The sequence below is a fragment of the Moschus berezovskii genome, chromosome 10 (genome assembly GCF_049115385.1).
Source record: "Moschus berezovskii isolate FMDL1 chromosome 10, NW_MosBer_1.0, whole genome shotgun sequence".
NCBI lineage: Eukaryota > Metazoa > Chordata > Mammalia > Artiodactyla > Moschidae > Moschus > Moschus berezovskii.
In genome coordinates, this window is record NC_142469.1 from 103,221,476 (window position 1) to 103,338,590 (window position 117,115).

General features: G+C 52.7%; 1 protein-coding gene across 1 annotated transcript; it reads left to right on the forward strand.

Annotated features, from left to right (window-relative positions):
- The first annotated feature begins 7,339 nt into the window (after positions 1-7,339).
- IGF2R (insulin like growth factor 2 receptor) lies at positions 7,340-112,427 on the forward strand. The gene is made up of 48 exons (XM_055432891.2): positions 7,340-7,680; positions 26,741-26,880; positions 36,242-36,360; positions 37,899-37,997; positions 45,617-45,749; positions 46,194-46,323; positions 48,147-48,252; positions 50,966-51,128; positions 51,268-51,442; positions 52,301-52,404; positions 57,946-58,110; positions 60,541-60,681; positions 62,258-62,401; positions 63,414-63,551; positions 64,295-64,442; positions 64,902-65,079; positions 65,730-65,845; positions 66,272-66,440; positions 67,952-68,131; positions 71,210-71,311; positions 72,475-72,576; positions 75,323-75,518; positions 78,002-78,172; positions 78,944-79,087; positions 79,171-79,346; positions 79,599-79,686; positions 80,299-80,514; positions 81,265-81,395; positions 81,649-81,746; positions 85,424-85,560; positions 86,663-86,853; positions 88,485-88,611; positions 89,906-90,025; positions 90,304-90,560; positions 90,841-91,059; positions 93,485-93,634; positions 96,047-96,208; positions 97,336-97,543; positions 97,821-97,967; positions 99,102-99,336; positions 100,216-100,352; positions 102,629-102,743; positions 103,944-104,090; positions 104,452-104,639; positions 108,112-108,298; positions 108,741-108,893; positions 109,846-109,915; positions 110,657-112,427. The coding sequence occupies exons 1-48, from the start codon at positions 7,511-7,513 to the stop codon at positions 111,062-111,064; spliced, it is 7,500 nt and encodes a 2,499-aa protein (XP_055288866.2). The 5' UTR covers positions 7,340-7,510; the 3' UTR covers positions 111,065-112,427.
- The last annotated feature ends 4,688 nt before the right edge of the window (positions 112,428-117,115 follow it).

The window sequence follows — 117,115 nt, forward strand, 5'->3', positions numbered from 1 at the left end:
AGGCCAAAAAGTAGGAGGTGGCCTAATTCCTGGAAATCCCCACCCCTTCCACCAAATAACTGGAATAATCCTCCCACTCATTAGCCTATGAAATTACCCAGCCCATAAATACTAACCACCTTCACATCTCAGGCCTTTCTCACCTACTGAGATGGACTGTATTCTGTCTATAGAATCCGTCTCTCTCTAAATAAACTAGATTTCATCTTACTACGGGCTTCCCAGGTGGCGCTAGTGGTAAAGAACCTGCCTGTGAATGCAGGAGACATAAGAGTTGCAGGTTTGATCCCTGGGCCGGGAAGATCCCCTGGAGGAGAGCATGGCAACCCACTCTAGTATTCTTGCCCGGAGAATCCCCATGGACAGAGGAGCCTGGTGGGCTACAGTCCGTGGGGTCGCAAAGAGTCAGACACAACTGAAGTGACCCAGCAGGCATGCCTGCACCCCTTACTATAGCCTCCTCTTGAGTTCCTTCCTGCACAGAGCCAAGGACCTTCACTTGTGGGCCCAACCCAGGAACTCACCAGACACCTGGGACATGACTATTCTCCTGCTTACCCTTCTGCAACAGTAGCTCTCAGACCAGCATGTGTATGAGAATCCCCTGGAAAACTCGTGATCGAATTTTCTGGAGCCCATCTCCAAAGATTTTGAGTCAGTGGGTCAGAGGGAGGCCCATGAATTGGCATTTCTAACAAGCTGCCAAGTGATGCCAAAGTTGCTGGTCCAAACATACAATTTTGAGAACTGCTGATCTAGAACCAGGGTTGGCAAACTTTGGCTGTAGGGGACAGATGGTAAAATACTTTAGGTTCTATGGCAACCACTCAGTTTTGCCACTGTAGGCAAAAGGAGCCATCGACAATACATAAGTGTATGCTGCTACGTTCCAGTAAAACTATTTACAAAACAGCTGCCTGGTATCTCAGTCTGCTGTTTACTCTTGCCTTTTTGGAGGGGGAGGGGGAAGCAGAGGAGGTCTTTCAGAGCACTGACATTTTTGAATTGTCCTGTTCAGTTTTTCTGTAGAATGTTTCACAGTCTGGATTTGATCGTTTTATTTTTGATTTAGGTTAAACATCTTGGCAAGAATACCACATAAGTGATACTGTACACTATATGGGGAAATTGTGAAAGACTTTGAAATGGACTAAAAAACTTATTGGGTAACTTGAGTGGAAAGCTAGATACTGTCTCATGCAACTTTGTGGGTTATCTGATTCTACAGGGTTTTACAGCTTTCATTATCTTTGAGCTGTTTTACAGCTCTCTAAATTGTGGAATACTGAAGGTAATCTCTAGGGTTCTTATCTTTAGAACTGCAAATTTTGTTCCTTTGACATCCATTTGACCTATGGGTCTTGACTAAACTTCCATCTATTAGGCAACATAACTTCAGCATTCCTGACTGGATGTGTTGGGTTGTCTTTGGATTCTGTTTTGGACCTGTTGGAACAGGTTATTGGTTCTCACATTAAAGAGTTCAGTATTATCTTTGACACATGTTCATTTTACATTCGCATCTGAGTCACCGTTATATTATCTTTTAAATAGTATCCATCAGCAATATTTTTCATTGCATCATTTTGTTGTTGTTCAGTTGCTAAGCTGTGTCCAACTCTGCAACCCCGTGAACTGCAGCACGTAAGGCTTTCCTGACCTCCACTATCTCCTGCAGTTTGCTCAAAGTCAGGTTCATTGAGTTGATGATGCGATCCAACCATCTCATCCTCTGTTGCCCTCTTCTCCTCCTGCCCTCAATCTTTCCCAGCATCAGGGTATTTTCCAATGAGTTGGCTCTGCTGCATTTTGTAATCCAAGGCCAAACTTGCGTGTTACTTCAGGTATCTCTTGAATTCCAACTTTTGCATCCTAATCCCCTATGATGAAAAGGACAATTTTTTTTTGGTGTTAGTTCTAGAAGGTCTGGTAGGTCTTCATAAAACTGTTCAACTTCAGCTTCTTCGGCATTAGTGGTTGGAGTATAAACTTGGATTACTGTGACGTTGAATGGTCTGCATCGTTTTCAGTTCAGTTCAGTCACTCAGTCATGTCTGACTCTTTGTGACCCCATGGACTGCAGCATGCCAGGCCTCCCTGTCCATCACCAGCTCCTGGAGCTTGCTCAAACTCATGTCCATTAAGTCGCTAATGCCATCCAACCAAGTCATCCTCTGTCATCCCCTTCTCCTCCTGCCTTCAATCTTTCCCAGCATCAGGGGCTTTTCCAATCAGTCAGTTCTTTGCATCAGGTGGCCAAAGTATTGGAGTTTCAGCTTCAGCATCAGTCCTTCCAATGAACACCCAGGACAGATCTCCCTTAGGATGGACTGGTTGGATCTCCTTGCAGTTCAAGGGACTCTTAAGAGTCTTCTCCAACATCACAGTTCAAAAATGTCAATTCTTTGGTGCTCAGCTTTCTTTATAGTCCAGCTCTCACATCCACACATGACTACTGGAAAAACCAGAGCCTTGACTAGACGGACCTTTGTTGGCATAGTAATGTCTCTGCTTTTTAATATGCTGTCTAGGTTGGTCATAGCTTTTCTTCCAAGGAGCAAGTGTCTTTTAATTTCATGGCTGCAATCACCATGCACAGTAATTTTGGAGCCCCCCAAAATAAAGTCTCTCACCGTTTCCACTGTTTCCCCATCTATTTGCCATGAAGCGATGGGACCAGATGCCATGATCTTAGTTTTCTGAATGTTGAGTGTTAAGCCAACTTTTCCACTCTCCTCTTTCACTTTCATCAAGAGGCTCTTTAGTTCTTTGATTTCTGCCATAAGGGTGGTGTCATCTGCATATCTGAGGTTATTGATATTTTTCCCGGCAATCTTGATTCCAGCTTGTGCTTCATCCAGCCTAGTGTTTCTCATGAGGTACTCTGTGTATAAGTTAAATAAGCAGGGTGACAATATACTGCCTTGACGTACTCCTTTCCCTAATGGAACCAGTCTGTTGTTCCATGAGAAGTTCTAACTGTTGCTTCCTGACCTGCAAACAGATTTCTCAAGAGGCAGGTCAGGTGGTCTGGTATTCTCATTTCTTTAAGAATTTTTCATCCACAGTTTGTTGTGATCCACACAGTCAAAGGATTTGGCATAGTCAATAAAACAGAGGTAAATGTTTTTCTGGAACTCTCTTGCTTTTTTGATGATGCAATGGATGTTGACAATTTGATCTCTAGTTCCTCTGGCTTTTCTAAATCCAGCTTGTACATCTGGAAGTTCACGGTTCACATACTGTTGACGCCTGGCTTGGAGAATTTTGAGCATGACTTTACTAGCATCTGAGATGAATGCAATTGTGTGGTAGTTTGAGCATTCTTTGGCATTGCCTTTCTTTGGGATTAGAGTGAAAACTGATCTTTTCCAGTCCTGTGGCCACTGCTGAGTTTTCCAAATTTGCTGGCATATTGAGTGTAGCACTTTAACAGCATCATCTTTTAGGATTTGAAACAGCTTAACTGGAATTCCATCTCACACGCTAGTAAAGTCATGCTCAAAATTCTCCAAGCTAGGCTTCAGCAATATGTGAATTGTGAAAGATGTTCAAGCAGGTTTTAGAAAAGGCAGAGGCACCAGAGATCAAAATGCCAACATCCGCTGGATCATGGAGAAAGCAAGAGAGTTCCAGAAAAACATCTATTTCTGCTTCATTGACTATGCCAAAGCCTTTGACTGTGTGGATCACAATAAACTGTGTAACATTCTGAAAGAGATGGGAATACCAGACCACCTGACCTGCCTGTTAAGAAACCTTTATGCAAGGCAGGAAACAACAGTTAGAACTGGACATGGAACAACAGACTGGTTCCAAATAGGAAAAAGAGTACGTCAAGGTTGTATATTGTCACCCTGCTTATTTAACTTCTATGCAGAGTACATTATGAGGAACGCTGGGCTGGAAGAAGCACAAGCTGGAATCAAGATTGCCGGGAGAAATATCAATATCCTCAGATATGCAGATGACACCATCCTTATGGCAGAAAGTGAAGAGGAACTCAAAGGCCTCTTGATGAAAGTGAAAGAGGAGAGTGAAAAGGTTGGTTTGAAGCTCAACATTCAGAAAACGAAGGTCATGGCATCTGGTCCCATCACTTCATGGGAAATAGATGGGGAAACAGTGTCAGACTTTATTTTTTTGGGCTGCAAAATCACTGTGGATGCTGATTGCAGCCATGAAATTAAAAGACGCTTATTCCTTGGAAGGAAAGTTATAACCAGCTTAGATAGCATATTAAAAAGCAGAGACATTACTTTGCCAACCAAGGTCCGTCTAGTCAAGGCTATGGTTTTTCCCATGGTCATGTATGGATGTGAGAGTTGGACTGTGAAGAAGGCTGATGGCCAAAGAATTGATGCTTTTGAACTGTGGTGCTGGAGAAGACTCTTGAGAGTCCCTTGGACTGCAAGGAAATCCAACTAGTCCATTCTAAAGGAGATCAGTCCTGGGTGTTCATTGGAAGGACTGATGCTAAAGCTGAAACTCCAATACTTTGGCCACCTCATGCGACGAGTTGACCCAGTGGAAAAGACTCTGATGTTAGGAGGGATTGGGGTAGGAGGAGACGGGGACGACAGAGAATGAGATGGCTGGATGGCATCACTGACTTGATGGACATGAGTTTGAGTGAACTCTGGGAGTTGGTGATGGACAGGGAGGCCTGGCGTGCTGTGGTTCATGGGGTCGCAAAGAGTTGGACATGACTGAGCGACTGAAAGAAGAAGAAACTGGAATTCCATCACCTCCACTAGCTTTGTTCGTAGTGATGCTTTCTTAGGCCCACTTGACTTCACATTCCAGGATGTCTGGCTCTAGGTGAGTGATCATGCCATTGTGGTTATCTGGGTCATGAAGATCTTTTTTGTATAGTTCTTCTGTGTATTCTTGCCACCTCTTCTAAATATCTTTCGCTTCTGTTAGGTCCACATCATTTTTGTCCTTTATTGTGCCCAATTTTGCATGAAATGTTCCCTTGTTATCTCTAATTTTTTTGAAGAGATCTCTAGTCTTTCCCATTCTATTATTTTCCTCTATTTCTTGCATTGCTCACTGAGGAAGGTTTTCTTATCTCTCCTTGCTATTCTTTGGAACTCTGCATTCAAATGAGTATAACTTCCCTTTTCTCCTTTGCCTTTTGCTTCTCTTCTTTTCACAGCTATTTGTAAGGCCTCCTCAGACAACCATTTTGCCTTTTTACATTTCTTTTTTCTTGGGGATGGTCTTGATCCCTGTCTCCTATACAATGTCACAAACCTCCCTCCAAAGTTCCTCAGGTACTCTATCAGATCTAATCCCTTGAATCTATTTGTTACTTCCTCTGTATAATCTTAAGGGATTTGATTTAGGTCATACCTGAATGGTCTAGTGGTTTTCCCTACCTTCTTCAATTTAGGAAGATATTGTATCATTTTAGGGAGCAGAAAATATTATTTTTTCCCAAATATTGGTGCCACGAATTTTAATCACGTGATCAAGATGGTTACACTAGATCTTTCCATTGTAAAGATATATTTTTCTTTAGTAGAGAAACATCCTTTTAGACAAGTGAATTTTCTAGCTTGCAATTATTTTTCACCTGATGGTTTCAGTTTCCACTGAAGATCTTTGGCTGTAGCAATCATAACATTGTTGTTGCGCAAAACACAAACCCTTTCAGGACGCCCTCAGCGGGACATCTGAGCGCCCTCTTAGGACCACAACTTTCCTGTCTTGGGTCATGTTCCTCTTTGGCAATTTACCACCATGGCTAAGCTGCAGACTCTGGGACTGTCTGCTGCTGCTGCTGCTGCGTCACTTCAGTCGTGTCCGACTCTGTGTGACTCCATAGACAGAAGCCCACCAGGGTCCCCTGTCCCTGGGATTCTCCAGGCAAGAACACTGGAGTGGGTTGCCATTTCCTTCTCCAATGTGTGAAAGTGAAAAGTGAAAGTGAAGTCGCTCAGTCGTGTCCGACCCTTAGCGACCCCACGGACTGCAGCCCACCAGGCTCCTCCATCCATGGGATTTTCTAGGCAAGAGTACTGGAGTGGCTGTCTAGCCTGGGCTTAAACTCTGGCTTCTCCACTTGGTAGCCATGTGACCTGCAAGCTTTTGAATCTGTCTGTGCCTCATCTTCCTTATCTATAAAATGGGTGCTATGAAGATATCTGTCTTATAGGATTGTGTTAAGATTAAATGAGCTAAATCAAAACAGCAGAACTATACTTGGCACATAATTAACTTGCTCAATAAACGTTAGCTATGACTGTATGTGTTTGAATTTCTCCTTTGTTGCATCAAAGTGGCTCTGCCTAAGTTACTTAACATCTCTGTGCCTCCCTTCCTCATTTAGAATAGGGTTCCTGGATTCATGCATGTTAATTGCTAGTACAGTGTCTTATATGGAATAAGCATTAAAAAACGATGAACAGGGGACTTCCTTGGTGGTCCAGTGTCTAAGACTGCATACATCCAATGCAGGGCACCTGGGTTCCATCCCGGATAAGGTAACTAGCTCCTCCATGAGGCAACGAAGACGTGGCCCAGCAAAATCAATAAATACTAAAAAAAAGAAAAAGATGAACCGTTACCATCGTGGTTATTCTATACAATAATCAGATTATTCTGTATCAGGTAAACTTCTTGAGTTCATGTCTTTCCAGATTCACCTTCTTATTCTCACTGTGCCTAGCTCAGCCATTCACACAGTTACGGGCTTAACCAAATACATGAATAGAGCGATTAAAAAGCTTTGCTGAGCTGGACTCGCTCGACAGTCACCCTTTTACCTCCTTTATGTTTCAAGTTCCTACATCTGGGCTGCCTTCCTTAAAGTAGGAAGCACACGCTTGGGAAATCACATTGCCACAGGTTTGTGAGAAGCTCGGCTGGGTTGTAACGGTGGGAACACCGCGGTGCAGGGCTCAGCGATCGGCCCCCCGTAGGGCAAGAAAAGCGGGTTCCCATTCATTAAGCGATCGAACGTATGGTAACAGGGCTGCGCGGCGGCCTTTACAGCACTTAGGTTCTAACCCTGATTTTCCCCTCACTGTCGGTGGAGGGTGGGAAGCTGGGAGTCCAGGTTGGGCAGCACCTCCATCCCCCGAGATCGCCCACGCGGGAGACACGGAGGCGGGGGTCCCGCGGGGCAGCGGCCGGTACCGCAGCCTCCGGGTTCCCGCACCTGCGCGCGCGCGCGCCGCGCCGCTTCCGGCCGCGCGCGGGGCCGCGCTCACGTGACCGGGCCTGGGCGGAGCAGGGCGGGCGGGGATCACCTGAACAAGGCTGTCACGTGAGCGGGGCGGGGCGGGGGCGGGGCCGGCCGGCGGTCACGTGACAGGCCCCGGGCCGCCGCCGAGCCCAGAAGAGCCGCGCGCCCCTCGCGCTGCCCCGGCTCGTGCCCAGCTCCTCGCGCTCCTGTCCGTCTCCGCCTGCCGCCCTGGCTGCACACTCTTGTCCCGCACGCCGCCCCCGGCCGCCGCGCGCCGCTCGCCCGGCTCCGGACGCGCAGCCCGGGCCCGGCGCGATGGAGGCGGCCGCCGGCCGGAGCTCGCACCTGGGGCCCGCGCCCGCCGGGCGCCCGCCGCGGTGCCCGCTCCTGCTGCAGCTGCAGCTGCTGCTGCTGCTGCTGCTGCCGCCGGGCTGGGTCCCCGGGGCCGCGGGCACCCAGGGCGCCGAGTTCCCCGAGCTGTGCAGGTGGGTGGCTCGCCGGGGCACGGGCTTCGGTCGCGGTGCCCCAGCGCGCGGCGGGCGGGATGGGGGTGCAGGGGGAGCCCCCGGGGGAAGGGCCGGGGACCCCGACTCGTCTCCTTGGGTCTGCCCGTCCCCGACGGAAAGTTGCCGCCGTGCCGGCGAAGGATAAGAGCCCCGGGGGTGATCTGTGCCCAGGGGGTGGGGGGCGCTCGGTCCGCGCTGGCCCGGGGTCCGCTGTCCGGCCACTTGTGGCTGTCAGCAAGTCCGGGGCGGCTTTGCGTGCGTGCGAGCGGCCGGGTGACACCCTGTGGGCGCCCTCACGCCCAGCGGTGCGCCTGCGAAAAAGTTGGGAGGACACAGGAACCCCCGGCTTCGCTTTGTTCCCACTCCACGTTTCCCCCAAAGTTCCACCAGCGGGGCTTCAGAGGCGCCCCTTAAGGTGGATAGACTCACCCGTAGGAACGGCCGTGGAATTGGGAGGGGGTTGGTTTCATTTGCTGATTGATTTCCTCCATGTGGGTTTTCCATTTTTAAAGTAACTTTTTCTGCATGAGTTGACTTTTTTTTTTTTTTTAATCGGGGAATTGAGGGTGGTCATCCAGTATTGGCTTTCGAGACTTCACCCTTCACTTCTGCGAGCTGAACTTCCTGTCTCGTTGTTCACATGATGTCATTGTCTCCGGGTGGATTATTCTAGTGGAGTCTTTTGCTTTGGGAACCATGACTGTATAATCGTAGGTCCCAGTGAGGACTGTTAAGTGTCCTGCCATGGCCGGGAGTCCCGGGGTTGGGGAACTGCCGATTCCATGTATTTTTCTAACCAACCTTCTCTGGACTGTTTAGGATGATGGAAAATACACTTTTTATTTAATATTTTAAACCTTGATGTAAAAGGGGTAAAAAGTTCTGAAAGAGTCGTGAACAAACAAGGCAGCAGTTATCCCTGGCGCTAGCAAGTTACCTCTCAAAATGAAGTGAAGTTTAGCCCACTTGGAGCTGAATTTTGAGCTTATGGTGAGGTGAATGGGGTTCTTAGTCTTCCTTTGCGTTAGAGATGGTCTTATTACCCCCGAATTGAGAACTTGCAGAAATTATTACCCTGAGGAGGGTGAGGCTGAACGCACAATGGAAGCGGAAAGGGCCATGTTCTTTGTCCTTTTTTGGAAAGGTATTGGGGGGCCGGAGGGAGAGTTAACTGCACATTAGTTTGTAGGCCAGTTAACTGCTCTAAGATACATAGTTACTCATAGAAGCCCCCTGTTACAGTGAAAAGCCACAGTCGCTGACCCAAGGTCAGGCTGTGACTGATCTTTAAAGGAGGATATTTGGGGGTAATGGCTGCTGTAACCGTACTCATCCATGAGAAATTAGCTCAGCTTGGCTTAGCGGTGTTGAAGTCTTGGTTGCTGGCAGATTGGAATTGATTTCTTAATAAAGTTGGCCTCAAGGGCAGACCCCTACTGTAGAGCTGCTGCAGGGGACTCTCACTTTTGCTTTAGGGTAGTCATCCCAGCGCCTGGACTGTGGTTCACAAACTCATCTCCAGATGGAATTTGGCTTCTTGGTCCAGTAGGAAATGGCCGTTGTATCTTGAAATGCCTCTCCTCACGGTCACATGTGGGCCTAACTTCGCAAGTGCTTGACAGTATCCTGAGGGGACTTGCATTTTTTTAGCGTGTACCTTCTGTGGTCTTAGGACAGGTCCTTTCTGCCAGGCTTCTGAGGACTGCAGCCCCAGCCAGGTTGCAGCTGGGTGGGCTTCGGCACGTTCCTTTTCCGTTACTGCTCTGTGGTTTCACATTCAGACTTCTCCAGAGCCGTGTTTAACAGTCTCTTCTTCAGACCCACGCCCTGAAATTTGAAATTTATTTTGTTTGCTCCCGTTTCAAATGCATACCTTGGCTTAAATACTCAAGACATTTTTTTTACCCCTCTAGGGAAAGGGTTTTTTTTAAAAAAAAAATCTGTTTTCTTGAATGAAGTCAGACTGCCTAAAAATTCCTTCACTGTAGCTCATATTTGAATGGGAATGTGGGCTGATCATGTCTTTAAGTACACTTTGAAAAATTCTACTGAGCAGCCCCGAAGCAGGCTGTTTTCGGCGGCCTTTTCTTCCAGCCCTGGCCGTCCGGCCGTAAATAGCTGCCCAGGCCTCGCCGTGAGTGTGAAGAGCAGACTTCTGTTCTTGGTGTTGACGCCACTGATCAGTGGCAGCGGACACGGGGTCACATTCCAGACGTCCGCGAATTGGTTGCTGGTCACGAGGAACACGTTTTTCCATGGAAGACTCTCCCGGTTCCTGGTGGTTTGGTGCCTGGCACAGTCCCCAGCTCCTCTCTCGCAGGTTTGGGGTGCCCAGACACCTTCTGGCGGCTGCGAGAACCCTGGCAGGCAGGTCTCACGGTTACTGCAAAGGGGGTTGATTCTGGGGCAGTGGCCTCGCCTCCCAAGTCGAGCTCTCTAGACCCCAAGAGGGTGCCTTTCACCTATGGCCCCTTAGGACCAACAGGAGTGAAGTTGGGGCCCGCTTCAGGGAGGCCTGCAGAGCACCTGCCCGGACCCCTCCCGGGGTGAGCGTGGTGGGCAGGGACTGTCCCCAGGTGGCTCGTTAGCAGAAGGGATGAAGGCAGCAGAGGAGGGACCCTGCCCGCAGCGGCTTTAGCATCTTAAGCTGAGCACTGCAAAGCAGGGGTGACGACCGCCAGTTGCCCAGAGTGTGTCTGCTCTCCCGGCACTTTGAGCACGTGGCCTTTGGAGAGCCTCAGTCGTGCGTTCATGAAGCTTCGTGAGGATGAATGCACCCGGCGAGTCCTGTGCTGTGGAAGAAGTCGGAGGTTTTAATCCCTTGGCTGTTTTTTGGGAGGTGGTGTGTGGTGGAAAGAAAGCACTGGAATCCAGAGGCCACCGTCGCCGCCAGTGGGTCTGGCAGGCACGGCGGGGCTGGGGCGCGGAGTGCTGAGCTGTGTGGGATGTGCAGAGGTTGGGGGGCAGGCTCTGCGGGGACAGGAGGTCAGGGGGCAGAGGCTAGAGGCTGTGCAGAGTCACCCGAAGAGACCAGAAGGCCCTCCGTTTGTCCACAGCTTCACCCTCTTCTGGACAAGATACACTTTGTAAAAGGCCATTCTACACGTGCGTGGTAATGGGTGACTTTCTCCCCTTTATTTTGGTGTTAACAACATTCTTAATGAGTGAAGGCTTAACAGTTTATATGAGTTATAAAATAATGCTTTGGGCTGTCTTGATTTAAGTAGTTAAGTACCGTTAAGTGTATTTAGAACAAGCTTTCCCCCAATTGTTTCTGTATAAACGCTGCAATTTTTTTTTTTTTAAATTATATTGAGGAGAAGAGAGTAATGAAGCCAGCTGGGAGCTGAGGTTGGTTTAGTTGATGTCTCTAAGGAGACATTTTTTTCCCTGCGATTTTTCCGAAGGAACAGTGCTTATATGCCTAATTTGGGCCACATGTTGAACCTGGATCACATCCACTTGTGTGTATGTTTCTTGCAACAATAAGTGTGTGTGTAGCCCAAGATTATTAACTGTGGGTAGACACGTGCTTTAATTCCTAGACCATCGTCCTGACCAGGGCCCCAGGGAATGAGCCCCTGATCGGGCTTCATACCTTGTGTCAGCGTTTCACAGAGGGAGTTTTAAAAGATGGGGTTGGGTGGGATCACTTAGATGTCTCATCTGCGTTTTGATCTTGGCATGTGTAACTGTGCTGTGCTGGGAAGGGGCAATGCACGACGGTTGCAGAACTGGGACTGATGGAAGAAAGTCGCTCAGTACTTTGCAGATACTGTTCTTTTTCTCCTCGCCCCCCACCTTTTTTATTGTCCCAGCCAGGAGCCCTGTTGGCAGCGACCCCACTGGTCGTGGAGGTAGCTGAGATCGGATATACCTGTGAGTCCTTTGTATTTTCCTCATAGCTGACTCATGACCAGTGAGGGACAGAGGCCTGAATTCTTGTTAATGGTGTCTCCTCACCTTTAATCCTGGCAAGGTGACAAAGGACTCATTTATTCTCCAAGTGATCCGTCGACATTTCTTAAGTAGAGGGGAAAACTGGGAGGGGTTAGAGCTGGAGACACCACCAACTGGACAGCACTGGGTCCAGAGAACTGGTGGCCACCACTGCTCCCCTTTTGCTAATTTTATTTTATTAAACTTTAGAATTTCTTTTGTTAATTTTAAGTGATGTGTAATCTAAGTTTTGAATTTTTTTGGTTTTTTTTGACCCAGGGTTAATCTAGATGTTACTAGTGTTTTGGGCTGTTATGAACAAAGCTGTTATAAATATTCATGTACAAGATTTTGTGCGGACATACGCTCTATTTTTGGATAGATACCTAGGAGTGAGATTGTTCAGTGGCTGGGGAGTGAGGGTTGGTTTTATGGGAGCTGCAAACTGGCTTCTGAAGTGGTTGTCCATACTACATCTCCATCATCGGTGTGAGAAGTCTGGTGTTTCTACATCCTTGTCAGCACTTGATCTTATCAGTGTTTTTAATTTTAGCCATCCTAGCGGGTGTGTAGTGGTGTCTCAGGATGGTTTTAATTTTCATATCCCTGCTGACTCATGTTGAACATCTTTTCTTGTATTTATTTCGATGCCTCCTGAGGTTGAACGTCTTTCATGTGCTTACTGACCACTTGAATATCTTTTGTTGTGATTCTCAAAAAAATCTCTTGCCCCTCATCCCTGAAAACACTTTTTGGGGTCATCTTTTTGTGTTTTAAGAGCTCTTTATGTTTTCGGAGTCAGGTCCTTCATCAGGTCTGGATAGTGTATATTTCCCCCCCAGTTTTTGGATTGGTTTTTTTTTTTTTTTTCCTTAATAAGTCCTTTGAAAAATAGGTATTTCTTAATTTTGATGAACTTCAATTTACTTTTTTTTTTTCTTTTTAAATCAGGCTTTTTAAAAAAGTAGCCTACGAAATCTTCGTACCTTAGCACATTTGGCATTCGGCCTGCATAAATATTTATTGTGGGGTCTGTCCTTTGCATTGTGGGATGTCAAGAGCACCCCGTCTTCCCAGGTGGCTCAGTGGTAAAGAATCTGCCTGCCAGTGCAGGAGGTCAGGCTCAGTCCCTGGGCTGGGAAGATCCCCTGGAGAAGGAAATGCAACCCACTTCGGTATTCTTGCCTGGAGAATCCCATGGACAGTGGAACCTGGTGGGCTACAGTCTGTGGGGCAACAAGGAGTCCAACACGACTGAGCACCCATACACACATTTCCTAATGTTTTATATAGGAAGCTTGCAGCTGAGTTTTTAAGTGAGTTCAGGCTGCAACTTTCTTTGCTGTATTATTCTTGGATGAGTTCAGTATCAAGAATGTTTTGCTTTGTGGGAAGAGCCAGTTAGTTTTTAGTATATTGTATGATATGGAATAGTTTTTGTATGGGATGGACAATTTCTGTTCCTTAAATTTTGGTAGAACTCAGTAGTAAAACTGTCTGGGCCTTGTGCCTTTGTGGAGATAGAAGGTAGTGGAAGAGGAGTTTTGATTACTGTTTCAGTTTCGTCTACTTACTCAGATTCTGTACTTTTTTTTGAGCAAGTTTTGATAATCCGTATTTTCCTAGGAAATTGTCATTTTAATTATGTATTTGCATATAAATATGTCACATCTACTCTTATGCTTTTGGAAATACCTTTTGAATCTGTACGTAAATTTTAAAAATTCCTGATGTTAATTTATGTATTTTTTCCGCTTAACTACTAAAGATTTTTCTAGTCTTTTTAGTCTTTTCAAAAGAAATAGTATTTATTTTCCCATCTTTGTCACCATTAATTTTTATTTATGCTCTCTGTTGTAGACTTTAAAAAATTTTTCTTAAAAAAATTTTTTTTTCTTTAAAAATTTCTTTTAGTGAAGTACAGTTGATTTAAAATATTACGCTAATTTCTGCTGTACAACAGTGATTCAGTTATACTACATATTCTTTTTCATCTTCTTTTCCATTTGGTTTATCACAGGATATTGACTATAGTTTCCTGTGCCATCCACTAGGATTTTGTTGTTTATCCTCTTTTTTTTCTAATTTAAATTGAAAGCTTAGATCTTTTAAATCAGCTTTCGTGACTAAACTGTGAATTTAAAGCTGTGTGTTTCTTTGTCCTGAGTACTGTGCTACTTATGGGTTTTGATACATAGATTTTTCATCCTTCACTTCTAAAATTTTCTTCTTGTACCCAAAATGCTATTTGAACTTCTTGGATCCACCAGTTTTAAAAAATCTTTCATTCTGTGTGTAAATGGAATTTCCCCCTCATGTGGGCAGTAAAAGTGTGAAATTGTGGCCTAGAACCTCGTTGAGTTGCCTGTTTTGTGTGTTTGGGAAAAAAAGATTCTCTCTTTGGGTCAAAGTTTCCCTATTGTACTGTTCAGCCTTTCTTTATCATAACATATACTTTGTCCTGCCAGGTTTGTCGTTTATACTTTGTATCTGACTACCACTATGGGCAGGGTTCCAGAAGAATGTCTTCTGTCCTGTTTCCCAGCCTAGCAGTTCTCCTGTTGTTTGTAAGCTCTTCCACTTTTTCTGTTTCTTAGAAACATTCCAGCGGGGTCTAGAGTTGACGTATGCCCACAGCTGCCCCTTCATGGTTGCCACGACTTCCCTCATCCCTCGGAAGACGCAGCGCTCTCCTCGGATTGCTCTATGAATTGCGCTTTCCTTGGGCCCAGTGTCTTTGCTGGCATTTGTTGTCTCATTTTCAGGGTGTGGGTGCCCTTGCGACGGCTGGTGCCTCTTGATTGTGCTCTTTGCATCGAGCCTCCGCTGGGACGCTTGAGGCCTCTTTTTGCGCAGCTGTGCAGGATGGAGCTGGGAGCAGTTGTTGAAGCTTGGCTGCAAGTTGCTGGGGGGAGGCCGGGGGCTGGGCAGGGCGTTCCTCTGGCTGGTGTGTCCCTGTGGCTGGTCTTAGGTGCTTTTCCGTCCTCCTAAACATCACTCCCAGCCCTGTTCCTGCTTGGAGACAGCTGCTGGACCCTCGTTGATGGCCGCTGGCAGAGGACAGTGTGTTCTGCCTGTAGCTGGAGTCCGCAGAGCTGGATTTCTGAGTTGGCGGGGGCCAGTCACCTCTCTCCTCTGCGTCTCAGTTTCCTTCTCAGGAGGGCTGGGAGTGGAGTTTTGGAAGTCACTGTCCTGCTTTTGAATGTGGACTCTTTCTCCCCTTTACTAGTTGGAAAGCCTCGCGGGCCAGTTAACTGGCCTGCTGAGGTTTTGATTTTCTTCTGTGTCAGATCAGGGCGCTAATCACGTTTTTAGGGTGGTGTGAGAACCAGAGTGTGTCTACGTGCCTAGCCAGCCTTAGTGGTCATAAACCATGGTGTGGCGGTGATTGCTTTCTTTCTGCAAGTTAGGGCTCTGTGCGTCAGGTCAGTGGTATTTTTAACTGGTTCCTCTGCACCCCCCGGGTTCTGTTAGTGTCCAGGGGCTTTTTGCCTCAACATGAGGGCGTTTCTTCTTCATCCATCCTATACATTGGCACTCCATGGGAGAGTTCTTTTGAGAAAGAAGTGTTTCCATCATTTAAAGTTTTAAAACCACGGGGCTGTGTGATTCTCAGGGTCGAGTTTGCATCCAGGCTTCTGCGGTTCTGAGGCTCCATCCTTCAAAATTCCTCCAGCTCGAGTTTGCTTACACAAGGAGGAGCTTGCTGATAGGAGGTGTGGGGTTGGGGCAGGTGCCAGGTGCCATATGTCAGGTGGCCCCGGGCCCTTTCCTGCCTTTTTCTTGGTGTTGCCCTCCTTCTTGTGGTGGCTGCATTAGTCCACCACCCCGGGGGAGTTGGGGGAGAGAGTGCCTCCTGATTTTGTTTTTTGGTAGAAGGTCCTGAAGCCCCCGAGGACTTCTGCATGGTCTCTGGAAGGGCTCAGTCCCATCTCCCTGGAGGCGGGGTGGGTCTTGGATTCCAGGGCGTCTGCTGTAGGTGGGGACTGGGTGCAAGAATGCAGGCCAGTGGGAAGCGTTGTGAGAGCCCTTCACCAGCTTCACGGTGCCGCATGACTTAAGAACCAGCTGCCACAGGCAGGGTTTTGAGGTGCCCAGAGTGGTGCGTCACGCCTATTTCTCTCCTCGTGGTAACCAGCTCAGGGGGCCGTGCATCCTCCACGGCTGGGGTGGGTGGAGGGGAAGATCCCAGCCCCTCTGGGTTCTGCGAGCACAAAGCTTGCCCTTCAGATGGGCCAGAGACCTTGGGTGGGATTTTTATGTTGTTGCTTTAAGATCCTTCCATGAATCTCTGGACGGCGGCTACCCTCCCTCCAGGGCGAGGGCGTGGGTAGAATTTTGCACGTGACACTCTTCACTTTGGGGCTCAGAGATGTAAGAAATCTGAGTTTGTGAAAGTTACCAATTCGAGTTTTGTTGTGGGGAACGGAGGGAGCAGGGAAAGGTAAAGGAACGTGGAGACAGTGAAGCCTGGCCTTTGCCAGCGGGCGGCCAGGGAGGTCTTTTAAATCAAAGCCTGTGTGCTTTAAGGGAATGGGAGCCCACTCCAGCATTCTAGCCTGCAGAATCCCATGGACAGAGGAGCCTGGTGGGCTACAATCCATGGAGTCGCACACAATTCTTCCCACGTATGTGTGTGCAGGAATAAACACGCAGCCCACACGTGGAGAGCTTGTCCAGGAGTCGATCGACCACTGAGTGTTGACTGTGTGTAACATTAATTTGTCGCCATCTGGGTGACTCACTCTAGTCAAAAACCAGTTAGACATCTTCAAAACACTTGTTTGGTACTGAAAGCCGCTCCCCAGCACCCCGGCCTGCAAACAGAAACCCCAAACCACGAGCATGGAAGTGCTGAAGGGTGGCTTCTTAGAAGTGACAAGGATGTGTCCCCGCTGCGTCACCCCTCTGCGTCCCCTGAAGCCCCTCCACCTGCCGCCTCCGGAGGAGTGTCACTCACCACAAACAAAGCGAGAAACCCGCGTGGCTCGCTCTCCCCCCTTTTGAGAGTCCATCCTTTAGCGGAGGCCGGGTGAGTTAGCTGCTTGGGTGAGTGAGCGAGCCTGGGGAGAGGGGTATGGGGCAGGACTGTTGTATGGAGGGTGTTCGGTCAGCAGGCCTGTCTGTGGGCAGGGGGGTGGCTTTTGCTTTTTTTTAGGAAGCCAGGGGGTCACCTGCGCATCTGACCCAGGGAAGGGTGTGCTAGGCAGAGGGATCACGTTATCAAGTGTTCCAGCCGGGATACTGGCTGACACGGCTGGGAAGTGGCAGCGGGGCTGTCGTGGATGGAGTAGCAAGAGCAAGAGAGAGGGTGGGAGACGGGAATTTCTGGAGAGGGTCGGCTGGGACCACGTCCCATAGGCCATCAGGAGTGACTCTGGAAGAGAGCGTGTAGGTGTGTTTAACTGAATCCCTTTGCCGTGCAGCAGAGACGGGCACAATGTTGTAAATCAACTCCATTTCAATAAAAAATATTTAAAAAAAAGAATGACTCTGGATTTTATTCTGAGGAAGGCGGGATCCTGGGAGGATTTTGAGCCCAGGAGTGACCTCGGGTGGGGACGGCCCCAGGGGGATTTTTGCCGGACCAGGTAAGTGGTTATAACAGATTGGACCAGGGTCGTGGCGCAGAGTGGCCCAATCCTGGGGACTTTGAAAGTGGAGCTGGTGGACTCTGCCTACGACTGGATTTGGGGTGGGGTGGGGGAGAGGGACTGAGCTGGAAGGATGGAGCTGCCGTTCTCAGAGGGGCTGGGGGGTGGGGAAGTAGGGGCCGCCTGCAGAGACTGGGTGGAGGTTGTGACAGTGTTGGGGGTCGTTCCGTGGAAGTGCGCGGTGGGGGTGGGGAGCCGATGGAGCTGCAGTTCTTTCGGGTGGCATGAAGGTGACACTGGCGTGGCCCCATGCTTCCTGTTGCCAGCAGCAGGTGGTAGGGTTTCTGAGTCGTGTGACCCCAGCGTCTTCAAAGCAGAGACTGTTCTTCTGCAGCAGCCTCGCTGGCCTTTGTGAAGAGCTTGCCCTGGGTAGTGGCCCCATCACCATCCGAACCAACCAGCTGAGCTGACTGCCCGAAAAGTAGGAAGGTGGTGGGCTCCCCTGGTGGCTCTGTGGTAAAGAATCCACCTCCCAAGGCAGGAGACATGGGTTCATGCCCCGATCCAGGCTGGTCCCACATGCCGAGGAGGAGCTAAGCCCGTGCCCCCATCACTATGGAGTCTGTGCTCTGGAGCCTGGGAACTGCAACTCCTAAAGCATGAGTGCCCTAAATCCTGTGCTCTGCAAGCAGAGAACTTTTGCAGGGCAGCGAAGAGGAAGCCCTGCTTGCTGCAACTAGAGAAAAGTCTGCACAGCAATGAACCTGGCACAGCTAAAAAAAACAACAACACACACTTAAAGTTAGGAAGGCAGACTTTCTCTTGTCCTAGGGGCTTTGAAGGCAGGGTACTGGGTCCATGAGGCTTTGGGGGACATTGGTGATGGCCTCTGAGGGGACTGAGCCTTAAAGTTTGATCTCTACGCCGTGGGCTGAGTTGACGTTAAAGGCAGTTGAATTCCGACATCCATATGATGATTAAGGAGGAGGTTCAGCCTGTAATTCAAGCCTTCGTTCTGCATTGGAGGAACAAGCTGAGAAAGCACCCAGATTGTAAAAGGGGCCTCACAGAGCAGGGTTGAAACCCTGGCCTGCGTCCTGGGGCGTAGAGTCACTGGGAGCAAAAACGCAGCACGTGCAGCTGCGGGAGCCCGCCGGCCCTTGGAGGCCCATCTCGGGTGCGGAGGGCCATGGCCACCAGGTTCCTGGAAGCCCCTTGAAGAAGAGCATGTCTGTCCTTTACCACAAGTTTCCGATCCATCAGGCCTTTGTTGTGGTGGCAGCTGGTGGCTGTGTGGTGCGGGCTCAGGTGGGCCCGAGTGCCTGTCCTGTTCTGAGAGATCCCAGGAAGCGGCTGGCGTGCGTGTATCTGGATGTGTGTCCTGAGCCCCCGCCCCCAACTCTCTGTCTTTAGCTTCATCAGCTCCGTGGAGCTGGCCCCCAAACCAGGGTCCCACCCCCATCCTGGTGGTGTCGTTAGGTGACAGTCCTTTCGAAAGGACTTGACCAAGCCAACTCAGTTTTTAACCCGTCTTTGAGGCCTGCTGCTGATCCAGATGAGAGCTTAGGTGACAGTCCCTCAGCAGTTCCACGTTTCCAGTCTTGTTTTCCCGGTGGTGGCTGTGGGGTGGATGACTCTTGGCGACTGGAAGGTGAGGCTCTGAGCGCTTAAGTGTGTCCCCTGAGGCTGGTTGGCGGGGGGTGGGATTCAGGCCCAAGGGTGTGGGCTCCTTCCCCATCCCCTTGGCACCTTGTGGTTTGCCTTGGTTTTTCGGGACCTCTCCCGGACACTCAGGGTGCTGGCGTTGGAGCCGTGTCTGCCGACCGGAGTCTCTCCTCCAGCGTGATCCCTCTTCAGACCACCGACTTCCTGCTCCCAGACCCTGTGTCACTACAGGGAAATCCAGAGATTAATGTTTGGCATTTCCTTGCCTTTTTTTTTTTTTCCCTTTTTTTGCTGGCCTTGTATCTTTATCCACAGCTTTGTGGGTTTGTTAGAATAGGAAGTGAAGTACTTCCTATATAAGCTTTGGCCACGATGCTCTATCAAACTCTTGTGTCCCTCCTGTGCCTGCAGATCAGGGTGCGTATTCCTCATGCCAAATCAGATTCTTCTCTCGTCGTGTCAGAAGCAGAGAGTTATTGACAACAGGGGTTACATTATGCTCTTGACATTCCTGCTGCAAACGTGCATTTTGGAAACCCTGCCTTCCTTTCCCCCTGCCACCCCTCCCTCTCCCCGCCATCCTCCCCCTTTGCTATTTTAGGAGACCGTTCCAGATTTTCAAGGGTCGGTGGTCTGGAGGGATGAGCTGAGAAACTCTCTGATAATGATAAGAGGCAGTGGTGAGCCAAATGTTCCCTGAGTGTTTCGTTAGAGCCCTTGGATGTAGGCCAGAAGCAGAGAAACCTTTTTTTTTTTTGCTATTCAGGTTGGAAAGACTTTGCATTTCCCTCATCCCCCAGATTTGGTATTGGCTGCTCACTCTAGATTTAGAAAAACAGTCCTCTAGCCAGTGACCATGTTATGTGAATTTACTTGTATACCACCAACTTTTTTTTTTTAAAGGAAACCAAATTATAGATTCACATGTGCTTGTTAATTTTACTGCTGGTTCCATTGTACCTCTAATCTGCTTTATATACTGATGATTGTAGGCCAGTCATCAAATGTTTTATGACCACATGATCATTATTACCATAACCCCAGGACTCGTGGGAGTGAGGGAACTAAGATCTCTGAAGAATATGGACAGAATGAAGGTCATGGAGCTGCTTTGTGTTGGAGGGGAAGGGACTCAGTTTTCTGAGATTTGTTTTTTTTTTTCTTTAAGGTGTTGGGCATTCCAAACATTTTATAATTAAACTGTATGTACTTTCTTTTATCTATTTTTAAAAATTTTTTACCTGTTTTTGGCTCCGCTGGGTCTTGGTAGCTTTGTGCGGGTTTTTCTGCAGTTGTAGTGAGCTGGGGCTGCCCTTCCTTGCGGTGTGGGGGCTTCTCTGTGGCGGAGCACGGGCTGTAGAGGCAGGGGCTTCAGTAGTTTCAACTCACAGGCGTAGTCGCTGCTCCTCAGCTTGTGGAATCTTCCCGGACTAGGGATCGAACTCACATCCCCTGTCTTGGCAGGCGAATTCTTCTCCACAGCATTTTCAGGGAAGTCCTAGACATCCTTTTAGATGTCAGCTGTTTTAAGAATTAGGAAGAACCCCATATTGTATTTGCAGAGTGTTACAATCTTGCAGGTATTGAGTGATGATGTGTACGAAAACTTGAGAGGTGTCCCGTTAAGACACCAGTGTCAGATAGCTGAGAGGAGTCATCCAGTTGTAGCTGTCTGGCATTTTCTTTTGCTTTCTCTCTTTTGGATGGACGTTGGCACCACGTTTGGTAGAGATGGCTCTGTTTCTCTTTGTGAAGCTTTCTGATCTCCAGGCAGTTGTGATGGCCAGCTAGATCGGCTTCTTCTTTGCTGCCCCCGATTTGGTCCCGTTTTGACCAGGTCGGGCTGTCAGTGTGGCATTTGCCAGAGACAGTATTGGGAAGGTAGGAACACCTTGCCATCTCCGGGTTGGTTGACGGTCTGCTCGTTGTGTGCTTCCTTCTAATTGGTGATCTTCTAATTGGTTGCGTGCCAGCACTTTTCGGGATATTATGAAATGTAAACCAAATGAGATGAAAATGGAAACTCCGGGCCTCGGAACAGACGCAGACTGACTGCTGTCATCCACGGTGGTTTCGGCAGAGGCCGTGGAGTCACAGTCAAGGGCAAATGGTCTCAGGCTTTCTTGAACCAAGGGACCATGGCCTGTGTCCTCAGTTTATCTGATGAGATGAACCGTCCGCCCCCAGGGCCTATCTCAGCCGCAGAATTCGGTTTGAGATCCAAGATCTCTTAAAGTCATTTGCCTTATGTGTGACTCCTGTCCTCTTCCCCCTGCTCCCTGCTGGCTTGGTGGTTTGATTGCATGGTGTTTCCCAGTTACTGATGGGCGACACTGAATGTGGGATTCTTGGCTGAGTTTTTGGGAGGGCAGCTCTCTGTTGAGCCCACGAGTCATAGTAAAGGAGAATGGGAACCTATGGTGAGGAAAGTAGTGGATGCCTGTTCCTTCCTAGTGGAGTCCTCAACCAGTCTGGGTGCTTGAGTGAGGCCAGGGCAGGTGGTGGGAAAGGGTGGGCTGAGGGGATTGACGTTCTTGCTATGGAAATCAGTTGGGTGAGGGAAGAGAGGCTGCGGAAGGCAGTATCTGGGGTTTGGCAGTTCAGACCATGCAAGAGAGAAAACAGACCTGGACGGGGGCAGGGGCAGTGCGTGGTGGAGGTAAATAGCAGCAGAAGTTTAAAATTTAGGCAAGAACTTGAGCTTCCTTGGTGGCTCAGATGGTGAAGAATCTGCTTGCAATGTAGGAGACCCAGGTTCAATCCCTCAGTTGGGAAGATCCCCTGGAGAAGGGAAAGGCCACTTTCTCTAGGATTCCTGCCTGGAGAATCCCATGGACAGAGGTCCCTGGTGGGCTATAGTCCATGGGGCTACAGTCCATGGGGTTGCAAAGAGCTGGACATGACTGAGCAATTAACACTGAGCTCAGAAAAGTGTCTTTTTTGAACAGCATAACGTGGGGTGGCCTGGATCTTCACAGAAGTCTTCACCAACAGCTTCTCCTCAGGGGCCACGCTCAGGTGCATTCACTCACTCTGGAAATCGACACTTGGGGTCTGCCGTTTCAGGGGCATCTATTGCAACAAGGCTGAAGCTCCTAAAGTCTCCTGGAATGCTTTGCTAGCTTCACTGTTGTACTTAAAAGTAAATATTTTCTGAAAAGTTAAAAAAAAAATTAAAAAAAATTGGAGATAAATGAGCCAGTTGATCTTAGTGTGAGCATTTGCCCTTGGGGCTGGGATGGACCTGGGCTTGTGCCTGGCATTCTCATTTCATAGCTATGTGACGTTGGACAGGGGGTTTCATGTCTCAGAGCCATTGAGTCTGACTCTAAAGTGGAGGAATTTGAGAGAGTTGAGTAACTGTGTACAGTGCATGGGCGGCTTGCTGTACAGACTTCAGGACCTGGGGTGAGAGTTTGCTGTGGTACACAGTCCACTGGCTGGTTTCCTTCCCAGCCTGCTAGCATATGTTGATTCTGTCCATGTATATGTCACTACGTCATTCTGGGACGGAGGACACTCCTGTCCTGGGTCATGGGGCAGTGGGGGATACCAGACATGTAAGATCTAGCAGTGGGTGGTGGGAAATACCAGGAGGGTTGGTGTCAGAGCTGAGGATAACAGCAGGGGCCAGCCCATGTGGTCCAGGGGGCATTGTGTGCAGACCTGTGTGTCTAATTGCCAGGTCTGCTTTGAAGTGAACTTGGGAGTTTTCAAGAGCGGGAGGGGGATATTGGCTAATGATGTTTCATACTCTGGAGAGAGAGGTAGCATGGCAAGGATTTTGCTTGCGTGTGCTACTTTTCGAAGCCAGGGTTCTTGTCCAGGTGGTTTTGTGTCCAGAAGCGCGCTGCTAACTGAGGTTAGGCTGTCTCCTCGCAGGATTGGAACTGATTTTAAGACCCCAAAGTGGGCGGGGCCTCGACGCTGGGCGGGGCCTCTGGGTGCTGGGCGGGGCCCCGGTGCTGGGCGGGGCGTTTGGGTGCTTGTTCCCAAAGACCACGCACTTCCAGGGGTTCTCCTGCTCCATCTCCTCGCGTCCCGTTTCTCACAGATGAGATGGGGGACAGCTTAGAACCACGGTGTCTCATAGAAGTCTTGGCCTGATAGGAGAGTCAGGAGTTTCGTGAAGATGCCCGCTGAGCTTTTACACTATCTGCATGCTAGTCGATGTTTGTAAAGCAAATATATTTCAAACATTCGTGTGTGTGTCTGTCTGAATAAAGACTACATTTCCACCCAACTTGGAGATGCTTTCTTCCACGGTTTGTTCCCTGCTAAAAGTTTAAAATTTTAATATTACAGCTCATTTTTCTCTTTGGGCTGACACGTTAGACTCATTTTTTCCTGTTTTTTTTCCCCCCTCTTTATTTATGTAAGCCCAAAAAGCTTAGTGTAGAGTATAGACTTTTCTGGGAATCTCAGCTGAATGGTCTCAGTTGCTTGGCTCTTAAATAAATCTTACTGTTGTGTTTCCTCATTTTGGCTGTATGTGTTCACCTCGTGTAGAGAATTTTCTAGTGGAAAACTTTTGGACGAAATATTATTATTCCTCTAACATATCATTAAATTTTATTTAGTCTGTGTGCTTTTATTGTTTCTGAAGCCATTTTCTCATTCTCAAATACGATCATGGTGCTTTAAAACTTAAGCATAAATTTAAAGAATGATTTCGGCCCCGGCCATTCTGGTAGTTTGCTTTTCAATCTTGGCAAGGAGGCTAGAATTATCTAGTGCCAAACGCGTAGTTCTCTTAAGTGCTAACGGATATTTATTTGACTTTCAAATTTAGGGAAATCATCTTTAAAACATGTTTATTAAGGATGATAATTTAAGGGGCACAGCAGTTGATGTGATAGGTTTTGGAATATGCTTCGTGAGTTTTCAGATTGATGATTTCAAGTGAACAATCATATCTGAACTCCTAACGCTACGAGGCGTTGGGCGTGTGTGTCTCTTTTAGAGCAGACACATGTCTGTTGGAATCGGACCCTTTCGAGCGCTGACTGAGGACTCTTCACCCAAGAGCTGCCGTTTAGGTGTGTGAGTTGCTGCCTTGTGTTCGTGGTTCAGTCAAACCCTTGAAGACACCCAGCTCTCAAGTACTTTCACAGCACCCTCCCCCCCTTACTCCTGTAACCACTTATCGTTTTGATTAATCGTGACAGAAATCTAGTATGAAATACAAGTGGAGAAAATAAATGCGACTGACTCGGGCAGCGTCTTTCCGGGACTCTGATCGCCAGATCGTCAGGACAGCACCCCCCATTTCACTGTCTCCTGTCTCTTCTGCTGCACTCACACTGCCGTTTACATCTGCCGTTTTTAACTAGCACCTCTGCAAAGACGGCAGTGGGTTTCTGTTTTAAGAAGAGCCTAGTGGTTTCAGTTGCCACGTGCATTTCTTTAGAGTTGATTGCTACCAGTTCACTCATTCTAAAACACCTTCATACACCTCTCCTGTGGTGGAACACTTTAACGATGCCAGTGCTTTAAATTTGGTGTCTGCTAACCTGGAAGAACTTAGGGGCCCTGAGTAAGAGATTTCACAATTTGCCTTAATTAACTGTATTTAATAGAAAAGTCTACTAATACTCTGCACATAAAAACACTAGCTTAAAATTTTAAGGAAAGATCCATAGTGTGGATCTTTGAGCAGCCTGTTTTTGCTGCAAGTTCAGAATCAAAACTGCTTCATCTGTGTGACCAGGTGTTCCCATCTCCTGGATCTCAGCTGCTGCTCTCTCTCCACCTCACTCCAGCCACAGGGCCCTTCCTTCCCTTCCATCCATGTGCTAAGTTTATTCCTGCCATAGGACCTCGGAATGACTGGTCAGTCTGCTGGAATGTCCTTCCCACCACATCTTCCCCTGGGTTGCTCATTTTGTCATGCAAATCTTAGCCTGAGTTTGATCTCAGCTACTTTTGTGGATTCCTATCACATTTCTGCTACTTTGGTACTGTTTTGTGTTAGAAGGTGGAATTCTCCTGTGTATTTGCTTACCTGTTTATTTTCTGTCCTCCCCTGGAATATACACTCCAAAAGGGCAGGGCGTTTTTGGAATGATCATTGCTTGGTCATTTTTGTACTCCTCACTGAGTACTTAAGACTTATTTGTGAAGCGAATGAAGAAAGGTCATGAAGGTCAAAAGAGAGAACCAGGCCTGGATAGATGACTTGCTGGCTCCGGGTATTCCTTGGGTCATTTTCTCGGGCCATGGAACTCTGGACTTGGGGAGGTAAAAGGTGTTACTTACTGGTAGGAAGGCTGAGTTTAGTGGTAACTGCATCTGAGTCCAGTGTCATCCCAAGGCCGGCAATCCAGCCTGTTTTTCAGGTTTCTTGAAGTTCAGTGGCTGTCAGAACTCCCAGCGGAGCATTTGCAGCCCTGCCTGAGTGCTGACGTGTGCCCAGGTCCTGGGTTTCCTGGCAGGTGGAGTTGATCGGTCCCCAGATCTGGGTTCAGGAGCACACCTGGCTCCTTGTCTGCCAGTAACCTTCCTGTTGGGGTTCCTCATTGCTGGACAGGGCTCTTGGGGAGACTGCCTGTGGGCAAGGAAGGGTGTGTTGCTGGGGTTTGTGCCAAGTCAGAGCTGTGACACCCAGTGGACAGGGAGCCCCAAGTGGACTGGTTCTACGGGGGCTGTATTTTCCCATCAAGCTGGTGCTGCCCACGGTAAGCTCCTGACACATACTTATGGTTTCCAGGCTTAGCAACCTCAAGGTCTCACACCCAGTCCCTCCACAATTCCAGGATAGGAATTCTGATTTATGTTCTGTCCTTTCGACAATACTGTTGCATTAACGTACCTTTTGCATTTTGTGAGGAACTTTTAATTTACTCTCATTTCCTATCTACCCTTGTTGAGGAAATTTTTACAAAATTGACACAGCATTCTCCCTGGGAAGAGTGGAGAATTGAGAATCCCTGTTACGAGAGAACTGACAAAGCATTATAGTTGACCCTTGAACAGTGTGGGTGTTAGGAGTGCGACACCCCACCCCGCCCTCCCCACCCCTGTTGAAAATTCACATCCAGCTTTACGGTTCACCCTCTGCATCCACCGTTTGCATGTGTGTTTTCAGCCAGCCATTGCTCGTGTTGTTTGGTATATGGCAATACAGTACTTAATGAAAAAAATTCATGTGTAAGTGGGCCTGTGCAGTTCAAATCCATGTTGCTCACAGGTCAGCTGTATTTTGTCCTAAGTATGCAGATCGGTTCATGGACAGTTACTCAGTATCTGCTTTGCCAGAGGCTTGAACAGACAGCGAGTTTCAATGCATATAAAATACTTCATCGAGTGAGTCAACCAAAAGTTAATTTTGTCTGATTTTGGATCCGTCGCCTGATGGCATAGCTTCATCTTGTCACTTCGGATCTGAACTGTTAAAGGTAAAACCAGAACCAGAACTATCTCACATGCCATAACTAGTTTTTAAATAAGATAAACAAAATTAAAAACAAACATTTGGCTTTACAGCATTCCACGGTGATTGGAAAGGTCACTGCCTTAAAACTCAACATAATTCTTGAGCAATTACTTAAATATCTGAGTTGGTATTCTTAAATTAATGGTAGAATTTAAAGTATTTTAATGCTTAGGGAGTTTTGAGGCTGCTTCAGGGCGGATTGAACCAGAAAGATGTGGTATTTAGTGGTTTCTGCCCTGGCTTCTGTTCAACTTAACACAGTTTGACTTTAGTATTTTTGGCTAATGAAAGTGCATCTTCTAGGTTATGGTAGTCTTAAGCAAATGTGGCTTGAATATGAAACTAGAGAGGAGTTTAATTATTGGCAGATCAGTGACAGTGACAAATTGCTTTTCTTCCTTTCTAGTTATACATGGGAAGCGGTGGATACCAAAAATAACATGCTTTATAAAATCAACATCTGTGGAAATGTGGGTATTGCCCAGTGTGGACCATCAAGTGCTGTTTGTATGCATGACTTGAAGACAGACAGCTTTCATTCTGTGGGTAAGTAAAGCTGCCATTAGTTTACTACATGTGCAGGATCCTGATTTTGCAAAAATAACTCTTATGTATGTACGCTGTCTCTTTAATTATATAAGCTTATGATCCATAATGTACGTTTTATGTTTTATAGGAGTTCAAAGTGGTAGCAGTGTAAATGTCCGCTCTGAGGCGGGGTTAGGTTCCTCCCGTCCAGCGGATGCTGTGCAGTCAGTCGTTACGAAGATTGATGCGCCTTTGTGTTTATTGCTACAGAAGGGTGTTTCCTAGATGGCTCTGCCTTCTCCTGTTTTTTCTTAAGCCCCGTCTTTCCTTTTCCCCCTTTCACCCCCATTCCCTCTGGCGCCCAACCGCCTCCCGCTTGTATCTTTCTGCTTGCTGCTGTGGTGGTTTGAGTCTCAGGCATTCTGTATTCGTAGATGGTCCCTGGCTTTGGACTCCCCCTAAAAATTAAATGGTCCTAAGGGCTTCCTCCCAGAGGAAAAAGCACAGACCTCTCTCCTAGGGCTCATTTCATTTGCCCAGCGGCCCTGGTGGTGGTTATTTTTCTTTTGGTCGAGATCCCTTTCCTTTGGGAGGATAATGGCTCCGCGTGGTTGACGGCCCTGCCCCATGACATGGAGCGTGAAAAGGGCAGATGTGAAAGCAGGAGGCCTCATCATCAGGGGTGGTGGTGTGGGCGTCCGTGGCGACCTGCGGCCCTGGCGTTTTCAGGGGTGAGGTCTGACGGTGCGGGTCGGGGCGAAGTGGACACGGCGAGGGACTGGTGACGGTGTGGCCAGGAAGAGGAGACTCGGTTTTGGAGTTGGGAGGGGCGGGTTCCTCTGGTGGCTCCATCTGTCATCTTGAATGCAAATTCCTAAGCACACTTGAAAGGGCTTTTTAGAAAGTAATGTTTAGAAAAAGAAGAGCGAGGTCTGGGAGGTCTGCTGGTCGAGCTCCAGCGTCTGCCTGGCTTCCCTCTTCCCCCGACATGGAGAGAGTCTAGACCGGGAACAGTGGTCAGAGGGATTTGGGGCCCAGGATAGAGATCTGAGGAAGCACCAGCTCATTCTGAACTCCTGGGCCAGATTTTACTATTTTGTGATATACTTTAAAAAATTTGTGGGACTTCCCTGGTGGTCCAGTGGTTAAGAGTCCTTACTCCCAACGCAGGGGGCCTGCGTTCGATCCCCTGGCCAGGAAACTAGAGCCTGCATGGCTCAGCAAAGAGGCAAGTTTGCACGCTACAATTAAGACCCAGGGCAGCCAAATTAAAAAAAAAAAAAGTGCAAATGAGATCATCAGTTTCTTAGTTTGAACAATTCAGGGAGAGAGGCCCCAAGTGGGCCTGTTGGCTGGTGTTACTTAGGTTTTCAGGAAGAGGAAAAGTAGTTTTCGTCTTGATTTTATTATAATACAGGCTATAGTATTTTTGGCTAGTGAAAGTGTGCTTCCAGTTTGTGGCGGGGCAGTGCAGTACAGTGTAATATAGATGGGTACCAGACGCACACAAGTCACTCAGAGGAGGATTTGTGAAGTTGGCACAAAATTTGAGAATGACCGAGTTAGATAGGCTTTGAAAGCCCAGGCAGGAGAGTTGGTATTTTCTGGGGCAGATAATGGATCCAATATAAATTCTTTGTGACGGTAATCGGGGGAGGTGATCTGATAAAATGTGGTTTTAGAAAGCTGCGCCTGGTGGACTAGGAGAGGTTGGTTGAAAGGGAGAGTTAAAAAAGATGAGTTGTTACTAGTTGACAGTGATACAAAACAGCTGTTTCTAATCTCATTTTACTCCCAGACACACATGACATACTTTTCCTGGGGCCTCAGACCCCCTGGGGGAGAGAATGGTATGCCAGATGAAGTGTGCTTTCGGCAGGCACTCGCCGTTGTTGCCCTGTCCTTCAGCTCAGGAAAGCGCATGTGTGTGAGCGAGAGAGGAGCGACATGAACATTAGCACAGGCCGTCTTCAATCAGACCTCATTTTGCTCACTCACGTTATACAGTCGAAATAACTAGATTTGTTCTTGTAAATTTAGTTTTATAGCTAATCACTGAACTTGGTGTGCACTTACACGCCAGGTGTTCTGTTTCTAAGTAAAAAGTATCTCATTTAATTCATTCATCAACTTCTGAAGTAGGTGATCTCATTTCCCTCATTTTATAAGGGAGAAAGCTGAAGCACTACATGGATAAGCAGCTCGCCAGAGGTTGTGTGGTTGTGGATTTGAATGCTGACAGGCCAGCTGCAGAGCCTGTGGACTTACTTGGCTTCTTGCTCTGCGATCACAGCGTCCCATCAGACAGTTATAGCGCTAATACGGGAACTGTGGTGGGTAACCTGAACTCCTGGCTCTTAGAGGACAGCTGGAAACTGACATCACTTTGCTAGAAAGGGAAGACAAACATGAATTTTGGAAAATAGCCGCAAAAACTGGAGCTCCCGACAGATCAGAGAAAAGAAGAGCTACTTTAGCAACAGATCCAAACACATATGAGAACTGAATGTATAACCTGAAATTTGGATATAATTAAGCTATGTATCTCCTAGGAAACAATATTAGACATCTCCTTTGTATTGTGTTACAGAGATTATGGATTAATTAAGATTAAAAGTAAAAAGACAATAGAACATTGGGGGGGAAAAAACCTAGTAAAATAGAAATATAATCTGAAGGAGGTAGGGATTTCTCTTAATCAATGATAAGAAAAACAATGCAGGAACAAAATGGCAAAGTCTCTAAGAACAGGCAATTTACAAAAGAAGAAATCCAGATGGTCAATTCAGCATCATTAGAAAGCCAGGCATAAATGCAAATCAAAGCAATAATGAAATCTAGTTTTCCTTCAGTCACATTGGCAGAAGTTTAAATGGCTGAATCATGGAATGCTGGCAGGGAGCCTAGAAACGGGCACATTCATATATTACTATAGGAAGTTGATTGTCTCTAACCCTTGTGGGAAGATAATTGTTGATGTGAGTTTTATAGTGCCCATAGGGCAGTTTTTGTACTTACAAACAAATATTAAAACCTCAACTTTGGTCTAAATAATATTACATTATTTTTGATTAAAAAAATCGTTCTTACTTAGGCCAGTAATACTGTTACATATATAAATCTAGCAGAGTTTAGCAATCATTTTTATGGGGTCAGTGAACAACCATTTGGTTCCATTTACAACCTAGTTGAATCATCTTCATCACATTTTACAATGATTTATGCATTTTATACATTTGATTTCTGTTTAAAGTATATCAGATAATCTGATCTGACGATAAAAGTTTAAGGATTAACAATGATTCTTATAAATTTAATAGTTTAAATGTAGAAATATGATAAATCTGAAATTCTCTTTGCTGTTCTAATATTGTCACAGTTCTGAATCAGTTGCTTAGTTTATAACCTCTGAATTATTGTAACATTAAACATCACAAGTATATAAAAGTACTGACTATGTTCACTTTCCTCCTAACAGCCTTAATATTAATACCATGATTTTCATTTAATTAATCTTTCTGGAGGTTGAAAATTATGTGTCCACTTCATGAAGGCTATTATAGCCCCTGTCACCAGGGTAACAGACCCGCTGTTGTTAAGTGAGGTTGCTCACCACCAAAGCCTGGGATTCTGACTGGCTTCTTATAGGTGACCTGGGGGTAGGACAGAGTGTGAAATTCAGTTGCAGGTCATGTGACTTCATTTACTCTAAGCAGACTGACTCCTAACTTAAGGTTATACTTAATGATTCCTGTGTGCATTTACAGAAATCTACAACAGCAAGGTTGATCACTAGATTGACTTTCATGTCTCTTAACATGTTGAAAATACCATTTCTTTTTGAGCCTTGTACCTTTCATTTTCAAAAATGATATAATTCTGTTAGATATATAAGATGATACCTGGTGATACCTGGTTGCCTTCTAGGTGTAACTCATATTTTTTATCTCATTTAGAGTCTCTCCTGATAGTCTAGAATTATCTGTTACATTTAAAAACTTAGATTCCTGTAACATCTTTTGTACATAGACTTTTGTACAAAAAAAATTCCTCCTAGCATTGAAAATCGTGGCAAATATGCCGAAACAGCCTAACCATGGGATAGTTAAGTACATTGTAGTATATTCTGATTTACTTGGTTAAATCATAACATATATATATAAATTTGTTTAAAAACAGCTAACACTTAATACTCATTTATTGATTTGTAACAAATATTTGAATGAATCAGTCACCAAAACAGACAAAAACCCCTTTTCTCACGGAGCTTACATTCTAGTGGAGTAGGAGGCATACAAGAAAGACAGTGGCTAAGTGGGATATTAAGACTGTGAGGGATGCTGTAGAAAAGACAGGGGAAAGGCGGGAGTGCCGGGGGGCCTTGGGAGTGTGTGATCAGGAATATTCAGTGGGGTGGGTGTTGCTGAGAAAGTAACATTTGAACAAAGACTTGAAGCTGAAAGCAGCGAATACCGTGGCTCCGGGGTGGCGGGGGGGCGGCCAGTGTAGGGGGTCAAGGCTAGAGGGAGGGAGGGTCTGAGGGGCAGGAGCCAGAGTAGAAATCTCTTTTGGAGTGTTCATAGAAAGAGGAGCGGAAAGGTGAGGCAGGAGGCGGAGGCGAGAGCCGGGCAGGGGGTTCTCTTTTTGGTGAAGGAACACGCGAAACAGTACACGTCGAAAGACACGATACAACAGACGGGGGCGTGTTCCGCGAGGGGGCGGCCTGGCCGGAACACGTCGGAGCCTGCTAGCGTCCCGGCTGGCAGGCCCTGAGCAAGGTGCTCAGGAGGCCCGGCGGCCGCGTGCTGGGCCCCGCGGCCGCTGGCAGAGGAGCGGTCGCGAGGCCGGGCAGCCTCAGCGAGGTCGGGTTGCGAGCTCGGCCGAGCTCGGCCGCGGGCGCCGAGGGCGGCAGGCGAGGCCCGGCAGGCCCGGCGCGCGGCCTGGTCGGGCGGACTCTGGTGAGCGCGGCCGTGCGCGCAGGGTCTGCAGGACCCGGCGCGGCCTGGCCGGCGGCGCGTGGCCGGGGCTGGTGGGCGCGGGCGAGCGCTGCCGGACGGGCACCCTGGCGCGCAGGGTCGGGAGGACCCGGCGCTGCCCGGGCTGCAGAGCGTGGCTGGGTCTGACGGGCTCGGGCGAGCGTGGCCTGGCGGGCGCCCTGGCGCGCAGGGTCGGGAGGACCTCGCGGGGCCTGGCCGGTTGCGCGTGGCCGGGTCTGGCGGGTCCGGGTGAGCGCGGCCTGGTCTGGCGGGCCCGGGCGAGCGCGGCCTGGAGGGCCCGGCCTGGAGAGCGCTGTCTGGAGGGCCCAGCGCGTGGTCTGGCGGACCCGGCGCGGTCTGGCGGCCCCGACCTGGAGACCGCGGTCGGGTGGACCCGCCACTGCCTGGCGGACTCGGCAAGTGCGGTTTGGTCTGGCGGGCCCAGGCGAGCGCGGCTCGGTCTGGGGGGCTCGGCCTGGAGGCTGCGGTCGGACAGGTCTGGCAGGCCCGGGACGCGCGGCCTGGTCTGGAGGACCCGGCCTGGAGAGCGCGGCCTGGAGGACCCGGCGCGGTCTAGTCTGGTGGGGTCTCGCCAGTGCTGTCTGGTCTGGTGGGCGCGGGTGAGCTCGGCCTGGTCTGGCGGACCCGGCCTGGAGAGCGCGGTCTGGAGGACCCGGCGCGGCCTGGCGGGCCCTGGCGAGCGCGGCCTGGCGGGCCCGGGGCGCAGGGTCTGAAGGACCCGGCGCGGCCTGGCCTGGAGAGCTCGGCCTGGTCTGGCGGACCCGGCCTGGAGAGCGCCGTCTGGTGGGCCCGGCGCGCGTGGCCTCGTTTGGAGGACCCGGCCTGGAGACCGTGGTCTGGAGGACCTGGCGCGCACGGCCTGGCGCGGTCCGGAGGACCCGGCGCGATCTGGCGGGCCTGGCGAGCGCGAGCTGGTCTGGCGGGCCCAGCGCGCGCGGCCTGGTCTGGTGGACCCGGCCTGGAGAGCGTGGTCTGGAGGACCCGGCGCGCGCGGTCTGGCGGGCCTGGCGCGGTCCGGCGGGCCGAGCGCGCGGTCTGGCGGACCCAGCGCGGTCTGGCGGACCCGGCCTGGAGAGCGCGGTCTGGAGGACCCGGCGCGGCCTGGCGGGCCTGGGCGGACGCGGCCTGGTCTGGCGGGCCCGGCCGGGAGACCGCGGTCTGGCCGGCACGGCGCGCGCAGCCCGGTCTGGAGGACCCGGCCTGGAGAGCGCGGCCTGGAGGACCCGGCGCGGTCTGGTCTGCTGGGGCCCCGCCAGTGCAGTCTGGTCTGGCGCGCCTGGCCTGGAGAGCGTGGTCTGGCGGGCCCGGCGCGCGGTCTGGAGGACCCGGCGCGATCTGGCGGGCCCGGCGAGCGTGGCCCAGCCCATTTGGCGCCGTCCTCGGGAGCTGGCCGTGGGCCTGGCGTGCTGGCCGCCGCCCCGCAGTCCTCGCCCGGCCCTTGTCCGGGGAGGACGGCCAGGCTGGCCGGGGTGCCGCGGGGGTCCGCCGCGGGGGCGCTGCCGCGGTGCACCGCGGCCTCTTGCCGAGTGCCGGGGTGGGCAGTCGGTCCTGGCCAGTAGGCGGAGGAGCGGGCGGCAGGCAGGCTGGACGGGCGGGCGGGCGCGGTGCCGACGGGGCCTGACGCTGAGGGACGCCGCTGTCCCCAGCGCCGCGGCCGCGAAGCTCGGCCGGTCCGTCTCGGCTCGAGGCCAGGGCCCGTCTGGTCTGCGCGCAGGGCGAGCCCAGCAGTTATGAGGCGCCCCCGGGAGCTCTGGGCACGGGGCCGGATGGGGCCGCCGCGTGGGGGGGGACAGGCGCGGGGGGAGGGTCTTTACGGTGGGGGGCTCCCCCCGCCCGCCGCCACAGCCTGGAGGCGCCCCCTTCTGGCGGCTGTGCGCGCCGCCTCCCGCCGCACGATCCCGCCCCGCCACCTCCTGAGCCCCGAGTCTCCTGGAGAGCCGCGCTGCGGGGGCGCGGGAGGCGCCGCCCCGTCACCAGCTTCCCTGGCCACGCCCACAGTGGGCGGAGCCGCGGGGCGCTGTCCGTGGTCCCGCAGCCGCCTCTGCAGGCCTCTGAGGCTGCTGGGTCCGGAGGAAAAAAAAAGATTTTTTTCAGAGCGACCTCCTGGAGTTTTAGGCGCGGAAGGACGATCCTGGCAAACCTTTGCCGCGTTTAAGCCAGGCAAGGCAGAGAACCGTTGTACTGTTAAGTCTGGTGCTATGGGGCCTGAAAGCCATTGTTATCTCCGCTCCATTGGCATCTTAAAACTTTTACCCCTTCCCCTGTTTTTTATTCGCTTTTGTTTTTGTTTTCCTTCTCCCCCCTGCTTAAAGATCTCCGGTGTATGTATCAAACTAGACCAGTTGTAATCCTGAGCTCATGACATTCACTCATCACTAGTCTGTGAACTAACCTTTTTTTTCGGTTTTGTTTTTTAAATTAGTTGCTTTGGATAATGCAATGAAAACCTTCTCTCACAAAATCTAGAACCTTGACAGTAACCACTATCTCTTCATGCTCCTGTCTCTCTTCACTGGAGGTAATCGTTTGCCCGCATCCTGTACACCAACATTTCCTTTCTTTCCTCTCTTACTCAAGTCAGAGTCTGTCTGGCTGTATGTGGTGTTTTTAACTTAATAAAAGGTGTATATCACGCAGTGTGTAGTTTTGGGGAGCTTAAGTGGTAACAGCATATTGCTGAAAAACAACTGTATTGTTGTCTTTCCCCGATTTATTCCTCTGACTCCTATGTTGTAGTATTGTGTAGGTCTAGCAGGGTTAATTTATCCGCTCTTCTTTTGAGGGGCATTTGAGTTGTTTCCAGGTTTTCACTAGTGTGAAGAACACGAGATATTTTTTCACATGTTTCTTGTTATATATTTATTTACCTGTGGCTTTCGTTTATGTATTTACCTAAGAGTTGACTAGCTAAGGCATAGGGTATGTGAATGTTCAGTGGTAGGACTCACTGCCATGCCAACTTATGTACTGGTTAAACCAGTTCATACTTCCACCAGCAACATAGAACTCTGGGCTGTCTCTCCTCCAACATTTGGTGTTTAATTTTTGTCCGTATAATGTCTGGGATTGGTATGCCATGTGGTCTTGATCACCAGTGATGTTGACCATCTCTTTGTATTATGATGATTTTTTTTTCTGTCTGATCATATCTTGTCCGTTTCATATTGTTATCTATTGCATGTAATCAATTCTTTCCCTCTAGAAGCTTTAGAACTTTCTCTTTGCCTTTGATATTGAAATTGCCATACTCGGTGTGGGTTTTCCCCTTTTTCCTCTCAGCGTTTTCTCTCAGAGGTCATTTGTTTCCTTTTCTTTCCTAAAATTATAAAAAATGATTTTGTTTTTGTGTATATGTATTCTTGATGCTAGTTCTTTGCCAGCTCAGTGTATCTGTTTTCCTCAAGGTATTTTTTGATAAATGTAAACTTTTAAACTTAATAAAAGGTCAAGTTTAAAATTTTTTTGGTAGTTAACGCTTTTGAGTCTTCAGTATTTTGCTGCATTAGGATTTAAAAGATCACTATGTATATATTTTGTTAAGAGAATTTGGTTTCTCATGTTTACATCTTTTAATCCATTTAGAGTTCATTTTTATATACAGTGGTAAGTGGGGATTCAGTTTTTATCTTTTTGCCAGTACAGATTGCTGTTTTGCTTCTGGTTTTATCTACTGAACAGTCTCTTTGCTCACTGGCTTGATCCGTTGTATATCAGAGTTTGACTCAAGAATCCTGGTGTCTGTGCTGTCTGCTCTGGTGTCTTGATCTCTGTTCCAGTCTGTCTGTTCTTGTGCCAACTATCATCACTGATACTGTATAGATTTTTTTATTATAATAATATCTCAGGCAAACTGAGAAGTGATCACCCTATTTGTGGACTGTTCTAAAAAATTTTGTTTTTACAGCGTGTATGTATGAAGTTGCAGAAAGATTTCATCAGCCGAACTATATATTCTGATTTACGTGTTTGACAACCAGACTGGGGCAAGATGGGTGGGAAAGGGAGGATGGTGAGGGGTGAGACAGGAGTGGGAGACAAGGGGCCCCGTTAAGAGGCTGTTGCCAGAGCACGGGTGCCAGTGGCTGCAGCCGTGGCAGAGATGGAGAGACCTGGACGGATTTGAGAAGGTGGAAGTGCTGGAACTTGCCCATGTTGACAGATGAGAGAAACATAGGACTTAGTGCCATTTTGTTTGGGGCTTGAACAGCAGGAGGTGGGGCAAGGATAGCATTCCTGAGACAGAATTCTTGGGAAGGGGCACTTTGTGAGCTTATAAGCTTTTCAGATGAATTATAGTGCCGTTTTTAGTTTGCGCGTACTTGGAAATAGCTTTTGGTTATGAATGTCTTCTAGCTTGTTCATGCTCTTTTCTCTCCGAATAGGTGACTCTCTTTTAAAAAGCTCAAGCAGGTCTCTTCTGGAATTCAACACAACAGTGAACTGTAAGCAGCAGAATCACAAAATTCAGAGTAGCATCACCTTCTTATGTGGGAAAACCTTGGTGAGTCCATGCAGAGTCACTTCATAATCTTTCTTTTAAAAACATTTGTCCCTGGGGTGTTCTTGCTGTCCTGGTATTCTAAGACAAGTAAGTGAGTAAAATTAAAAACTCAAGCAAACAGATAAACAGAAACCCCAACCAAATGACCATCATCATTAAAAACCAATAAGTAAACAAATCCTAAGCCTATAGTTACAATGTTTAAGTGAAACTTGACCCACATCCTGTGTATAGCCACAATGTAAAGATTAGTGTGTTTAAACTCGGAGCTCTGTTTAATGTTTATGTTGCAGGCATAATTTTTTTTTCCTTCTACATTTTCTTTTGATAGTTTTCATGGCAGTGTGTTTGCTTCTTAGAGTGTTCTTTTCTCATTTACATTAAATTGGACAAACTGACATCTATCAAGAAGATGCTTTGGCCAGTGGGTAATGGGGTGCCCAACTTTCAGGGTATTACTAGTGTTGAAATGGAACATAATTGTTTAAAACATGACATTTGTCCTCACTCTCTGCATATTGTATGTGATATTTTGGTTTTAATCTTTACTGTTTAGAAAGGGACTCTCAGCAAATGATTGCTAGCTTTTAGGAAAAACGACTTGCGTACGTGTTCTCTGAGTGTTCTGTAATCAGAGTAAGAATCCAAGTGTTTAGAAAAATCAGATAGAGTGAAGCTCATGTGACTACCAGATTGCTTTAAAATATCATTTTTAGAATTTGGTGCTGACTGTTGCATTTTTAAGCCCATCCTGTTTTGTGTGAAGAACTTGAAAAATATAACTCAATATTATTAATTTTGGACCAGACTGTCCATTGCACTCTTGTCCATGTTGAAACTTTGGAAAATAATATTTGCAGTGGTATGAAATCTGGAGGTCTGAGTTACAGAGTAAGCTGTAGTTTGAATTTTAACTAACTTTTCTTGAAGAATTCTGTGTTCACGCTACAAGAACCAGAATTTGCAGAACTCCTTAGACTTGCTCATGGGAGTGTAGGGTGAGTTCCCGCTGGGTCTTATCAACCAGCTACACTGTGGTCATCGCTGGTTCCCGTCTGTTAGAAGGGGCCCCCCTTCCAGTGTGGGGGCGTTTAAGGAAGGCCGGTGTATGAGCTTGGTCAGGTCCAGATGGGCCTCCTCCGTCAGCTTCCAGGAAGCATGAGGTCACATTTTCTGGCTTTGGTTTTGTTGGCATTTGGTTCAGAGAACATTTGGAGTTTTAGAGTGGAAGGTCTGCAAGGATTACTTCCCATGAGCTTACTGTACTTGCATAGCTGGGGCAGTAGAACAGTTTTGGATCAGTTAGAGCCAAATTCCATCATGATTTTATGAAACTTTTGTCTCAGAAGTTTTGAGTTTGGGAACTTCTCACTCAGATGATCTTGTTAACTAGAACAGTTGTGTCTTACTCCTCCCCCCACTCTCGCCCACTGCTGCTAGTTAAAAATTTTTCATTAGCCTAAAGGTTTCTAACTTTAGAAGAGGAGCACTTTACAATACGCAGTATGCTAACTTATTTTTACTTCTTTTAAAAATAGGGAACTCCCGAGTTTGTAACTGCGACAGACTGTGCGCATTACTTCGAGTGGAGGACTACGGCAGCCTGCAGGAAGGATATCTTTAAAGCGAATAAAGAGGTAACAAGGGCCCTTCAGGCTTACATGCTTGTGAAGCACATTCTGGGACCTTCAGCATTTGAAGTGCAGACATGTACCTTTTGAGGTAGAAACCTGTTTTTGGTTTTCAAACTCTCTTTGAGCAGAGAGACCATATGATTTGGGCTTCCCTGATAGCTCACATGGTAAAGAATCTCCCTGCAATGCAGGAGATCCGGGTTCGATCCCTGGGTTGGGAAGAACTCCTCGAAAAGGAAACAGGCAACCCACTCTAGTTATTCTTGCCTGGAGAATCCCATGGACAGAGGAGCCTGGCAGGCTACAGTCCATGGGGTCACAAAGAGTCAGATATAACTGAGCAACTAACATTTACACACACGTATACACACACCGTGTGATTTCCCTGATAACTTGTCCTGGATGGTTCTTACTTTTAGGACAGGGCATTTTAAACATACAGGATGGATGGAAATGGAATGGCTCACTCATGTAGAGCAAGTGAGTTCCTGGTTTCTGATGCCATGCATCTCAAGAACTAAGTCTCAAGTTGACTTTGGGGTTTAGGTCACCACGCTGCCTGCAGAGATCATCTCCTTGGCCTGGGATTGGCTTCTGAATGCATCTTGGATCCAGGTCAGGTGTGCCTGGCCAGCTCACCTCAGAGACCAGATGACTGTCACTACTTCCCCTCTTTCTCTGGTATCTGGCACGTGTTCCTGGCGATTGATGAAGCACCATCCTCTCTAACCTACCACTTCTGACTTTCTCTGGCAGTGGAGGGGGCAGAGGGCCCTTTCCTCTGCAGTTCTGCCATCCCACCACCCCGGGATTTCAAGGTGTCTTTCCTGTGTTCACCCAGGCAATAGTCTTCCTGGGTTGAGTATTCTCTTTTTCCTATGTTCGTTTTCTCTTCTGTAGAGTTGAGTTCAGAGACCCTCTTAGGAGCTAGGAACTGGGAGTGATCAGTTATGGGAGTAATCGGTCATTTACCTGATGGCCTAATACGTTGTCATTTAAGAAGGGCATAAAGAGACGTTTGTATCTTTTTTTAAAAAAGCCATGTTAAGTTACAAATACTGAGCTATCACCGATTCTTCAGATGTGACCATCTCTAAAAGCAAAGATAGTTGGAATGCTGCCTTGTGTGTAAGGGACGTTCAGTGGGAAGGAAGTTCAAACTGTGGAAGGAAATAAGATCTAATGAAATAACACTAGTAGGAGATGGTGTCAGATTTAAATTTTGCATTTAAAAACTTAGGTCAGACTTTTTGCCTATATTTAGTTAGCGGCAGGTAAGGCATCCTTGGACTGCAAGGAGATCCAACCAGTCCATTCTAAAGGAGATCAATCCTGGGTGTTCATTGGAAGGACTGATGCTAAAGCTGAAACTCCAATACTTTGGCCACCTCATGCGACGAGTTGACTCACTGGAGAAGACTCTGATGCTGGGAAGGATTGGGGGCGGGAGGAGACGGGGACAACAGAGAATGAGATGGCTGGATGGCATCACTGACTCTGTGGACATGAGTTTGAGTGGACTCCGGGAGTTGGTGATGGACAGGGAGGCCTGGCGTGCTGTGATTCATGGGGTCGCAAAGAGTCAGACACGACTGAGCGACTGAACTGAACTGAACTGAAAGCATCCTTGAACCTGTGTGAGGTGCCTTCTGCTTTCCTGAGAGACCCCAGGCCACATGGAAGTTCTCTCGGACTCTGACTCTCCCAGAGATAATCATTATCCCCATTTTTCCTGTTTTAACCGAGTCTCTCTCCTACCTCGCTTTGCTGAACTGACAGTTGTCTCCTACCACCTGAAGAATAATCACTTCCCCGAAGAAAGAAATGGGGACTTGTTTTTGGTTCTCTTTGTGTTTGTGGGTCAAGAGGTCACAAACCGCATCCTGTGTTTGTGCAGCCTGAGACCTAGGATTGTTTTTTACATTTTTATAGGATTGTTAAAAAAAAGCCGAGAAGAATACGCAGCAGAGACCCACGTCACTCACAGAGCCTAACATGTTTGCAGAACGAGGGTGCTGACCCTGGACCTGAGTCGTTTTGAGGGGTGGAGATGGGGAGATGTTTTTCTCAAAAGTGATGTTTAACTTCTCTTAGAAGCTGATCGAAAGATGCAGGGGGAATGTTGATTTGCTCCCAGTGACCTTTTCTTTGGGCCTGGTTGGCGGCAGGGCTTTTATCTGTTGAGTTTTCATCTCTGGAGGGGCTAAGCATCAGGAATGTCATTACATTTTGAAAACGCTGTTGCGTTCAGGGAGCCCGTAGACTGAAGGTGTGGAGGGCATCTGCTCTGCCTTAGGTATAGACGAAGAGAAAGAACACAAGAGCCTGATGCTTTCCTGGCGGCTCAGCTAGTAAAGAGTCTGCCCGCAGCATGGGAGACCCAGGTTTGATTCCTGGGTGGGGAAGATCCCCTGGAGAAGGGAATGGCTACCCACTCCAGTATCCTTGCCTGGAGAATCCCATGGACAGAGGAGCCTGAGGGTTCAGTTCCTGCAGTCCATGGAATTGCAGAGAGTCAGATACGACCGAGCGACTGACACACATGAGAGCCCAATGACTGCTGCAGGAGTGTTGCTGCCACCCCCTGCAAGTCATCGGAAGGCATGTTCCCTTTTCTCTGTCTTCAGTAGGATTTGATCCCATCTTACAGGCTATAATATAACTTCAAAAGTTATATTAAATGTAGAAACACTCGTCACTCCTCTTTAAAAAAAAGCTAGACTTGGTTTAGTGGCCACGTGGTCTTGATTTCCACTCGTTATTAGTATCTCCTCATTGCTTTTGTTGGTTTGGCTTCATCAGATTTAGAATGGAGTGATGGGCAGAGAGCACGGGGCGGGGGCGGGTTCCAGAAAGTGCCGTTTAAACCCACCCGCGCCATGCTTTGCTCAGTGGATCCCGGTGGAGTCCTCTTAGATCGTAATTTCTTCACAAGATCGTGGACACACCCTCCCCTACCATTGCACCCCTAGGGAACACAGAAAACGCAGCCCTGGCAAGCGCATGTTCCTAGCGGACTTGCATAAATATGGTTAATGTACAGATGTACACCGTTAACAAGGGTGACTCAGTGTGCTGTGTGTGGAGCTGGCAGAGACCCCCTTCGCCGGCCGCTGCATTCCCGGGGCTGATGAATGTCTCCATTGCTCGGCTCAGTGGAGCAGGAAGTGGGAGGACTCTCCCCAGGAGCCTTGCTTGTTTTTCCGACACTCGCTCCAATTCTGGGGGGCGCTGCGTCGGGTGTGTCTCCTGTTCCTTCCTGGAGTCGAGACACGGCCAGTAGTTGCTCATGGCCTTGAGCTGGGGGGATCTGCAGGCTTTGAGCTGGGGGGATCCCTCTAGCCTTGGGGTGACACGGAGCTAGTTTGAGGCAGGTGGCGCCCATCCCCGCCTGCTGGGTTCCGTCCTGCCTACTCTCTTCATCTCGTAGCTGGAAAGCTGCTTCTTGTCTCCTGTCTCACCAGTCAGCCCAATTCCATCCCCCTTCTCTGAGTTAACACATTTCTGTTGACTGTATACTCTGTTAGGGGCTGGCAAGCTTTGAATTTGCAGGATCAGGGATGTGGGTTACTTCCATCGGAGCTTCGTCATGGTCTGCAGTCATGTTGCTCTTGCATTTCGATGGCCTTTCAGCAGGACGTGGTGCCAGGTGTGGGTTCTGGCCTTCTGCCCTCAACCCGCACTGTGCCTGTGCCCGCCCTCCTTGGCTGGCATCGGGCTGTCTGGTCAGTGTCACAGGCGGCGGGAGGCTTTGCTCTAAGGATCTGGTTGACATGAGTTTGGGTCCCCCTCCCCCGCCTCCGCCTAGCGGGTGCGAGTCCTTGGGTTTAATCCAGTAGCTCTCTCTGAAGTCTCTGCAAACAGAACAGGGGAAGAGGGTTAGTGGGTCAGAGCATTCCTGCAGGGTTGATAGCATCTTTCCGAGAAACATTTAAAAGCTAAACATTAACATGGAGCAGTTAACCTTTGTAAATGAACCTGCCTGTGAATAACTTCAGTTTTCCAAACGAACAGTTTAAGGAAAATTACCCACTGGAAATGATGAAACAGACTATCGATCCTTTGAAATGATTTGCAGAGAACATGAGTTTTCAGAATATTTCTTGGCTAAGGCAATTAAAAATGATGTGGTTTATTACTTTGCAGCTGAGATTTGGGGGCTGTTTCACATAAGCTTGGTGACCAGGGGTACACCTGTGGGCTTGGCCGCTTTGCCTTCAGAGTTTGGTGGAGCAAATCACAGGGACTTGCCCGCAGTAATGGGTTTCATGCGTGGCCTTCCCCCGGACCCCTTTTTCCTCCCCGCTGCCGGTTTCATTGAGGTGTAACTCACAAATAAAATTGCATATATTTGAAGTGTACAATGCGATGGTTTGGTTTAGTCCTTGATTTTTTAAAAACAGAAGGCCATTCTTCTATAGCGATGAGAGAGTACATGTGAGTTAGAATCCCGTAGGGCTTCCCTGGTGACTCAGACGGTAAAGAATCCACCTGCCAATGCAGAAGACCTGGGTTCAATCCCTGAGTCAGGAGGATCTCTTAGAGAGGGGCATGGCAACCCACTCCAGTGTTCTTTTCCTGGAGAACCCTGTGGACAGAGGAGCCTGGTGAGCTACAGTTCCTGGGGTGGCAAAGAGTCAGAGGCGACTGAACGACCAGCACACACTCACAAGCGTGGGCCGGGTGCCCAGAGGAGGACCTTCTCTTCATGCTAGTGAAACAGTGTCTGCAGACCCCGGTCAGGCTCCAAGCCGTGTCCTAAGCCTTGCTTGGGGCCACAGCAGTGACAAAGCCCCCCGTCCTCAGGAGCTCACTCGCTCGTTAGCAGGTGGGGGTGTCTGGTGACAGACACCAGTGCAATGAAGAAAACGGGTTAGGGAGGCGCAGAGAGAACTGGAGATGTTGAAAGGCCCACGTCAAGCAGGCCCTGGGGCCTGAGCAAGGTGAGAGGGGATGCCAGGGACCATTCCAGGCAGACGCAGTGTCACTTCCCTGGGCTGAAGTGCCCCTTGAGGCCAGTGTGACTGCGTGGAGTGGTCCCCAGGGTCAGAGACAATGGAGAAGCTGGGATCGCACCCTCATTGTGATGGGAAGCGGCCCCTGGTGGATTTTGAGCAGGAGTGATGTGACTTAAGGGAATTTTATTTTTTTAAGAAAGATCTTTTTTTTTGAGTTTTTTAAAAAAACTTTTTTATATTGAGGAATAGCCGACTAAGGGACTCAGCCGTATATACACATGTACCCATATATGTACACAGGTACCCATATATGTACACAGGTACCCATATATGTACACAGGTACCCATATAGGTACACATGTACCCATATAGGTACACAGGTACCCATATATGTACACATGTACCCATATATGTACACAGGTACCCATATATGTACACATGTACCCATATAGGTACACATGTACCCATATATGTACACAGGTACCCACATATGTACACATGTACCCATATCAGTTCAGTTCAGTTCAGTTCAGTTCAGTCGCTCAGTCGTGTCCGACTCTCCGCGACCCCATGAATCACAGCACGCCAGGCCTCCCTGTCCATCACCAACTCCCGGAGTTCACTCAAACTCATGTCCACAGAGTCCGTGATGCCATCCAGCCATCTCATTCTCCGTCGTCCCCTTCTCCTCCCGCCCCCAACCTTTCCCAGCATCAGAGTCTTTTCCAGTGAGTCAACTCGTCGCATGAGGTGGCCAAAGTATTGCAGTTTCAGCTTTAGCATCAGTCCCTCCAATGAACATCCAGGATTGATCTCCTCCAGAATGGACTGGTTGGATCTCCTTGCAGTATAAGGGACTCTCAAGAGTACATGTACCCATATATGTACCCATATATACTCAGCCGTATATACACATGTACCCGTATATATACACATGTACCCATATATGTACCCATATATACTCAGCCGTATATATACACATGTACCCATATATATACACATATCATGAAATTAAAAGACGCTTACTCCTTGGAAGGAAAGTTATGACCAACCTTGATAGTATATTGAAAAGCAGAGACATTACTTTGCCGACCAAGGTCCGTCTAGTCAAGGCAATGGTTTTTCCCGTGGTCATGTATGGATGTGAGAGTTGGACTGTGAAGAAAGCTGATCGCCGAAGAATCGATGCTTTTGAACTGTGGTGTTGGAGAAGACTCTTGAGAGTCCCTTATACTGCAAGGAGATCCAACCAGTCCATTCTAGGGGAGATCAATCCTGGATGTTCATTGGAGGGACTGATGCTGAAGCTGAAACTCCAATACTTTGGCCACCTCATGAGACGAGTTGACTCACTGGAAAAGACTCTGATGCTGGGAAAGGTTGGGGGCGGGAGGAGAAGGGGACGACGGAGAATGAGATGGCTGGATGGCATCACCGACTCTGTGGACATGAGTTTGAGTGAACTCCGGGAGTTGGTGATGGACAGGGAGGCCTGGCGTGCTGTGATTCATGGGGTCGCGGAGAGTCGGACACGACTGAGCGACTGAACTGAACTGAACTGAACCCATATATGTACCCATATATACTCAGCCGTATATACACATGTACCCGTATATATACACATGTACCCATATATGTACCCATATATACTCAGCCGTATATATACACATGTACCCATATATATACACATGTACCCATATATGTACCCATATATACTCAGCCGTATATATACACATGTACCCATTCTCCCCCAAACTCCTCTCCCCTGGTGGATTTTGAGCTGGAGTGATATGACTCGAGGGAATTTTGTTTTATTCTTTAAATAATCTTTCTTTTTTTGAATTTTTCCTTTTTAAACTTTTTATATTGAGGAATAGCTGATCAGCATCACTGTGATGGTTTCAGGTTGAATAGTGCAGGGACTCAGCCATATATACACAGGTACCCGTTCTCCCCCAAACTCCCCTCCCATCCAGGCGGCCACAGGACATTGAGCTGAGTTCCCTGTGCTGTACAGCAGGTCCTGTTGGTCCATTTTAAATTCAGCAGGGTGTACGTGTCGATCTGAAACTCCCTAATCCTCTGTCCATCCTTATTCCCGGCAACCGTAAGTTCATTGTCTTAAGTCTGTGAGTCTGTTTTGTAAGTCAGCTCAGCTGCATCATGTCTTTTTAGATTCTGCACATCAGGCATGTCATATGATATTTTTCCTCTGTCTGACTTAACTTCACTCGGTATGACAATCTCTCGTGACTTGGTGGAATTGTTAAAGGGTTGATCTGATGGTTGTAGAGATGTTGGCTCAGAGTCAGGTACATGGAAGCTGGAACCCAGAGGCCTCCTTAAAAGAGATCATTGCAGGCAGGAGAGGACTTGCTGCCAGGGTGATGTGAGGTGGTTGCTAAGGGAGGGTAGGGACAGGGAGCCGTGAGTGAGGACCCTGGTGGGGACGGACTGTGTGGCGGGGAGGGAAGGGGCAGGCAGGAGACGCTCACGGGAGCAGCCGGAGCCCTGCAGGCCTTGATTGTGCCGTCCTCAGGGGCCTCCCTGGAGACCCTGAGGCACGGAGGCGGAGGTCTCAGGCTTCGCTGTGCCCCTGGCGCCCCTGCCCACCCCCCCAGAAGGCATGTGTGGAAGCCCCTCCTTCTCCCTTCTCTCTCCCAGGTGCCGTGTTACGCTTTCGACAGAGAGCTCAAGAAACACGATTTAAACCCACTGATCAAGACCAGCGGTGCTTACTTGGTGGACGACTCTGACCCGGACACATCTCTGTTCATCAATGTCTGCAGGGACATAGGTCTGTGTCTGAGGGCATCGGGGATGGGAGTGGGGGAAGGATTTCTTCGGAGGCTTCAGTGCCTTTGCCCTGGCACCGTAGGTTCCCATGGCTCCTGGAGGAAGGGGTACATCCCTTAGCCAACAGTGATGTCCCGTGTCCCTGCTTCCCAGCCCCTCTTGTGGACCAGGGGCAGAGTCAGCATTCCATTGCCACGTCCTCGCTTCCTGGCTGCCTGGCCGGGCAGAGAGTTCATCCTGTTGTCCACTTTCAGAGTGGGTGTTGGCTTGCTCAGGGTCTTGGGATGTGATCCTACTCGTTCTTGTTTCCAAATTTCTATTACCTTATATTGGAGACTTTAAGAAAATTTGAGAGTTTTTACAAGAGATCCTGAACCCAAGGTTTGAGTGTGATTGCTGTGCCCGGCACGTGGTCTGATGCAGTGTCATGTGTTACCTCTTACAGAGGCACTCCGGGCCTCGAATCCACGAGTGCGTGTGTGTCCCATCGGCGCGGCTGCCTGCCTGGTGAGAGGGGACCGGGCGTTCGACGTGGGCCGGCCCCAGGAGGGGCTGAAGCTTGTGAGCAATGACAGGTCAGTCTGCTGTTGGCAGGGGTAGTCCTTTTCAAGAGCCTGGCTTTTCAGGGGAGCTGCAAGAATACCCCTTTTCAACAGAGCCTGAGAAAGTCCTTGCTAAGTGACTACTACTTCACATGTGCTTGTATAAACTTACTGGTTGTTGCTTGAGTGGCATATTCTTGGTGACTTTCTAATAATTTTTTCCCTAGAGCAGGAACACATTTATCGTGATGTAGCCTGCATCCATCCATATGGGTTCCACTTCATGAACTTGCCACTTACCTTATGGTGTGTTTGGGTGTCTTCCCTGCTTCATCACCCCTGACATTGGTTTTATGTCCATAGTTTTATCTCTTCTTTAAAACAAAACAAAACAAAACGAAACAATCCTGGAGGGCAAGTGGCAGGAGGGCCACTTTGCCGTTGTCCTTCTGGGTGCAGTTTGCTTCCCGACTGGGATCCGGTGGGCCCCCTAGCCCTCCGCGGGCCCCTTAGCTTCTGGCAGGGGTGGTTCATTTTCTCTTAAGGAGCCTGCTGTTGACACACGCTCTCCTCCTGACTCGTGTTTGCCCCTGGCTTGGCAGAGAGCTTGCTCTCTCTGGTGGGTCCCACGTGACCACGTCCTGAACTTGGAGCGAGGATTTTTATCCACTCTCTGTTCCCGGGCCCTTTTGGTAGACGTCTCGCTGCACCTGCTCCCGTCTGGAACTCGTGGTGTGTCAGCGTGTGCAATTATAGACTGCACTCTGTCCCCAGAAAACACTGGCGCGTGACCTAAACTGAAGCACGCTGGGAGATTCCCACGTGTGCGAGTGTGTTCGCCTGCCAGGGCCGCCCGAGCAAAGTGCCGCAGGCTGCCTGGGCAGCTCCTCCAGCTCCCTCTTGGCTCTGGAGGCCGAGGTGTCTGCTGGGGGTGTGGTGGGGGGCTCCTCCTGAGACCCTTGCTCTCAGCCTGTGGACGGCCGCCTCCTCCCTGTGTCTGCGCACAGTCTTCCCTCTGTGTGTCTGTGTCCCGAGCCCCTCTCCTCATACGGACAGCTGTCCTGTCTGAGGGGCCCACTCCAGCAACCTCATCTTCATCCCCTCCTCCACGGCCCCCCGTGTCCAAATACAGTCCCATCGGGGGTGCTGGGCGTCGGGGCTTTCGCTTGTGAAATTTGCGGGGACAGAGTTCAGCCCCTTGCACTGTCTTTAAGTGATAAACGCGTGCTTCTTCCTGCTGGCAGGGGTCGGAGAGGACTCTGCAGAGTGCGGGCATGGAGCGAAAGCCCGAGGTCACCTTCAGAGAGCAGGAAGGTCGTCTGTTTTTGGTGCCTCTGTGGCCACAGCCTGCAGCGAGGCCAGCACCCCGCAGGCCTTTCCAGGGTCTGCCTGCCTGCCGGTGGGAGGCCATGTGGCCAGTGCTCTGAGCGGTCATCAGGTTTAAAAAAGATAGTCCTTGGTTTGCACTGAAAAGTTGTCATTGAGAGAGGAAGTGGTCGTGGAGCCTCGTGGGCTGAAACGCGCTTGGCCAGCTGGGCTGTGTTTACTTTGTTTTGTGAGATGGTTTATGATTTTGTTCCTCGTCCTCCTGACAGCTTTTCTAAGAACCTAAGGTTACGTGGCGATTATTTGACTTTTTTTTTAAGAAAGTACAGCACTCATTGAAGTTCACATAAACTTTATATCCCCCAAATGAAAATAAACGTGACTTAGTTTGTCCTGTGGCTTCTTTTATGTCTGTGACCTACCATCTGTTCCCCTCTCGCCTGAGTGAGGGTGCTGAGGGCAGGCTGAAGTGGGCTGTGATGTCTGCGTTGGTCACCCTTACCCTCTCTTCCCTACGTGTGCATCTCCAGGCTTGTCCTGAGTTACGTGAAGGAAGGGGCCGGCCAGCCGGACTTCTGTGACGGCCACAGCCCGGCGGTGACCATCACGTTTGTGTGCCCGTCGGAGCGCAGAGAGGTGAGTGGCTTGACCTGAGCTCTGCGCCCCAGTGGTGTCCGGCGGTCCCGCATCTGGGGGTCCCCGTGTAGGAGACGAGCCGCTGTGGACGTGGAAGCCGAGCGGCCCTGGGCTGGACCTGGCCGTGTGCCGCATGTGCCTGGCTGGCTGTGTGCTGTTTTGCAACCACCCCAAGGGGCCTCCGTCTACACCCGCAGGATGGTGTTTTCGTTCAAGGGTCACACAGGATGACATCCAGTGGTTCAGGGACAGATTTTTTTTTTTTAAAAAACTTCACAGCGAGGCGGATGTCAGTAAATATTTGAAAAAAAAAAATGTACATATGATCCTGAACCTGTGGATTTCACGTGTCTGTTAACTGCTTCGGGGGAGGCAAGGTAAAGATGGCTAAGTGGTTTGTAGGAGCACGGTAGGAAACGAGTCGTGCAGACGGCGTGTAGGCCTGGCAGACAGCGCACGTGGGTTCCGGGGGTGGGTACCAGTGTGGGGAAAACGAGGATCTGAAGGGAGATTCCTGCAGCATCAAGAGAAGCTTGGCCCCCTCACCTGCCTGCCTGCCCCCTGCCCGCGGGCAGATTGATGGCTCGCTGTTTACTGAACTTCCAGTGCCCGCTGTAAACTCCTTGAGGGTAGGGCCTTGCGTCTGCTGTGTCCTTGGGCCCTGGGCCAGTGCAGTCCCTCAAGTCCTCTGCTGCTTAAGTGTCTTCGCAGATGGCAGTGCTGCTGAAGGGAGGCGTCCCCAGGGAGGAAGGGTAGGGCTTTCCTCCAATTTATTTCTGCCTGTCCTCCCCGCCGAATGAAGTAGGAGGAACGGAATTCTTTTGCCAAAGAATGTCCTCCCCCAAACAAACGTGGAATTTGCTCTGCTTTCTGGCTGGCAGCTGGCTGTTTTGCGTGTGTGTGTGTGTGTGTGTGTGTGTGTGTGTTGCGGGTGCGGAGAGTGGTGGTGGAGAATGAGACTAGAGTGTGGGTCCAGCCAAACTTCCGGAGCTGTGTGGTGTCAACGCAGCCAAGACGCTGTGGGCCAGTAACCAACACTGGTCCCGAATGTGATCCTGAGGAATGTCATTTATACTCTTTTTTTGCATGTATTTGTGTATTTCTTCTTTCCATCCTACCCGTGGGAATCAGAATCAGGGAGCCCGTGAGATGCTCTAGGGCGGCAGTGGTCTCAGCGTTTCCCCCTCTGATACGTGCCACGTCCAGTGAGCCTCATTATACACTCTCACGAGGGAGACGGTGGGGAGTTCCCCTCCCTTCTCCATGGGACACGAGGCGGTTGAGGCCGGTGTGTCCTCCGTGGAGCTTACAAGGTTCTGTGTCCAGCCTGACTGTCGCCTGGGCAGAGCTTGGGTGACTTAGGCCCGGGGCCCTTAATACTTAGAAGGTTTATTGAAGCATTTTCACCGGCTCATTAAATGCTTTTAGGAGCTGGAACTTTAGTAAAACGTTCACCTTGTCACATAAATCTCTTTTAGAAAGCTTTACTTGAATTTACATACTGTAAAAATTCACCCAGTGTAAGTGCAGTTTAATGGTTATTAGTGCACTAACCGAATTGCACAATTATCGCCTCAGAACTTTTCCATCACCCAGAGAAGCCTCGTGCCCAGCCACCATCACCCCCTGCTCACCCAGCCTTGGCTGCTGCCGTGAGTCCCCTCTCTGCCCCTTGGCCTCTGCCTTTCCTGACCTCCCACCTACGTGGAGTCACACCCCACACGGCCTTGGGCGTCTGGCTGCTCTCACTCAGCGCTCGGTCCACATCTCTGTTTGTTTGTCAGGCTGCCCTCAGCCAAGGGGTTAGTTAGGGCATCGATTTCTTGAGTAAGTGGTTGGGGCTGGACTTGGACCTCTGCAGCTTGTTGACCACGTGATGCTGAAACTGGCACTGGGTCCCATGCCTGGCACGCAGCAGGTGTTCAGTAAGCGTTTGCAGCGTGAGGTGCCTAGAGGCAGCACGGCTGCAGCTGATGCTGGGGCCGGGTAGGGGACCACTCCCCCAGTGACGGCCAGAGGGGGGTCCTGCGTCCCTGTGAACAGTGACTTGCTGCTCTGCACCCTTCCCAGAGTGTGGGCTTGTGGGGGGTTGACAGCCTGGCCTCACCCGGGAGCAAAACTGATCTGAGAACAAGTGAAGCCTGCCCAAGACCCTGTGGACATTCCTAGGAAGGGGGCGAGGGACCGTCTCCCCTGTGGACATTCCTAGGAGGGGCTAGGAACTGTCTCCCCATGGAGTTTCATAAGAGGGGGCGAGGGACCGTCTCCCCTGTGGACATTCCTAGGAGGGGCTAGGGACTGTGTCCCCAGGCGCGCATGGATGCAGTGATTTCCACCCCCCTGGGCGGGGGGCGTCCATCTGGCACAGGCTCAGTGGCACCTGTGACAGAAAGGAGTGAACAGACCGCAGGCCCTTCACACACTGACTGCTCGCCAGGGGTGTGGTGGGGCAGGGGAGACCGTGTTCAGGGTGGGCTCCCAGGCTGAAGTTTGCATGTGACTCTGAAAGGGACCAGAAGAGCTGCGAAGAAGCGGAGTTGTTAGGAGTCAAATCGTCACAATCCGTTAAGGGCCATGGCGGTACAAGAATGAGAACAACGTCAAAACCCAGCAGCACACCCTTGAGCTTTTCCAGAAGCAGAGAAAATCTGTTTGCATTTGAGCCACGTGAATAAAACGAATCTTTCTCCCTTTTTATCCGGGTTTGTGGCAGGGCACCATTCCCAAGCTCACGGCAAAATCCAACTGCCGCTTTGAGATCGAGTGGGTCACCGAGTACGCCTGCCACAGGGATTACCTGGAAAGCCGGAACTGCTCCCTGAGCAGCGCACAGCATGACGTGGCCGTCGACCTCCAGCCGCTGAGCCGGGTGGGAGGTGAGCGGGGGGCTGGGAGGGGCCCGGGCCGAGCATCCCCTGCCCCGGAGCGGGCGCTGCAGGTCAGATGGGAGGAGGCTGTGGCTCTCCCACGCCTGTGCACGTCGTGAAGCCCCTTCTCGTGTGTCCCTTTCCTCAGCTTCAGACTCCTTGTTCTACACCTCGGAGGCGGACGAGTATACGTATTATTTGAGCGTCTGTGGAGAAATCCAAGCGCCCTTCTGTAAAAAGAAAGATGCTGCAGTGTGCCAAGTGAAAAAGGCAGATTCCACTCAAGTCAAAGTGGCCGGGAGACCCCAGAACCTGACCCTCCGGTGCGTACGGCCCCCGCGTGACTCTCAAGGGCGTCCTATGTGTCCCCGTGAAGCCTAACACGCTCCCCTGCCAGCCGCCTGCTTCCACTTTCCGCAGGGAAGTCAGCTCAGTGCAGGGAAGTCAGCTAAGCTGGCACTTTTTTCCCTGCTTGAGTCAGGCAAGTGCCGTTTGTCGCTAAACCACGTGGATGTTTTTCCTAGCTTTACAATACAAGTACTTCTGTTAGTATGGTTTGCTTTATAATCTGTTGTCAGTAGGGAACTGTAGCACAGTTACTTGATTAGTTGATATGGCTTTTGCGTTTTACAACTTAGGTTTCTTAGAAGTTTTGATTTTTCTCTGACGGTTTGAGAAATCTGAAATACCACTGGCCTCACACCCAAGAGTTGAACAACCAGGAGAATGCATTCAGTATCATTCTCCTGACCCCTGAAGTCAGGAGTTACCTTCACAAAAGCTTTTATCAAAGCGTTAGTTCTCTGAAATTGTCCTGCGGGGTCCCTCTGTCAGACTTTCTGTGGTAGTTGCTGGCAGAGCTGTATCTTCTTGGGCATAAATTGTTTTGTACAGAACCCCAAAATGAGAGCGGAAGAGTCCCCATGCTCCCAGCAGAACCTTTTGCGCTTTCGTGCAGCCAGTCGTCACTGTGAAGTGAGAGGGTGACAAGCGCGTCTGTTTGGAGCTCTTCTCCTCTGGACGGTCCTGCCCCAGACGGCGGGAGCGTGTCCGCAGCTGTCTGCGTCTGTGCCGGTCTGTGGGTGCTGTGCCAGAGTCTTAGTGTAGCAGTGCTTAGACGTACAAGTTTATTTCTTGGTTCTACCAAAAGTGTTGTGTGTGTGTATGTTACAAAAACCTAGGTACTCGGATGGAGACCTCACCTTGATCTATTTCGGGGGTGAAGAGTGCAGCTCCGGCTTCCAGCGGATGAGTGTCATCAACTTCGAGTGCAATCAGACAGCAGGTGAGTGCTTGGAGACGGTGGTGGCTGTGCATCGGTGGGCCGGGTTTGTGGAAGCAGAGGGCTGGGGGGGCGGTCAGGCCTTCTCCTGCAGATGAGGCCCCACAAGGCCCGCTCTGTGGTAGCAGGCAGGAGGACCCCCCACCCACCCCGCCAATGGTGGACACACACATCCTGTTTCCATTTTCTGTTTGTTCTGGGAGTGGGCCCGGCACTTTGCTTGCCGGGAAAGCCTTTCTGTCCTGTGTTCAGCTCTCACTGGGGTGTGGACGGAGCCAGCGGCTGGGCTGCTCACCACCTTCTGGTGGGTTGTCACCCAACAACTCTGCTTCCAGCAAACGAGTTTCTAGGTGAACCTTTCTGCAGTTGGTTGCCCTGCTATAGAGGTTGGATTCTGGGGATTGTAAGAGGTCACAGGGCAGTTATAAGTGGAATGGTGGGCTTCCCTGGTGGCTCAGATGATAAAGAATCAGCCTGCAATGCAGGAGACCTGGGTTTGATCCCTGGGTTGGGAAGATCCCCTGGAGAAGGGAATGGCAACCCACTCCCGTATTCTTGCCTGGAGAATCCCATGGATGGAGGAGCCTGGGGGGGCTGCAGTCCACGGGGTCCACGACTGAGCAACTAACACACTGAGTCTCTCTAAGCGACTGAGAAGCTCCCTCGAGGCCACCGTGGCACCGCCAGTTCTGTTCCCACTCCAGCGATCCTCCGTGTGGTTGGGGTCTGCTGAGAGGTGATGGGGGTCTCACCCTCATCAGAGTGCCATCCCCTCCCAGGCCCCCCAGACAGTAACGCCCCCCGCTTCTCTGCATGCCGGCCGGGCCTCAGCCCATAGCTGCAGCCTGGGAACCGCCCAAGTCCGGCCCTACCCGCACAGCCGGCCAGCTTACCCCATCCCTCCACCCCGAGAGGCCCCTGGTTCCTCCATCTGTTTGTTTAGTATGTTCCCATGGAAGAGCTTTAACCTTCTGGTCCCGGGGCAGGTTCCTACGTGATTTAGCGGGGGTCTGGGAGAACCAGCCATGCGTGGCGGGAGCTGAGCTTTAGAGGCAGGTGTCTGAAGGTGAATGCGGGCAGGAGAGTGGGTGACTCGCCCCTGGGGTGCAAGCAGAGACTCACCTGGCGCGAAGCAGGTGGGAGGGCGTCAGGGCGCCCCTCGGTTCCCATTGCCCCCGCCGCCTTCCCCGTGGTTCATGGCCCTGCTTGTGGTCCATCAGCCCCCCTCACCCCCAATGTGTGTCCTGGTCTTCACGTTGGAGTTGTGTTCTCAGTTGATTCATTGAACACGTTTTATTGATTCCTGTCTGCGAGGCTTGGGATGCCTTGATGGCTGAGAGCTCTCTGGGTGTGTGCAGAGCAGAGGCAGGGGGGAAAGGGTGCTGGGGACTACAGTGCAGGGTGACGTGGGCGGGGTCAGCGCGCCCAGCAAGGTCTGTCGTTGGGGACCTGTGTCAGGAGGAAGGCACCAAGGTCAGTGGGCTGGTGCCTGGGTCCCCCCTGAGGACTAGGAGGTGCTGTGTGGGGAGGCCTGCAGGAGAGTGGGTCGGCCAGGCTCCAAAGATGGGGGCCAGGGAGCTGATGCTCGTAGCAGGAGGAGCAGCTCATGCAGGGGTGGGCATCGGGGTAGCCGCGAGCAGGTCAGAGCTGAAGGCCCCAACCCTGGCTAAAGAGAGTGTGGGGAGCACTGTGGAGATCTCGTGTCCTGCGGAGGGTCTGGACTCTGTCTGGAAACCAGTGTACAGGGGCTGGGTGGTGGTGGTGGTGGGGGGAGGTGGGACACACATCTGGCTTGGGTGCGGCCTCTGGATCTGTCTCCCTCCCCTCCCGCTGGAAGGCCCTGCGGCCCTCCCCAGATTCTCCATCCCTCTGCCGTCATCCCCAGCTCCTCCGGGCCTTCAGGAGGCCCTCTGCGAAGTCTACCCCTTCCTGGGCCCCACGGGAAAGGCAGCCTCCTCCTTGCCCCTGAGTCCCCCACCCAGACCCTCAGGCGGCCTGCCCCTACCCGGGCCGGGTGGGCGGCTCTGCTGCGGGCGCCCTGTGTGGGCCGGGGGGCCCCCTCCACCCGCTCGTGCCTCCGGCCGCACTTCGTCTGCACTTTTTATTAATGACTTGGCCGAGGTGGTCGGGAATGCGCTGATCTCATCTGGGCACGTTGGGAGGATCGAATGATCACCCCCGAAGACCGCAGGAGGATGTTGAGGAGGGCCCCTGGTCAGGGACTCCCAGGAAAGACCCGGGAGTCATGCCAGGAAGCTAGGGAGCCCAAGTGGGCTGGAGACTGGAAAAACGATTAGAGGTCATTCTTTTTTTTTTTTCTTTTTGTTAGGAAAGTTTTCGAATCTATAAGTAGAAGGAACATTACGATGAAAACTTACATGCCTACCCCTCAGGCTAAACAGTCATTAATGTTTTACCAAATTTGCTCCATGTTTATACGCTCCATCACATCAGTGATGGATTGTAACCCTGCACCCCGACTCTGAGAGAGGACATTCCTTCACGTAACCTTGGTGCCAAAGTGAACGGCGGTGCTCTAATCCTGAAGGCACGTGTCTTCCTAGGTTCGTTTCGTTGCGACTGGTGACACAGAGAGACCCAACCCAGAGACTTTTAGATGTTTTTGTGGGAGACTTTGAGCCCCTTTCAGGCTGGAGTTGGATTATCAAATATTTAAGGCTCCTTCCAGCTCTGTAATTTGGAGCTAACTATATGTACTATACTGTGTGTAGTCTAAAATTATTTCATTGTTGCTTTATTTGAGTTTAAGTTTAGAGAGCTTAGAGAAGAGAAGTCCTTAGTGGAGTCTATGTTTATTGGATAAACGTAATAATGTATTTTTTGCATGTTTGAATGGGTGTTAATTGGCCACGGAATCTCGTGAAGGGTGGTTTATAGTTCAGCTTGGATTTCCAGGAATTATTTAGGCTTATGAGTCTAGGGTTTCCTGCTTTTCAAGACACAGAGGTGCATAAGTTTATTTCTTTTATCCACGATGTATTTTCTTTACCATTTGTTTTAATAATTTAACATCTCGTTTGATGTAATAGATCTTATTATTGGTGATTAGACTATTTTGCGGGGAGGAGTTACGTTATCATGGGCTAGTAAAACACCATCCACAAATCCAAGTGACCGGTTATCACATTTAAGACTTAGTTTCCCTAGTTTCCATGCAGGTCTCGGGGGCCTCTGCCCTGTGCGGTCGCTTGGAGACAAGTGCATTTTCCACCTTGTATTGCTCTGTCTGTGGACGTGGCCTCAGGACTCCACACAGGATGGGAACGGCAGTTTTTTGTTTTTTTAATGGGCCAGAACTAAGAGACGTGACCCAACTTCAAAGGTAGCAAGGCAGGAAATGTGGTTGAGCTGTGTGCCCCGAGGGAAGGTTGAACCGGTCTGGCAAGTGGGCAGCCCCCTCTCTGTCGGGGCAGGGGGGATGGGGCGGCCCCCTGCTACGGAGGGAAGAGTCCGCTTGGCCTCCAGCTGGTCGCGGAGGCCACATACCCTGAGGCCATGTAAAGGGTGTGTCGGGAATGAACCCGTGCAGGTGGGATACCCAGGATGCTTTCGGAATTACGTGGAGAGCATTGATGGAGAGATGACAGAAAGGCACCCCGCTCCTGCTGGTGGGTGGAAACCCGTAGGAAGATAGTGGTCCTGGAGGCAAGGCCATTGTGTATTTAAAAAGCCACGTGGTCTGAATGAAAGAGTCATTTATTTTAATTTTTTAAATTATTCGACTTATTTGTAATAGCTGTTTAAGGATTGTAAGAATGAACTTAGTTTCATGTGTTTGAACCTAAAACCAACCAAACAAAAGCAGCGTAGCTTGGTAGTGTGGAGTCTTAGTTTTCTATTCTCCAAAAGTTCTCCGAGGAGTTAAATAAGAATGCAGGTCAGGGGCAGGCAGGCCAGTGGTTATTTAAATTTTACTTAAAATGGACTCTCCCTGTGGATCATTAGGGCATTTCAGATGCAAACCTAGCTCCTAAGGGAGGATGATCCTAGAACCATTCACAGTACTATTGGTATTTAATCATCTGTGAAGTTACCTGGTAAAAGAAAAACACTCTGAATGCCTCAGGTTTTCAGGAAACAGAAATCTTTTCTGATTCGTGAAATACTGATCCAGCGGGTAGTAGTGTAGACCTTGTGAGTGGATTGGGCCACGGCGGGGCATTGAAGAGAGCTGGAGGAGCTTCACTGCTCCAACATGGGGGGGCATTGTTGTCCCAGCCGGAGAGGGTGGGCTCTGTGTTGTTGGTAAGGAAGTTGGGAGCATCGGTTCTTAGGGAGAACAGCTTAGGGTACTCAAAAAAAATAAAATAAAAAATCCGAAAAACAGAAGAAAGAAAAAACCCACAGTAGCACAGGGAAGTCCTACTGCCTTGCGGTTCTGAGTCTGGCTCTGGGGCCAGACCGTCTGGGTTTGATTTCTGGCTTTCTAGCTGTGAAGCCATAGGCAAACTACTTAGCCCTCCTAAATCTCCAGGACGGGGCTAAAACTGTCCCCATGCCACAGGCTGTGAAGGATGAAATCCTTGAACTGATGCGAAGCACTTAATGCAGAGCACGTTGTTTGCCATCCAGCCCCGCGGAAATCGCCGGGCTTAGCTCCCTGCCCACCTTGGCTTGAGCTACATGTGCAACTAGCCGCTGTTGCTGGTGTTACAACTGCGATGTTTATATTATTAAAGATTGAATAGAAGTTGCAATTGAAGCAGCGTTCACCCTTGGTGCAAAATATTATCTCCCTTTTCGTTAGAACATTGTTCTCTTCAGGGCACTAAACCTTAAGAAAGGCAAGTCGTGCAGGAGGTCCAGAGGAGGATTATTAAACCATCAAGGATGGAAAACCAGCCGGCGTGCCAGCGGCGCACTAGCTCGGAAAGGCAAGGGGATAGAATTTCTCGTTGGGGAAAAGTCAACAGTTTGCAGAATCCCAGGCTACGTGGACCAGGGAAACTGGCTTGCAGGGAGGGCTGATGGATTGGAGGACAATGTTAGAGACCCACGCGTGCCCGAGTCCCCAGGATCTGGGATGCTGGCCCCTCTGGGAGTGAGGTTACTAGATCTGAGTGCCCTTCAGCCGGGGTTGGGGGGAGGCCCAGACCTTATCAGACCTTATCTCTCTTCTCTGCTGATTTTAGGGACGATTCCCTGGGGACTTGTCCTGCTCACAAGCACATCGTTAAGACTGTGAGGGTCCTGGAACTGGAGTGCCTCCCTGGTCTGACTTAAAAGGGTGTTTATGAGCCTGTGGGAAGCTGACCGCAGGCCGTGAGCTGCCTAGCACTGCCCGGGGGCCCACGCCCATTGAAAACACCCTGCTGTCCTGTTGAGACCACCCTACCGAGATGAAAGGGGCACAGGGCTGCCCCGCAAGCATTCTGATTGAAACGCTCCGGTCTGGGAGCCCTCTGACCTCTGAGGCTGGAGCCCTGAGCTTGTTTACCTGTGCCTGCCCTGGGGTCCCGTGCTGTTGGGCGGTCCTGGCATCTCTCAAGTTGTGGGCACTGTCTCCCTTTCGGCCTGACACAGGTAACAACGGCAGAGGGGCTCCTGTGTTCACCGGGGAGGTGGACTGCACCTACTTCTTCACGTGGGACACGAAGTACGCCTGCGTGCATGAGAAGGAGGCCCTGCTGTGCGGCGTTTCCGACGGGAAACAGCGCTTCGACCTGTCGGCCCTGGCCCGGCACTCAGGTAGGCGGCCGGAGGTGCACGAGACCTTCTCTCTCGCCTCCTTCCCCACCAGCACGGTTGGAAACGCTGTTACTGTTCTCTGTCAGCTGATCGTATCCCAGCCTCTCCTCCCTTCTCACGGAGCAACGTGAATTGTCAGAGATGACACTGGCTCAGGAGGTGAGATATCTGAATTTGAGGTCAGCGTTACTGTCCCCAGTTGGAGTGCCGTGGGCTCCTCTTATCATAGTTCAGTGAAAAAACGACCAAGTGCCTTCCGTGCACCAGTCCCTGTGCTTTGTGATTAGAAACATTTTTTTAAACTCTTGTTGCTGAGAAGGTAGATCTTAAAAATTCTCACCACACACATAGAAATTGCTAGTTTTCTCGTGCTGAATGCTTCTCTACACTCCTGAGGTGGTCATTTCGCAGTGGATACATATATTGAGTTGTGTTATGTACCTGCAGCCAGCATGTGGCTTCCCAGGTGGTGCTAGTGGTAAGGAACCCACCTGCCCATGCAGGAGAACTAAGAGACGTGGGTCAGGAAGGTCCCCCTGGAGAAGGGCATGACAACCTATTCCAGTATTCTTGCCTGGAGAATCCCCGTGGACAGAGGAGCCTGGTGGGCTGCAGTCCTTGGGGGTGGCAAAGAGTCAGACACGACTGAGTGACTAAGCAGAGCACAGCACCGACGAGTTGCCTCTGTCACGTGGAGTAACTCGTACCGACAGGCAGAGCAGCCCGAAGTCGCATAATCACTGGCTACTATGGGAACGATGACTCATGTGTTCTGAGCCCCCACTGCTTAGGGCCGCTTTGCACTGGAAGGAGGATCCCTCCATTGTGGGTGCCGGTCTGGGAACATCAGCCCCATCACAGATGCCCTCAGGTAGCGGATTGCCCGGGGAGTCAACATCTTGGTGCTCTTGTGGTTCGGCACCTCTGAGCCATGGGCCTGGGGCCCTGGTTCCCTTCTGTGGGCTGCTGGAGAGGCTGGCCTTCTGTCCGCTGAGCGGGTAGGGCTCTCCCCTCTGCTCAGACCAGGGTGCGAGGCCTCTGCTGCTGCGTCCAGCTGTGTTGACTTGAGCAGCTTGCCCTCCTCCTCCCCCGGTTTTTCCTCGCTGTAAACTGAGCGCTGCTTTCCAATCTCTCTCTTCACTTTGCTTTTTTTTTTGGTAACGATCCCTCTGTCAAGGCCCAGCCTAAGGTCTGTGAAGGATGCAGAGATGCATTCAAGGTCAGTTGACTTTGGCCCCCCTCTCTGGTTCCATGAATAATCAGTCCTGAATATTCTTTGGAAGGACTGACGTTGAAACTGAAACTCCAATCCTTTGGCCACCTGATGCAAAGAACTGACTCATTTGAAAAGACCCGGATGCTGGGAAAGATAGAAGGTGGGAGGAGAAGGGGACGACAGAGGATGAGATGGTTGGATGGCATCACTAACTCAATGGACATGAGTTTGAATAGGCTGTGGGAGTTGGTGATGGACAGGGAGGCCTGGTATCCTTCAGTCCACGGGGTCACAAAGAGTCGGACACGACTGAACGACTCCACTGAATTGGTTCTGTGGGTCCAGGGTTTTTTTGTGTAGCGTTTTCACCCAGGTGATTAAGATGCTGTGAAGTGAGAGCTAAAATCCTTCCCTGATAGTTAGACGTCTTCCTGCCTGAAGGCCCCTCAGCCCCCCCACCACAGCTTTCAGAGCCGTGTTTGTCCTTGTTTAGCAAGTGGTCCTTCCAGGTTGCTGACGGCCCTGTGTAGTGAGTGGGTTGTGCTCCTGCTGATGAGGGGTTTTCGCTGTAAACAGACTCCAGTCTGTGCAGGAGCATCCTCTCCGTGTGTACGTCCTTCCCTCCCAGTCTTGGTAACGTCCACGGGGGCCGTTTGGGAATGGTCCGCCTTTGGCTTGCTCTCTGCTCTCAGCCCCTGCTGCTTCTACCTCTGTGGATGTTTTCTGTTCAAACATGACTGGGTCGTGAACGGTTTTGAGTTCAGGGACCACCCGTGTCTTGTTTATCTTCTGGGGCCCCCGAGTGCTCAGCCCTGGGCTGGGTCTGCCTTATCTGTGGTCTGGAGGCAGATGCGTTGCCCGTGGCCTGCGCCTGCCAGGTCCCAGGGCAGGCGCCTGGCTCTGCTTTTCGGTTTTTTGATTTCAGACTCTGGGGCTTGGGAGAACTTTTGCTGTTTAATCCTCAGGCTGCCCTGCTAAGCCGCCTCTTCTGAGGAGCTGTTTGGGGCTGGTTTGTTACTGTCACGTTCAGAACAAGCCTGAGATTCCCCCCGAGTGTCTGTTCCTTCAGCCTGCCCAGGTCCAGAGATGTGAGAGCCTGTTGTTCAGTGACCACAGGCCTTTACCTTCGCTTCATCGCTGTCTGTGGTGTGACTCACACAGAAAAGCAATCACTCCCTAGGGCTAGAAAAAGTTTTTTTTTTTTTCGGTTACAGAACTGGAACAAAATTGGGAAGCCGTGGATGGCAGTCAGAGGGAAGCAGAAAAGCAGCATTTCTTCATTAACATCTGCCATAGGGTCCTGCAGACGGGCCAGGCACGGGGCTGCCCCGAAGATGCGGCCGTGTGTGCCGTGGGTGAGTGGTACCCTGCGGTGAGCCGTGCCCCCGCGCACCCGCGGAGCTGGGCTGCATCCAGGCTGGAGGGAGTGAAGATGAGCTTCCTCTGGTTCATCACAGCCTCCTCTCTCTGGGTTCAGCGCATAAAGGATGTGGGGGGGGGAAAGGAGAGTTTAATGACTCAGATGTAGGGAACTGGGGCACTCGGGCGTCTTGAAGGAGGCAGAAGCCTTCTGATGTGGGCTCACTAGAGACAGGAAGAAGCATGTGGGAAAATACTTGGTTATCTTTTCACCTTGTAACCCGAGGAAGAGAACTGCCAGTGCTTGTATAAAAAACCTGATTTTGATTTGTTAACGACCGTACTGCCTGGAATTGTTCAAGAATTATGGCTTCCGGGGAAGGGGACTCTTGGAATCTTGTATGAGAGAAGTGGACAGACCCTTTGAGTTCCTTTGGGTTTTAACTGTGTTGGCCGCAACTTCTCAATTGGATATAAGTGTTTAAACATGTTAGTTAAGACTCACCTGGAAAGCGACAGGCAGAATAATTGGAATCTGTTTTGCAAGCATTAGATAAGCAATTGTGAATTGTTACTTTTAAATTAATTTTTATTGGAGTACAGATGCTTTTTAGTTCCTTGGTAGCTTAGGTGGTAAAGAATCTACCTGCAGTGCAGGAGACTCGGGTTCAATCCCTGGGTCGGGAAGATCCCCTGGAGAAGGGAAAGGCTACCCACCCACTCCAGTATTCTGGCCTGGAGAATCCCATGGACAGAGGAGCCTGGCGGGCTACAGTCCATGGGGTCACAGAGAGGCAGACACGACTGAGCGACGAACACGCACGGTTGCTTTACAGTGTTGTGTTTCTGCTGAGCAGCAAAGGAAATCAGCTATACGTATACATGTAGTATCCCCTCCTTTTTGGATTTCCTTCTCGTTTAGGTCACCACAGAGCAGTGAGCAGAGTTATAAGGGATTGTGAATTTAAATTTAAAATCCAGGCTGGGTTTTAGGAATTATCCCAGGCTTCAGAATTGGTGGTGTGTCTTTTTAAGCAGGCGTGTTCCTGCCTTTATTTAAGAAGGACTTGAGACAGAGTTTCAGTGCTTTATCGTAAAAGTCACTGAACCAAGAATTGAGTGGTCACCTGCTTGGCTCCCTGAACAGATTTAGTTTCTACTTTGGTCACGGGACAAATGCTACCCCCTCGGTTTCAAATGACCTTGTGCCTCAGGGCAGCCAAGGCCCCCCTAAATGGGGGAACAGTGTTATTTTCTGGGATCTTGTGACAGGCGTTTCTGCCTCTGTCTGCCTCCCGTGCCCTTGAAGGATGCTGTGAGTCACTCTTGCACTTTCCTCCTCCTCCTCCTGGAGGTGCCCGCAGGGTCCTCAGTGAGGCCGCCCCTGCTCGGTCAGACGTGTCACTCGCGTCTAGAGACCCACTGACCGTCCTGAGCAGGATTGGCGGGCTGGGAGAGGGCCCAGCGCACACCTGTGTGTCTCAGCCCCCTCTCGGTACCTCCTCGTCTGCGTTGTTTACCCCTTTTGATCGTGTCTTCTGTTTTGTTCCCCCTTTTCTTTCTCTTTTCTAGATAAGAATGGAAGTAAAAATCTGGGCAGATTTATTTCTTCTCCCACCAGAGAGAAAGGAAATATTCAGCTCTCTTACTCAGATGGTGATGAGTGCGGTGGTGGCCAGAAAATAATCACAAATATAACGCTCATGTGCAAACCAGGTACAAATGAAAAACAAAAGCAAAAAATGCGGGGTCTCCCGGGCTCCTGCCAGGGGCACCCGCGTGTTCTCTGTTCTCTGTGTTTCTCCCCGGCCACCGGCGGTCCAGAAGCGTCGCGGTGGCCCCGCTGGATTCGATCACCCCCGCCCCAAACCGGCCCAGAGATGGAGAAACCATATGGTGTCCGAGGGGGTCATGTTGCAATTTTCCAGATGAGTTATGCTCTCGGCACGGCTTCCTCTTCCTTAGGCCTGGTGCCAGCCGATCGTGGGGCCCCCTGACTTCCTCCAGAGGGGGAATATCACGAGCGGCTCAAAACATCGTCCGTGACCTCAGCGGGCACACAATAAATACTCCTCTTGATCTGCCTTTATTTATGGGTTCACATTGTTTTCCAGGGGTCAGGATCTATATATATAGATGTGCACATTTTTTATGTTTCTCAAAACATGGCATTCTGTGAATGCTCTTCCGTGCCTCACAGTCGTTATTTATCATCTGTCGGGACTTCCTGGTTGCTGCTGGCTTGGTTATACTATTTTTACTCATTTTTCTCTATTGTTGGATTAATAACATGTTTCCAGCATTAATTGTGCTGTGACATGTCCCCGCTGCCTCCTGTTGGAAGATTTCCTTTGGATAAATTCCCGGCTGTGAGATAAGTTCACGGACTGGGACAGTATTTTTTTTTTTTTTAAGATTGTAAAAATATACCTAACATAAAGTTTACCATTGTAAAGGAATTGTAAAATACACATAACATGAAATTCGCCCCTTTAACCGCAGTTCAGTGGCGTTAAGCACTTTACATTCACATTGTCCATCTGCAGAACTTTCTCGTCCAAGCTGAAGCTATGTCCCCGTTAAACACTAGCTTGCCCCCACCCTTGTCCTGTCCCTGTCGGTGGGACCACTCTAGCGACCTCAGATCAGTATTTATAGAGCTGGTTTGAGAACCATGGAAGCTTCTTGAGACCGGATCAATGACCAGTCTGTGTATACCCATCAACAGGTGATTTAGAAAGTGCCCCAGTGCTGACAACCTCCAGGGCTGACGGCTGCTTCTACGAATTTGAGTGGTACACGGCTGCGGCCTGTGTGCTCTCCAGGACTGAGGGGGACAACTGCACGGTGTTTGACTCCCAGGCAGGTGCGTGTCCGAGCGCCCTGTGGGGCAGCCTCTGCTGCAACCGCTTCAGCTGGCTTTTGTTTGTTTTTTGGCTGCGCTGGATCTTCATTGCTACTTAAGCTTTTCTCTGGTATCGGGGAACAGGGCTTCTCATCGCAGGGGCTTCTCCTGTTGTGGGGCATGGGCTCAGCTGTTACGCAGCATGTGGGATCTTCCCAGATCAGGGATCGAACCCATGTCTCCTGCATTAGCAGGCAGATCCTTAACCACTGAGCCACCAGAGAAAGCTTGTTTGTTTCCTAACATTTTCTCTGAGTGTTTCAGAGGTGATAACCTGCTTCAGAATTTATAATAATACTGTTTGACCAGAACTCTGAAAATCTGGTGTTTGAGATAATGAAGAAACCTCTCTGACAGTCATAGTTGAAGGGGGTTTGCTGATTGTGAACCCAAGGAACACGGGAAATAAATCATGTCTGGAAAGGCGTTCCGAGTGCCTTTCTGACCATGAAACCCACCGTAGCCTTTTCAAGGTCATTGTATTGTGGTTGTGGTCCCGTTTCTGACAGACCGGTGGTTCACTCAGCCAGGAATTGTGGGCTCTGACTCGGTCGTTGGGTGAGGCAGAAAGGGGTGAGCTGGTGGTGGTGGAGGAGGCCCGTCCCTGGGGGAAGGTTGGTGACGTCTCCATGCCGTTGGGGCGGCCCAGCCTGTCCTGCACCCCACGGTCTGACCTGCCTGGGGTGCTGTCGGTTCTTCCTTAGGGTTTTCTTTTGACTTGTCGCCTCTCACGAAGAAGAAGGATGCCTACAGGGTCGAGACGGACAAGTATGAGTTCCACATCAACGTGTGCGGCCCGGTGTCTGTGGGGGCCTGCCCGCCGGACTCGGGGGCCTGTCAGGTGTCCAGAAGGCAAGTGACCGCTCTGCGATCTGGGTGTGCCCTCGGGTGTCCTGTGCGCGCGGATGTCATCTTCCAGGACAGGTCTGCCACCTGCTGACGTCCTTCCCCGACGAGCCTTTAAACCCCAGGAGGGCCTGGACTAAGGGCGTCTAGTTTCCAGAGGAGGGACAGGACAGGAAGTGGGTGCATGGGGGGGTCCTCACTTCCGTGCAGTCAGCACTTCTTGGCCGCCGGGGGGATCTGTGCCCATGCTTCTGCAAGTTCAGTGCAGCATTACTCAGATGAAGGGAGCTGGGCCTTAAAGCGGCGGCACGGACAGTGGATCCGGGTCTGGCGTGGGGGTGGGGTCGCCTTCCCCTGCCCACTGTGTGGAGGTCTGCCCGCCTGGGTCCTGGCAAGCCCCACGCTCCCAGTGTCACCCAGCGCTGGTCCCGCTATCTTTTCTGAGAAATGCTTGGCTTGTTTTAGTGAAAGGAAGTCTTGGAACTTGGGACGCAGCAATGCTAAGCTTTCGTATTACGATGGGATGATCCAGCTGACCTACAGGGATGGCACTCCCTACAATAACGAGAAGCACACACCGAGAGCCACGCTCATCACCTTTCTCTGTGACCGAGACGCTGGAGTGGGTTTCCCTGAATATCAGGTGGGAGCCACGGGTGCACACTTGTGTCTGCGTGGCGACAGGCAGAAGAGGGAGAGGTTGTCAGTCTCGTAAAGGCAGGGGAAGAGAAGAAAGCGGGTAAAGGCGGGGCTCATGACTTTTCTGGAGCAAGGGAGGTTCTGATGTAGGTGACACATGAGCTGGGATGGTCCCCGGGGAGAAGCCGTCACGTTGTCTGGCTTCCCGGGACTTATCCAGGAGCCTGTCACGGGCCCTTTATTTAGAAGCAGAGCCGTTATTAGTCTGGTTTCCTGGGCACATCCTCAGCTTGTTTGATTTTAATTAATCCTTTTAGATTTGCCAGGGGACACGGGCAGTGTGTATTTTCTGAGCAGCAGTGGGCCATACCACCCTCAGTCACAGCCCTTGACGCTGCTGGTTTGGGGTACAGACCACACAAAAGCATCAACAGTCCTGTGTTATTCCCACGTAACAGAGGCTAGAGTTCCATCTTAACTCGTTGCTGGGCAGTCTTCCTTTTAACAGAATGAGAGGGGATGGACAAAGGAGATGAACTTGCCTCCAATTATTTCTTAGGGAAAAATGTCCCACCTTTTCGAAAAGCTGGCTTTGTGTAACGAGTCCCCTTCTCTGCCATCCCTCCCGTGTGCCTGTCCTTGTCCCGAGGTTAGGAGGAAGACAACTCTACATACAACTTCCGGTGGTATACCAGTTATGCCTGCCCGGAGGAGCCGCTGGAGTGCGTTGTGACCGACCCCATCACACTGGACCAGTACGACCTCTCCAGGTGAGGCGGGCCCGCCTGCCCTCGGCCTGGCCCCATCCAGTTGGGGCCGAGGTCGCTGAGGCCCTGCTGGTGGGCATGTCCCTGAGCCGGTGAGAGAGCATGCAGGACCAGGGCGGGGAGCCCCAAGCAGTATGAATTCTAAGGGTCTGGGAGCCTTCCCCGGATCAGCCAGTGTTTGCCCAGCACAAACCTGCGTCTTCAGCTGCATCCTTCAGAGCAACGCCTGTCAGTGCAGAGGTGTGGGGGCGGTCGCAGGTGTGCGGAGAGGGCTGCGTCTCGTGAGGCTGGGGAGGAGGCGCCGTGGGCCAGCCTCTGGGGGTTTGATAGGCAGCGCACCTTCCCTTCTTGTTTCTCTAACCACTTATGAATCATCAGGCTGAAAGCTGTCGGCAGGAAAAAGTGTGCGTTTCCCCCTTGACCTTTCAGGCTAGCGAAATCCGAGGGCGGTCCTGGGGGAAACTGGTACTCCCTGGACAACGGCGGGGCCCGCAGCACGTGGCGGAAGTACTACATCAACGTGTGTCGCCCTCTGAACCCGGTGCCGGGCTGCGACCGCTACGCGTCTGCCTGTCAGATGAAGTACCAGGGCGAGCAGGTGAGGCGGCCCTCCCCGCCCTCCCGAGCCTGGGGCTTGGCGGTGCGGCGGGGCGGGGGGTCTGAGTGGGTCCCGCTTGCGCCGACAGGCCCCTTAAGACGGAAGGGGGGGCCTCACTGCAGACTCACCTGCCCCAACCCCCAGAGATGCGATCACACTTGAGTCGTTGCTCAGATTTAAAATGAAAAAAACAAAAAACCCCTGGGTGTGGGGAACCGCCTCTGCTCACGGTTCTCGGCAGAGGAAGTGACTCTGAACAGCAAACGCCTGTCAAGGAGAGTTTAAGCTTCCAAAAGCTCTTGATTCTGGACTGATTAGAGGGGATGCCTGCTTGGCAGATCCAAGTGCCAGCCCTTCTTGCCCGGGTGCACGCTGCACTCTGTCATTCGATGGAACGCAGTCACCGCCAGGACCTTGGTAATGCTCCCCTGGGTGCCTTGTACACAGCGCATCTTAAAGACGTCTGTGTGCTTCTTTAAAAATAGCATATCGGGGATGTACTTTTCCTGGGGTCCGTTACACGGCAGCTCAGAGGTGTCTTCAGGGAAGCTGATGGGCGCACCCTGCTGGTTGAGTGGAGCGTGGTGGTGTGTTGGTGTGCACTTGGGCACATATGTGCTCTGTGTTGGAGCAAGGGCCTCCAAGGACAGTCTGCTCTCGTTATTCACAGATTCTGTGTTTGCTAGCTTGTCTACTCACTACCATTCACTCGTGACCCCAGATCAGCGCCCAGGGTGCTCTCACGGTCTGTCATGGACGTGTGCAGAGAGGCCCGGCGTGGCTCTGCGTTTTTGTCTCGGTTCTGCTACCCAGACGTCCAGACGATGGAGGCGAGAGGGGTCAGGCAGCACGGTGCTGGACACTCCTGGCCACACGTGGACTGGGCTTGGTCCTCCCTCGAATGCCTGGGAGAGGAGTGGCCTTGGATAGGTCGCTTAATATGTCTGAACCTCGTTTTCACTTGTGTGAAATAAAAAGGATCCACCAAGGTTTTGAGGCTTCAGGATCGCAGTCTGTGGGAGATGAATGTTCATAGAGATAAACGGTGTGTGGGGAGCGGATCGGTTCTCGGATCCTGGCTGGTGCCCGGAACCCGAGGATGCGCAGGTCCAGGATGTGCAGTGTCGCAGTGTTTGCATGTCCCCCAGTGTACGCCCACCGCGTGGTTTCCCTCTCGATCACTCAGGGCATTTGACACAGTGTCAGTGCTGTGTTAGGAGACGTGGGTGGCTTATTTAAGTTTTGCTTTTTGGAGCTTTCTGGGATTTCTTTCCCCTGAATGTTTTCCATCTGAAGTTGGTTGAATCTGCAGATGCAGAACCTGTGGGTTTCGAGGGCGGACTGTGTTTCCCCTCTGCGAAGGAGTGGTGGTTCGAATTCACTAATCCAGCATCTGTGGCAAGTCTCTAGGACATACCTGCTGTGCATAATGAAACACCCACCGTGTCAGTAACAAAGGGCGCAGTTGGTCTCTCTCCAGAGGGAAAGCTGACGGCCACGTGTGTTCGCAGGGCTCGTTCTCTGAGACCGTCTCCATCAGCAACCTGGGGGTGGCGAAGACGGGCCCCGTGGTGGAGGACAGCGGCAGCCTGCTGCTGGAGTACGTCAACGGCTCCGCCTGCACCACCAGCGACCAGAGACGCACCACCTACACCACCAGGATCCACCTCGTCTGCTCCACCGGCAGCCTGGTGAGGGGCGGGGCAGTGCCGCGACCTCGCTCGGTCGGGGCCCTCTGTCTCTGCGCGGGACGCGGGTCCTGCTTGGTTCTGCTTCAGGTCCGTGTGTGCTGCAGACTCGGGGAGGTCAGGGTCCACGGCAGTGCTGCTTCTGCACCTGTCCTCCTCCAGTTTACGCCCAAGCCCTACCTGCTGGCTTGGGATGCACACTGCGAGGTGTTCCCTTAGACGTGAGCTTTCTCTCTGAGCCACACAGATGCCATCCTGCATGTGAGTTTCTGTGAGTTCTGGAGGGTCCCAGAGCTCTGTGATCTGAGGGTCACACCCCATAGCAGAACAGGTCTTGGAGATGGCTCAGTCCAAACACCATGGCTCACAGATGAGGAGATGGAGGCTGGGCCCCGTGGGTGGACACCGAGGGATTAATAACGAATGGTCTGTTGGGAAAGCAGGAATGAAATCTCCAGGCTGGGAAATGGAGGAGGTGACGGACACTGCAGGTGGGCCCAAGCTCCTTAGCCAGGGCCGAGCAGAAGAGAAAACACGACATGAAAATGCTCTGGGGTCATTATATACAATCTGCACTTTTTTTAAAACTTTTTCTTTTGTATTGGGGTTTAGCCGATTCACAGTATTGTGATGGCTTCAGGTGGACAGCAGATCGACTGAGCCATACAGGTCTGAGTCTCCATTCTCCTCTGAACTCCCCTCCCACCCACACGGCCACTTACACTTGAGCAGAGTCCCCTGTGCCACGCAGCGGTTCCTTGTTGGTTATCCATCTTAAATACGGCAGTGTGTGCGTGTCCCTTCCAGACTCCCTAACTGTCCCTTCCCCCTGTCCTTCCCGCCTGGGAAGCCTAAGTTCATTCTCTTAAGTCTGTGAGTCCATTTCTCTTGGTTCATTTACTGTCGTTTCCTTTTAGAGTCTGCATATAAGGGGCGTCTCACGATATTTCTCTTTCTCTGTCTCACTTAACTTCATTCATTACAGACACTCCCTGCTGGCTTTTAAAAAGAAATGTGGTAGAAGATACATCAGTATAACACAAGATTTACCGTCTTAGCCGTTTCTAGGTGTAGAGTTTAGTGCCATTAATGCTGTTACAGTGCTGTGCACCCATCACTGGGTCCGTTCCCACCGTGTCCATGGTTATTCTAAACCTAATTGCATCTTTTTTTAACCTGGAGTGTTACATTTGTAATTGCATCACATGTTTTTTGAGCAGTCACCAGGCTCTTCGATGGACATGCAGTGGGGATGATAGAGTTCATGTTTATTGTCAAACATATTATTTCCGAGGGTTGGTGGTGCTTCGTAAGGGTCAGTTGCAGTGTCCTCCACTTTGGTGGACGTGTTACTGGCCCAGTGTGTCCACTCCATCTGGCAGTCAGGGGCTCGGTCACTTCCATCCTAGTCGTCTTACAGACATCAAGTTCTCTCTGTCTTTTGCCAGCACACAATTTTTTTCCCAGGAGATCACGTCTTAAGAGCTTAAGAAAGTTGACCTGATAGGGGGAGGAAAAGGCTCACGGGCCGAGCTCGGCTTGTACAAGCAAAGCGTCGCATAGCTGAGCCATAAACTCACGCTGATAAGCCTGAGCTGGGCTTCCCGAGTTCTGCTCTCAGCGCCAGGAAGGAATGCTGGCTGAGCAGCTGGGACCTCGCTGGCCGCCTCCAGGGCCCCTCTGAACCCCACCCTGGGCCCCTCTCTCCCCTCTGCTGGGCCTCGTCCGCCTCCACTCCCCTCTCTGGAATCTCTTCGTGGTGGAGATACTGGACTAGGAAGCCATCTCAGAACCTTAACTTTTTCAGCTTCCCGGTATCATCCTATTCGGATGGTGTTTTTCAGTTTTCACAGCAATTCCACGTCGTTACTGTATCCCTCAGCACTGGTCCACGGCCTGGTGCATTTTGTGGGCCCAGGCAACACGGAGTGAACGGAGAGCCACGTCCCTGGGGGTGCTGTGCTGCGGTCCCCCCGGGCTTTTCACGGCCACGTGGTGGGGCCGCAGGGACGGGCGTGTTTGCAGTTCACCGTGGGTGATGCTGTGGCAGAGAGGGTGGGGAGGTGTGGGGACCGGTGGCTGTGTCCCCTTCCCCCATGCGTCTGGGCGGGCGGCTCAGGTCCTCTGTGCCCCCGCCAACTGTGTCCTCACCTGTCACGGAGGGCGGTAGAGGTCCCCGCCGAGGCTCAGTGGGGAAACGCTGATTGCACCCTGGGTGTCTGGCTGGCTGTGGAGACTGTGCCCATGTGGGAGCTGGTGTGGCTTATGGTTGAGCACACCTCACCCTGTCAGCCAGCCTCGCCTGGGTCTGCAGCGGTGTGGCCGTGCTCGTGTGCATCTGGCCCGTGGGCCCAGCTGTTCTGCGTCTGGGTGTAGTTCAGTTCAGTCACTCAGTTGTGACCAGCTCTGTGACCTCATGGACCGCAGCACGCCAGGCCTCCCTGTCCATCACCACCTCCCGGAGTTCACTCAAACTCATATCCATTGAGTCAGTGATGCCATCCGACCATCTCATCCTCTGTTGTCCCCGTCTCCTGCCCTCAATCTTTCCCAGCATCAGGGTCTTTTCCAATGAGTCAGTTCTTCGCATCAGGTGGCCAAAGGATTGGAGTTTCAGCTTCAACATCAGTCCTTCCAATGAACACTCAGGATTGAGCTCCTTTAGGATGGACTGGTTGGATCTCCTTGCAGTCCAAGGGACTCTCAAGAGTCTTCTCCAACACCACAGTTCAAAAGCATCAATTCTTCGGTGCTCAGCTTTCTTTATAGTCCAACTCTGGGTGTAGCATGGTGTTCAAAAGCACAGTCTCGGACTCTGACCCAGATTTGGATCCCAGTTCTACCATTTACTCTTGGTGAGACCCCCCGGGTAGATTCACTGGCATTCACGTGTAAGAGAGAACAGGCTCTTTAGTAGGAAGGATGACGCCGTCCTCAGATGGGGCAGGTTAAGCTCCTCGCCTGCTCCACTGTATGTTAATCCACCGACTTGAGCTCTTCTTATTATCCGACTAGCGTTCTGGTGGTTAGAGCACGTTTCATGGCCTCGAGTTGACTTGTATACCGGCTTTGGCCTTTCAGCATACCCATCCCATATTTTCTCTCAACTGGGAGTGCGTGGTCAGCTTCCTGTGGAACACGGAGGCAGCCTGTCCTATCCGAGTCACCATGGATACAGACCAGGTACAGGTGGGGTCCTGGGCCCCAGACCACACTGCCCTGGCCCCTCCTGCCTGGAGTCCCGGCCCTGCCTCCTCCCTCCAGCCCCTTAATCCCTGCCTGGCCAGCAGGCATTTGGAAGGGGTCCCGTGTTCTCCGCCTCTGCCCTGGCCCACCTCCCGGCCTGGGATGAGAACCAGGACTTCCCTTCTGCTCCTCGGTTTCCCAGACCCCGCCCTCTCCCTCCCTCCCGCCGTCCCTCTGGCCTCATGGGAGCCCCCGGGGCGCTCTGCCACCGTGGAGACAGAGGCTTAATTTCACATCACGGCCACACCCGGGACGCGTCGGTGCCCCCTCGGCTGTAGGATCCGGCCTGTGTGGGCTCATGTGACGCTCGAGTTTTTCACGCTCTGACTCCAGCCACGCCCCTGCCTCTGCCCTGCCTGCTGTCCTCACCTCCCTTTTCAAGTCTCCTCCGAGTGGCCGAGCTCAACCAGAGGAATGTGCCTGGCGCGGGGTTCCGGGCTCAAGCGGCTCGGGGAGGATGGGGGTGGGAGCCCATGGCCCCCGCCCACCGGCAGTGCTTTCTGAAGCTGCTGCGTTGTTCTCTGCGTAGGGTGGGCAGGGTGGAAGGTAGACACAGGGAGGGGGCTCACTGTACCTCCTAGAATTGAGGAGAGACAGCTAGCTATTTGTGGATCTCTCGTGGATCTGTCTCTGATTTGGGCTCCCCAGATAGCTAAGTTGGTAAAGAATCCGCCTGCAGTGTGGGAGAACCCGGTTTGATCCCTGGGTCAGGAAGATCACCTAAACAAGGGAAAGGCTACCCACTGCAGTATTGTGGCCTGGAGAATTCCGCGGGCCGTGTATAGTCCATGGGGTTGCAAAGAGTTGGACACGGCTGAGTGGCTTTCACTTCACTTATGGTCCCTCACTTTTCCTCGGGGCTCAGCCGTGATCTTGTTCGGGTGAATATAGCAGTCTCGGGGGCTCAGGGGAGGGCGGCACCACTGAGCTGCTGTCCCACCTGGGGCGCCTCAGATGCAGCACCAAAAAGGGACCATGGCTCGCTAGGGACCGCTTCTCCGACGGGGTCAGTGCCAGGCAGGTGTGGGCAACGCTCTGTCCCTGCCGTGTCCTCTGGGACCGGATTTGAATGTGCCTCTTTGCCCCTTTCGTTCCCACAGGCCTGCTCCATCAGGGACCCCAACAGCGGGTACGTGTTTGATCTGAACCCACTGAACAGCTCCGAAGGATACGTGGTCTTGGGCATCGGGAAGACATTTCTGGTAAGACTTGCGGGGTGCACTCTGCTTTGCCTTGGAAGGATGGGAGGAGGCACGGAGCTCACCCTCATCTCGTGATGGGGGAGGCATGTTTCCTTAGGAGTCGCCCAGGGCATGGATGGCAGCCCTCACCCAGGAGGAGGCAAAAAGTCCAAATTAAGGGGAGATGAGGTGAAACCCTTGCCCCCTCCTGCTGTGTGTAGATGGGACCTAGGAACAGAAGGTGGGCTGCTCCTGGTCCTGGCCCTGCGTCTGGTGTGGTGGTCCCAGGCCAGCAGCATGCACATGGCCTGCGAACTTGTGGCCAGGGCAGTGTCTTTGGGGTGGGGCCCAGTAGGCTGGTTCTAATGCCCACTGGGGTTTCAAGTCCCTGGTCAAAAGGAAATGGTGATCATGCTTGCCTGTAAAAGGGAGACGAGATGATGGCGCACTCCAGAATCTTCGGACAGCCCTTCCTTCGTGGGCGGCCCTGGCAGTGCGTCTGGAGCAGCAAAGAGGAGAAACCCCACTTAGTGTGTTCCGTTATAAACTAAGCGCTGCTGGACAGACAGAGCTTTTTCAAAATCTGTATTTTGGTTTAACTTTTTCTAGCAGAACCCACGTTGGAAGAAGAGAGTAACCCTTGAAGCTGGGATGAGAATATCATAAAACCGATACCGAGGGGGCATTGTAGGCACAGCGCTTGCAGGAGGGCGTGCAGGTTGCTCCGGGGCCTCGATGGGGCTTGTCCCCGACTCGTGGTGGTATTGTCAGCCAGCAGCACGGCGCTCATGGTCCCTCCCTTCCCCAGCCCCTCTCAGAAGTTGCTCCCCTAGAGCTTGGCTCCTAACAGGTTGTAATAGGTGACTGCAGTGTATTTGGCTGCCTGTGTGAGTGCGAGAGGCAGACAGGAACTTCAAGATTGAGCCCCTTTAGGGACATGTCAGAAGAGGTAAGGCCCCTGGAGGACTTGCCTGAGGAGGTGAGCCCGGAAGAACATGCCAGAAAAGATGACCTCTGCAGGGGCCATGCTGGGAGAGGTGATCCCATGGAGAACCGGCCAGAAAGGCTCCTTCTGTGCAGTGGCCGGGGGGCAGGTGGAGGTGACGGGTGCAGGGTCGCAGACAGCAGGGACAGGTGGTGGGATGATGGTGGTGGTGGGATGACCAGGCTCCCGGCAGCCAGGGTGCTGGGCTGTGTGCTGCCAGAAGGGTGTCGGACAGCACTGCCCACCAGCCGACTGCTTGGTGTTGTATCTTGGCACCTGGCCCTGCAGGCCTGGGCCACCACGTGTCCTTCTGCGAGCTGTGTGCTTCTGTGACCGCGCGGCCCATGTGCCTGCAGGCCATTGGCCTGGGTGTGTCCTCACATGGCCGTTTCTTAGATAGGAAACCGTGATCTTAAGGAAAGACACTTTGTGTCTGGAGATCTTAACTTTGTGTGCATTGTCCGTAAACACTGACCGGTGGTAGAGAAGTCTGTCCGTGTCTCACACCCAAGAGCGAGTTCCGCTTCGTTCTGTCAACTGCTGGATTTAAGTGGAACGGTGTCAGTAGCTTCGAGAGGCATAGGGCCAACACAGTACTGTAAAGCCATTATCCTCCAATTAAAAATAAAAAAGAAATACAGGGGTATCCATTTTTCCCAAATTTGGATGCATCTAATCATGTTTAGATTTGATTAACAATTCAGGTTTGGGGAGAAGAATCAAATTTTAATTAATTTTTTGACAATAATGAATCATTTCTAAAACATCTACTAGTGTATAACCGAATAATAGTCTTTAGTGTAAATGGATAAACCATTACATAAAAGGGAACTGGATAAAAGATTAAATAGTGTGTGGTTTTCTGTGTCGTATCTTATTGATGTAAACTTAGAGCAAGCATTTCCAGGTACGTTGTTAGATGAGTGTTAAAACTTCTCTGGTGGCTCAGATGGTAAAGCGTCTGTCTACAATGTGGGAGACCTGGGTTCGATCCCTGGGTCAGGAAGATTCCCTGGAGAAGGAAATGGCAGCCCACTCCAGTACTCTTGCCTAGAAAATCCCATGGACGGAGGAGCCTGGTGTTCATGGGGTCGCAAAGAGTCGAACACGACTGAGCGACTTCACTTTCACTTTCTTCAAGCAGGTTAGGAATGAGTGGGAATCGATCATGTTGGCAAATCTGACCTGTACTTTTTCTAAATGAAACGAGTTACGTATGTTATATAATACACATATGTGTATTCACATATGTCACATTCATATGTGATTTCATAAAGCCATAGAAAGGTTATTGCAGAATTTCAGAATATTTAAAACAGTTTTGCAGAACATAAAACAGGTTTTTACACAATAAAAGCCTTTTATTTAAATAAAAGAAAAACGGATATCCCATTATATTTACTTTTTAATGTGACTTCAGCTATATGTGCTTTTCCTACTACAATAAAAAATGCTGCAATATTCTGGCTATATATATTGGCATTTATTGTTGCATGCAGTGTGTCTCAAACATTTAAAGATACAGGGCTGTCTAAATAAACCATTAGAGGCAGTTTATGGACATTGCTGTTTGAACTTTGATTTTTGCCTTATTTACTAGCTTTAGGATTTAATTGCCCAAACGTGGCAGGTTGGTCATTTGCGTGATATTGAAGAGTAGCAGCTTTTTGGCAGGGCAGGGTTTGCGTTGAGGGATTGTGGCGGGGTTTGCGTTGCGGGGTTGTGTCTGCGGCGGGTCGCACAGCCTGAGCTGGTGTGTGGTTCTCGCCCTCTGGCCTGCAGTTCAATGTGTGTGGTGCGATGCCCGCCTGCGGCACCCTGGATGGAAAGCCAGCTTCTGGCTGCGAGGCAGAAATCCAGACGGACGATGTGAAGACCCTGAAGCCGGGCAAGCTGGTGGGCCTGGAGAAGAGCCTGCAGCTGTCCACCGAGGGCTTTATAACCCTGAACTACACGGGGGTTCCTTCCCACCCCAACGGTGAGCTCAGATCCCTGTTGATTTAGCAACTTACAGCGTCCTGGTGGTTTTATGACTGTTGACCTTTCCGAGAGTAACGTGTGCATCCGTAGACGCTCCGGGTCTGGCTGCCCTCTGGCCTCACGTGTACTGCGCGTGCCTGGCCTCCAGGGTGTTCTTCCGGCCCCTGAGTATATTCTGCAGTTGGAGGGTCCCAGACTGCTGGGTTCTGTCCGCATCCGCAGCCCCCAGCATCTTCCATGAGCGCATCCAGCAGCTCCTCTGATAGGAAAGTGTCCACTCGGCCTCTTGTCCCGTTTTTCGGATAGTGAAGTGATGGGTGAAGATGCTGACAGTTTTGCCGTCTTTATTGGGCTCTCATTTCTGCTCCTTCCTGGAGCTGTGACTGCACAGAGCAAGTTGCCGTTTGCGTCGTCAGGTGTGACGCTGAGTGTGAGCGCCCCGGGGGACGGTGGGGGTGGAGTAGAGGCTACTGTGCACGCGTGCGGAGGTGCTGTGTGTGCTGAGCTGCTTGGTTCTCCACCAGCCCCAGGTGCCTCATTCTTGGCTTATGCCCTTCTTAACCACATTGTGGCTTCCCAGGTGATGAAGGCCCAGAAGGCCTCGCACCCTGGACAGAGTCAGTACTGGGAGCCAGGTCTCCTGCTTCTAGTCCTGGTTCTGCCGACGGACACATTTATTCAGTGTTGCGGATCAGAGGCCCTCAGCGGTGCACCCCCCGCCACAGCCCAGCTCCATGCAGCTGGTGATGAGCACAGCTGAGGTCAGAACCCACGTGGTCTGACTTCTGGACCTGCGCACTTTTCACCGCACTGGGGTGGGCTCAGGAAGGGGCATTCGTGTGATGTCTGGTGTCCAAAATAACAGGGGCCGTCTACGTCTGTGTCAGAGGGAGCCGGGAGCCGGGAGGGAGTGGGGATGGCTCTGCCAGTCTGTGGACATCAGCTCGTGCTCTGCACCTTGCCTCAAGCTGACAAATCCATTAACACACCCGGAAGAGGACTTGTAGGGTGTTGAAAGGCTGATTTCGGGATTCCTGGGGAGGGGGTTAAAAACCGGGGGTCTTCTTAACTTCGAGGACAGAAGACGTGGGTCTGGGGGCTGCTGTCAGGTCTGCGAAGTGTTGGCCTTGAAAGGGAATTGCTCTCATTGTGCCTCATTTGTTGGGGAGGATTCAGACACAGACGGGATGATTTTAGTCTATTCATAGAGCCCAGGGGGACAGGAATCCTTGGCTTTACAGAGGTAAACTTCTTCACCTCTGGGTCCAAAGAGTCAGCTGCTCACTCACCTCACGATCCAAAAAGAAATGTGCTTCACTCTTTGTTTTTATTAATATTTTATTAAAAACTGTTTCTTGGCCACCCTGTGTGGTACGTGGGTCTCAGTTCCCCATCAGGGACTGAACACGTGCCTCCTGTGGTGGAAGCTCAGAATCGTAACCACTGGACCATCAGAGAAGTCCCTTCAGTCTTGTTTATAATTCTCTTCGTTTCCACTTCCAGAGTTTAAAAATGGAAAAGATTAGGCATTTATGTATCCTTTTTTTTGTCCTAATTTGGAAAATGACCCCAGTGTTTAATAATGAACTAGATTAGACATTTATATGTGTGTGTGTGTATATATACATATATATATTTTACCCTAATTTGGAAAGCGACCCTCTGTCTCTTGCAGGGTTATCAGTGTGGTCGTGTGGCTGACAGCCGCTGACATATCTCTGCTGGGTCGGGATTCAGGCGCCAGCAGTCCCCGGGGGTGCAGCGCATGTCTGACCTTAGAGTCGTGTTGCTCCAGGCTTGTCCCTCCCTCTCCCTCTGCTTCCGTGTCCTCCTGTGAGAACCAGGCATCTCTGGGGACCACTACGGGACTCGGTAACCTGGTAATGACTCCGGGGTTCTTCCCTCCGTGGAGCCTCCGCCCACGTGGTCCCCTCCCCACAGGAGCCTCTGTGTTGGCCTTGCCATCTCTGCTTCCTCCCTGCCCGCCTCCCCAGTGGGCTGTGCTCGGCTCCGCAAGTCGAGTGATGTTTGAAGTGTTGGGTTGTATCACTCCTGGCTTAGACCACCCCCTCCCCACCCGGGGTTCCCCGTGTGCCCAGAGCAGCAGCCAGGCCTGTCTTCTGCTTCTCTCACTCCTGTGTGTAGTACAAACGTAGTAAATATTGTTGAATAAGCCCTTGAAGGAGAGTGATGGTTTTCTAGTGTTTGGGTGGATAAATGGATATAGCACTCTCATCCTTCTTGGAATAGAAGAGTGCCAAGACGCTGTGCTCATGGTGTGAACCTTCCTTACGAGGGTCACTGTCCCAATGAGTGTGACCTCTTCATGGCTCAGGTCCCTGGAACGGATCGGGTGCTGCGACACTGTCTTAGCAGATGGCCTGGAGGCTCACGTCTGGGCACGCTGTCCCGGTGACCCACGGGTGTCCGGCGACGCTGTGGTCACTGCTGTTTCTCAACAGTCTGGCCTTCTGTTCCCAGGGAGGGCTGATGCCTTCATCATCCGCTTCGTCTGCAATGACGACATTTACCCAGGGACGCCCAAGTTCCTGCACCAGGACATCGACTCTAGCCTGGGGATCCGGGACACTTTCTTCGAGTTTGAAACCGCGCTGGCCTGTGTACCTTCTCCAGTAGATTGCCAGGTCACAGGTGAGACCGTTCGGAAGTGTGCGTGCGTGTGTGTGAGCATATGTCTGTGTGTGTGTGCGCGTGTGTTTTATTTTCAGGCAGCATGACATTTGTGTTACGTGTTTCCCTTGAATGATGCTTAGAGTTCTAAAACTTCTGAGTTGTAAAACAGTGAATCTGGGTTCACGGTTTTGAGCTATCGTTTGGGATCAGAAGCTGCTTAAGGACACAGAAGAAAACTAAGGGGGGAAATTAAGCGCACTGTTGGAGCTCCTTCCTGGAGGGAGAAGAAGAGATTAAGGGATAAGGCTTTGAAAGGAGCCCCCGATTCTGAGCTGGGTCCTCACGCTTTGTGGCGGCCCCACCTCCCCAGCCATGGTGCTCTGTTGTAACAGCTGGTTTTTTTGTTTGGTTGTTTGTTTTTGTGTTTGAATTAAAAGAAATTTTTAAAATTAGGAATCACTAAACTTTTTTTCAATTAAAATTTTTTGACTTTTAAAAATAATCTGTCTGTGGCACACAGCATGTAGGATCTTAGTTCCCTGCCCAGGGATTGAACTCTGCATTGGAAGCTCCGAGTCTCAACCATGGGCCTGCCGGGGAAGTCCCGTCAAGGCAGTTTTGAGTGTCAGGGCTGGTGCATGTCTCTGCAGGAGATGCTGTTAGCCTTCTGTGGGTCTGCTCATTTCTGTTACGAGTGTTACGTTCCTACATCCTTGGCCTTTGGGGTTGAAAGGTGGTGCCCAAAGCTACCAGGAGGGCAGGGCTCTGCAGCACTTCCATGTGTTGCAGACCCCGCCGGGAACGAGTATGATCTGAGCGGCCTGAGCAAAGCCAGGAAGCCGTGGACCGCGGTTGACACGTTTGACGAGGGGAAGAAGAGGACCTTCTACCTGAGCGTGTGCACGCCTCTCCCGTACATTCCCGGCTGCCATGGTGCGTGCCATGCCCTGGACTTGCGTTCACCCTGCCTTCTTCCCCTCCCCGCCTCCTTCAACGCTGTCTCCCGGCCCTTGCAGGTACTGCCGTGGGGTCCTGCCTGGTGACGGAGGAGAACAGCTGGAACCTGGGCGTCGTGCAGATCAGTCCTCAGGTGGGCGCCAACGGGTCCCTGAGTCTCGTCTACGTCAACGGGGACAAGTGCAAGAACCAGCGTTTCTCCACCAGGATAAACCTCGAGTGTGCCCACACGACGGTGCGTGTCCGTGCAGCCTCCTTTCTGCCTCCCCCAGACTCCAGGTCTTGCGTCTGATGTTGAACTTGCCGGAGCGTTCAGGGGTTTTGTGCTGTTGATGGGATTGGACCAGCATGTCCTGGTCTGGTGTGTTTCCTAAGGGCTGTCCATGTACTTCTCTCGTGGAGGTGAAGAGTTGGGTGTCCATTCTGCTACCGTTTGACTCCCTTCTTAAGTGGATGAGCGTGCACTGAGCGCCGGTTTCCGTTGCAGGGCTCCCCAACCTTTCAGCTCCAGAACGACTGTGAGTATGTGTTCCTCTGGAGAACCGTGGAAGCCTGTCCCGTCGTGCGCATGGAAGGTAAGCCCTGGCCCCACTCACCCAGGTTGTGGAAGTGTGATGTAGGGCGTGCTCTGATAGCATCTTAGATGCGAAGCCTTGCGCGTGATCACGAGACGCCTATGTATTTATTAGTGGATGGATAGCTTCTTGTCCTTGCGTTTTCCACTCCACTCCATTGCTCCCTTCACCAGCAACATTTTCCTCCCCTGCTGGGTCGATGGGCTGTTGGCGTCTCACACTTGAGAGCGTGAACGTGAGGTTTGGTTTTAAGTGGATCTTCATGCATTCGGTGACCTAAGCTTTTCTAAAAGACTGTGGGCGGTTTGTCTTAGGCATACAAGCCAGAAGGAGAGAAAGTGGAAATGGTATTTAAGGCCTGTTTTAAGACAGTACTTAGCTGATTGAAGGTTGCAGAAGTTTTGCCTGAAGGTGTGTGTGTGTGAAGGTGTGTGTGTGTGTGCGCGCAGTGTCATTGCCCTTCCCCTAAGACAGTACTTAGCTGATTAAAGGTTGCAGAAGTTTTGCCTGAAGGGCTGTGTGTGTGTGTGTGTGGTGTGTGTCTGTGTATGGTGTGTGTGTTTGTGTGTGTGCACGCACGGTGTCATTGCCCTTCCCCTCTCATGTTTGAAGGTGACTACTGTGAGGTGACAGACCCGAGGCATGGCAACCTGTATAACCTGATACCTCTCGGTCTGAATGACACCATCGTGCGGGCTGGTGAATACACCTATTACTTCCGGGTCTGTGGAGAGCTGTCCTCTGGCGTCTGCCCGACCAGTGACAAGTCCAAGATCATCTCATCATGCCAGGAAAAGCGGGGACCCCAGGGATTTCAGAAGGTGGCAGGTACTGTGGTTTTCTTCCTACTCTTCTTGCAGAAGAATGGAATGCCACATTTAAGATGATAGATTACGTTTTGTGTTTTAAGATCTAAAGACGGTATCTTTCTTGAAAAAGTACGTCTGCTGTGTCCTGGTAAAACAGCGTGTTAGCGATGTTTCTGGTTTCACTTGGTTTTTGTGAAACCACCCAGGACACACACTGAGGCATGTCGTTAAGAGCTTATTTCATTCTTTCTTAGCAACGCTAGTTAGTTCTCAACTCGTATTTTTTCTTTTTTATCCCAACTTCGGGGCCCACTGGACTACTGGTGGGTGCTCTGGCGTGGCACGCTGTAGAACAGAGGCGAAGGGCACACGTCTGGTACAGGGCTGGGCCGTGAAACTGGCGGGGCAGACTGTTGGCCCTCACGCTCTCCCAGCAGCTGGTCAGGTGGTGACACATTTATGAGCTTTTTACAAATTGTGAAGTAGCTGAGAGGGTGAGTCCGTGGGCCTCCCTGAGGAACCAGCGTCCTCTGAGCTCGTCGGGTTGAGGAGTGTCTGCATGTCATCGATCTGTTGGTCTGTGGTCTGCGTGTCTGTTGGTCCAAAGGTCACGGCCTGTGGCGAGAGGAGGCCTGGTTCAAGGAGCCGGCGGGCCAGGCCTGCTCAGTCTTGTCGGGGTTTGTTAAGGGCGTGCGATGGGCCGCATCTGTGCTGACCGGCCGGGGGCTTCCTGAGCCCATCCTCATATCCCCGGCTACTTCTTGGGCAGGTCTGTTTACTCAGAAGCTGACCTACGAGAACGGGGTGTTGAAGATGAACTACAGCGGAGGCGACACCTGCCACAAGGTGTACCAGCGCTCCACCACCATCTTTTTCCACTGCGACCGCAGCACGCAGGCGGTGAGTGTGCTTGGGGCGAGGACTTCGCCCTGGCTTCGCTGCCTTCATCTTTCGTAAAACGAGCCTGCTCTTAGCGTCTCGTGCAACCTCCTGGTTGAACCTAGTTCGAGTGTGTGATTTACAGACCCAGTGCTCAAAACCTCGATCAGTTTTGCCTCGAGCTTAACGAGCAGGCCCGTCCCTCTCTATGTGTGTCCTCAAAGCTCCGGCTGCCAGGGCTTCCCATTTCTCACGCTCACCTCTGCCTTCACAGCCCGTGTTTCTCCAGGAGACTTCTGATTGCTCCTACTTGTTCGAGTGGCGCACGCAGTATGCCTGCCCGCCCTTTGACCTGACCGAGTGTTCGTTCAAGTAAGTCAATGGGGCATTGACTCTGGGGGGCAGTCAGGTTTACACGGTAATATTTTGCTTTAATAGTTAGTGGTTGGTGGGGACAGGGAATTAGATTAGGTGAGTACTCTAGGCTTTAGTTCCTGCATATTAAACTCTTGGATTACTCTTGGCTTAGGTCCATTGCTTCTTGGGTTTTAAGTCCTTTGTTTTGTATTCTTTTGTTTTGTTGGAGTGTATCCTTCTGTACACTGTGGAGAGGTTGGGTAGCAGAGAACCCATGCATTGTCTGAAAATGCCACTGACTTGCTCTCAGATCTGATTGGCTGGGACTAGGATTACGACTGGGTCAAAATAGTTTTCCTTCAATTTTGAAGGCCTTGTCCCTTTTCCGACAAGAACTGCGCACGTTTGGTGAAAAAGTTTGTTGCTCATCTTCTGTGAGTGTTTACTCCATTCTGGAATATTTTCTGAACTTTAAACAAACTATCCTTTGGAAAGTTTTATTTTAAATTTCACGTAAGTCCTTCTGATTATCTCTGAGGCTGCGAATTCTAATTTTTTTTTTTTAATATTATCATGCTTTCCTTGAATTATAATCCATTTTCTTTTAACAGTTGCCTTACACATGTATTTATTTATTTATTTATTTTTGGTAATTAATTTATTTTTTATTGGAGGCAAATTATTTTACAATATTATATTGGTTGGTTTTGCCATACATTGACATGAATTCGCCCCGGGTTTACATAAGTTCCCCCTCCCGAACCCCCCTCCCACCTCCCTCCTCCCCCCATCCTCCCTCTGGGTCATCCCCGCATGCCAGCCCCGAGCATCCTGTAACATGCATTGACCCTGAACTAGCGATTCGCTTCACACATGACAACATACGTGCTTCAATGCCATTCTCCCAAATCATCCCACCCTCACCCTCTCCCACAGAGTGAAGTAAGCCAGAAAGAAAAACACCAATACAGTATACTAATGCATATATATGGAATTTAGAAAGATGCAAATGATAACCCTGTATACGAGACAGCAAAAGAGACACAGATATGTAGAACACATGTATTTAACAGAAAGCTAAAGTTGACCCATAGCTCTACCCACCCCTCCAACCATGAAATAACATAGAATGTTTTAGCACCAAACAGACTCTCCCAAACTCCACAGGATTGTGGTCTAGTGTTTTAGTTCTGACTTATTTTTTTTCCTTCTCACATAAGTTGTAGGTTGTGGTTTTAAAAAATACTCATTGGTTGTTTGACTATATAAATTTCTTCCTTTGAAAAGGAAAAGAAATATCTCTGTTTCTTTGGCTTACTCTTCCTTTTTGCATTGTACCCTTTCCTTTTGACCTAATTTTCATTCTCTAAGTACTCTGTTTCATATAATGCTACGCAGCGCGCTGGTTTGCAGATTGCTTGCCTCTGGTCTCTGTTGAGGTAAGGAGTTTGTGCCAGGATGTCCCACTTGGGACTAGGAAGGAACTAGTGCATCTTCTGACGCTGGCTCCTCAGGCTGTTGGAGCTGGTCCTGGGGTCCAAGCCACGCCGTAACACTGCCTGGCGGTCCTGTACCAGTAGGGAGTGTGTGGAGTTAATCTTGGTCTTCACGTGGAAGGGCTGTTTTCTCACCAGGTGAATACTGTGTGTGTGCACCAGCCCTTGGGAGGTGATCCATCTAGGGTCGCTGTTAGAGAAGCTGGCCTTTCAGTCCTAGTTTCATTCCTAGGTAGATAACCTGCCTTTTCTGTCTGTGTTCTCTTGGGTTTGTTCTGTGGTCTCAGGCTGTTTTGCTTACGCGTGGCTTTGTTATTCATGTTGCTTGGAAGGTGGTACTTTCTAAAACTGAAGATGTCTGCCTGTTATTCAGTTAGGAATATTTTCAGTGACTGTGTTTTTGAAGGTTGCCGCTAAGCTATGCTGTGTCTTTTGTCCTGGGCCTTTATTAACCGTATCTTAAACTTTGCCTCTTGTGTGCACCGTACATTTTAAATGTCTTTTTTATCTGTTTCTGTATTGCATCCTGCTTCCTTAGATCTATTTCCAATTAGCTGGTTCTCTTATTCAGTTTGCTCTTCTAGCTGTTTGCTATCTTTTTAATTTCCATGACTGTAGCTTTCACGACAGCATTCTGTTTGGTGCTCTTTCTCATTTCTTCCTCCATTTCATCATTTCTTCCCTCCATTCTGCCCTCCTTCTTTTGATATAGTTTCAGTTTATTCTTTTAGGCCTTTAGCCACTTACGGTAAATTTTGTCACATGGTCCGTTATATGAAGTTCTCGAGGATCTGCTTCTGCAAGTGTCTGTGTCTCCCACAGATGCTGGGATTAGTGCCAGCCCCAGGCTTTCACTCTCATCCCATTAACAGCCCCTCAGCTTTGACAACACCCAGAGTTCTGTCTTCCTGAAGTACCCCCCCACCCCTGGTTTAGACCGTCCCTGTCTCCCCCTGCATGGGTGCAGCGGTCCCTCAGTGATCCCCTGGCCACGGTGGACTGGCCCTGCACAGGGATCAGAGGTCGTATTAGAGGAGATCGGGCATGTTCAGAGCTGTATGGCCATAGACCACAGTGGTCCTGGGAGATTGTAAGTCAGCCCAGGCTGATCATGTCATGACCCCGCGATGCGATGAAGCCCCCATGTTGTTTGGCCCTACCAGTGGAAGTCGTCTGGTGAGCTGAAACACCCACTGCTGTGCTGCCAGCCTCGGCCCCCGCTGTGCCACGGCTCCCATCTGCTCCATCCATCCAACCGGGGCCTCGTGTTTCCTGTGTACACTCTGGCGTTCTGTGCCCCAGGCCCCTGGTTCCCACTGCTCCCTCTGCCCGATTCCCTGTGGGGCGGGCTCTTCTGCATCATCCTGAGCTTATTCAGAGATGGCCTTCTCAGAAAGGCCTTCTCTGGCCACTGTCTAAAAATCTCACTTCCTCTTTCCCCTCCCAAACTTCATATTCCCTTCCCTGCCTTATTTTTTTCTCTGCACTCTGATTACCATCTGTTATACCGTACATTAAAAAAAAAATTACCTGTGGCCTCTCCAGACTTCATAGGGTGGGCGATTTTTATCTGTTTCCATCAACACAGCACCACCCCCCCTCTGGCATGTAGTTTTTGAACGAATGGCTGATCCTGGTCTCCTCGGGTTAAGTGGTGTCTCTGGCCATCCTGTGTCTCATCCAGACTTGGACTCCGTGGGCAGACTGTGTGTCTTTCTGCACCTGGCGGAGGGCTGGCTCTCGTGCCTGTCCCTGCCTGGGGTTCGTGCGGGAAGTAAACCTTCCCCCGAGGAGGTCAGCGCCAGCCCAGCTTACTTCAGGGACCGCTGGGGGCCTCCGACTTGGACAGCAGGTGGCCTGGCCAGGGCGCCCTGGGCGCTGTGTGTCTCAGCCTTCTGTGTGTCCGTCTCCTCACTGCCCTGAGCAGGGCGCGCACTTGCCCTTTGCTGTGTTCTGTTGTTGAATGCTTAGTTCCGTTGCACCAAGACTTGGTGTTTCCTGAGCTCAGGCTGTGTCGTTGCTGATTCTGCCTGGAGCTGGGAGACCCCAGGGGTCAAGTCCAGCCTCTGGTGGGGTCTGGTGCCCTGGGGTGTCAGGAGTACACTCCTCTTGTGCATTGAGCCTTTCCAGCCGGGACGCTCAAGACCGAGTCAGAATCCGGCTGAACCTCACCGTGGCGCTTTTTCTTCCCTGCAGAAACCAGGCTGGGGACACCTACGACCTCTCATCCCTGTCAAGGTACAGTGACAACTGGGAGGCCGTCACGGGCACAGGGTCCACCGAGCACTATTTCATCAACGTGTGCAAGTCCCTGTCCCCGCAGGCTGGCTCGGGTGAGTGGTGGGGCTCGGGGGCTCGTGGCTCCTAGGGAGTTTGTTGGGGAGAGAGAGGGGGTAAGGACGGATTCTTCGAAGTCACGTCGCTCTCCGACATGGGAGTTCGGGACACATTAGCCCGGAAGTGGAAGGAGGAATTATTTGAGGGTCTTGATGACCAGGCCCTGGTGTGGTCCAGGGTAAATCAGTGCTGAAGGCGTCCTGGGAGAGTTAGGACCTGTGTGAAGTGTCAAGAGGCGGAGGTAGGGGGAGGTAATCACGGTGGCTGGTAGTTCTCAGCCAGGGCAGGAGATTGGAAGGTGGGGAATGGCCGTGTGGGCGCACACCCTCTGACAGTAAAGCGGGTGGGGGTCCTGGTATGATGCACCCAGACCCTTGGTGCCAGTGATGAGGCGAGAGCTGGTTGGACCCAGGGGACCAGGAGCAGCAACCCGGAGAGACCCCGATGCCACCCCCGGCCTGACAGGATCCTGAAGACGCGGAGCTTGTTCTATCTCCCTCGGAGTTCTATGCAGCCCCACTCACATCTTGTCTGGCTCAGCTCAAAGGGGGCGCTGTTTTCTGTTTTTTTTAGTGATTTTTCTCTGCTCCATGGTATGTGGCCACGGCCCACTCCCCTTTGCTCTGTGCGCTGGCCAGCCGGGTGACCCCACACTCTCGGTCCGTGAAGTGGGGCCCGCCTGTTCTTTCCTCGGGGCAGGTGACTCAGACATTTCCAAGACTGGGAAGTTGGCGCAGTTCTTGGTGACTTCAGAAATAAAGATAGCACATGAACATAGGTCATTTACAATATCCCATGGGCTCAGTCTGGGTATTCTCAGCTTCATCCTGTTTGGGGGTCAGAAAAATTGAGGCCGTCCTGCCTGGAATTCTCCTGACTCTCCACGCCTACCTCCCCAGTCCATCTGCGGTAAAACAGTGTTTCATGCCATGGGAGCTCATGGTGTCATCGGCATCTGACTTAAATGATGGGAATCACTGGTATTTTGGAGTGATTGTTAGAGTCAAATGTGTCGCGTGCCGCACGTTAGGTGCCTTGTGAGTCCTAGTCTGGAAAGCAGCTGACAGTCGCTCTTAATGGTCTCTGCTTGTGCTGCAGAGCCGTGCCCTCCGGAGGCAGCCGTGTGTCTGCTGGGCGGCCCCAAGCCTGTGAACTTGGGCAGGGTGCGGGACAGTCCTCAGTGGAGCCAGGGTTTGACCCTCCTGAAATACGTCGATGGCGACTTGTGTCCAGACCAGATTCGGAAGAAGTCAACCACCATCCGCTTCGCGTGCAGCGAGAGCCATGTGGTGAGTGACCCAGCTGTGTCCACCCCATTGTGGGTCGTGAGTCAGCAGGACTGTCGTCTCACTTCCTTGGGGTGCACAGTGAAGCCCTCAGGGTGACCCGGCCTAACAGGGGGCGCAGGCAGTGCAGCCTCAGGCCTGAGGTCCCGGGTGCCCGCCCTGGCAATTCAACTTCCAGAGTTAGGGGCTTCTCTGGTGGCTTAGTGGTAGAGTATCTGCCTGCAACGTGGGAGCTGCAGGTTCAGTCCCAGGACTCGGAAGATCCCCTGGAGAAGGGAATGGCTACCCACTCCAGTATTCTTGCCTGGAGAATCCCATGGGCAGAGGAGCCTGGCGGGCTACAGTCCATGGGGTTGCAAAGAGTCGGACAGGACTGAGCTACTGAGTCATCATCATCATCATCAAAGTCTGACTCAGACCCCTGGAGGCTGGAGAGAGAACTGCTGCTTGCCAGCCTGCCCTTCATCTTCCGGGTAAAAACGGCAGGTCGGGCAGACCCGGTTCCAAGCCAGCTCTCGTGCTTCCTGACCGTGCACCCCAGTCCCTTCACCCCTCTCAGCTGGTTACCAACACAAGCTCCCGCGAGGTTGGAGAGAAGAGGCCTGAGGCTCCGGGCCCCCGTTGCTGGCTTGTGGTCAGTGCTTGAGAACCAGAGTCTTGTCTTATCTCTGGGCAGTCCCTTCCCCAGAGGGTTGATCTGTGTGGTGTGGAGGTGGGGACAGAATTAAATGTCTTGCCAGACTGTTTTTTTTTTTTACCGTGGGCACATGTCCACCTGGGAGATGAAGGTGCTTTTGTAGGAGATGTGGGTTGTGGCCATGGGCCGTGAGGACAGGCTGGGCTAGCCCACTCAGTGTCACCGTTCAGCTGTGTGTGGCCAGCACGGGCGGCGGGGGAGCCCCAGGGAGAGCTGCGTGGGGGCCTGAGGCCTGCCCCCCTGGACGGGGTGGATGCTGAGGTTCTCCTTGGGAGAGCGTGCGGAGGCTGAGCCTGGACCCCCAAGCTGCTGGGGTGCAGACACCCTGGGCGCGCATAGACTCACTGTGTGACTGAGCGGAGAGGCTCATGGCTGAGCAGGACAGCTGAGGGGCCCCTGGGGGCTCTGCACGCGGGTGCCCGGGTCTGGGTTTTCTGGGGAGAAGGGTCCTGCTGCACCAGTCTGGCCTGAGCCACGTGGACGAGGTACGTGGGGAAGGCGGGGAGTCTCGCTGCAGGGATCGGTCAGTTCACAGCTGTCACTGGTCCCCGTGGCGGCACTTCCCCCTTCGTCCGCTGTAACAGACTTCAGTTCCAGTTTTCAGAACATGACCTCGGGTTTCCTCATTCATGACTCATGGTGGCCCTCTGCTCATCCTTCGCCCGCCCTGTCTCACCGCTTGGCTGCAGGGACACGCCCCTGGCCCCCGAGTGGATCTCAGGCCTTGTCTCACCCCGTGTGTGTCAGAGCCCTCGGGGGCATCTCGGGAGCAGACGCTGACCCCTTGCCTTTTCTGAACCTGCCCCCGTCCCACGAAGACGCCGGGACGGACGAGTCATAGGCGGCGCAGGGGAGCTCCTGTTGACGGGGGTCGGCGCTGTTCCCACGTCCGTCCTGCGGCCCATCGGCAGCCGTCTTTGTCTTTGCTCGTTTCTAGAACTCCAGGCCCATGTTCATCAGTGCGGTGGAGGACTGCGAGTACACCTTCTCCTGGCCCACGGCTGCCGCCTGCCCAGTGAAGAGCAACGTGCACGACAACTGCCAGGTCACCAACCCCGCCACAGGTGAGTGAGGGGCCCGGCCCTGCCCCACCCCTGCAGTGAGGGACCCACTCACCTCCCCCGCCCCACCCCGCCCTGCCGCGCCCCTGTAGTGAGGGACCCGCTCACCTCTCCCGCCCCACCCTGCCCTGCCCCTGCAGTGAGGGACCCGCTCACCTCCCCTGTCCCACCCCGCCCTGCCGCGCCCCTGCAGTGAGGGACCCGCTCACCTCCCCCGCCCCACCCCGCCCTGCCGCGCCCCTATAGTGAGGGACCCGCTCACCTCTCCCGCCCCACCCTGCCCTGCCATGCCCCTGCAGTGAGGGACCCGCTCACCTCCCCTGTCCCACCCTGCCCTGCCGCGCCCCTGTAGTGAGGGACCCGCTCACCTCTCCCGCCCCACCCTGCCCTGCCCCTGCAGTGAGGGACCCGCTCACCTCCCCTGTCCCACCCCGCCCTGCCGCGCCCCTGCAGTGAGGGACCCGCTCACCTCTCCCACCCCACCCTGCCCTGCCATGCCCCTGTAGTGAGGGACCCGCTCACCTCCCCCGCCCCACCCCGCCCTGCCGCGCCCCTGCAGTGAGGGACCCGCTCACCTCTCCCGCCCCACCCTGCCCTGCCATGCCCCTGCAGTGAGGGACCCGCTCACCTCTCCCGCCCCACCCTGCCCTGCCCCTGCAGTGAGGGACCCGCTCACCTCTCCCGCCCCACCCTGCCCTGCCACGCCCCTGCAGTGAGGGAGATCCCCCTACCCCCAGCATGATGAGAGGACCCCAGTGAGGTTGAGAAGCAGGCAGTGTCCTGTCTGGAGGGTGCACGTTGGCCTTTTGTGCCGGCTCTGTGGGCTGCTGTTGACTCGGGAGTCTCCAGTGGAGGAGATGGCCCATCCCCGAGACCTGTGCTCTCACTGCCCCTGTTTCTGGGGCTGTTGGTCTCTGGCTCTTGGCTTGTGGAGCTGGAGTCGATCTCCTGTTCCCTTTCAGGGTTAATCTGACAGGGTCCGGGTAGCAGCCAGGGAACTGCTGAGTCTCAGCACTGGGGACCCGGGAGGCCGCAGGGTGCTTCTCTGGCAGCTGGAAGTGCTGTCGGGGCCTCCCCAACTTCCCCAACCCCGAATCACAGGGGCTGCTGAGCCCCAGCCCCAGAACACCCCACTTCCCCCCACAGTACACTCTAGCGGGTCAGGAAGTTTCTCAGGGCCGAGCCGGTGAAGGGGGCAGATTCATCACCAGGAGTCCGGGGCCGCATGGCCCGTGGGATCCGTGTCTGAGCACGCGGGTGAGGGGTCACTATGTCCCCCCGCCCACCCCGTGTATAGGACACCTGTTTGACCTGAGCTCTCTGAGTGGCCGGGCCGGCTTCACCGCTGCCTACAGTGAGAAGGGGCTGGTCTACCTTAGCGTGTGCGGGGACAACGAGAACTGCGCCCCCGGTGTGGGTGAGTGCGGCCTGCCCTCCACGCCCCCCTCTGGCGAAGAGATCAGACGCCTTCATCGGCAGCAATCCTCTTGCGGTCAGGGTGGGGGCCATGATGGGGTGATCTGTAACCACGGGGTGAAGTATTAGACATGTGGCATTTGCTGAAACCGCGTAGCACCCCCAGGAGTGCCAGCTGTGGATTGCCGCGTCTGGGTCTGCAGGAAGTGCGATATCAGGAAGTGAGTGCTTTGAGTCCCTGACTGTGTGTCCTTTCCCCCGGCTCTGTGCTGGGGACAGGGGCCTGCTTCGGGCAGACCAGGATCAGCGTGGGCAAGGCGAGCAAGAGGCTGACCTACGTGGACCAGGTCTTGCAGCTGGTGTATGAGGGCGGCTCCCCCTGCCCCTCCAAGACCGGCCTGAGCTACAAGAGTGTCATCAGCTTCGTGTGCAGGCCTGAGGCCGGGCCCACCAACAGGCCCATGCTGATCTCCCTGGACAAGCGCACATGCACGCTCTTCTTCTCCTGGCACACGCCCCTGGCCTGCGAGCAGACGGTGAGTCTGGGGCGGCCCGGCCTGCTGAGCCCAGGGGCCCTCCGCTTCTCCCGTGGGTCCATGAGCGCCCCAGCCCACTTCTCATCCACTCCTGAGGCCCCGATAATGCTTGGTTCAGAGTGCCTGATGCTAAATAAAGCAAAGCATGTGGTGGGGGGGCATTGATCTGCCCTTAGCGCGTTTCCTGTTCAGCCTAAATCCTCGCAGTGACCATGTGGCCGGTGGTCAGGAGCTCAGTTGTCATAGATGCCAACATAGAAGCGTGTTTCCTGTCTGATAGACCGAGTGCTCCGTGAGGAATGGCAGCTCCCTCATCGACCTGTCCCCGCTCATCCACCGCACCGGGGGCTACGAAGCATACGATGAGAGTGAGGATGACCGCTCTGACACCAGCCCCGATTTCTACATCAACATCTGCCAGCCTCTCAACCCCATGCACGGGGTGCCCTGCCCCGCCGGCACCGCCGTGTGCAAGGTTCCCCTGGACGGCTCCCCGATGGTGAGTATGGGCCCGAGGGCAGAGGCCGTCCCTCAGGGTGTTTCAACGGCCCCCCAGCGTGTCGTGTGTCTTGCTGTCGGTGGAGTCTTCAGGCAGAACGAACAGGGAAATGAGCTGGGTACTCTGTGATTCTGGGTCCGTCAGGGGAAGAGGAACGTAAGGGTTTGTGCATTGAGCTGTCGTTTGTTGTGATAGAAGTTACGGAAGAAAATGTGAACACATGTGGAGACACGGCATTTTTGTATCGGGTCAGAGTCTCCAAGGACGTTGATGGAGCTCTATGTCTTTGCTTAAGTGCGGGTCTTGTGTCATTAAAAGCTTCTGAAATACGAGCATATTCTTAAGGGCATAAGCCAGTCGGCTAATAACTAAGTATTCTGCCTTGGAAGCTTGCGTGTGCGCCAGCGTTTCCCAGTGTGGGTTTGGGTCTCCAAACATCGCCTTCACGAGTTATGTTCATGGTTTGTCCAGTTCTCAGTGTGTGTTATTTGAAGTGCAATGCACCTCAGGAGGTCTGTTTCTCACTTGTTTTAACAGTGAGTCCTGTCCCAAGGGACCTAGATGTCCTTGTCACGAACGGATGTTACTGGGGGTGCGGGTGGGGAGAGGCGTGGCAGTGGTTGGGGACGTTGGCTGTGATGTGAGCTTGACCAGAGTGTGGCTGTGTGACAGGCGCAGGGCCTGGGCAGTTGGAGTCGGCAGAGAGTGCTTGTGGTCAGCCTTCCCAGCGGCAGCCGGGAGCCGTCGCCTCCCGTGTGGCTGCCTTCTTCCCGGTTTAAAAATGACAGAGGAAGTTCTCTAACCAGAGAGGGTGGTGTGTCATCACGGCCCCCGCGTGGTGAACAGAGCACGTTGTGTGGTTTCATTCACACGCTCACACACTCATCTCTCACACACTCACACTCACCTCACACACTCATCGCAAACACACTTATCTCTCACACACCACACACACACATTCGTCTCACACTCACTCATCTCACACACACTTATCTCTCACACACTCATACTCACCTCACACACACACTCATCGCAAACACACTGCACACGCATCTCTCATACACCATACACACACTCATCTCACACACACACTCATCTCACACACACTTATCTCTCACACACCACACACACACATTCGTCTCACACTCACTCATCTCACACACACTTATCTCTCACACACTCATACTCACCTCACACACACACTCATCGCAAACACTGCACACGCATCTCTCACACACCACACACACACGTCTCACACTCATCTCACACACACTCATCTCACACACCACATACATCTCACACACTTGGCACATACAACAGTCATCACACACACTCATCCACACATTGTACTCATCTCACACACGCTCACCACACACACACACTCGTCTCACATATGCACTCGTCTCACACACACACTCATCGCAAACACTGCACACGCATCTCTCACACACCACACACACACGTCTCACACTCATCTCACACACACTCATCTCACACACCACATACATCTCACACACTTGGCACATACAACAGTCATCACACACACTCATCCACACATTGTACTCATCTCACACACGCTCACCACACACACACACTCGTCTCACATATGCACTCATCTCACACACACCACATACACACACTCGTCTCTCACACACATAAACATAAACACCATTCCTGGCCAGTCACATTTCTTTCATTCGTGTGTCTATTTGCTCAAAAACACTGGCTGAGCAGGCAGTGTGCGCCAGGGGCCGAGCGAAGCTGCAGGTGGTGGTGGGAGTGTGTGAGTGTGTGCCCTGTGCCCCCCCGAGGACACACCGTAGGCACCACTGAGGAGATGGGGCAACCATGCAGGTTCCTGCCTCTGGCCGGCAGCTGAAGGGGCTGAGTGGTCTTCTGGGTGTGACCTGAGACTCCTGTTGCCTAGAATCTTCGAAAATGGACCCTGAGTAGATGCCTTGGTGATAAATTTGTCCCTTAGTTAAATTTAGTCACCCAGTGGTGTCCGACTCTGTGACTGCATGGACTGTAGCCTGCCAGACTCCTCTGTCCTTGGGATTCTCCAGGCATGAATACTGGAGTGGGCTGCCATTCCCTCTTCCAGGGGATCTTCCCCACCCTGGGATTGAACCCGGGTCTCCTGCATTGCAGGCAGGTTCTTTACCATCTGAGCCACCAGGGAAGCCCAACCCTGAGTAGAATCACTGTTGCTCGTGTCACTGATGCCCACTGGGGCAAAGTGAGGTTTCTTTTTCTGTGCCCTACTGTCAGGACTTTCAGCTGAGCCGCCGGTAAGACGGTTTCCTTAGGTGCTGCTTGTTCTCAAAACTGAGGACATGTGATTTTTGTCACATGTCAGCCTTTACTCCTCTAACCTGGGAAACGATTACTTTCCCGAAATGTTGCCTGCTTTCTCTTTGTTTAGGATATTGGCCGAGTGGCAGGACCTCCGATGCTCAGTCCCACAGCCAACGAAGTTTACTTGAACTTTGAAAGCAGCACTCCTTGCTTGGCGGACCGGCATTTCAACTACACCTCACTGATCACGTTTCACTGTAAGCGGGGCGTGAGCATGGTAAGTGAGCACCAGTGTACAAGGTTGGAGCTGGTGTCTGGGTCGGCCAGCCAGAGCCGGAGACCACGAAGCCTGTTTCAGACGAAGGCTGCCCGTGTTCACAGCGCCTGCCTTGCACCGTGTGGTGTCATGTGGCGTGTGGAATCATTTCTGGTCCCAAGTTTAGCAATAAGTAAGCCCTCCCTGAGTTACCAGGGCAGATTTTGCATAAGGAGGCTTGTTATAATTTAAAAACATGAAATGCTCGAGCAAAGAAGTAGCCTTCACCTTTGCCTGGAAGTGAAGGAAAGCGTTAGTCACTCAGTTGTTTCCGACTCTTTGGGACGGAAAGATTGGGATTCTCCAGGCAAGAATACTGGAGTGGGTTGCCATTCCTTTCTCTAGGGGATCTTCCCAACCCGGGGATCGAACTCGAGCCTTCTGCATTGCAGGCAGTCTTTACTGTCCTAGCTACCTCCCTACCAACATACTAAAATGCCAACTTTGGTTTCCTTTTTTTAAATTATAACGTTACTGATTTTATTCTTGTTGGGAAGTCAGGCATTTTGGCAGCCGTAATCGTTCAGGACGTAATTCACATTTCGGAAATTAGCAAATGAGAGAAGACCTTTGGGGTAAAAGCATCAGTAGCTGTGATAACGTACCATCTATCTTCAAGGAGGCCATTGGTTTTTCTTTTACGTGCAATTAAAAAACAGCTTCCGTTAAAAAACAGCGCTGTTTTGTTGCAAGGAGTTTTGCGTAAGTTTTCTCTTGCCCCCTCTCTGGGAACAGGAGATAAACCAGTGGTTCGTGGCCCCCGTTTTGTGATGACCTGGGAGGGCTGCCTGACTTCACGGGGCCCTGCAGGGGCAGGGGTCCCCACTGCTGCTCCACCGGAGAGCTCTGTGCTGGCAGCCTGGGTCTCAGCCCCCTGTGCTGCCTGTTTATTTTGTATTGGCGTGTAGTCAAGGATGAGATGGTTGGGTGGCATCACCGACTCAATGGACGTGAATTTGGGCCAACTCCAGGAGACAGAGGGACAGGGAGGGCTGATGCGCTGCTGTCCATCGAGTCGCAGAGAGTCGGCCGCGACTTAGTGACCGAACAACAGAACGGCATAGCCACTGACAGTGTTGTGATAGTTTCGGGTGAACAGCGAAGGGACTCAGCCAGACACATACATAAATCCATTCTCCCCCCAAACTCCCCTCCCATCCAGGCTACCACTTAACACTGAGCAGAGTTCTCTGTGCTATATAGCAGGTCTTTTTTTGGTTATCCATTTTAAATATAGCATTGTGTACTTGTCCATCGGACACTCCCTAAACTCTCCCTTCCCCCATACTTGTTCTGCTGAAATTCCTGAACTCTGGAAAGCTGGCAAGTCCTTTGATGGGAATGGGTGATGTGGGTGAGTGGACGGTGGCAGTAAGTGGCTCGCGGCCGCCTTCCCAGGAAGGGCTGCCATCCTGGGCATCTGCATGGAAACCCCACAGCTCCTGGACTGACATGTCGCCCCGTTCACACGTTGCCGGACGGGAGGGGAGTCCCAAAGGATCACGATGCAGGCAGCCGTGAAGCGCTGGCCCCTCTTGTCTCTGCACGTGCGTCTGCGTGTCTGGGGGTTCTGGACGCATGTCCACAGGTGCCCCCCGGACTCGCACTGGGTCTCAGAGCAGTGGAGTGCTGAGAACGATGAGTGTTTGGGGGGCTCAGAAGCAGGGCATCTCACGCTGCATGTGCGGTCCAGTTTGGAGAGACATTTAATGAAGTCTCCTTCCCCTGCATTTATCTTCAGTGGAAATACTTCCTCTACGTACATTAATAGAAAAACGCATTCTCAGCAACAATTAATGAAATTCTTCATCTGTTTTTATGGCTTCCGCTGAACGAGGGAGGGGAGGCAGCGAGGACGTTGATGGATATTTATTTAGATACTCGGCCTGTGGAATGTCCGGCTGGATCGTGTCTCACCCTCAGTATAAACATCCCCTCAGTCTCCAGAGACGTGGGTGGGGTCACCCCCTCGAATGTACAGGAAACACTTGCTCCCTCCTCTGCCACCAGAGACCCTTCGGTGTCTCAGGCTTCCCTCTCGCAAAGGTTAAAGACCCCCTCACCCTTTCTCTGAGCTGGTGGTCTGGAGTGTTGGCATGCTAAGTGCAGGGACTCGGGCCTGGGGGGCAGAGGGCAGTTGGGTGCAGGCAGGCATGCCTGGCAGGGCTGCTATTTGCTTGCCCTTGGCGAGGATGGTGGCTCCCTGCTCTTGGTGAGAAGCTCACCGTGGGTCACCCGGGACCCCTGGTGGTCTGGGAGCATCTCAGCCCACAGCACCTGGGGCAGGGGTCTCCGACCCTGCCGGGGGAGCAGGGAGGTTACTGTGCTTGTTAATCCACGTGGATTTCACACCTGCCCCCACCCACCAAACAGGGGACGCCAAAACTGCTGAGGACCAGTGCCTGTGACTTCATGTTCGAGTGGGAGACCCCGCTGGTCTGTCCCGATGAAGTGAAGACGGAGGGCTGCTCCCTCACAGATGAGCAGCTGTACTACAGCTTCAACCTGTCCAGCCTCTCCAAGAGCACCTTCAAGGTAAGGCCGTGTCCCAGAGCCCATGATCTCGCTCTCAGGCTCCTCTGTGTGTTATAACGCGGCCTCCGTGAGCGCTGGAGAATCTGCGGTCCCTCAGGCACTGTGAGGGTCTGGGGGACGGACAGGGGTGGTCCTCACTCTGTTCCCCGGTGCAGGCTCGGCCTGCAAGGGGCACTGGATGGTGTGCCAACCAGTCACGGCTCGTACCCTAGCTGTGCCCCGCAGTTCAGAGTGAGTCTTTCTCGTGGGCTTGGCGAGGATTCAGTTATTCAGTGAGGAGGGTCATGGGGCCTCTCCCACGTCGCAGATGGAGAGCAGGAGGCCGCTCAGGGCCATGTGAGTGACCACGTGCCCGAGGGGGCGGGGCCGGCAGAGCCCACGGGGGCTCCGCCTCTGCCTGCCGCCCAGAGACCACCCTCCAGCCCCTACTTGAGACACATTTGGGTGTCAGGGGCTGGTCTCGCCCCAGCCTGAATGTCGGGGGGCTGTGAGTTATGCCTTAGAGGGTGGGGCCCACGTTCCTGTGACATAGACGTTATAGAGTCACATGGCAGTGGGCCAAGCCGTCCCTGCAATGTAGATGTTACTGAGTCACGCGGCTGTGGACCAAGCCCGCAATATCCCAGCACCTCCTGGCGTGTGGCAGCCGGGGAGCGGTGAGCTCCAAGTCGTACACCCAGGCCAGCTGTCTGACTCCCAGAACAAGATTCCTTGCCTGGGTGCAGGCCCCCAGGACGGGTGTGCTGCAGCTTAGAGCCTGCAGAGGCGGGGCGGCCAGGGAGAAGAACCGTGTTCAGTTAGGTCGTGGCTGCTCTGTGCTCAGTCCTGAGTCCTCAGTACTCTGGGGTTACTGGCGGGAGACGTGGCTTAAGGCAGGGGGCGGGCAGCCGAGGCCCGTGGGAGCGTGGTCTGGAGTGCTGCACCAGGAAGCACAGCCTTGGTGAGGAGGGATGTGCCCGGAAGTGGCCAGGGCATTGCGCTCTGCAGGGGTGACAAGGAGGGTGAGCTCTCAGGCACGGGCATGGCCCATGGATGGAGCTCCGCCTTCCTGCTCGTGCCTCCTCCCCCCCAGCGCTGGCCTTGCCCCACTGGAGACCCAGTCACAGCGCGGGGCGGTGTCTCTGCAGGTGACCCGAGGCCCGCACACCTACAGTGTGGGGGTGTGCACCGCGGCCGCGGGCCTGGACGAAGGAGGCTGCAAGGATGGCGCTGTCTGCCTGCTGTCCGGGAGCAAGGGGGCATCTTTCGGGCGGCTGGCGTCCATGAAGCTGGACTACAGGCATCAGGACGAAGCCGTCATTCTGAGTTACGCCAACGGAGACACTTGCCCTCCAGGTAAGTCTTTGCGGGCGGGTGGAGTGTCCGTTCCTAGTAGACCCGGAATTAGACCCGGCAGCAGGAGGGAACTGAGGAATGGCGCTCCAGTTGCCGTGAGCAGCAGCGCACAGAATGTCCATCCTAGCAGCCCTGGGCGTGAGTGCTCGGGCCCACGAACCGTCAGTCAGTTTAGGGGGGCTTCCTTCGGGGAGTCGTCGTTTGAGGTGACCGCCCCTGGCCGGGCACAGCTGGCGTGGTGCGGATAATCGGGGTCACTCCGATTTCTCCTTCCCAGAAACTGAGGACGGCGACCCATGTGTGTTCCCCTTCGTGTTCAATGGGAAGAGCTATGAGGAGTGTGTCGTGGAGAGCAGGGCCAGGCTCTGGTGCGCAACCACCGCCAACTACGACAGAGACCACGAGTGGGGCTTCTGCAAGCACTGTGAGTGGACACGCCGGGGCCCCGCTGGCCGGCGCGGTAGCCCTGCACCCACTGGAGGCCTGGCTTCATGCTCAGATCTTCCTGCACTGTCCACATTAATGGCTGCGCTTCTGTTGCATGTGGTGTTTTCTCGCCGGGGCTATCTTCCATAAAGAAGAGTCTTCCTTAATGGCTCTGTGCAGCCAGGTGACAGATATATGTGGGGTGGTCAGCTCTCCCCTCCCCCAGCTCCAGGGGCTCATGTCCACACTCCTTAGAATTGCTGCTGTCCCGGGTCTGCAGGGTGGTGAGTGGTCATCAGGTCTGCAGGGCCTCGTCTGCTGACCGTCAGCTCTGCAGTGGGCTGTGCCGGGCAGGAGTGGAGGGGGGCGGGTCTCAGTGCCCTGCTGCCACAGAGAGAATGGACACACGAGAGTCCTAGTAAGACACGGGGCGCAGACAGACGTGAGTTCTCAAGGAAAGTGATGGGACAAGTGCACAAGAAGTTGTTTAATTCTTCTAAGTAGCCACGGAAGAAAACGGTACATGTTAAGGAATTAGGGCTTCCCTGGTGGCTCAGACAGGAAAGAAGCTACCTGCTATGCAGGAGACCCGGCTTCAATCCCTGGGTCAGAAAGAGCCCCTGGAGAAGGGAACAGCAACCCACTCCAGTGTTCCTGCCTGGAGAATCCCATGGACAGAGGAGCCTGATGGTCTACAGTCTGCGGGGTCACAAAGAGTTGGACACAACTGAGCGACTAACACCCACCCACCCACCCACACACACACACACAAAGAATTAGAAACATTAAGTCTACAAGGGACTATAGTAGCCTTCTTTGGAGGCTTATTATGACAGGATTTTTTTTCTGGCAGGTTAGATGACATATTTTTAGGTTGTTACAGGATTCTTACTGTTAGCGTTATTGTTCGTACTTTAATCAAGTAATACCTGTTTGCAAGGAATTGTACTGTCGCTGTGAGGTGGTTAAGTGCGGAAGGGGAGCTTGGTCCGAACTTTAGGGTTGAAATGGGAGTGAAACAACAGAAAGTGGGGAGCGGCCGGGGATGGGCAGCACCCCTCAGTGCCAGCGCCACGAAGGTGGGCACCCGGCCGGGCTGGGGGCCTGACGCGCGCCTCGTGTGCCACCCCAGCCACCAGCCACCGGACGTCCGCCATCATCTTCAAGTGTGACGAGGACGCCGACGTGGGGCGGCCCCAGGTCTTCAGCGAGGTGCGCGGGTGTGAGGTGACCTTCGAGTGGAAGACGAAGGTGGTCTGCCCCCCGAAGAAGATGGAGTGCAAGTTTGTCCAGAAGCACCGGACCTACGACCTGCGGCTGCTCTCGTCCCTCACCGGCTCCTGGTCCTTCGTCCACGACGGGGCCTCGTGAGTACCTCCCCCACCAGCTCGCCGGCCGCATCCATCGCAGCCCCAGCGTCCCGACAGGGCGAGTGCACAGCGCTTCAAGCTCCAATTCTGAAGGCGGGCCGGCCTTGGGCCTCTGCTTGGGCAGGCCTGGTGCATTTCCGGGGGTTTGGAAGCAGAGGCAGCTAAAGCCAGCCTTGAGATCCCTAAGCAGCTGGTGGCCAGCTGCGGGCCTGATGGAATCAGGCGCGGTTTGCTTCTTGTCTGGGACGCCGTCCGTGTTGGGCTTCCCTGGTGGCTCAGTCGCTGAAGAGTCTGCCTGCAGTGTGGGCGACCCAGCTTCCATCCCTGGGTTGGGAAGGTCCCCTGGAGAAGGAAATGGCAACTCACTCCAGTGTTCTTGCCTGGAGAATCCCATGGACAGAGGAGCCTGGCAGGCTATGGTCCATGGGGTCGCAATAGTCGGACACGACTTTGACTAAACCACCCATCTGTGTTGGGTTGATGGGGCTGTTAACTCGCCCTGCTTTGCCACCCCGAGTACCTCGGCCGTGCTGCCCCGACCGCCCCACGCTTAGAGCAGTGGGGAGTGTGGACCCGGAAGCCTCGAGAACCTGAAGACAGGGTTTCAGGTTTCGCCAGGGTTTCAGCCACTGCCTGTCCTGACTCTAAGCCGCCCGAGTCTCGGGACTCGCCCTGTGTGCCTGGTGGGCACACATGCGTTTTCAGCATCCACCCGCTCTCTGGCATTTGTTTACCCAGAGACCCAGGTCAGGGCTGCGTCCAGAGGTGCTGGGAGACCCTCGGACGGTAGCCTCTTCTGAAAGGGTGGAAGAGCTGCCCCCAAGCATGTCAGGACAGACGCCAACCTCGCTCGCCTCCCGCTGTGTCGTTCTGCAGGTACTACATCAACCTGTGTCAGAAAATATACAAGGGACCCCAGGACTGCTCGGAGAGAGCCAGCGTGTGCAAAAGGAGCGCCTCTGGCGAGGTACAGGTCCTCGGGCTCATTCACACGCAGAAGCTGGACGTTGTAGGTAAGGCCCTGCGGGCGCACGTGTCGCGTCTGAGTTGGGAAGGTGAGGGTGTCATCCTGGGACTGGAGGGTCAGCGCTGGCTTCCGTCGGAACCTGCAGGAATGTTATTCTCGGTAACCGTTTCTCAGGCAGCCTCCTGAAGCATTAGAATGAGCGCCGCCTCGTGTTCTCTGAGACGGCAGGTCCTGGTCTGTGTCTAGAGGGCTGGGTGGCCGTGGGATGTCCAGGGTTCCTCTGAGTCCCTGCTCCAACTATGGACCGAGTGCCTGAGTCTCCCTGTACATGTGTACGGGTTTATTTGGGAGAAGCCGGCCGGATGACAAACACGAAAACCTGGTTAGGACCATCCAGATACATCCTTGTAAATGTCTTAATAATTTGGCGTCGTGAAACGAAGCTCTTTGTTAATAGTTCTGATGGAAATTTTCCTTTGCAGTTGGTTGTTGAGTGAAAGACTCTTTTGTCATGTGAAGGGAGAAGGTCAGGCTTTCTTCGTTTAGGGACAGTCAGGGCTGGTGGGAGGGACAAGAAAGAAAACCGTCACTGTGCCTGTTCAGCTGTGGGGAGGTGGGGGTGTCCCCGGGGAGGGTGGTTCCCAGATGTCCTGATGAAAGCACAGGGAGACTTAGTCCACTGGAGCTGTTGAAATGGAGAAAGGAAATTCTGGAGGACCACTGTCACCCTGGAGAGAAACCCCTGACTCTGCAGGTTGGAAGTGGGGGTGAAGTCACCCCTCCACCCGGGCCCCAGCAGAAGTGGCCAGATCTCCCAGCCTGTGACCTTGGAGACCTCGGTTGTTGCTGCCACAAAGGGCATCGGGGGCTGAGGGTGGTTCTCTTCCTATGCCTTGTCATTGTATGGACGTCTGACCCAGGTCTTCCCATGGCTTCCCACAGCCGAGTGCAAAGACTAGGAGGTTGAAGCCTCCTGAAAAGCATAGTGATTCCTCCTGTTCTGAGACGCCAGGTGGGATCTTACCTCTCGGGCCCCAACAGGACAGCCGTCTAAGGCCGGTCACCGTGACCCCGCGTTCACTTAGGGGACATCACCTTATGGGGTGAAGAGATGGACTCTTATCACAGGAACCAGCAGTCCTCAAGAACCGTGCTTTGTCCGTGTATGTGTCATATGTGTGTGTACACGTTAACCTTCAGCACTTCTCCAGGTCAACGTCTTAGTCCACTTCTCAGGTAGAGTGCCTGAGGCCTGGAAGGTCAAGAGTGCTGCCCGTCTCATCTGCGGGGGGCGGGGAACACTTCAGCAAGACCTTCGCCTGTTGTTTCCATATTCTAGAAGTTTAAGAATTTCTCTTCCAAGCTGTGAAACTTGCAGAATTCCCCTGAGAAGCCCGATTACTTATAACAAATTCACCCAGAGTAGCTTTGACCGTGGCTGGGGCTGGGTCTCACCCCTCAACTCCCCTTGAGCGGCCCCTGTGCCTCGGCCGTGCCTGGAGGACATCTGGCAACCGGTACTGCCCGTCCTGGGCCCACTGCCTCTAAGGATGTGGGTTGGGTGTGTGAGCGCCTGGCCCGAGGACTGCCCTGTGCCGAGTGCCAGGCCTGAGGATCACCCTGCACTGAGAGGCGGGCCTGAAGACCCCCCTGTGTTGAGAGCCAGGCCCAATGACTGCTCTGTGCCGAGAGCTGGGCCCGAGACCACTGTGTCCCGGCCCCTGGAGCCACTGTCCATCCACTCAGCGGGGCTGGGCTCGGACATCCCCAGGGCAGCTCTCAGAAACTCTGGCCCCTGGGAGCCAGGCCACTGAATACGTGTCGCTGCTTCCCCTTGGCCCCTGAAAACTAGGGCTCTGCTGGTTCCTTGACCACATCCTCTTCAGAAGCAGGAAGAGTTCTGTGTGGAGCTGGGAGATCAAGCAGACCAGAGCAGTTCTGTGCGGGCTGTCTCTCTGCGGGATGGAGGTTTCGCCTGTGCCCTGTGACTCGTGGGGCACGTGGGGGAAACGCCTGGTTGGCACAGATGTTGCAGGGAGCTGGGGACCTCAGGCTGCTGCCGTGACCTGCGGTGCAGGCCTGCACACACGCCGTGCAGGGGGCTTCCCGCTCAGCCCTGAGCTGCACGCCCTGGGGTCTCCCTATCCCAGGAGAGTGCTCACAGGTAGGGGCTGAGGTGTGACTGCCGGTCTCCTCCGGCCACAGAGGTAGTGACACGGCTGGGTGCTGACCGCCCGGGCGATGAGTCTCCAGAGTGACTTCTGACCTTGAGGCTCCTCGGATGCTCTAGAGATAACGTCAGTTCAACGGCCTGTGTTTCAGATGACAGAGTCATCGTAACTTACTCTAAAGGCCACCACTGTGGGGACAATAAGACGGCGTCTGCGGTCATCGAGCTGACCTGCGCCAAGACAGTGGGGCGGCCTTCGTTCACGAGGTGAGGGTGCGGGGTCCTCCCCAGGGGGAGCTGGGCTCTGGGCGGGCCGGGCCCTTGTCAGAGCTCCTCCCCACGGTTTCTGCTTGGCAGCTTAGTGTGCGTGCTGCAGAGAGGGTACTGGGGTCGTCAGAGTAGCGAGGCGGGGCCCGGTCCCTGAGACCCCTAGCCTGGTGGGGCCAGGGCTACCCACAAGGGAGGAGTCCTGGATGGAGGTTGGGACCTGTGCACGAGACTGATAAAGCAGTTGCACAAAGCGGAATTTCACTGGGCTCCGTCTTCAAGGTCACAGTGTAACTAAGAGGCTTCACTGATTGGTGCTGCCCACGGCCAGCTGCTCAGGCGGCCAGTCTGGGACCCCCGGCAGGTGGGGCGGCACCACCTGGAATGCCCTTTTATTTTGCTGGAAATCTCCGCCTCTAGTGCTGGGAGGGCGTTTGGCCAGCAGAGGGAGCGTGTGAGCTGTGCTTGGTGAACAGATCCGATTTGCTTCTAGAAGCAGGGCTTGGGAAAGGGGAGACCCAGGAACTGTCAGAGGGTCGAAATCAATGCTTGTAAAGCAGGCTTTCAAAAACCTGGGAGCAGATCTCCCCAGCTGTTAGATGTTGCCCGGTGTCTAAATGTAAAAAAATTATGTGTTGAAGTGCTTGCCTGCTTTTTTTTCACATAGTAGTTGAGCTGGACGGTGTTGGGGGAAAGGAGATGAAGTCGCCCTCCTAAGCCGGGGGTGGCTGGTCCCTGGCTGGGGGCAGGGAGGGCCGGTTGGTGGTGGGGCTCCCAGGGTGGAAGGGCAGCTGGGCGGTGGTGGGGCTCCCGGGGCGGAAGGGCAGCTGGGTGGTGGGGGAGCTCCCAGGGTGGAAGGGCAGCTGGGCGGTGGGGGCGCTTCCGGGGCCCCAGCACCGGGGGGAGCAGCATCTCCCGGGGCGGAAGGGCAGCTGGGTGGTGGGGGAGCTCCCAGGGTGGAAGGGCAGCTGGGTGGTGGGGGGGCTCCCGGGGCCCCAGCACTGGGGGGAGCAGCATCTCCCGGGGTGGAAGGGCAGCTGGGCGGTGGGGGGGCTCCCGGGGCCCCAGCACCGGGGGGAGCAGCATCTCCCGGGGCGGAAGGGCAGCTGGGCGGTGGGGGGGCTCCCGGGGCCCCAGCACCGGGGGGAGCAGCATCTCCTGGGGCGGAAGGGCGTGACCGTGGTCCACGTGCCCCTGCAGGTTTGACGTCGACGCCTGCACCTACCACTTCAGCTGGGACTCGCGGGCAGCCTGTGCCGTGAAGCCTCAGGAGGTGCAGATGGTGAATGGGACCATCACCAACCCTGCCAACGGCCGGAGCTTCAGCCTCGGGGATATTTACTTTAAGTAAGTGGCGCCGTTTTTGCGGGAGTGCCGCCCGGTAACCCCCCAGCCTCTGCCCGGCTGAGGGCTGCGAGGTGAAGAGGTCCGTGTATGTGCGTGTTTTAGTTACCATTTCCAGTACCGTTGTCAGGTCTCGCTCAAACAGAGGGCAGGCATTGCTTAGCTTTCCAGTCGAACCCCAGAGATGGTGAGGTCTCTTGAGCATAAAAATAATGTCTGTCCTCCTCTCTGCATTTGTGATAAGCCCAGGGGTCGGAGCTGGAACCTTCTGGCTTTATTATTTATTTATTTAAGTTTCTTAGCAGCATCGCTAGGTGGGTCCCGGGATCCAGGGCTGTCCCTGAGCCCTTTTCTGTCTCCTCAGACGATTCAGCGCCTCTGGGGACATGAGGACCAACGGGGACAAGTACGTGTACGAGATACAGCTCTCGTCCATCACGGGCTCCAGCAGCCCCGCCTGCTCCGGGGCCAGCATCTGTCAGAGGAAGGCCAACGACCAGCACTTCAGTCGCAAAGTCGGGACGTCCGACCAAACCAGATACTACGTCCAAGGTAGTTCTCTCCACCCGCGTGCCACGTTTAGCTTCCTCAGAGGCACGTTAACCTTTTCATGAGCTCACAGTCCCTTAGGTGAAAACATCAGATGGGTTTCAACGTGATAGCCCCGGGCCCAATCCTGTGTCTTGTGGACTAACCAGCTCATGTCAGAGTCCCAATGGTTCACTGCCGGGAAGACTTACATCCTAAACAGATGTGCAAAGCCTGGTCTAAACCAGAGGTGGTGAGGTGGGCGTGGAGGACCACAGTCAGAATTACTTTTGGTTTGGTTTTCATCATGATGCTTCTTTATTTTGAAATTTCAGATGTTACTTGGGGAGGGTAAGAGATTTTGTATTTGTCAAAAGGATGAAAAGAGAGAGACCTGACCCAAGTGTTCCCAGTGGGTGTGGAGGAAAGGCCTTCTGCTACATGGATGCAGCTTTGTCCTGTGTTTTTTTTCCTTCCTTTTTATTGAGATAAAAATGACATAGAGCCATAGCTCAGATGATAAAGAATCTGTCTGTAAGTCAGGAGACCTGGGTTCGCTCCCTGGGTTGGGAAGATCCCTTGGAGAAGGGAATGGCAACTCACTCCAGTATTCTTGCCTGGAGAATTCCATGGACAGATGAGCCTGGGGGGCTACAGTCCATGGGGTCTTAAAGAGTCAGACACGACTGAACGACTAACACTGTATAAGTTTAAGGTGTACAGAATAATGATCTGACTTAGATACATCATGAAATGATTATCACAGTAAACTTAGTGACTGTCCATCATTTCCTACAGGTACAAAATTAAAGAAGTAGAAAAAAAATTATTTTTTCCTAGTAGTAAGAACTCTCAGGATTTGTTCTTTTCGCATACAACAGGGTTCGTTATACTTAGCAAGTGGTGTGTGCCTTCCTGAGTATTACACCCCTGGTAACCGCAAATTGTATCTCTTTTTCTGTGAGTTTGTTGGTTTGTTTCTGAAACATAATTGACCTGCCGTGCTGTGTTAGTTCCAGTTGCACGACATAGCGTTTTCAACATTTCCATACATTTCAAAATCATTACCACGCTAGGTCTGGTTGTCACCTGCCACCACGCAAAGAAGTGAGGTAATTACTGACTGTGTCCCACACTCGGCACTTCATACGCACGCTCCTTTACTGTGCAGCTGGACGTTTGTACCTCCTCACCCCCTCACCCATTTCTTTCCTAATTCCTTCTGTCAAGAAGGAAAGAATATTTCTAGGAGGCAGCTCGGGTGTTTTTGTTCAACTAGTCTTCCTCTGTAAATCATTTCATGGTTTGATTTTCGAACTAGGTGAATGAACTTGCTTTTTTTTTTCAACAGTTAAATGTGTTTACAAAACCAGCTGACTTTTGACCTCCCCAAGAGGAGGGGAGTGGGTAGCTGCTCCCTGAGTAGGTGGAGTCTCAGAGAAGTTTCCGTGCGCAGGTGGTAAATAAGCCCGTGTCTGCGCTTGGCAGTGCCCACGGGAGCTGGGCAGAGTCCTGCCGGGTCAGCCTGGCTCACATCCACACCTCCCCATCAGGAGCACCTGCAGGCACCCCGCCGCCTCTCTTCGGGCCTTCCTGCTGGCACCCCGTGGCCTGCCCACCCCCACCCCACTTCACCACTGCCACACCCAGCTCAGGGCTCCCTCCTCTCACCCAGGGGCACTGCCATTGGTGTGTCTGCAGCAGTGGTACGGCTCCACGCCGCAGCCTGGTCAGGGGCCCAGTTAGCAGGCTGAGAACCTTATGTCTGTAAGGCCTGTGTCTAGTCTAGTTGGCCTCCTGCAGTCCCCAGGCTTAGAGAGCGTGTGTGTGTGTCTGTACATGCATACATCTGTGTGTGTGTGCATTTATTTATTCTTGGTTAATTAAATCCCATTCATACCTTTTCACGCCATTCACTCACCAGCAGTAGGAAATAGGTTTGAAGACCTTTGTCCACATACCAGGAAGAAGTGCAGGTTATCCCCCACCCCGCCACACATCTGCATTCATTCGAGAGGGTGAGGGCGGGAGGCCTCCAAGCCCATCTCTGGCTGAGGTTCGGTGTTGCCGCCTTGGCTCCTCACCAGCTTATGGGTTTCTGTCCACAGTCCAGCCTGTGGGGCAGCTCCCTCAGGTCGCGGCTTAGCCAGGTACGTACGAGTGAGGACCCCCGGGGGCCCCCGAGCCCAGCCCACACGGCCGGCCTCAGGGCTGGCCTCTGCTCCGCCCGCCGCACACACCGCACACCCTGGCCCTCTAGTGGGGGCTGACTGCGAACCGGCCACCAAGCTGTCCTCACGAGGCAGAGTCCACACAGGGTCTCCTCACGTCTCACGCCAGCTGCACGTTCAGGGGGCACTCCTTAGGTGTGATGTTCACTGGAAAGACACTCACTATGAAAAGCTGTCTTCAGTCATGCTTACAGCTTATTACAGTGAACGGATATAAATTAAAACCAGCCAGTGGGAGAAGCACCGTAGGGTGAAGTCCAGGAGGGAGCCAGACGCTTCTGGTGGAGTCAGGAGGTGATGCATACAAATGTGTGACAGTATGAATGTGTGACAACACACACGGACGCTCAGGAGCTGACCAGGGAGGCCCACCCGAGCCTCTGTGTCCGGAGATTATTGATACTTCATTGTGTATGCTTGACTGGGTAGTCAGTTTTTTAGTTGGTTGACTGGTTGGTTGGTTGACTAATTGGCTGATTAGTTGACTAGTTGGTTGATTAGTGATTGGTTGGTTAGTTGGTTGACTGGCTGGTTGGTTGACTGGTTGCTTGGTTGACTAATTGGTTGGCTGGCTGGTTGACTTGTTGGTTGATTAGTGGTTGGTTGACTGGTTAGTTGGTTGGTTGGTTGATTTGCTAGTTGATTGGTTGCCTACATGGTCAACCCCGGTGTCCAGGCAGACTGAGACATGTGGGCAGCCCCCACCCCACACCATGTTGTTTGTTGAAAACAAAGGCAAGACCTGTCTTCGGGCAAGGTTCAAGTCTCTCCTGCTTCCTAACTTAGGGCAGGGGCTCCATATTGTGTGTGAGCAGTCTGTGAAGAGCTCATCCGGGACATGAGATGGACCCTTTCGTCTGATTTTAAGTCTCTGCAGACCTTTTACAGGAGAAGGCAATGGCAAGCCACTCCAGTACGCTTGCCTAGAAAATCCCATGGACGGAGGAGCCTGGTAGGCTGCAGTCCATGGGGTCGCTAAGGGTCGGACACGACTGAGCGACTTCACTTTCACTTTTCACTTTCACACATTGGAGAAGGAAATGGCAACCCACTCCAGTGTTCTTGCCTGGAGAATCCCAGGGACGGGGGAGCCTGGTGGGCTTCCGTCTGTGGGGTCACACAGAGTCGGACACGACTGAAGTGACTTAGCAGCAGCAGCAGCAGCAGCAGACCTTTTACAGATGATGGAGAGGCAAACTTAGCCTGCTGTTGAAACACCTGTGCTAATGGTGCTGTGCCTGTGTGTGCGCCTGCCTTTCTGACAGATGGCGACCTGGACGTGGTGTTCGCCTCGCCCTCCAAGTGTGGAAAAGACAAGACAAAGTCTGTTTCCTCCACCATCTTCTTCCACTGTGACCCCCTGGTGAAGGACGGGGTCCCCGAGTTCAGCCACGAGACCGCCGACTGCCAGTATCTCTTCTCCTGGTACACCTCTGCTGTGTGTCCGCTAGGGTAAGTGGGGTGCTGGCCCACGGTGCCCCTCCAGCCCTGGAGCACCAAGGCTGGATCCCAAGATGAGTTGTTGAGAGGAAGAAGTTGTTACCTGGGTTGTGACCCGGTGTCTTCCCAGAGCAGGGCGGCTGGTGTGTCCCTCTGTCTCTGCTCCAGAAGCACCTCTGTGCCCTCGGGGCCCCGCAGCAGGGTCAGCGAGGCTGGAGGGGGGTGAGGCATGTTCCCCAAAGCAGCTCTCCTCGTCCCCTTAGTGATGGAGTCTCGTGTGGTTGAGGCAGTGTCTTTCTGCCTTTCCCGATCCTCTGTTTCAGTCTTGTCATCAGAGGGGTTTGCCCGCGGGGGTTCTCCCGGCTGGTGGCTCGTGTCTTCCTGGGTGTGGGTGTGCACAGTCAGGGCCCGGGCCTTGCCAGGTGGAGGGCTGAGCGCTGCGGTCTCCCTGCAGGGCGGGCTTCGACGGGGATAGCGCGGGGGACGACGCCCAGGAGCACAAGGGGCTCTCGGAGCGCAGCCAGGCGGTCGGGGCGGTGCTCAGCCTGCTGCTGGTGGCGCTGACTGGCTGCCTGCTCACCCTGCTGCTGTACAAGAAGGAGCGCCGGTAAGGAGAGGGGAGGGCCTGGGTGGGGGGCCAGGCCAGAGGCCCAGAGTAGAGCCCCGGCTTCCTCTTCTTGAGTAGCAGCAGCAGAGCTCTTAAGACTCTGGACACTGTGTCATGTAAAGCTTCCTGCGATGACTGTCCCTGCGTCTGAGCTGTCAGGTCACATGGCCACACGCCTCGTGGGCCTCAGCCCAAGCCCGCCCTGTTTCCAGGACATGGCTCGCTGCATGTATCCCCACATGAGCTGATCGCCTTCTGATTGACTGACCCCTGCCCTTAAGAGGGGAGCATTTACGAAGTGCCAGCTGTGACCTCACCCCCATCCATAGTCTCCCCTTTGGGGGGTGAAAGGTCTTGTCACTCACGGGCAGGCCAGCGTGACTGTCCAGCAGGTTTCATGTCACCCGTGAACGAGGCCCAGGGCTCTGCATGTGGTCAGCTGTGTCCCAAGGGCAGGGATGGGCCGGCTCTGGGGCTTCCTGTCTCCCCTCTCACCTGCCCACTGATCCCGAGGCAAAAGAGAGGCTCAGGAAGTGCTGACTGCCACCACCCCAGACCCAGAGACCATAAGCTGGATGCAGGAGTGGGGCAGGAGGTATGGGTGTGAGCTGGCCCTGGGTTCGGCACTCAGCCTGGCAATCTCAGCACAGCCTTAGGGTGGCGGGGAGGTGTGGACTCGTTCCATCCGCGTGTGGAAGAGCAGGTGCAGAGGTGCGGGTTAACTCACTTTGCACTTAACACTGCAAAGACAGGGTGTGTCTTTGCATACAGGGTTCGAATCTGCTTCTCCTGATCCCATAGCTTTCCTTCCTCTGACTTTGCTCCCAGCCCTGCAGTTCAGGGTTGAGGGAGCGTGTGCTTGGGTGGGCACAGCCTCCTGTCAGGGGGCACAGAGGCGGGGGATCCGGGGCGGGGTGGCTCCAGGCTGGAGTAACTGGAACCCCCTTTGCAGGGAGATGGTAATGAGCAGACTTACCAACTGCTGCCGCCGGAGCGCGAACGTGTCGTACAAGTACTCGAAGGTAAGGCCTGCCGAGGCCTCTGGCAGCTCCCCGCCCCTCCCCTACCCCACCAGACACACACACACACACACACCCCCAGCAGCTCCCCGCCCCCTCCCCTACCCCACCAGACACACACACACACACACACACAGTCCACGTGTTGTTGCGATGTTGGCCACTGGCCACAAGGAAACCGTCACTGTGGGCCGTTCGCAACCGCCAGAGGGGAATCTGTCTCTCGTAGCTCTCAACCTGAACACTTTCTTTGTCCTTTCTTCAAGGTTTTCCGATTGTAATGGCAGCTAATTTCTTACAGCATTTAATACTCAGATCGTTTCTACTTTTTTTGCTCTTCTGCAGAAAGCATGGCAATGAAAATTGTTGTGCCTCTGGCATTTGGATGATTTCCTTTGGTTGAGTTTCTAGCAATTGAGCCCAGGTGGTGTAAATGCACTCCTGGCTCTTGATGGTCCTGCCAGCTGCTTTCTAGAAGGTCTTCCTCAACCGCAGGCATACACGTGGTGTTGTCCACGTGGCTCTCTTAACTTCCCCATGTCTCTCTGTACCCCTTGGGGCTCCTGGAACAGAGGGTCCCGGCCCCGAGTCCCGGACCCTGTCTACCTTGGTCGGATCTCAGCAGGAGCTGGCGGTTGCCAGCCTTCCCCTTCCTCTCCCCGCTGGGGTTTCCGCGACCTGCGGGTGTCGGGGGTGGTCAGACGAGGTCTCAGGTGGGCCCACGGCCCCTGCGGTGTCCCGCAGGTGAACAAGGAGGAGGAGGCGGACGAGACCGAGACCGAGTGGCTGATGGAGGAGATCCAGCCGCCGGCGCCGCGGCCCGGGAAGGAGGGCCAGGAGAACGGGCACGTCACCACCAAGTCGGTGAAAGCCGCCGACGCGCTCACCGCCCTGCACGGCGACGAGCAGGACAGCGAGGACGAGGTCCTGACGCTCCCCGAGGTGAAGGCGCACCCCGCGGGCCGGGCGCCCGGCGCCGAGGGCGGCCCCGCGCTGCGCCCGCTGCCGCGGAAGGCGCCGCTGGCACCGCGGGCGGACGGCCGGGCGGCGCTGGTGCGCGGGGAGCCGGCGCGCCGCGGGCGGCCCCGGGCGGCGGCCTCGCCCGTCAGCACCTTCCACGACGACAGCGACGAGGACCTCCTGCACGTCTAGGTGCGCCCGGCCGCCCCCGACCGAACCCGACGGGACTCCGCGATGCTTCTGTCCTTGGCCTTTAACGAAAACTGTTCAAAAAAGGGAAGAGTGGTGGTGGTGGGGAGGAGGGGGCCCTCTCCGTGGGCGCGGGGAGGAGGCGCGGCCCGCGCGGCGCCCGCCCCGGTTCGTCCCCAGCCCTCGCCTCGAGCGTGGCCGCCCTGCGCTTCCTAAAGGCGCCGGGGCCACGCGCGTCTTGGGACCGAGGGCTGCGTTTGAGGAAGACCCTTGCTGCTTTAGGCCCTGTAGGGTATTTGATCATTATATTTTAGCATTTAATTCTCTCCTCCTATTTATTGACTTTTGACAATTACTCAGGTTTGCGAAAAAGGAAAAAAAAAAAACACAAAAAAAAACCACCAACAGTTTTTTCCTGCCGGCAGGGGGTAACCTTTCCTGTCCATCCTTCAAGCGGGGGGAGGCTTCGAACTGGTCCACGATGTATCCGCTCAGTTAGACTCCACCACTCTGTCTCTTCCCCCTTTGGCTTCTGCGGCGTCAGGGCGCACGCGTGGGCGCAGGCGCGGGTCCCCAGTTGCCCGGGCTGTGGAGGGGCCGCCGGCTCTCTGCCTCTCCAGTCAGCAGCAGCTGCAGCCTTTGTTTCTTTGCATGACGTCTTCGATCCCAGGTGCACAGAGCACACTTATCAGTATTTCTCTCGCCAGCTGGTGAAGTCAAACAACGCACCCAAAGATTGATGTGTGTGTGTGTGTGTGTCTGTGTGCGCGCGCCCGGGCCTATGTGCGCACATGTGTGTCTGAGAGAATGGAGTTGAGATGTCAGACTTTTTTCCAGACTTGGGGTGTAGATCTCACCTCTTCAGGTTCTCATGATACCACCTTTACTGTGCTTATTTTTTTAAGAAAAAAAAAAAAAAAAAGTGTCTATCGACCATTCGACCTATAAGAAGCCTTAATTTGCACAGTGCGTGACTCATGGAAGTTGCATGAAAGCCAGTGGGCCAGGCTCTTGCCCCCAGCCTTGCACTTGGATTCCCGCCCCGGGCACGGCTGAGACCAGCCACCCGGTCCGCAGGACGGAAGGGGGGACTGCTGTCCTTCCCCGGCTGTTGGCGCCTTTCTCTGAAGTGTTTATCGAATGACTTTTCTGGCATTTATAGAGCTGTATATAGACTCAGTGGTATTCATATCCTGGAAAGCCAACCAACCCGCAGGGTTCCTGGGTTTGTACTCTAGTTTGGCTAGCTTATTTGATTTCAACATGAGTGTATTTTTAAAAATTGATTTCTTTCCTCATTTTTTTTCCAATCAAATTTACTGTAATATAAAGTATTCAACGATTTGAATAAAAGATAAATTATTAACTGGGTGGTCCTGCTTTCTGCCCTTGAGTGAAAAGCCCCTGAGTTTGCTGCTGTGTCCGATACCCTCTCTGCGCCTCCTGTCGCATTCCAGAGACAAGTCGTGTCCAGGTGTCAGCCGACCCTTCACGAGTGTCCCCGAGTCTCCCCAAGTATAGATGCTCACTCGAGGCCCATGGGGACCTCTGTCAGCTTCACCCACACCTGGTTCTTCCTCCTTCCAAGAAAGCAGACCTCAGGATATATGTTTATTTTTTACCAAAACAGCCACCATGAGTGCAGATCCCACAATCCTGGTATACAGCCCAGGCTTTCATGGAGCGGGGAGGGGGTCTTCTCTTGCATGAATCTGGTTTCCACCTGAAATGACCGACTGGTAACTAGAGCTTCCTGGATGTTACTATGAAGACAGACCGAGCAGGGAGTATGATGTCTGACAATAGACTTATTGGAGTCAGCGTCCTTCCTGTCTGCTCATTTTCTAATTATTTCCAACTGGAGAGACTGTTTTCCTCCTGAGGACTTTACAGCATCTCTCTCGAGACGGACACTCTGGGGTCTTAGTGTTGTGAGCCCACGGTTGCTGGTTCTCGGATGCTGTGTCCAGGGAACCGTTGTCCAAGTCACTCCCTTTTCACTAAGACACAGGAGTCCTCTCTGCCTGGAGGTACACTCACGGGCCCTGTGGGTGAACTTGATGACCCTTCATTGGCACCTCGGGCCGTCTGCCCTGGTGACCAGCTGTGCCGGCTGCAGGGCGATGGGGAAGTGACCACACGTGTGAGGTGTTTGCTCACGCTTTTTTCTCGAGCACCTCGGTAATCTCTTCCCTCGAGCCCCTGCAAATAGACTAACAGTCTGTGGTACCTGTGGTCGTAGGAAGTTTAGGAAAACGCTCCCCGACAGCAAGTAAGAATTACAACCTTTCACGAGTCTAATTTAGTTTCCTTTTAACCAAGATTTTAAGCCCTACCTTTGTTGAGACTGTGTACTGAATGGCAGGGGGCTGGGATAAGTGGAGCGTCAGGACAGTGTAGGCAAACCCAGTGCCCAGGAAAATCCACGCGAGAGTGGAGACCTAGCTCCCACCAAGAGCTTTCTAGATGCAGCTGCCTGCTCTCCACCAACCTGTGACACATGCTGGCCACGACCACCTTCAGGGAGGTCGATGGCCACCCCAGGGGGGCATCTAGAAGGAATTCCTCCATCCCTTTGCACCAATTCAAGAAGTGGGCATGGAGGACATGGAGATCTTGCCTTTCTTCCAGGGGTCAGGTCATCAGTGGGTAGTGTGCCTTGGGGTGGGGGCCAGGTTAGATTGATTAGAAACCCCTTCACCAGCTTTGGAGAATCCCCACGACCCAGCGGGCCATGACTTCTTACTTCTCCAGATAAACTTGGCTGATGGGGAGTTGGCAGCTCGAGGGTGGCTGAGAGAGCTGTGCTTCCCAGGAGGGTGGGTCACTGCAGGGCAGGGCAGGGTGGTCCTGCGGCTCCTCTCCGGGCTGCACGGACCCTGAGGCAGGGAGCCGGGTGTTTGGGGACAGAGTGGCCAGAGGTGCCGGGGAGGTAAGGCTGGAGCGTTGTCGTGGAGCTTGAAGAACCCGTTGACAGTCGCTGAAGTGAACTGTTTTCCCTAAAGATGCGGGGAGGCCAAAGTCCGGCTGTGAGTTACTACTCACATTTCTTTGCTTTGTCCTAGTGAGCTATGGGCTTCCCTGACAGCTCAGTTGGTAAAGAATCCACCTGCAATGCAGAAGACCCCGGTTCGATTCCCGGGTTGGGAAGATCCCCTGGAGAAGGGAAGGCTACCCACTCCAGTATTCTGGCCTGGAGAATTCCATGGACTGTCCAGTCCACGGGGTCGCGAAGAGTCGGACGTGACTGAGCGACTTTCACTCCCTTTCTTTACTTCTTATGCTCTTTTGTGTTTTGAGCAATCGGTAAATCAAGTTCAATAAAGTTTACTTATACTGTTATTTTGATACAGAGTTAAACAGAATTGAACAAATGGTCCCGTCACCCCGGACAGGGTGAGAGTGTTGGGGGTCACCTGGCGGTGGCTCTGGGTACCCCCCTGGGGGAAGCATCCCGAGAGCAGGCCTCCCCCAGAGCAGTGCTGAGTCACCGGGGGCGGGCGCCGTGAGGGGTGGGTCCCAGGCAATCCCTGTGACCCTTGGCTTCAGATTAAAGAAATGAAATTGATGAAATGTACCTGGCAAAGAACTTTATTCCCTGAATCACGTGAAAGTGAGCTGCTTCCCTGATGCCTTGGGATGTCACACCCCCCACCCCCAAACAACACACATGGACCCTCGAGCTGTGGTGCCTCCGGTCTGCTGGTTGTCATGGCAACACTGTTTTCACTAAGAGGACCCCACTCAGGATCCTGCCCCGTTCAGTTGCCCCATCTTAAGTTTCCCTCCATCGGGGAAGTTGGTCTTTGACTTTCGTGACCTTGACATGAGGTCGCCCTCCTCATCCACGATCACCCTCTGCCACCCCTGACGGGCGCCCTCCCCTCGGGGCCGGCCTTGCCTACCCCACCGCGGTCCCACTGTGCCCAGCTTGTGGCTTTCGGACTCCTGCTGCAAGCCCCGGGGAAGGGGCTCAGGATGAAGGAAAGCACACTGGAAGAGCACGTTCCGATCGATGCGTTGTCTCATAGCCGCACTCCCCAGAGGGCCCCCCGCACGGAACGCTTGTTCTGGGTGGTTTTGTTCTGCAAACATTGGACAGGACTTAGGTTTAAAGAAGTTTGGAAAAGGCTGAATTTAAAGGGAAATGGCCTTTCTTGGTACGAGGCCTCGCGGAAGGTCTTTCTAAGGAGAGATGGCTGAGTGCACGTGAAGTTAGGGTAGGGAGCATGGCCGGAAAGTCTCCTGGAAGAGGAGTGGCACACGGTGGTCCCTGGGACCTGGGGGGTGTGGGCCATCCACCGGGGATGCTGTCGCAGTGGGTGGGGCTCTATTGTTACCCGGACGGTCCCATGGAGCAGGGTCGTGGTGGACTCCGCGAGGGCACACAGATGGTTAACAGTGACGATGGCCAAGTGGGCACCGTCTGCCTCTCACCTGCCCTCCCCAGAGGAAGGCTTTGCTCCCTGCCCCCCGAACACCACTCTCCTTGGGGTCAAAGTCCCCAGTAAACCGACCCTCAGCCCTGATGCTTAAGCGCAGCTGACCCTTGAGCAGCACAGGTTTGAACTGTACGGATCCACCTAGACGCATATTTTTTTTCAGTAAATACCATGGTACTGAAAAAATGGTTGACAAAAATAAGGTTATCACACAACACAGGACAATGAAATGAAACTAAAATTTTCCGTGTCCCTAAATGAAACTCTCTGGGGAGCCAGAAGGCACGTGCCTTCATTTAGGTCTCATCCAGGGTGGTGTTAATGCTTGGATTTAAGGGAGCCCTCTGAAGAGACTAGACAGCCCAGAAGGGCCTCTCCACCCAGGCACATACCACCGGGCCCTCTGTGGAAAAGCTCACCCACCGCCCCAGGCTTTTCTGATCTAATTGGCCGCACCCTGGGCAGGAGGGAGGCGAGTGTTGGCCCATTTTACAGGCGTGAACGTAAGGCTTAGCAGATGTGTGGTGTACTGATGGAGGTGGGATCTGAACGACTCCAAAGCCCCTCCCCGCCCGTGTGCTGTCCGCATGCTCTGTGGACGTCTCCTGTCCTCTTGGCCAAGGGAAGGCTGTCCTTCCAGAGGCTCGGGCCAAATGCCTGTCACCTCTCGACCCCTCGCTGGCTCTCACACCCCGCATCCAGCCCATCAGCACACCCTCCCACCTCCACCTGCAACCAGACCTTGACTGTGTTTCTCTCCAGCCCTGCTGGTGCCATCTGGTCCAGCCCCCTGGGCCCAGCAGGGCAGTGGCAGCTTCCCCGTGCTTGGCTCAGATGGCCTCGGGGGCTGCCCTCGCCCCTGGGTGAAGCCCCACTCCCGTGGGGCCCTGTGTCCAGGCCTGACGCCCCTCTGGCCTCAGTCCTGCTCCGTTGGCTTGGCTCTGCGGCTGCCCCACGGGCCTCCTTGCTCAGCCTGCCCAGCCCCTGCTTTTTCCTCTCTCTGGAACATTCGTCCTCCAGTCCCCACCCCCCAGGGCTCCCCCTCCTGCCTCCCTTGAGGCTCAGCATCCCAGAGGCCACCCCTGGCCGCTGGTTCTTAAGGCTGCAGCCACCCTACTCCTGCTCGAGACCTCCGTAGCTCTTCCTCCGTGTGCAGACGCCGTCTCCGCACTTGCCTCGCTGAGCTCAGACCTCTACCCTGAGACGCTGCTTTCTCTGCTCACGGCTCTGTCCTCCCTGCCAAGAGCGAGCCTGGCAGACCGCAGGCGCTCTGCTTTTCAGGGAGTGAGTGGGTGGCTGGGTTCCTTGGTGGGACAGGGTGTTGGGTAGCTGAGGGCCAAGCCAGGATCTCTTGGACAAGGTTTCGGAACGGTGTCTGGAGCCTGGCCCTGGAACGTTCTCGCCTCATCCGGAAAAGAGCTGAAGACCCAGCTGATGCCCGTGTCCTCCTTGGCCTCTGCCGATGTTGCTGGGCCAGCCCCCACCCCCCAGGGACCCCCAGCCCCAGGGGTGGCATCTGTGGGCACTGGGCCCTGGAGCTCTGGGGGCGGGGTGCATAAGTCAGGATGTAGCGATGCTCCTGCGTCCAGGTCCCGGGACAGGCGTGGACAAA

Bases quoted from the DNA above. Each gene is read 5' to 3' on its own strand.
- IGF2R (XM_055432891.2), top strand. From the start codon at position 7,511: ATGGAGGCGGCCGCCGGCCGGAGCTCGCACCTGGGGCCCGCGCCCGCC. The intron at 48,253-50,965 runs GTGAGTGGCTTG...GGTTTGTGGCAG, and splicing joins GCCCGTCGGAGCGCAGAGAG to GGCACCATTCCCAAGCTCAC. The intron at 79,687-80,298 runs GTAAGCCCTGGC...TCATGTTTGAAG, and splicing joins TCCCGTCGTGCGCATGGAAG to GTGACTACTGTGAGGTGACA.